General features: G+C 38.5%; 2 protein-coding genes across 8 annotated transcripts; both read right to left on the reverse strand.

The window, feature by feature from the left end:
* Positions 1-2730: 2730 nt before the first annotated feature.
* MND1 (meiotic nuclear divisions 1) lies at positions 2731-65505 on the reverse strand. The gene is made up of 8 exons (XM_081332325.1): positions 64903-65505; positions 53053-53118; positions 49091-49148; positions 46381-46529; positions 29790-29864; positions 26234-26348; positions 5770-5814; positions 2731-2989 (listed from the first exon to the last, which is right to left on the reverse strand). The coding sequence occupies exons 1-8, from the start codon at positions 64903-64905 to the stop codon at positions 2883-2885; spliced, it is 618 nt and encodes a 205-aa protein (XP_081188451.1). The 5' UTR covers positions 64906-65505; the 3' UTR covers positions 2731-2882.
* Positions 65506-71235: 5730 nt separating this feature from the next.
* On the reverse strand, positions 71236-136520 carry TRIM2 (tripartite motif containing 2). 7 transcript variants are annotated; one of them, XM_081332949.1, is made up of 12 exons: positions 136486-136520; positions 106440-106621; positions 103934-104171; positions 97692-97843; positions 94040-94220; positions 92042-92765; positions 90215-90318; positions 85198-85365; positions 84062-84230; positions 80708-80778; positions 75871-76011; positions 71236-75378 (listed from the first exon to the last, which is right to left on the reverse strand). In XM_081332949.1, exons 2-12 carry the CDS (start codon positions 106571-106573, stop codon positions 75226-75228), a joined length of 2235 nt encoding a protein of 744 aa, XP_081189075.1. In that variant the 5' UTR covers positions 106574-106621; positions 136486-136520; the 3' UTR covers positions 71236-75225. The 7 variants fall into 7 exon arrangements, with proteins under 7 accessions (XP_081189075.1, XP_081189072.1, XP_081189074.1 ...); XM_081332946.1 differs by having other exon boundaries at positions 136302-136490; XM_081332948.1 differs by lacking the exon at positions 136486-136520 and adding an exon at positions 136244-136441.
* Positions 136521-144179: the final 7659 nt, after the last annotated feature.

Here is a 144179-nt window from a genome sequence, read left to right on the forward strand (position 1 = left end):
CACGGCTTGAACTATCTTGCTTTGCATGTAATCAGTCTATCTCATATATTAGTTTCCCTTTTAAGTTGCATTACTGAAATAAATGAACTTTGGCACGATATTCTAATTTTTCAAGTTTCACCTGTATAATCTAATAAAATATTACAAACTAGAAAAAAATAAAAAAGTACCAGTTTTAATTTCTTTGGTGGGTGTTCCTTTGCTGAATCACTTTCCCTTTGCACTGACAAATGTATGATGAATTTTTCCATGTTTATTAATATGCACCACTACCAACTAGTTCAGGGGTCTTCAAACTTGGCACTTTTAAGACTTGTGGACTTCAGCTCCCAGAATTCCTCAGCCCTCATGGCTGGTTGAGGAATTCTGGGAGTTGAGGTCCAAAGGTCTTAAAGTTGCTAAGTTTGTAAACTCCTGAGCTAGCTCTCCCTTCTGAGCTCTTCCACAGTGTAGTAAGAATGCACCCCTCCAATCCCTTCCCTGTACCCTTAAAGACACAGGAAGCAAGTGCAAAGCAAAGCAAGAAACAAAGCAAGAAACACAAGCTGCCTCAGGCTCACGTGTCACAATGTTACAATCCTAAACTGAAAGGCTCTGGCAATTGCAAAAAGCTTTAGCTTTAAATTAAGTTTAAGTTTAAGTTTATTGAATTTATATACCGCCCTTTTCCCATAGGACTCAGGGCGGTTTACAAAGTATTTAAAAACATCAATACAATACAAGAGTTAAAAACAGTTAAAATAATTAAATTTGATCCCTGAGGGGAAAAAAACACCTCTCAGCCTAGGCCAGAAAGCTCAAAGAGCCAGGTCTTCAGGTCCCGGTGGAATGACCGAAGGTCGGGGGCAGTCCTAAGCTCCACGGGCAGCTGGTTCCACAGGGCAGGCGCGCCCACTGAGAAGGCCCTCCCCCTGGGTGTTATCCGCCGGCAGTCTTTTACAGGCGGCACCCTGAGAAGGCCCTCCAAGTGGGAGCGCACAGGACGAAGGGAACTTGATGCCGTTTACCTTTAAAGAAAACTTTCTAAAAGCCATAGACAGACTCAATTACAGGGCGTAAAACTAATTACATTTGTTTAAAGGGATTAAACCTTCCCTGTTGTCTTTTTTCCCCTTTCCTGCCCAAACCACCTCCTTTTATAGCCTGTCCTTTGCTTCCCCCCCTTTTTTTTCTTCAGTTCACCTCCAGCTGAGCTGAAGCACCAATCAGCTGCAGCCAATTAGCTGGAGCCCTGCAGGCTCCTGGGGTTTCTGCTAAGCTCAGACAGTCCTGCAGTTGCAGCTGCTTCTCCCTCAGGCTTGTCTTGCTTCGGCTCATTCCCCTCCCGCTACACTTGGCTAGCAGTCGTGTACCACCTGCCACGTGGCAATGTACCACAAGCGGTATGCATACCACTGATTGAAAAGCCCTAAGACCACTCCCACCCGCCCAGACAGGCAAGACACCAGAATATAAACAGACAGCAAACAGCACTCCTTACTAGCACTGAAGATGTTACCTAGTTAGGGTAATGAAACGTTCGCAAGAAAACAAGCAAGCTCAGAGAGCATCAAGGACCCCACAATTGATACAACTATCACATGCTTTATTTTGGATTGTCCTAAGGGACGATCTGGGCAACAAGAGTGATAATGGAATAAATACACCTCATTTAGCAATTTCATATGTAAAAACAGATTGGCTAAATGCACAGAGAAATATATATGGATATATTATACTAAGTATGTTTTTGATCAAAGTCTAGAAAGTCAGAGAAGTTGGAGAAGCAATACCAATTTTTATCAGTATTCATGTTTGTATACCATAGAAAAGCTTGTTTTTATGTATTTGCCTCCTTATACTGGTTATTTCTGAAACAAGCTTTCTGGGAGACATGGGGAAGAAAAATAGTATGAAAACTATTAATTAAAATATTTATATTTTGCCTTTTAACTTCAGCAGAGGTCTAAAGTGGCTTATTGAACTTGAATTGAAATAATATAAGCTGACTCAGGAATTCTGGGAGTTGAAGTCCGTGAGTCATAAAAGAGCCGAGGTTGCCTACCCTTGAGCTAGAACAAAACAAAGCACAAAACAAAACTAATGAAGTTGATAATGGGACCGAGTAGAGCTGCTGCAGTTGCTGTTGATGAAGAGGCTCTTAGAAAAAAAATAAGCTGCATTAAATTTAATCATATATTAAAAATTTCCAGTTTTTGAAGCAACATATTTCTTGCTTTGTCGTATATTTCTACTCTTGCATGAATGGGTTTATATTTGAATCCTTTCATTAATAAATGCTATGAGATCTAATGAATAAGAACTAAAACCTTCAAGCTCATCAAGCATCAGTAATAAGAAGCAAGCTCATTAATATTGTATTCTTTTTTCCACTAAATTATATGAATTGCCTTTTCCTTTAGATTTTACTTTTTAAAATAGTTCAGGGTTTTTCACCTCAATTTAAGAAAACTGATAAAACAACCAGTCTATTTAATTATGCAGCAGAAGTTAGCTTTTTTGAATTAAATATGTGGAAAAGATACTCAAGAATAATATATTCCACTCAACTTCCAGGAAAAAACCTGTCATATCATTAAAATCCTTTAATGCCTTTTAGTTTTTCAAATAATTCTAAGGATTAAAATAGTTTCCTGTCTCTTTCATTGTTTTGTAGCTTGTTAATTTTATCATGCAACTAAAATCACAGATTTTAAAGCATGGAATCTGTAAACAACTTTCTGTTTGAGACAATTATCAGGAAGATCAAAGTGTAAGAAAGGAAAATTACTTCAGTGTTTTCAGTTTTTATTAACAGTACAAGTAATGGTAGGAATGAAATGAAATTTAAAATAAAGGCATCTTGAACAATATTAAGTTATGTGATATCCATTTAAATATTTTTAATCAATATAGTCAAAATCTTCTGGTATACTAAATGTTTTGTCAATTTTGTTGTCTTCAAATCCAAACTTCCGTTTAGCCCAAGATTTCACAGCAAATATATTATCTGTAAATAAAATAGATGAAAAATAATGGATGTTAGGGCTTCAAGTGTTTATAATGATAATCATAGTAAAAGACCCTTAGTGTTTAAAGTTAATTAACATATCTACAAATTGTCATCCAGAGGCCCCTCCTCAGAGATAAATCACCTTTTTGGCTGCAACATCCAACAGTGATTATTTTGTAATTTCCAATTCTCATGTAGAGATGAGGATGCTGGTGATGACCTATAAAGCCCTAAATGGCTTGGGTCCGGGATATCTGAGGGAACACCTGCTGCCAGCATCAAGTTCCCTTCGTCCAGTGCGCTCGTAGAGGGAGGGTCTTCTCAGGGTGCCGGCGGTAAAAGATTGCCGGCGGATAACACCCAGGGAGAGGGCCTTTTCTGTGGGTGCGTCTGCCCTCTGGAACCAGCTGCCTGTGGAGCTTAGGACTGCCCCTGACCTACGCTCATTCCGCCGGGACCTGAAGACTTGGCTCTTTGAGCTCTCTGACCCAGGCTGAGAATTTTAACTGGGGTTTTATTTTCAGGGATAATTTAATCTTTTAATTCTCTTTTAACTTTGTATTTTATATTGATGTGATTTTAAAATGCCCTGTAAACCGCCCTGAGTCCTTTGGGAAAGGGCGGTATATAAATCTAATAAAATCTAAAAAATCTAAATAAAAACTACACTGAAATCCCTTTCCTGTATGAGACATTTCAGTAGTAATAGTTTTCCAAAAAGCAATTGATTGCACCATAGGCACAGGGCAAATAGTTCAGTTCTTAGAACTTGATATATACACTTAGTAACTGAGGAGTTATATGTGTTTGAAAAGTCACATGTCTCTGGAGGTTTCTATACTGGTAGGCACCAGTTTTTCCTCTGTTTCTTTAAATTCTATCTAGATTTTAACCAAAATTGTTTACTTCCCATTTGATTCAGGAATTTTAAAAAAGAAACCAATCCTTCCCGCCTCTCTACACTGAAGCAGAAGACTGAAATATTTCCCTACAACTCAATAGAATAAAATTACGATAGTTTCTAGACTTTATGATGCTAACCTTGATTTCATTTTCCTGTTGATTTAAGTGTCACAGTATTTCCTAAATAGCATCTTGCATCCAGTTTAGTATCAAACAGATACAAAAATTATAAAACTGATGGTATTGTAACTTTGAAAGAATTGTACCTAATGAAGCATGATTGTTCAAAAAACTTGTCAATAAAGTTAGAGGGAAAGATTTTTGAGAAAAACTAATACTATAAGGATAGGTGTTCATACTGTATATGACATATAACATATTTAGCACACAGTTTTCTCCAATTTAGTATGTTAATTTTATAACAGGAGCTGCCCACATGGCAATTGATACTAAACTGTTACAAAGAGATAAAAAATCACAAGGAAAGAAATCAAGTATTCAATTTGCTTGAAAACACTTAATATGCTATTCTTTTATCCTTCAGTTATTAGCAAACAACTGAAATAGCAAATTCAAAAGAATAAATTCACAAAACAGTGAAAATATTTTTAAAATTAAAAAAACCCATTAAAACAAAGTCTTGAAAAAATAAAAGCAACTTTCCAAATGCAATCCTAAATACAAGTAGTCCTCAACTTAAAATAGTTCATTTAGTGTCTGTTCCAAGTTACATAACAGTTGAAGCATCCCTATGATTACATGATCAAAATTCAGATGCTTAGCAACTGACTCATATTTATGATGGTTGCACAGTGTTCCCAGGGTCATATGATCATCTTTTGACAAGGAAGGTCAATGCGGAAGAAAGATTTACTTAACAACTGTTACTAACTGAACAGCTGCAATGATTCACTTAACAACTGTGGCAAGAAAGGTTGTAAAATGGGGCAAAACTCACTTAGCAACAGAAATTTGGGGATCAATTGTGATCGTAAGTCAAAGACTACTTGGTAGATGGCAGCTCTATAATCAAAGAAGGACTTTCTCAGCTGGCCCCTTCTAAACTTTTGAGGAAGAATCTCTAAAAACTATTTCAATGAACTAGCAATTACATATAAAAAACAATTTTTTATTTAATTATTTGCACTTTTATTGATTCATTTTAGGTAACATATGCAAATTACTTCTCAGTGATAAAATTGATGTTGAAACATGATTATGTACTAATTATTTTGAACATGTTTACACATGACTGTTCCTGGAAAATTGTCCCAATGTGGAATATGATGTAATGTGATGAAATTGTAATTACAACGTAAAATCATATACCATTCATATCATTATTCACAATAATCTGACAATGAGCAAATCAATTTATTGTCAGCTGCTCTGTAGGATTACCATGATTCATATACTACTGTGCACTCTAATTTAAAACCCCAAGTAATTTCAGATTAATTTAAACACACATTTTACTGCTTTTTATTCAGATACATGATTAGTTTACACCATTATTCATTATTTGCAGATTAGTTGAAGCTTGTCATTCAGTGTGCATGATTGTGTATCTTAGCATCCAAACAATAACAGAAGTGATACCTAGCAAAAACTGAGTCTATATCTAACAATGAACAAAAACATTGAAATGTTTGAATCAGAAATCACAAAAATTATATTTATGTTTGCATTTATGACCAATAGCAAACTTTACCAGTAATAGTTATTTTATGAGTTTTCAGCAATCTGTTGCCTGGCAAATAAGTCAGTTCTATGTAAAAAAAATAGTAATTAAAATCTTAAATTAAAAATTGTTTTTCCCATGTATTTATTTTTGTTCACAGAAGAATGTGTAAAATAATGTAATGCAGACATACCAGTCCATCTGTTGGCTGCTTCCTTAGCTATTTTATTTCCTTGACCTAAAAAGAAAAAGAAATAAAATTTTATAGAAGCAATTCTTTAGATCAATAACTGAACAGATTCAAAAGAATAAAACTATATTTTCCAACTTATTATACATTTTAAATAACTTGAAAATGTTTTACTGTTCTTTTGAAGTTAATATTCAACCAATTCTCAAAGATTAGTGAAGTTACATCAAAGTGAAATTATATGCTGAAGTAATGGCTTCTACTAGTTACAACGGAAATTTTTTGACATATCTTGCTGTACTATAGGAAAATAAGAATCCTTTAGTGCTTCACTGAATTAGAAGAAGCTATGCTCTAAGAAGAAACACTTAAACACAAAAATTTTAAAAGGGTATCTGAATTCTGTGATGCATAATAAATAATGCTTTTATTACTACTTTTCATCAAAACAAAACATTGACGAATTACAGAATCTTGTAAAATCCCTTGCTCATTTGTTATAAATTACTGGGGCAACTTCTTAATTTTTTTTTAAATTCCATTTATATCCCGCCCTTCTCCAAAGACTCAGGGTGGCTTACAAGCTTAGCAGTAGCCTTCATTCTATGTATATGCCTGCTTATTAGGGCTTTCACACACACACCCCAAGCGGCATTATTACAAAGTCAGCTTAATTGCCCCCAACAATCTGGCTCCTCATTTTACCTACCTCGGAAGGATGGAAGGCTGAGTCAACCTTGAGCCTGGTGGGATGCGAACCTGCACTAATTGCAGGCAGCTGGTGTTACTTAAGGAGGCATTAGCCCACTACTCCACCAAGGCTCTTAATGTTCCAGTTCATATATTCTCATTATTCAAATTCCTCTGCTATGGGAGAATTTATGAAATGGGAATTGGCAGCTAGTAAAGTTCATAAGTGTATGCTGAAAAAGCTTCTGTATACAAAGTTCTACACCAGACATGTCAAACACAAGGCCCAGGGGCCGGATCCGGCCCACGAAGCCATCCTGGAAACAGTGAGGGAACGGCCCCCACTGCCTTGGCCCTGGCCCAGAGACCCTCCTCCTGCCAGAGACCCTCAGATCTGTCCCACTCCTGCCCAGGCCCCCATAGGCACCCTTGATGCGAATGATGTAGAGCTGGCCATGCCCACCCAGTAGGCCATATGCACTCTAGCCATGCCCACCCAGTAGGCCACGCCCACCCAGGCCATACCCACCCGGCCCCCTGAGGGCAACTGCAATGCTGATGTGGCCCTCAATGAAATTGAGTTTGACACCCCTGTTCTACACCAATGTGTTTGATTGCTTATAGAAACAGACTACACTGCTAAACACCTAAAATATATACATCCATTTTATGAGACTATTTAATCACATACCAAAATAATACAGAAATATTTCTAGGCTAGCCTATGATCACTCAAAAGATTGTGGGAAAGGGGCTATTGGGACACATGGAAACTACTCTTATAGCAAATAAGATTTTAATGCCGCTTGGGGGGGGGGGGCGAAAGCCCTAATAAGCAGGCATATACATAGAATGAAGGCTACTGCTAAGCTTGTAAGCCGCCCTGAGTCTTCGGAGAAGGGCGGGATATAAATGGAATTAAAATAAATAAATAAAATAAATTTTCTGAATTGCATACTACAGCAGGCTTCCATAGTGAGATCCTGAAATTATTTATAGTTCTCACATCCACATATAGCCCTGGTTTGTCAGTACCTGTCCAGCACTTTAATGGTAATGGTCAATGTACAAGTTTGTCTCTAGGAATGAGAAAAATTAATGCAACATAAAATGTTTTCTTGTTATAAATTTACACTATTAGCAAGACTTAATTTGCAAAATGAACTGTTAAATATGTGGCAGGATAAGTGCCCAACTCTAAATCCTATAACATAAAGAACTATTTTATTTAAAACTTGCAGATGAGATCATACATCTGCTTTAAAAAAAAGTGCAAGTATTTAGAAAAGCTTCCATATTTTTGACTTTGACTATAAAACAAAAACATTTTTAAAATGAAACATAGTATGCTAAACAATTCAGTAAATAAACATATAACTTCAGATTAAAAAATATAATAATAAATTTAAAATAAACTAAAGGAAGGAAGGAAAAAGAAAAGAAAAAAGGATCCTGTAAATTACATTACAAAGACAGGTTCTCATCTAAAATATATGTATTCCCTGAAATGATAAAATGAATCATGAATAAAATTATGATTTCACTGGAGATACCATAGGACCAAAAATAAATATCTCACTTACTTTTAATAATCATATTTTAATCAAAATATCAAATAAATTAATGATAAAACTTTACAATTTTATAAATCTGTTTTATTGGAAATAAGCAAAAATACTTAAAATTGGAAACACTATTTGTAATAGGATCTACTTGCTTGCTTTTACATAATTTCTAAAATTTGGGTCCCATTTTGTACGTAACTATTCTTATTCACTGAAATCAAAGAAGAAAAAAAGAGAAGTAAAAAACCTGCTTCAAAATGCTGCAGCTTGCAAAAAAGCTGGCAGGCAATAAACTTTTTTCATTCTTTACTCCCATGCAGACAGAGTGTGATAACAACCACAGCCCATTTTCTCTTTCCTTTCTAGCCTAGTATTTGAGTGCCTTGGCATTCTTGCAACTTTTTCCTTCTTCATAGTCCTTTTCCCTTGCTCTCTATTGCAACTCTATCTGTAAAAAAATGGTCATACAGTCCAGGCGGATCTGCAACCCTCATGTTAAGAAATCCTCTTAGACAGTAAAAACAGAAATTCAAAAAGTTTTATTGTATTAAGATGTTCCTCCTTGTTCCTCTGAAAAATATTGATAGACAATAAATAAAATTGCTGCAAATCAGTTGTAGATTTTCCCTGCAAATATTTTATATTTTTAGCCAGACCCCAGACCTCTAAAATCTACAGTTCTAAGACAAACATAGGCATCTTGAATAAATAGTGATTTGTTGTTGTTAGTTGCGAAGTCGTGTCCGACCCATCGCGACCCTATGGACAATGTTCCTCCAGGCCTTCCTGTCCTCTACCATCTTCTGGAGTCCATTTAAGCTCATGCCTACTGCTTCAGTGACTCCATCCAGCCACCTCATTCTCTGTCGTCCCCTTCTTCTATTGCCCTCAATCTTTCCCAGCATTAAGCTCTTCTCCAGTGAGTCCTTCCTTCTCATTAGGTGGCCAAAGTATTTGAGTTTTAGCTTCAGGATCTGGCCTTCTAAAGAGCAGTCAGGGTTGATCTCCTCTAGGACTGACCGGTTTGATCGCCTTGCAGTCCAAGGGACTCGCAGGAGTCTTCTCCAGCACCATAATTCAAAGGCCTCAATTCTTTGGCGCTCAGCCTTTCGTATGGTCCAGCTTTCACTGCCATACATTGCAACTGGGAAGACCATAGCCTTGACTATACGCACTTTTGTTGACAGGGTGATGTCTCTGCTTTTTAGTGTGCTGTCTAGATTTGCCATGGCTTTCCTCCCCAGGAGCAAGCGTCTTTTAATTTCTTGGCTACAGTCCCCATCTGCAGTGATCTTGGAGCCGAGGAAAATAAAATCTGTCACTACCTCCATTTCTTCCCCATCTATTTGCCAGGAATTGAGAGGGCCGGATGCCATGATCTTGGTTTTCTTAATGTTTAGTTTCAACCCAAGTTTTGCACTCTCCTTCTTCACTCGCAACAAGAGGCTCTTTAGTTCCTCTTCACTTTCTGCCATTAGAGTGGTATCATCTGCATATCTTAGGTTGTTGATGTTTCTTCCGGCAATCTTAATTCCAACTTTTGATTCATCTAGCCCTGCCTTTCTCATGATGTGCTCTGCATATAAGTTAAATAGGCAAGGCGACAGTATACAGCCTTGCCGGACTCCTTTCCCAATTTTGAACCAATCAGTGGTTCCGTGTCCAGTTCTCACTGTTGCTTCTTGGCCCACATATAGGTTTCTCAAGAGACAAATAAGATGGTCTGGTATGCCCATCTCTTTAAGGACTTGCCACAGTTTGTTATGATCCACACAATCAAAGGCTTTAGCATAGTCAATGAAGCAGAAGTAGATGTTTTTCTGGAACTCTCTAGCTTTCTCCATGATCCAGCGTATGTTAGCAATTTGATCTCTAGTTCCTCTGCCTCTTCGAAATCCTGCCTGTACTTCTGGTAGTTCTCGATCCACATACTGCTGGAGTCTAGCTTGTAGAATTTTAAGCATAACTTTACTAGCATGAGAAATGAGTGCAATGGTGCGATAGTTTGAACATTCTTTGGCACTGCCTTTCTTTGGAATTGGAATGTAAACTGATCTTTTCCAGTCCTGTGGCCACTGTTGAGTTTTCCAAATTTGCTGGCAAATTGAGTGTAGCACTTTTACTGCATCGTCTTTTAAGATTTTGAATAGCTCAGCTGGAATACTGTCACCTCCACTAGCTTTGTTGTTGCTCAGCTTTTCTAAGGCCCACTTCACTTCACATTCTAGGATGTCTGGCTCGAGGTCAGTGACCACCTCATTGTGATTATCAAGGACGTTAAGCTCATTCTTGTATAGTTCTTCTGTGTAATTTTGCCACCTCTTCTTAATCTCTTCTGCCTCTGTTAGGTCCCTGCCATTTTGGTCCTTTATCATGCCCATTTTTGCATGAAACGTTCCCTTCATCTCTCCAATTTTCTTGAAAAGATCTCTGGTCCTCCCTATTCTATTGTTTTCTTCTATTTCTTTGCATTGTTCATTTAAGAAGGCATCCTTATCTCTTCTAGCTATTCTTTGGAATTCTGCATTTAATTGGGCATATCTTTCTTTTTCTCCCTTGCCTTTTGCTTCCCTCCTTTCCTCAGCTATTTGCAAAGCTTCCTCAGACAGCCATTTTGCTTTCTTGCATTTCTTTTTCTTTGGGATGGTTTTGGTTGCTACCTGTTGTACAATGTCGCGAACCTCTGTCCATAGTTCTTCAGGCACTCTGTCTATCAGATCTAATTCTTTAAATCTATTTGTCACCTCTACTGTATATTCAACAGGGATATGATTTAATTCATACCTGACTGGCCTAGCGCTTTTCCCTACTTTCTTTAATTTAAGCCTAAACTTTGCAACAAGAAGCTCATGGTCTGAGCCACAGTCAGCTCCTGTTCTTGTTTTTACTGACTGTATAGAGCTTCTCCATCTTTGGCTGCAGAGCATATAGTCAATCTGATTTCTGTGTTGACCGTCTGGTGATGTCCATAGTGATACATCCAAATTAATGTTAACTATTTTACCAGTGTTGGCCCAAAATAGGATTACAGACTAAAACCAAACTCTGAGTAAGTTCCAACTCCTGAGTTAATTTTAACCATCCTGTATAAAACCTATCTGAAGCTTCCAATGTACATGAAACAAAATTTTGTTTTAAAGCACCACTCCATTGGTTTACAAAGATAGAACACTCAATTTTTTATTGCAGAAGTCACATAAATAACTTGCAGCAATTTCATCAACTTTGTATGACAGTTATTTGCTTAAGTGTTATTAAGATACCCTTCTTGCTCTCAGGCCATGGAGATATATTAAAAAATTCTTCAGGACATGTCATCACATGGACTTTCTATCTCTGTTCCGATTCTGTTCCAATGAGGCACGTTAAAGCTAAATGAAGTTGATCTGACAGCAAATGGAGTTTTCTGCCAGAAAATGCAATACAATCCCGTTCTTATCCATACTCTGAGGGAAACCAGTAGGTTTCCAGATGCTCTTATGCAGGACCACTCATTCTCTAGCCATGAGGCTCTGAGGCTCTATTATCCCTTGTGCTTTTCTGCTAGAGAGAGCCCACCCAAGCAACTGGAAAAGCTCTGTGCTTGCTACAGAACAGAAAAAAATAGTGGGAGCAGAAAAACTAGAAGCCTCCGTAGAATAGAAAACCTCCTAAAGAGATAGGCACCCTTTATCCTCCCTCCTTCTGTTCCTTGCACTTGCTCTTATCTCTGAATTTACAAGCAGCAGTCACCTACAAGTGAGGGTAGCAGTTTTGGAAGCACATCAAGAAGTATATTGTGTGTGTGGGGGGGGGGAGCAGATTTAAAAGGAGCAGGCCTTCCCCTACCTCAGGGACACAGGTAGTCCTCAAGTTACAAAGGCAATTGGGACTGGACTTTCCAACAGGAAGTGTTGTGGTTGTAACGTGTGATGTCACGTGACTGCATTGCTTAGTGACAATAATCTCGGTAGTCCTTGTTGCCATAATTAAGCAGAGTTTGCAGGTCCTTAAGTCAGGACCTCATGTGACCATGACTTGTGACCTTGGAAGACTGCTCTCTTACAACAAGCAGTCAATGGGGAAGCCAGCATGAAGTCACAGGCCCTGGGCAGCTTGCAAGCAGGCCAGCAGATGGATGAGTGCTAATGAGTGCAGCCCCAAAGGAAAGGGCTGTTGTAGTGCTGTGCAAATATTGGGCAAACAGGCATGTTCTACAGATTGCAGGCAGGGAGTGTGCACATGCAACTAATCTTGTACTCTGTAGTGGGCTCCTTAGGAAAAAATATTACAGAAGCAAGTTATTGGAGCAACTTGCAACCTTCCCTTCCAGCTTCCCCATTGACTTGGATCAGGTGACCATACAATGCTGCAACCACGTAGGTGCCTGAATCACAATCACGTTATTGAAAGGATGATGTGACACTTGGAACTTTGAGCTTTGGTCATAAGAACCATTCATTCGGTGCCACTGAAAGAGTAATTGTTAATTGTAGGTGTTAATTCCACAAAAACATATAACCAAGGTAAACACAGCAAGAAAAGAGAAGTATGAAGGATCAACTGCAGATATAATACAAATATAGTTCCAGTTATAAATTTCTGGAAAGAAAATAAAATAACTTTACATTATTCATTCAAAATTCTTCCAGTAGTTTTTCCACTGCCAACATATTTCTTAGAAACAGCACTCAATAGAGAAAAATAGTTTGTGGGAAGGCAATTAACAAGAGAAAATTTATGCCATACTGGTGCTGTATTTGAGAACATACTCTATCTTTAGGTATTAATATTGGATTTATTATAATCAAAAGGGGAAAGGGGAAGAACAGAAAAAGAGATCTAAATGCATTAGACCATCAACCTTTTTTTAAATGAAGTTGTCATTTTAGAAAGTGTGGAGTATCATGAAATAACAAATTATTACTTTAATAAAAAATATAAGTATAATTTGAATTTTCATTGAGAATATACTGGCAATGTAGTGAAATAACGAAAAAGGAAAAAGAAAAAACTTTTGACCGGGAAAAACATCAAGCATAAATAGCTGAATTTACAAAACAAGAAGTAGCTTGGACCAGTATGAGTTGTCAGCTTGCAAATATCCACCAATAAGCAAATTTTGTAGTCTCTTTTTCAGCTAACAATAGCCAAAATACCCTGAAATACTTTCAACTTAGTTATCAAATAACACCATATGTGATAAATCCTCCCCCACCATTAAAGAAAACATTTCTGTAAGGCTACTCTATCTTTGGCTTGGATTCATTTATTCCAGTACCTTCTAAAATTATAATTGATGCCCTGCAGTTGCAGCCAGGTACTTTTCTGAAAGAATAATTCTTTGTATTTAACTAATGAGACAACTACTGTAAAAGCAATGACTGTTCTCTAGGTCATTAGAACAGTAACCTATTGTAGGCAAAACCTATTCAAATGCTGACAATAAAAAGTAGTGAATTCTAAAGTACAATAATTTTTATTTTTAAGATATACATTTGCTTCGATAACAGAAATTGGAAAATTGAACTTAAAAGGGTGAATCCAAAATTAGTGAAGTATTATAAAATAGAAATCCATTCATTTTAAAGACACACACATCCCATTTAAAATAAGGCTGATTTATACCAATTAATATGCTATTTATAAGTATACATTTTATAATTAGTGCAGTATGGGGCTTTCTGACCTATAATGCAGGAACCTACCAAGACGGTTTTAGCATAACTGCTGCATATATGCTTCTCTGTGTTCTGCAAGTATTATGTTTTGCTATAACACTATAGAGGTAATCCTCGACTTATGATCCCAATTAAGCCCAACATTTATGTTGCTAAGTGAAACATTTGTTAAGTGAGTTTTGCTCCATTTTACGACCTTTCTTGCCACACTTGTTAAGTGAATCATTACAGTTGTTAAGTTAGTCACATTGTTAATTGAATCTGGCTTCCCCATTGACTTTGCTAGTCAGAAGGTTGCAAAAGCTGATCACATGACCCTAGGACACTGCAACCGTCATAAATATGAACCAGTTGCCAAACATCCGAATTTTGTTGATGTGACTATGGGGATGCCACAATAGTAATAAGTGTGAAAAACAGTCATGTCACTTTTTTCAGTGTTGTAACTTTGAATAGTCACCAAATGAACTGTTGTAAGTCGAGGATTACCTGTATATAGCTTGTGAAACCTTAATAAAATGCAGAATTTGACTAGATAATAAAATTCAAAGCTGGACGCATACTAACAAAAAAGGCGCCTGTATTTGTAAAATGTAAATTAAATTAAGTCTACATCTATCTGGAATTTCAGAATTCAGAAATCAGAATTTCAAAGAAGTTAACTGGAGTCAAAACTAAATAACGAGCAAATTAGGACATGAAAGTGATACTATTTTATCAGTCAAGAGTAAAGAATTAATTCTTTATAAATGTAAAAGGAAAAAAATGGAAAATTTGATTTACTTAAATGCTGACTTGACAAAGGTAATATAAACCTGCACACTGGCTGAATTAATAGTTCGTGGTAAAGAAGTGGAAAGCAGTAATTTTGTTGGGTTTTTTTTATTTCAGAATATATTATGGAATTATGGAACCCCTAATCCCCAGGGTGATTTGGCAGCCTTCTCTTTTAGCCTTTCAGAAGACCATCAAGACCTGGCTTTTTACCCAGTTGCCAGGATAGAATCAGGATATAATTACTGGGTTTTATTGTTGTTATGAACTGTCAAGAGTAGTGTTCAAAATGTATACATGTATGCTAACTTTTAATATTTCTTGCTCTGAACCATAAAGGCGGATGTGACTTTGCTTATGCATTTTCTCAATTTAAGAGAAATCCATAATACATGTTGTGGCAAGAAAACCTAGACCAGGGGTGTCAAATTCGCAACGTCACATGACATGACTTTTTTCCCATTGCCGGCAATGGGGTGGGCATGGTTTTGGCGTGATGCATCTGGCCTGCGGGCCGGCACTTTGACACCCCTGACCTAGACAGTTGCAATATCCCTGTCCCAAACTCTCCAAAGGTCATCAGCAAATGAAACCAATCCCATCTTTGTGCTATACACTGGCCTGAACCTAGAATGAAAAGGGCTCAAATAATTTGCTTCATCCATGGCTCTCTGAAGCTGGGAATTACCCCTTAATCAATCTTTCCAAATGGTTGGAGGCTGAACAAAAGTTGTCTAGGAAGGCTGCGTCAAGGAAGGTCTCTTGAGAAGGAGAAGCAACATCTCCTCCCTCAAGGCAAGAAGAATACCCCCTCCTACAAAAAGGAATTAGCCACCATTTGGACCAAGTCACATGCCACCTCCAGGAAGCTTTAACAAAGAGGGGCATAGGTCTAGAATACAAGTAACCAAGCTCACAGCTGCAATGACCCTATTCACTTCTTCAGAATAAATTGGCTCAAACTCCTCCCAGATAACAGGGTTCAGATGTGTTGTATTCACTTCCCAAAAAACCTGCCTAGCCAAAGTCCAACTTCAAATGAACTTGAGAGACTTTATCTGATAGATGCTGAGAATTTTTCTTCACAGTTAAAACAGATGGAATAGTTGCAAATATAGAGATGGTAATTGTAGAGAAGGCAAAGAAACCTAGAAAAGATCATACAAAATAAGGACATTTCAATCACAGCAAAGATCAGAATAATTAAAGCATAGTCTTTTTAATAGTAATGGGATTGTTGTGAAAACGTGACTGGGAAAGACTGAAAAACATACACCTTGGATTTATGGATCTGGAGATCATTAGAAAGAGTACCAGGGCCTGCAAAAGAAACAGTCAATCAGTTCTGGATCAAATAAAGGCTAATTGCTCCCTTGAGACAAGAATCAGCAAGAAGAAACTTAAATACTTGATGTGAATGCATGATGGATTAAAAAGAATTACTGTGCTTGGCAAGAAAAGCAAAAAGGAAAGTCAATGGATACAGTGGTTAGTAGTGATCAAATGAATCCTTGGAAAGTCCCTGAAAGAGCAATATAATTGTCATAAGAAGCTTGTGAACTTTTGCTCATAAGGTCACCATTTATCCTAAACAGTATATATCAACTGGAAATCTTGGTAGGCCTTCTGTTCTTTATTTTCCACATTTTTGCATGGTGTTATTAAGCTACATATAAAAGTTAAATCTTGAATAATTATCAGTATTTTTACGAGATGAACTGATGGTATCAGTTTAAACTTGAAACAAATGGCTAGCTCACAAATGATGAAAAGGCAGAATTTGCTTTCCGTTCTTTTTTTCCACTTTTGTAGTATATGCACCCCCTTCATGGATTACTGCCTTGTCGTGGCGAAGGGGCTTGCGTAATTCAATGAAGCTATGAGCTATGCCGTGCAGGGCCACCCAAGACGGACAGGTCATAGCAGAGAGTTCTGACAAAACGTGATCCACTGGAGAAGGAAATGGCAACCCACTCCAGTATCTTTGCCATGAAAACCCTATGGACAGTACCAAAAGGCAAAACGATATGACGCTGGAAGATGAGCCCCTCAGGTCGGAAGGCGTCCAATATGCTACTGGGGAAGAGCAGAGGGCTAGTACTAGTAGCGCCAGAAAGAATGAAGCGACTGGGTCAAAGCCGAAAGGACGCTCAGCTGTGGATATGTCTGGTGGTGAAAGGAAAGTCCGATGCTGTAAAGATTTTTTCTCCATAGGAACCTGGAATGTAAGATCCATGAATCAAGGAAAGCTGGACGTGGTCAAACAAGAGATGACAAGACTGAACATCGACATCTTAGGTATCAGCGAACTAAAATGGACAGGAATGGGTGAATTTAATTCAGATGACCATCAGGTATACTACTGCGGGCAAGAATCCCTCAGAAGAAATGGAGTAGCCTTCATAGTCAATAAAAGAGTAGGAAAATCAATACTGGGATACAATCCTCAAAATGACAGAATGATCTCAGTTCGAATCCAAGGCAAACCATTCAATATCACAGTAGTCCAAGTCTATGCCCCAACCACCAGTGCTGAAGAGGATGAAATTGACCGGTTCTATGAAGCCCTACAGCACCTTATAGAAGTAACACCAAAAAATGATGTCCTTATCATCATGGGGGATTGGAATGCTAAAGTAGGAAGCCAAAAGATAACTGGAATAACAGGCAAGTTTGGCCTTGGAGTACAAAATGAAGCAGGGCACAGGCTGATAGAATTTTGTCAAGAGAATACGATGGTCATAGCAAACACTCTTTTCCAACAACCCAAGAGACGGCTCTACACATGGACATCACCAGACGGTCAACACAGAAATCAGATTGACTATGTGCTATGCAGCCAAAGATGATACCACTCTAATGGCAGAAAGTGAAGAAGAACTAAAGAGCCTCTTGTTGCGGGTGAAGAAGGAGAGTGCAAAACTTGGGTTGAAACTTAACATTAAGAAAACCAAGATCATGGCATCTGGCCCTCTCAATTCCTGGGGAGGAAAGCCATGGCAAATCTAGACAGCACACTAAAAAGCAGAGACATCACCCTGTCAACAAAAGTGCGTATAGTCAAGGCTATGGTCTTCCCAGTTGCAATGTATGGCAGTGAAAGTTGGACCATAAGAAAGGCTGAGCGCCAAAGAATTGAGGCCTTTGAACTATGGTGCTGGAGAAGACTCCTGCGAGTCCCTTGGACTGCAAGGCGATCAAACCGGTCAGTCCTAGAGGAGATCAATCCTGACTGCTCTTTAGAAGGCCAGATCCTGAAGCTAAAACTCAAATACTTTGGCCACCTAATGAGAAGGAAGGACTCACTGGAGAAGAGCCTAATGCTGGGAAAGATCGAGGGCAATAGAAGAAGGGGACGACAGAGAATGAGGTGCCTGGATGGAGTCACTGAAGCAGTAGGCGTGAGCTTAAATGGACTCCAGAAGATGGTAGAAGACAGGAAGGCCTGGAGGAATGTTGTCCATAGGGTCGCGATGGGTCGGACACGACTTCGCAGCTAACAACAACAACAACAACAGTATATGCACTAATACAAAATAATAAACACAAGCTAATTACTATCCAGATATCTAGGAGATGGAAACTGGGAACTGCTCTGTGTGGTTATGTAAAACTGAAAAATACAGCAATAGATTTTCTAGATCACTTTCCACTGCTGAACACAAAGTCAAGTGCTCAACAAACTAAGTAAAAGACAAGCTGTATCTTTTGTTACTTAATCCTTGACAAATGGTTTTTGAATAGCAATGTTATTGACATTATTAGATTTTACAATGCATGCTGATTAATACTCAAATACCATTTTTTTAACAATATAGTTCCATAGAGGTCTAGGTATACAGTTGAAAGAAAAAGTATGTGAACCCTTTGGGATTATGTGGAGTTTTGCATGAATTGGCCATAAAATGCGCTCTAAACGTTATGTAAGTCACAACAATAGAAAAACACAGTCTGCTTAAAATAATACTACACAAACATTAGCTGTTGTCATGTTTTAATTGGTCTCAAGAAGCACTGTCTGATGTGAACCATGCCTCTCAGAAAAGAGCTCTCAGAAGACCTACGATCAAGAATTGTTGACTTGCATGAAGCTGGAAAGGGTTACAAAATTATCTCCAAAAGCCTTGATGTTCATGTGTCCACGGTAAGACAGACTGTCTACAAATGGAGAAAGTTTAGCACTGTTGCTACTCTCCCTAGGCATGGTTGTCCTGTAAAAATGACTGCAAGAGCACAGCGCATAATGCTTAATGAGGTAAAGAAGAATCCTAGAGTGTCAGCTAAAGACCTACAGAAATCTCTGGCACATGCTAACATTTTTGTTGACACATCTACAATAAGGAAAACATTAAACAAGAATGGAGTACATGGGAGGACACCACAGAGGAAGCCATTGCTGTCCAAAAAAAATATTGCAGCACGTTTGAAGTTTGCAAAAGAGCACCTGGATGTTCCACACCACTACTGGCAAAATATACTGTGGACAGATGAAACCAAAATTGAGTTGTTTGGGAAAAACACACAACACTATGTGTGGAGAAAAAAAGGCACAGCACACCAACATCAAAACCTCATCCCCACTGTAAAACATGGCGGAGGGAGCATCATGGTTTGGGGCTGCTTTGCTGCCTCAGGGCCTGGACGGATTGTTGTCATTGATGGGGAAATGAATTCCAGAGTTTATCAGGACATTTTGCAGGAAAACATACAACCATCTGTCCGCCAACTGAAGCTCCGCAGAGGATGGGTGATGCAACAGGACAATGACCCAAAGCACACAAGTAATTCAACAAAACAATGGCTTCAACAGAACAGAATACGCCTTCTGGAGTGGCCCAGTCAGAGTCCTGACCTCAACCCGATTGAAATGCTGTGGCATGACCTTAAGAGAGCGATTCACACCAGACATCCCAAGAATATTGCTACACTGAAACAGAATTGTGCAGAGGAGTGGTCCAAAATTACTCCAGATCGTTGTGCAGGTCTGATCTGCAACTACAGGAAACGTTTGGTTGAGGTTATTGCTGCCAAAGGAGGGTCAACCAGTTATTAAGTCCAAAGGTTCACATACTTTTTCCACCCTGCACTGTGAATGTTTCCATCTTATGTTCAATTAAAACATGACAACAGCTAATGTTTGTGTAGTATTATTTTAAGCAGACTGTTTTTCTATTGTTGTGACTTACATGACGTTTAGAGCGCATTTTATGGCCAATTCATGCAAAACTCCACATAATCCCAAAGGGTTCACATACTTTTTCTTGCAACTGTATGCTAGCTTTTAATATTTCTTGCTATGAACTGTAAAGGCAGATGTGACTTTGCTTATGCATTTTCTCAAATTTAAGAGAAATCCATAATACATGTTGCGGCAAGAGATAATGCTTACCTTGTTGTTGTTAGTTGCAAAGTCGTGTCCAAAACATCGGGACCCCATGGACAACATTCCTCCAGGCCTTCCTGTCCTCTACCATCTTCTGGAGTCCATTTAAGTTCACACCTACTGCTTCAGTGACTCCATCCAGCCACCTCATTCTCTGTCGTCCCCTTTATCTATCCTAATCTTTCCCAGCATTAGGCTCTTCTCCAGTGAGTCCTTCCTTCTCATTAGGTGGCCAAAGTATCTGAGTTTCAACTCTAGAAACTGGCCTTCTAAAGAGCAGTCAGGGTTGATCTCCTCTAGGACTGACCGGTTTGATCACCTTGCAGACCAGGGGATTCGCAGTAGTCTTCTCCAGCACCATAGTTCAAAGGCCTCAATTCTTTGGTGCTCAGCCTTTCTTATGGTCCAACTTTCACTGCCATACATTGCAACTGGGAAGACGCGACGTAAAAACTTTCCTGTTCCAGCAGTCCGGCCTGGCATGATAGCTTTAATTGGGGTCACAGTTTTGTTTTTACTATTGTTTTTTATTGTTCAATCTGTATACCTTCCTTCCTCTGTACACCGCCCCGAGTCCCTCGGGAGAAGGGCGGTTTATAAAAACAAATAAATAAATAAATAAATAGTCTTGACTATACGCACTTTTGTTGGCAGGGTAATGTCTCTGCTTTTTAGTATGTTGTCAAGATTTGCCATGGCTTTCCTTCCCAGGAGCAAGTGTCTTTTAATTTCTTGGCTGCAGTCCCCATCTGCGGTGATCTTGGAGGCCAGGAAAATAAAATATGTCACTACCTCCATTTCTTCCCCATCTATTTGCCAGGAATTGAGAGGGCCGGATGCCATGATCTTGGTTTTCTTAATGTTAAGTTTCAACCCAAGTTTTGCACTCTCCTTCTTCACCCGCATCAAGAGGCTCTTTAGTTCCTCTTCACTTTCTGCCATTAGGGTGGTATCATCTGCATATCTTAGGTTGTTGATATTTCTCTCGGCAATCTTAATTCCAACTTTTGATTCATCTAGCCTGCCTTTCTCATGATGTGTTCTGCAAATAAGTTAAATAGGCAGGGTGACAGTATACAGCCTTGCCGGACTCCTTTCTCAATTTTGAACCAATCAGTGGTTCCGTGTCCAGTTCTCACTGTTGTTTCCTGGCCCACATACAGGTTTCTCAAGATACAAATAAGATGGTCTGGTACTCTCTGAACTTGCCACAATTTGTTGTGATCCACACAATCAAAGGCTTTAGCATAGTCAATGAAGCAGAAGTAGATGTTTTTCTGGAACTCTCTAGCTTTCTCCATGATCCAGCGTATGTTGGCAATTTGATCACTAGTTCCTCTTCCTCTTCGAAATCCTGCCTGTACTTCTGGTAGTTCTCGATCCACATACAGCTGGAGTCTAGCTTGTAGGATTTTAAGCATAACTTTACTAGCATGAGAAATGAGTGCAATGGTGCGATAGTTTGAACATTCTTTGGCACTGCTTTTCTTTGGAATTGGAATGTAAACTAACCTTTTCCAATCCTGTGGCCAGTTGAGTTTTCCAAATTTGCTGGCAAATTGAGTGTAGCACTTTTACTGCATCGTCTTCTAAGATTTTGAATAGTTGTCACCTCTATTAGCTTTGTTGTTGCTCAGATTTCCTAAGGCCCATTTCACTTCACATTCTAGGATGTCTGGCTCGAGGTCAGTGACCACCTCATTGTGGTTTTCTGGGATGTTAAGCTCATTCTTGTATAGTTCTTCTGTGTAGTTTTGACACCTCTTCTTAATCTCTTCTGCCTCTGTTAGGTCCCTGCCATTTTGGTCCTTTATCATGCCAATCTTTGCATGAAACATTCCCTTCATCTCTCCAATTTTCTTGAAGAGATCTCTGGTCCTCCCTATTCTATTGTTTTCTTCTATTTCTTTGTACTGTTCATTTAAGAAGGCATTCTTATCTCTTCTAGCTATTCTCTGGAATTCTGCATTCAATTGGGTGTGTTTTTCTCTTTCTCCCTTGCATTTCGCTTCCCTTCTTTCCTCAGCTATTTGCAAAGCTTCCTCAGACAGCCATTTTGTTTTCTTGCATTTAATTTTCTTCGGGATGGTTTTAGTTGCTACCTCTTGTACAATGTTGCGAACCTCCATCCATAATTCTTCAGGCACTCTATGAGATCTAATTCCTTAAATCTATTTGTCACCTCTACTGTGTATTCATCAGGCATATGATTTAGTTCATATCTGAGTGGCCTAGTGCTTTTCCCTTTTCCCTTTTCCCTCAATTTAAGCCTAAATTTTGCAACGAGAAGCTCATGATCTGAGCCACAGTCAGTTCCTGTTCTTGTTTTTACTGACTGTATAGAGCTTCTCCATCTTTGGCTGCAGAGCACATAGTCAATTTGATTTCTGTGTTGACTGTCTGGTGATGTCCATGTGTAGAGCCGTCTCTTGGGTTGTTGGAAAAGAGTGTTTGCTATGACCATCGTATTCTCTTGACAAAATTCTATCAGCCTGTGCCCTGCTTCATTTTGTACTCCAAGGCCAAACTTGCCTGTTATTCCGGTTATCTTTTGGCTTCCTACTTTAGCATTCCAATCCCCCATGATGATAAGGACATCATTTTTTGTTGTTAGCTCTATAAGGTGCTGTAGGGCTTCATAGAACCGGTCAATTTCATCCACTTCAGCACCGGTGGTTGGGGCATATACTTGGACTACTGTGATATTGAATGGTTTGCCTTGGATTTGAACTGAGATCATTCTGTCATTTTGTGGATTGTATCCCAGTATTGCTTTTCCTACTCTTTTATTGACTATGAAGGCTAGTATACCTGATGGTCATCTGAGTTAAATTCACCCATTCCTGTCCATTTTAGTTCGCTGATTCCTAAGATGTCGATGTTCAGTCTTGTCATCTCTTGTTTGACCACGTCCAGCTTTCCTTGTTTCACGGATCTTACATTCCAGGTTCCTATGGAGAAAAAATCTTTACAGCATTGGACTTTCCTTTCACCACCAGACACATCCACAGCTGAGCGTCCTTTCATCTTTGGCCCAGTTGCTTCATTCTTTCTGGCGCTACTAGTACTAGCTCTCTGCTCTTCCAAGCTTCTCCCCATCTCCGGAGAATGGCAGAACCCAAAAAGAATGAGAAATCCCATGCACACAGAACATAAGGTTCTGACACTCCCATTCTCAGAAAAGAGGACGGGTGCCTGAACTTGTGCAATATTATGGGCAGCCAGGAGCTTCCATCGAAGGCGGAAACCGTAGCAGAGAGGAGATGGATCTTTTCAAGGTAAGTGAGTTCAGTGTGGCATGAAGGGAAGGGGAAGCATGAGATATCTTAGTGGGTCAGGAAGGCCTTGGGGGCCTGTTCCATCACTAGGCCCCATGGCCTTCCCCACCCTGAGATACTTCATGTTCACTTAATGAGTTGTCAGTTGTTAATTAGCAGAGAGCGATCTCGTTCAAGGTACAAGATTCACTCCCACAAATTCTTGAGTTACGAATGGAATGGGCAGGCTCCATTACATTCGTAACTCGACGACTATCTGTAAATGGACTAAGTAGCCAAATGGATTTGAAATAACATTTTGAAATTAATTATAAGAATCCTTCTTGTGGGTTGCTTAAAATTCTGTTAAAAATATACAGTATAAGACTTTGAATTTAAGTGTAAAGTCTTTCAATGGAAAAATATTGTGTGTTAGAGAAAAACAAGGTAAGAGGAGAAGGCTGGACACTAGAGGCAACTAAAGAAGAAATCCACTAATATAGAAAGGAAAAATTATTTAACTGGAAGAATTCAAGGATATTTGGGGAAAATACACTAAGAAATTTCTATTAAGATGTCTGCTATCATAAAAATGGGCTTAAAAGAGGAACTGGAAGAAGATACTATTGAGAATAAGGCTACTTTGGATTTGGATTTTAAAAGATGAAGATTCTTAATATATTGTTCTTAAAAGCTGTTAATGGTTTTTTACTGAATGGGCCTGAATGATGAGGTTTTAAAGATTTGTTTATAGATAAGAGATACACGAAGAAGAGATTGTTTTATATTTTAAAGAGAAAGATAAGACTATTAAAAATAAAGGAATATGAAACTGATCTATATATTAACATGTGTGTTGTTATTTCTGGTAACTCTTAGGGACTTTTGCTGACTAGGACTGAATTACCAATGTTTGTTCAGATAGGAGATGAGATATAACATGGGAAGGAGAGTTCTTTTCTATACATGATACCAGTAGAGATGGTGATTAGTTACTTGTACTTGTCTTGATGAAGAAGCAAGTAATTTGGGCTGGCAGCTGAGACCAGCCCATCCAGTCAAAACACACCCCCACCCAATCAGAACACACCCACCATTCAAAACACACTCCCACCCAATCAGAACACACTTAATCCCCCACCCAATCAGAGCACACCTCCACCCACAGAACACACCCCCTCTGGCACTTTAAAAAAGAGGAACAAACAGCCACTACCACATGCTTCTCCCAGAAGAAGGAAGCTGAAGCCACCAGCCTGAGGATGACGGATGGGATTCCGTCGAAACGTTGCTCCTACACCTTCAACTCTACGCGGGGGAAAAACCCGAATGACCAAAGATCCATATATATATGTGTGTGTGTGTGTGTGTGTGTGTGTGTGTGTGTGTGTGTGTGTGTGTGTGTGTATATATATATATATATATATATATATATATATATATATATATATATATATATATATATATATATATATATATATATATATATATATATATATATATATATATATATATATATATATATATATATATATATATATATATATATATATATATATATATATATATATATATATATATATGGATCTTTGGTCATTCGGGTTTTTTCCCCACGTAGAGTTGAAGGTGTAGGAGCAACATTTATATATATATATATATAATCTTTTTTCTGCACTTTTGATATTTTTCTTAGTTTTTAAATCTTTGTATTTTTAAACTGTCATAAAAACTATTATAAAAACGTTCTCAGTCATGCACAAAAAAAAATATACAGGACTTGTTAATGGAGCTTTATAGAACTACAATTTAAAAGAAAAACTGGGGCAACACCCCCTCCCAAACTCCCAAAACAAAACAGCCACATATGAAGGGTTGGAGGATGAAAGAGAACAAGAATGGAAACAGAACACAGAAGGTAATGTCCAGATGAAGAGAAGTCTTCATTCCTGCTACTCTTAGTTGATCAGACTGTACTTAGAATAGTATGCCCAGTTCTGAGCACTATATATTATGAAACACATTGCTAAACTGAACTCTGTTCAGAGAACAACCAAGATGATAAGAGATCTGAAAGGGAAAACAAAAAATCAATTGGAGTTTTGGATGTTCCACTAAAAAGATCACAGGAAGACATCTGAAGGGCTGTGATATGGAAAATAACAGAAAATTGTTCCAGAATTGTTCGACTTCTACAGAAAAAACGTGTGCTCTTGTCAAACTATCTTGCCTACTATCATCGTCCTATTCTAATAGACCTATTATAAATAGCTGCAATGAGTGACTTCTGTAGTCATTCACCTATCATCTTTACTAAGTCCTATTGTCACTGCAGCCTTTGTGTTGAGAATGTCTCCTCTGAAAAAAAAGGATTCCACACCCAGTCTGAATGGTTTTAACCTATATCTATTTGTCAACATTTCTAAATGTGAACCCACAAGGGTCAGTAGATAGAAGCAACAACAGTTTTTCTTCTTTTTGGCAGGCATCTTTTAACATGACTATATCATTCATTTCAACAGGTAAGTCCTAAGACAACCTTACTGATTTCAAAGTGAACGCCTAATCTACAAATAGTGGCTACCCTGATCTTCATTAGCCATCCAAATGGTGATAAGCATAGTCATATCCTGATTCAAGTAAGGGCAGCAAAAATAGCAAAAGTAACCAGATCTCACTGACTATATTGCCAATATGATATTGTTTTATTCACTGTTCACATCTACACCAATCCAGCTGAACCAGTTTTCTAAGTCTTCCATCTTCTACCTTCTTCTCTATGCCACTTGACTGTCTCCTTATAGACACAAACCTTCAGTTATCTTTGACACAGATTTATGCTGTCCTTTTACGTGAATTCACAACCATAAGACAAACCAAGTTGACAGAAATAACATCTTCATCCAACCCACAATGTTTTTTCCAAAACATACCTTCTATTCTGCAGATTCATACTCTTAGCATATACACACTTACACACACACACACACATACTCACAAATACCAAAAAGTATATAGTGCTTGTGACCAGAAAGGAGGTATCAAGAGTTAAACATTCATCAGTGAAAATACCATTGTTTGAAAGCTATGAAAATGGTATTATAAAAAGCACTGGAAAAATAGTATAATACTAGAACTTACGGATTTCTTCAACAATATCTGGATCACATTCTTTGTATTTATCTACTTCTGTCTTTAGATGGTCTTTCTTCTTTTGTAAGGCAGTAAGTTCCTTTATTAGTGCTGCACGTTCTGCCTGAATACATTTAATTTGGGAGAATCCAAAATAAAATAACCATCATTATCATTAAGATTTATCATGTTTTATGGTCACTGCCTATACAGAGAATCCAATTTCTTTCAAATCTAGCAGATAAAACTGGTGCACTGTAACATTTTTTCTATTACATTTAAGCGCAATATAATTATGACAGTAATACAATGAGACAGGATTTCTATTTTATTTATTTAGCATATGCAATTTTTTTTAAATGTGTCTCTGTGTATGTGTATATATATGTGTACACACACACACACACACACACACACACACACACACACTATATATATATATATATATATATATATATATATATATATATATATATATATATATATATATATATATATATATATATATAAAATATTTGTCAAGTCTTGAATACACCTTGCTAATTAACTCTTTCTTTCCTGTTTGGCCTAACTCAAGGCTATCCACGTTTTACGGTGGTTCTCCTCCTATCTCCTGGGCCGCTCGCAGTCGGTGTTGACGGGAGGGCAGAGATCCACCCCAAGGCCTCTCGCTTGTGGAGTCCCTCAGGGGTCGGTTCTCTCGCCCCTCCTGTTCAACATCTATATGAAGCCGCTGGTCGAGGTCATTTGTGGTTTCGGGGTGGGGTATCATCAGTACACTGATGATACCCAACTTTTTTTCTCCACCCTGAACCAACCCAGCGATGCCCTCGCCGTGATGTCCCGTTGCCTGGAGGCGGCCCAGGTCTGGATGGGGAGAAACAGGCTTCGTCTCAATCCTGCCAAGACTGAGTGGCTTTGCGTACCGGCATCTCGGGCTAACCAAACTATTCCACCTTTAATGATGGGGGCTGAGGTGTTACCCCCCGTTGATAAGGCTCGCAACTTAAGCGTCCTCCTGGACTCACAGCTCAATTTTGAAGATCATATACGAACCGTGACCAGGGGAGCTTTTGCCCAGGTTCGCCTGGTCCGCCAGTTGCGACCCTACCTGGACCGAGATGCCCTATGCACAGTCACTCATGCGCTCGTGACCTCCCGTTTAGACTATTGCAATGCTCTCTACATGGGGCTGCCCTTGAGAACCATTCGGAGACTACAACTGGTGCAGAATGCGGCCGCGCGAGTTGTGATGGGGGTTTCCCGATACTCCCATGTAACACCTCTACTCCGTGAGCTGCATTGGCTTCCGGTTGCCCTCCGGGTGAGATTCAAAGTGCTGGTGATGACCTATAAAGCCCTAAATGGCTTGGGTCCGGGATATTTGAGGGAACACCTGCTGCCAGCATCAAGTTCCCTTCGTCCAGTGCGCTCGCAGAGGGTCTTGTCAGGGTGCCGCCGATAAAAGATTGCCGGCGGATAACACCCAGGGAAAGGGCCTTTTCTGTGGGTGCGCCTACCATCTGGAACCAGCTGCCCGTGGAGCTCAGGACTGCCCCTGACCTACGCTCATTCCGCCGGGACCTGAAGACTTGGCTCTTTCAGCTCTCTGACCCAGGCTGAGAATTTTAACTGGGGTTTTATTTTCAGGGATAATTTAATCTTTTAATTCTCTTTTAACTTTGTATTTTATATTGATATGATTTTAAAATGCCCTGTAAACCGCCCTGAGTCCTTCGGGAAAGGGCGGTATATAAATCTAATAAAATCTAAATCTAAATCTAAATATAATCACAACTTATGACAGCTCATTATTTGTGTAAATTATTCAAATTGCTAATAAAGAATTTTAGGGAGGCTGAAATGATCAAAAGGGTATGACTGACTGATGAGAACATAAGAAGTTCGAAATGATCATGTCAGCCTCCCTAAAATTCTTTATTAGGAATTTGAATAATTTACACACACACACATATACATACATATACATATATATATATATACACACACACATAGTCCTCAACTTACAACTACAATTGAGCCCAAAATTTGTTAAGTGAGACATTTGTTAAGCGAATTTGCCCCATTTTACAACTTTTCTTGCCACACTTGTTAAGTGAATCATTGCAGCTGATAAGTTAGTAACCCGGTTGTTAAGTGAATCTGACTTCCCCATTGACTTTGCTTATCAGAAGGTTGCAAAAAGTAAGCATATGACCTTGGGACACAGCAACAGTCATAAATATGAACCCGTTGCCAAGCATCTGAATTTTGATCACATGATCATGGGGATGCTGCAAAGATCATAACTCTGAAAAACGGTCATAAGTCACATTTTTCAGTGCTGCTGTAACTTTGATCACTAAATGAACTGTTGTAAGTCGAGGATTACCTGTATATATAAAATTAATATGTGGACAATACAGTATAGGAGATAATATATTAAGTAAAGATCAAACCAAAATATAATCACCATAATATGAAGCCATGGAATTTCAATGGGATAGATATAATAGTTTGATATCTAAGGAAGCTAATCATCTAACTGCTTCTGGTATGGATGCAGTGAAATCATCCCAGGTACCTTGAAATTTCCTGAGGGGACATTCTTGAACTATGAAGTATATGAAGGGGTATGAAATATAGACTACCTCCACAATGATACTCCAGGCAATGTACTGTCTTAACAGGGTAGCTAAAAGTTTATACACATGACAACAGAACTGGATACTGCATCTCTTATGGTCAAAAACTACAGTGGCAGCAATTAGAAAGGATTTATACTATCTGTTAAATATATATTTCAAGGTTAAGTAGAAAAGCATGTGCATTTTTTGCAATAATGGTTTACGTATGTGCAGATTATTAGAATGCATCTCTAGTTACAGTCCTTATAAATCCATGTTCATAATCTAGTATGGTATGAATACTTTAAAAGAAAGTGTAACAAATTAAAAAAAGGATTTAGAAATAAAATGATGTCTAAAATATATTTAGAATTTCAAAGAAACTCCCCTCATGTAACATATAATATTGGTACTATTACAGAGCTGTGTTTTATGTCAGAGGTCCCCAACCTTTAGGGCACCAGGGACTGCTTCCGTGGAGAGGTTTTTCTGCGTAATGGAGGGTGCATGGTTTTGTGTGCTGCCTGCATCTCGTGGATGGGGCTTTGCTTGTTTGTGCGGACCAGTTGCTGGCATGCTGCGGCCCAGTACTGGTCCACGGACTGGGGGTTGGGCACCCGTTTTAAGTAACAGAGACAACCCTGCATTCTACAGCTGCCACTTACCCAAAATCCATACTTTCATCCTGACCACTATATTTCAAATTGGAATTCCATCTGAACTTGGGGCATGGCAAAATAGGGATGTCATGGTATTCCCCCCCCACCAGATTTTTTTTAATTATTTCAGAAGGCACCATAAAAGAATACAAAAATGTCACAAGATTTAATGATATAGTCATGCAGTAATTTTTTAGGGTCTTTGAGCCACCATACAAAATTACACATGGTAAATGGGGCTTGATTCGTTGGTAATCAGTGTTCTGAAATAAAACGTACAGTATCTTCCCGCCCAATTTTTGATTGCTCAATGCTTTCTTCTAAATCTTTTTTCTTCTGACAATATTCTGAGAACTAAAGGGAAAGAAAAAGATCATATAATTAATATTTATATCCAATATTCACTTTTAAAATTTCATTTTCATTTTAAAAAATGACATTTAGTTTCAAACGGGTTTAGATTTCTATGATATGCCTGTCCATAAGATGGCTATTATGGTTAATTAATCATAACAAAATATCCATTTACTAGAAGATTATGGAAGGATAGCTTCTTTCTGCTGGATAACAGAATTACACATTGTAAAAATATGTGGAAAGAAAAATACTTAGGAATATTTTTTTTAAGAAACCATTTCTCTGAGATAGGAAGTAGGTGATGAAAATCCAAATACCAGTCTAACCAATAGGTGATACTTTACACTGAGACCCACACAGGTAGAATATTTATGCATGCAAAGATGAATTCTCCATCATACCAGCTTATTTTGCTTTTTTTCTGTGCAGATCAGTATTGTTAATAAAATATCAAGCTATAGCTAAACCATCATTTTTATTTCTCCAGGATTATTCAAAGGGGACTAGGTAAGTCTTAAAATCAGTATTATACATAGTATCATGCTAATAGCTGGTGCTTTGCAGCAAGTCAACATTCACTTATTATTTTTAATTAAAAATATATTTTTAAATTAAAATAGGTAAGGAGTTTATTGCAATCCGAAGAAACTGTTCATTAACAGATTTGAGCACATCAGCAACACACTGCTTATATCATATCATAATCATATCTATTACCAGACATCAGTGTCAAAACTTATGTATTTTATGTTAATGTTTATGGTTCAATCCTTTGCTGCTTTATGCAGAAATGAAAAAAAAATCTCTTACTAACCACAAACTATCACATTAAATGAGGAGGTGCAAGTGTGAAGTAAGATATTACAGTTGTTGTGAGAACCATTATTCACAAAGTAATAAGCAAAAGCCAATACACCAAACTAGTTATAAAAACAAAGAATAACTAAAAACCACTGCTCTCATTCAAAAGTCAATTTAAACTCTGATTTAGTGATAAATGAGGCTAGTTGAAATTCATGTGACATTGAAAGTCTTTCACAAACAATTGTTACAATTTTATATATTTATGAGATATAGATGACTACAGGTCTTTTATACAATAACCCTGGGTAGCTCACAAAAACAACAATAAAACAAAAAAAAGGAACAGCCTAAAAAATAAAAACAGTATAAACAATAAAAACCAACTCCCAAAGCCCAAGAACCAAACTCCTTTATGTTGACATTTATACCTACTGGGTTTCAGCCTCACCCTCGTCCAGGGGTAGGTATTCTGCTGGCTCAGGAATTCTGGGAGTTGAAGTCCATGAGTCATAAAAGAGCCACGGTTGCCTACCACTGCCCTAGTCCAAAACTTAGGAGAAGAGCCACTCCCTCAAGACCTTCTAGAAGGCTAGAAGGTGGGAGGCTTGCCAACTCTCAGGGCAGAGGCTGCCACTGAGCAGTTACACTTCCTGGATCTCACAAGATGACAACACTTAAGGGAGGGGACCCTGGCGTATATCTTTCCTATTCCACCTGGTTTCCTCAGGGAAACAAGGTCCTTCAAATAACATTCGGGGTTTTAAAGGTGCTATGTAGACTTTTAATTGCAACCAGAAAAACATGGAAGCCATTTCAGCTCACAGGGTAGGCATATAATACAGGCAAACTGCAAAATATCTAGAACAGTGCACATTACTGCATTCTGGAGCCTTCAAGATGCCTATGTACAGTACCTTGCAGTACAACAGCCAAAAAATGATTAAGCCATCAGTGACTGTGATAAATGTACTTATCAGTTTGTGTGTGTATATACAAACATATGTTACATACCAAAAACATGGCTATATAGGTGGCATAGTGTATACGTATTAAATTTATCAAATGGTTTTCTAGAGAGGTAATTGGTTTAATTTATGGCAACAGAACACACTCAGTGGCTTATCATTCCTTGGAGATAATTTGTTACATTTTAAAACAGTTCTTCTCAAACTTGGGTAAATTACCTAAAATCAGGTAAACGTGTTTGTTTTCTTCAGCTAATAATACACAAATCACAGGGACATTTAAATAAGGACATTCTGATAAGTAGTAAAAAGAACTTTTTGATAAATGGTTTTGGCAATGAAGGAAAAAGTTTGGGAAGTGCTACTTTAAGATGTCACAATAGTTCATTGCTTTTATCACTTAAATCTCTATTTTTGATGAATTAATCTTAACTTTGTAGATGGCAGCAGCTGCTGATAAACTTATAAAAAGGCATTCTTAAAAGTTTGAAAGGGTATAAATTCCGCATGAATATAATAAATACAGAAAAAGTGCTATAATCTCAATATTTTATATGTTCTGAACTTAAGAATCTGAATAATCAGCAGCATGTCTTTTTAATATCTGTAAGTACATAGACTACTGGATGAGTTACTGTATTTTAATGTCTCTGAAATGTTTGCTAATATAGCAATTTTCATGATCAGATTTCCAGCTAAAACTGAGAAAGGTCCACAGCATAACATACAAACTATATTACTAAGGTTCTGTTCTGTTGATTCACTGAAAAGTAAATTGTAGAATCTACTCTATCCACATTGCCTTTTATGGGAAAGCCTCTCAAAAGGTATTTTTCCACAGGATATTTTTATACAGCAACTCACTCGTTTTGGCAGCAAAGATGAAAAATCAACCTTGGATCTCAGCTTTTTACATCCCAGCATTTTAACATTTTAAACAAAAATATCTTTCAACTTATAGTATTGCTTAGTTTAGCAAATCTTTCTGAATTGCAGAAATGATACTACACAAATTGACTTATCTGGAACTGATGACTAAATATTTATAATCCCATTAATAGGATATAAGACATCCAGTAAAGATCAGCATTTTTACATAATTAGCTATCAGGGATTTCTAGGAAATAAAACTTGAGGGCCTTGGCATTTTCTTACTAATGTTCTCCCAACAACCAGTAGTATGCATAACATTCTGCTTTGGTACCTGGAAATACTACTTTCCTTTTAAAGCCACCTAAGTTGGTTCCCATCAAATTCACACAATTTTGCATTATGCAAAGTTCTTCCTTAATCTCTGTGCTCAAGATTTTAGGATTGTAATCATATCTAGCATGATAACCGTGTTCACTTGCTTTGATAATGCATAATTTTACATACAGGGCCATTTCCTGAACCTCCATATTTCTTTTAAGGTAAAAAGCTCCAAATGCTGCTGTATTTCATGAAAAGCAATTTGATTTAGTCATTTAGTAATGTTATTTAATCAGAAACAATAGTGAAAACATAGCTTTAACCATACCAAGTAATAAAACTGAACCTTAAACAATGTATTTTCTACACTCATAAACTTCTCAAAATAATTCCTGAAATTCATGTGATATTTCAGCTACGAAAAAAGGAAAAAAAATCAAATAATCCTGCAAAAACTAATAATCCTGCATAAACATGATGAAGTTTGAATACCTTATTTGGCCAAGTGTGATTAGATGCACTAGGAATTTGTCTCTGGTACAGAAGCACTCAGCGTACATGCAAAGCACAGAATGATGATGATAATGATAATATAATAATGATTATAGTTATTATAGACACAGATGTAATAGTATATTGGACTCAAGCAGAACTAAAAGCCCTGGATAGGAAGAGTAGAAAAATAATGAATCATGTCCTTCATCCTCGCAGTGACATAGACAGACTCTACCTACCAAGGAAAATAGGTGGCCGTGTAATGTTGCAAGTACATTGGATGCTTGAAAAAGAAACAAAAGTATTTGAAGAATATAAAGGACAGTGAAAAAGATGTATTGAAGCTAGTATACCAGGAAGGCTTACTGACTACTGGAGAGCCAAACTAGCTTATAAGAAAGATCAAATGAAGAATAGAATGGAGGCATGGGAAGACAAAGTGTTATACGGCCAATACATTTTTAAAAAATAGCAGGGAAAACAGATAATAACAAGACCTGGCAAAGGCTAAGGCAGGAAAATTGAAGAAAGAGATAGAGTAACTAATTTTGAGTGCACAAGACCAAGCCTTAAGAATAAATGCATACAAAACCAGAATTGAGAAGATAGCAACAGCCAATGCTTTCTTTGCAAAGAAGCTGAAAAAACAGTGAACCATCCCACAGACTGACAACAAGCAACAGCATGACAAAATAGCTACTGTATAATGCTGCAATGGAACACTGCTTGGGTTAATAGACATTAGACAGTACTGTGAGAATTAGGTGTTCAATAGAGAGGTGGCACAAAGGAAAAAAACGTCCGTGTCTAGTTGTTTGGCATATAATGTCCTATAACATTGTCCCAAGGGAAGGAGTTCAAACAGTTTATGTCCTGGATGTGAGGGATCTGCAGATATCTTCTCAGTCCTCCTTCTAACCAGCATAATATACAGGTCTTCTCTGGAAGGCAGGCTGGTTGCAATTATTATTTTTTTGCAATTCTTTCTGATGCTGTCTATGTATTGTCTCATATTCCAAGAAACAGGAAAAAAAACTTGTAAATATTTTTCTCTTCTCAGTCAGAATGGCAGAAAATGGGTGAAAAATCAAGAAGAGCCATTAATACCTTTTCCAAATAACACTTTTATTAATATGCATAAACTATGGTAAACTACATATGCCTTTTAATAAAGTTTGTTAGTTAGAAAAGATGCAACCAGACCCCTGATTTTTGCCACTATAAATTAACATGACATTTACAGAAGTTCTACAAGTATGCTTTTGTTTTTCTGTGTGCTCTCATGCTTGAAAAAATTTGGGGGTAATTTTTTAAAATTTATCTTGGTTTTATGTTAGAGGCCTCAGGATTGGCTTCTCTTAAAAAGGGGGACTTTTATAGCTTTAACTATTGTCCTGGCCAATACATCTCACATGTATTTCTTAACATATCTAATAAAGCAGGGGCCCCAACCTGTGGGCCGCTACCCACTTGTGCTAGTGCTGTGGCCATGGGGCACAAAAACAGGACGCTGTACCATGGGGTGCAAAAATGGGCCGCCACCATGCCTCAGGGTGTGAAAACAGGCTGCCGTTGCACCACTAAAACGAGGCGCTGCTGCACTACGGGGCACAAAAACGGGCCGCCGTGCTGCAAGGTGCAAAAATGGACGCTACCACACTGCAGGGCACAGAAGTGGGCCACCACCATGCTGTGGAGCACAAAAACGGAGTGCTACACGTCATGGGGCACAAAAAACCGGGCCACTGCCATGCTGCAAGGCACAAAAACTGCCGCCGCCACGCTTGGGGCACAGAAACAAGGCACTGAGCCATGCAAGAATGAGGCAGGGCTAGTGAGTATCACGTGGACGCTAGCCCCATCCCATTTGTGGCGCATGTGTGCCCACAGCCCCGTGCACTCGAGCGCACATGCACACAAGTAAAATGCCCTCCTCACTTTTCCTCCGGTCCACCAACCGACAAAGGTTGGTGACCTCTTTTATAAAGGAAACCTATGCCTGAAGAGTCCCAATACAGATGAAACCAATTGTATAGGCATCCTACTGGTCAGGAGCTAATATAACATGTAACATAGTTCTACAATTACTACAAAGAAAATGACAGGTTCAATTGCAACGATAAGCAATATTTCCATAAATATGTTTCATGACTCAGTTTTACCATTGCTATTTTCTTTTTACCCTGGCCATTTTACCTTATCTTGGTTATCTTATCTTTAAATTTACTGAATTTATATTAATCTCAAAAATTAATCAGTGCGATAGGACAGCTGAGAAAATGTACTTCCTGTTTCATAGCAACAGACATAAAGTAACTTGACCCAGTCCTTTAGATTGGCCAATAGTGGGACAATTTCACTGGGATTGTTTCCCCTGTCTTGCTAGACAGAGGATTTCGTTCCTACTATTAATAGTAACCTTGCACTGGACAACTGAAAGGCAGCAATTATTCAGGCAAGAATATTATGAAAGGAAAATAGGGAAAGCATAAGTTAGCTATCAATACCACTTATATTCATACCATCATGTATTTTTAAAGAAACAATTTTCTTTTGTTCCTTTTCTATGGCCTTTTCTTTATATTTCTTGTCTTTATAAACCTGAAGATACAGCTTGTCTTATGGTCTCCTATTTTTATTTTACTTATATGAACTTCTTCAAGAGACAATAATTATCTTCGAAATGTGATAACATTCAGAAATTAAAAAATAATAACATTTTATTATATCTTATAAGAAACTGTTGCTTAAATGTTAATATAGTGAAAATTATTAAAATGTATCAATTGTAGTGAGGATTATTTTAATGATAAATAGGAAACTAGAATTTGACTAGTTGACATAAATACTGATTTTTAAATACATATTTATTCTCTACTACCTGTGTTTCCCTGGAAATAAGATCCAACCTGAAAATAAGCCCTAGCCTGATATTTTTGGGGTGGGGCTAATATAAGCCCTACCCCAAAAATAAGCCTGGGGGACGGGCATGGCCAGCACAAGAGGCGGTGAGTGCGGAGGCACAAATGGTGTCTGCAGCAGCCACAGCCCACCAACCCTTTGGCGCAGCACAGATAAGTCCGAGTGCAGAGGCAGAGGCGGGGGGACGCAGGCGATCCAGATGTGCTGTGTGGCTGCCTGGCTCATGGGAGGCTTGCACAGCAGCACCGGCAGCAGGTGGAGGCAGAGGCACTGGGGGAGGCAGGTGATCCCAACACACCAATCCCAATCCTGCCCCAGCATGGTCGCGGACAATCTGAGAGATGGGACAGAATGGGCAATGCATTGGGATCACCTGCCTCCCCTGGTGCCTCTGCCTCCACCTGCTGTCGGTGCCACTGCACAAGCCTCCCACGAGCCAGATGGCCACATAGCACACCCAGATTGCCTGCCTTTCCCCCGTGCCTCTGCCTCCTCCTGGCTCCGTCGCACACTTCTCACCCGGGGGAGACTGGAAGCTTTCTCTGCTTGCAAATGGGGTGCTTTGAAACGGAGTGATTCGCTCCATTTCAAAGCAATTTGCTCTGTTTCAAAGCGCCCCATTTGCAAGTAGACAAAGCTTCCAGTCTCTGTCATTTCTTGATCTGGGCGAAAAGTGCATCTGCCCTAGGAAGCCATGTAACCTGTTGCAGCTGTGGGCAAACAGATGGTGGGAGGGAGTGGGTGGCCAGCCGCAAAATAAGACATCCCCTGAAAATAAGACCTAATGGATCTTTTGGCAAAAGATAAAAATATAAGACACAGTCTTATTTTCGGGGGAACATGGTATATATAAATGCTACAATCTCTCATTATATATACATTGTATGTACAATTATATATAAAGTTTATATTTCACATGTATTTTTCACTTATCCTTGGATAAACTTATTTAGGTGCCAAGTGTAAAACCTAACACCTTAAGTCAGGGGTCCCCAACCCCCAATCGGTGGACCAGTACCGGGCCACAGCATGCTAGCAACCGGGCCACACAAACAAGCAAAGCCCCATCTGCGGGATGCAGGCAGCATACAAAACCACACCCCCTCCGGTCCACAGAAAAATCTCTTTCCACATAACCGGTCCCTGGTACCCAAAAGGTTGGGGAACTCTGCCTTAAGTAATTTCAATATAGGGAAGTAGGATAGTCCAGAATAGCTTCTTAGCAAGTATGGGTTTCTTTTCTTCATAAAATGACATATTCTGGGTAACATTGCCTTAACAATCTTTATTCTTTTTATTATGACATTTTAAAAAAAATTTAAATTTTTTCTTCTTGTTAAGCATCTTAAAATTTTAATCAGAATTGCTGTGCAGGAAGTAAATGTCTGTACTGAATTGAACTTGACTATATTATTATGTAAATGTTGTGTTGACTTTAAATGGAAATGGACTGCCACTGTCTTATTTTAGGATCTTTTTCCAACTTATCAGTCTTGGTCAAAATCCTGGGAAAACCTGGTAGTTTCTCATTTAAGTACTAATCATGGTTATCCCTGCTTATTTATTTTCAGAGATCAGCGAAGCTTAGAAACTGCTGAACTGGCTTTAATTCCTTCTTCCACAGTGATTCTGATGAAAATTCATTTGCCCTCTTGTTAATAACAAGACAGGGCTGGCAAAAATTGAATCCCTCCCCAACTGCTCCCTAGCCTATTACTGATTTGCAGAATTGCAGAATGGCAGGACACTCAGCCAAAGAGTTTCAAGAGTTAACTAAGATCAATAAAGTCATTCCAAAGTCTTTTGGGTTCTGCCAGACCACAGCCCTCATGGAATCATTTGACAAAACTCCTGAAACCTGGTATGTTTGTTTCAGGTTTAACACAAGACACATTTTCCAATTCACAAAAGCCCTGCATGCATAGTTTACAATAGTGCCCTAATACACAGTTACAAGAATTCTCTAAAAGTTACAAACTGGGCCAATGTGGAAAAGGAAGTCATTCTTCCACTCAGTATCTGGCAAGCAGAATTCTGTCCAAACATATGACTTACGACATATTTCAACCTCAGAAGGAAAGTTAGACATATCTATCACTTTAAATCAGACAATTCTTCTGTAATAAAAGTAAGACATACCTAATAACGATTAAATTTGAAGTCTGAAATTGTGCTTATGTCTAATAGAAGTGAATAGGTAAAAATGCATAAAAGATAAATAGAAGAAATAAAGTGAAAGCTGAGCAAACCAAACACATGATTTTTGGTAAGCTTCTTACTATCACACTGTAACAGACAACTGTAGCATCTTTTTGCCTTCATCCTGCATGGTTGTAGTGTCTGCTTGTTTTTGCATTGCTATTACCTAGTTATTATAGCTATCTATGTGTGAAGCAACAAGAAGCTTTGTTTATCGGCTGGCCAGTTACACAATCTAACTCTGATTAGGTGGAAAGAAGTGGCCCAGAACCCCCAGCTGGCTTCCATCTCCACCCCCCACCCCCACCACGTTCAGCATATCAACTACTATACCATGCTGATTCTCTCTACACCAATATAGTACCATAGGTATAGTACAATTATTCTATAGACTGGAGAAAATGAATCAGTTACATTGCCTAGAATTTTGCTAAGGTAGGCTAGCCTTTACCGAGTTTTTAAACCCTAATAGCAAATACTTAATCAAGGGCCAGCTAATTCTTAGGTTCAGGGCACTAATCTTGAAAAAATAGAATGTTAAAAAAAAACACAAGATTTTTATTCATAGTATTTCATGTGATCTCACATATCAATAAAATTTTACATCATCTTAAGTAAAAATATCAATATTTTATTGCCTGGTATTATTTCTGTTTTAAAAAGCCATTTTATTATTGTCATATTTGATAATACTGGAGATTATTTTCATATCTGATAACATTAAAGATGGTATCTAAGCACTGATGCTTTGATGGCTACAGTGCCAGATGTAATTTAATAATATGTGCTTCCGGCTAGTGCAATGAATTAGCCAGGAGTACGTATTATCAGGACGCGGTGGCTCAGTGGGTTAGGACGCTGAGCTTGTCGATCAGAAGGTCGGCAGTTTGGCGGGTCGAATCCCGAGTGCCGCGTAACAGAGTGAGCGCCTGTTACTCGTCCCAGCTTCTGCCAACCTAGCAGTTCGAAAGCACGTAAAAATGCAAGTAGAAAAATAGGGACCACTACGGTGGGAAGGTAACAGCGTTCCGTGCGCCTTTGGCGTCTAGTCATGCTGGCCACATGACCACGGAGACGTCCTCGGACAAACGCTGGCTCTTCAGCTTTGAAACGGAGATGAGCACCGGCCCCTAGAGTCGGAAACGACTAGCACGCATGTGCGGGGGAACCTTTACCTTTACCTTTTTACGTATTATCAATGAAACTAGTAATATCAGATTCTATTTCTAATATTCCACTTTATGTTTGGCTCAAGTACCATTTTGGAGTTAAACAAAGCACTCTCCCCCTTATATCTTATAATCAACAAACACAAATGTAGCTGTTCTATTCACATCTGAGTCTTAGAGCACACCCCTGTTCATTTCTATATTATTTGCTGAAAATATTTCTGTCATCCTAGCATTCCTTCTTGTGATCTTATTTATGATTCCTTCTTTTTCTCTATACTGTACCAGTTTTCACTGAAATGGCAGCTGTACAGCCCCTGCAAATCAAACTGCATGTTCTGAGTAGCCTTGATGTAATCTATATTAACCTTTAAATGCTCTAAATTCTTCCTTCCCATCAAGGAACCAAGAGTTCCTAGTCTCTAAGAATTGGAATGCAGCCAGGGCTGTTATAGCACAGGTGAAGTTCTCCCAGAATAAGAGTAGCAATGAAATAAACATAATTATAAAAGTATTTGTCTCTTAGGAAGGTAATGTACACTAGCACTGTTCTGCCAATAAAAAATAGCTAATTCAGGGACCATGAGAAACATTTGATTAACTAGACGGCAGAAGAAATATGTGTTAAATGGTAATTGCATGTGGTAAAAAATAATCATAATATTGATGTTTTTATAAATGAAAAACTAAAAAAATGTTCCTTTTATTGTATTAAGAGGAGCAGGGCAGCAAAGGAGTAAACAGAAAAAGTATATTTGCAAACATTTTTTAAGTTATCCATGTAATCTCCAAATACAACTTTGCATCTAGTTGTCCAACTTTTATTTCTCTAAGATAAATAGCATTCATAAAAACTACCACATTCTCATGTCTGTTTCATGAAGTTATTAATGGTACTTAAAGCCCTTGCATAGTAAGTTCATTACTTGTGCAAAATGACAAAAGCTTCCTCTAGCTAAGAGCAGCTCAGCACAACAACATTTCATTTTATTTACATAAGCTTCACATTTGTTAAGACAACCTAATAAGTTGCTGGATATTAAGATTATGAAACGTAATACTCCAATTATAACACAGATCAAACCATCTAAAAATGTTAGTGTGGTGTAGTGTAGTGCAGGGGCTCCCAATCTGTGGTTTGTGGCCTACTACCGGACCATGGCCTATTCACAACTGGGCTGCGTGAGCCCACCGCTCACAGAAATGAAGCTGTGTGCAAGCGTGCACACACCTGCCCCTCACAAAAGCCATCCCCTCTTCCCACCCTTCCCCCAACACACTGGATGCCAAACCAGAAAGATTGGGGAACGTTGGTGTAGTGTCAGTGTGTTTGTGTGTATGCAGGAGCTTGTCCCCTTCATGGATTACTGCCTTGTCGTGGCGAAGGGGCTTGCGTAATTCAATGAAGCTATGAGCTATGCCGTGCAGGGCCACCCAAGACGGACAGGTCATAGCAGAGAGTTCTGACAAAACGTGATCCACTGGAGAAGGAAATGGCAACCCACTCCAGTATCTTTCCCATGAAAACCCTATGGACAGTACCAAAAGGCAAAACGATATGACACTGGAAGATGAGCCCCTCAGGTTGGAAGACGTCCAATATGCTACTGGGGAAGAGCAGAGGGCTAGTACTAGTAGCGCCAGAAAGAATGAAGCAACTGGGCCAAAGCCGAAAGGACGCTCAGCTGTGGATGTGTCTGGTGGTGAAAGGAAAGTCCGATGCTGTAAAGATTTTTTCTTCATAGGAACCTGGAATGTAAGATCCATGAATCAAGGTAAGCTGGACGTGGTCAAACAAGAGATGACAAGACTGAACATCGACATCTTAGGAATCAGCGAACTAAAATGGACAGGAATGGGTGAATTTAATTCAGATGACCATCAGGTATACTACTGCGGGCAAGAATCCCTCAGAAGAAATGGAGTAGCCTTCATTTTAATTAGGGTTTTTATTTTTTTATATTTATATTTTTTTATTTTTTCAGGGATTGATGTAATTTTTTTTATTGTTTTTAACTTTTGTATTCCTTGTTTTAAATACCCTGTAAACCGCCCTGAGTCCTTCGGGAAAGGGCGGTATATAAATCCAATAAAATAAATAAATAAATAGTCAATAAAAGAGTAGGAAAAGCAATACTGGGATACAATCCTCAAAATGACAGAATGATCTCAGTTCGAATCCAAGGCAAACCATTCAATATCACAGTAGTCCAAGTCTATGCCCCAACCACCAGTGCTGAAGAGGATGAAACTGACCGGTTCTATGAAGCCCTACACCACCTTATAGAACTAACACCAAAAAATGATGTCCTTATCATCATGGGAGATTGGAATGCTAAAGTAGGAAACCAAAAGATAACCGGAATAACAGGCATGTTTGGCCTTGGAGTACAAAATGAAGCAGGGCACAGGCTGATAGAATTTTGTCAAGAGAATACGATGGTCATAGCAAACACTCTTTTCCAACAACCCAAGAGACGGCTCTACACATGGACATCACCAGACGGTCAACACAGAAATCAGATTGACTATGTACTATGCAGCCAAAGATGGAGAAGCTCTATACAGTCAGTAAAAACAAGACCAGGAGCTGACTGTGGCTCAGACCATGAGCTTCTCGTTGCAAAGTTTAGGCTTAAACTGAAGAAAGTAGGGAAAAGCACTAGGCCACTCAGGTATGAATTAAATCATATCCCTGTTGAATATACAGTAGAGGTGACAAATAGATTTAAGGAATTAGATCTGACAGACAGAGTGCCTGAAGAACTATGGACAGAGGTTCGCAACATTGTACAACAGGTAGCAACCAAAACCATCCCAAAGAAAAAGAAATGCAAGAAAGCAAAATGGCTGTCTGAGGAAGCTTTGCAAATAGCTGAGGAAAGGAGGGAAGCGAAAGGCAAGGGAGAAAAAGAAAGATGCGCCCAATTGAATGCAGAATTCCAGAGAATAGCTAGAAGAGATAAGAATGCCTTCTTAAATGAACAGTGCAAAGAAATAGAAGAAAACAATAGAATAGGGAGGACCAGAGATCTTTTCAAGAAAATTGGAGAGATGAAGGGAACGTTTCATGCAAAAATGGGCATGATAAAGGACCAAAATGGCAGGGACCTAACAGAGGCAGAAGAGATTAAGAAGAGGTGGCAAAATTACACAGAAGAACAATATAAGAATGAGCTTAATGTCCCTGATAATCACAATGAGGTGGTCACTGACCTTGAGCCAAAGATCCTAGAATGTGAAGTGAAGTGAAGTGGGCCTTAGGAAAGCTGAGCAACAACAAAGCTAGTGGAGGTGACGGTATTCCAGCTGAGCTATTCAAAATCTTAAAAGACGATGCAGTAAAAGTGCTACACTCAATTTGCCAGCAAATTTGGAAAACTCAACAGTGGCCACAGGATTGGAAAAGATCAGTTTACATTCCAATTCCAAAGAAAGGCAGTGCCAAAGAATGTTCAAACTATCGCACCATTGCACTCATTTCTCATGCTAGTAAAGTTATGCTTAAAATCCTACAAGCTAGACTCCAGCAATATGTGGATCGAGAACTACCAGAAGTACAGGCAGGATTTCGAAGAGGCAGAGGAACCAGAGATCAAATTGCCAACATACGCTGGATCATGGAGAAAGCTAAAGAGTTCCAGAAAAACATCTACTTCTGCTTCATTGACTATGCTAAAGCCTTTGATTGTGTGGATCATAACAAATGGTGGCAAGTTGTTAAAGAGATGGGCGTACCAGACCATCTTATTTGTCTCTTGAGAAACCTATATGTGGCCCAGGAAGCAACAGTGAGAACTGGACACGGAACCACTGATTGATTCAAAATTGGGAAAGGAGTCCGGCAAGGCTGTATACTGTCGCCCTGCCTATTTAACTTATATGCAGAGCACATCATGAGAAAGGCAGGGCTAGATGAATCAAAAGTTGGAATTAAGATTGCCGAGAGAAATATCAACAACCTAAGATATACAGATGATACCACTCTAATGGCAGAAAGTGAAGAAGAACTAAAGAGCCTCTTGTTGCGGGTGAAGAAGGAAGTGCAAAACTTGGGTTGAAACTTAACATTAAGAAAACCAAGATCATGGCATCCGGCCCTCTCAATTCCTGGCAAATAGATGGGGAAGAAATGGAGGTAGTGACAGATTTTATTTTCCTAGGCTCCAAGATCACTGCAGATGGGGACTGTAGCCAAGAAATTAAAAGACGCTTGCTCCTCGGGAGGAAAGCCATGGCAAATCTAGACAGCACACTAAAAAGCAGAGACATCACCCTGTCAACAAAAGTGCATATAGTCAAGGCTATGGTCTTCCCAGTTGCAATGTATGGCAGTCAATGTTGGACCATAAGAAAGGCTGAGCGCCAAATAATTGAGGCCTTTGAACTATGGTGCTGGAGAAGACTCCTGCGAGTCCCTTGGACTGCAAGGCGATCAAACTGGTTAGTCCTAGAGATCAACCCTGACTGCTCTTTAGAAGGCCAGATCCTGAAGCTAAAACTCAAATACTTTGGCCACTTAATGAGAAGGAAGGACTCACTGGAGAAGAGCCTAATGCTGGGAAAGATTGAGGGCAAGAGAAGAAGGGGACGACAGAGAATGAGGTGGCTAGATGGAGTCACTGAAGCAGTAGGAGTGAGCTTAAATGGACTTGAAAAGATGGTAGAGGACAGGAAGGCCTGGAGGAACGTTGTCCATAGGGTTGTGATGGGTCGGACACGACTTCGCAGCTAACAACAACAACAACAACAAGGAGCCTGTATTTAAAAACAAGGCAGTCATCAAATGAGACTGCATAGTTATATATTTAAATTCCTTTTTTATGTTCTGCACTTATTTTTTCTACTTTTGGTTTGTATTAATTATCATTTTAAATGTTAACGTTCAGTAAAATTATTGTAAAAAAGTATGGAAGATGCCTAAGAAGATACTAGAGCCAAATCACTTTCAGCCTGGAAGAGACTAACACATTTCAGAATATGATAAGAAAAACAAAATAAAGCTATTAAAACCTGCTCAGTACATATGTCTTATTACATTATTTGATAAGGGGAAGGATCATACATTACTAAACCTCTGCAATCATTCCTGCATAAGAATTATTCTTATGATCAGTACTACAATCGTCAAAGGATTATATACCTCCAAGAACACAGTCCACTACACAGTTAGCATGCAAACTTTATTCAAAATAAGTTAAATTACACAAAGCCAAAGAGGCTTGTTTTCTTGACTGGGACAGTCAGATGCTGCTGCTAGTCCAAATTATTATGGGTGTGGCCCAGCATATTCTGACAGACCAATGGAAACATAATGAATTTCACAGCAGAACCAAGCCAAATTGTTCTGCTTGAATTATAATATTATTTGGTGAAACAAGCATGGGATTTCCATTTTCTGTGGATTAAAAAGATAGTAAAGTTGAAAATTTTGTATCCTCTAGCTGAGAATTCCTCAACCTTTCTGGCTTTATGGACCGGTGGGGAAGGGGGAGAGGAGATGGTTCAGTGTGAGAGGCTGGCAAGCCCGTGCACGTGCACAGCTCCATTTGCGTGAGCAACATGCACATGTGCCCACCACTCACGTAGTGTGGGTGGGCCCTGCAGCATCTCTGCAGTCATCCTGTTTGTCATAACTTCGGAAAGTTGCAAGTTGAGGACTACTTATATATATACATTTCTGGGTGTTTTCTATAGTATTACAAAGGACCACAAATGTAAATAAATAGCAAAGCTGTACCTCAGCCTTGTTAATGGCACTCTAACAGCTTGGGGGAAAATGTAAGTTTGAGATAATCCTTCTGTACCCTAACATCCTGAGCTCTGGAGATCTTTGAAAGATGTTTGGTGATGGGCTGGGGTGCAGGGTGCGGAGGAGGCCCGAGTGGCTGTGGGGACCCCAAAAGGTGGGAGACGGAGCATGGTGGGTGGGATGAGGCCTTGGGAGGATGGAGGCAGGTAGTCTGTGACTGTACTAGGGTTTCCCCCACTCAAGGCACCTCATATTCCACTTACAGACCTGCACATTCATTTAACAAATGCATTGGGGAGAGCAGGGATGGATTAAGGATGGACTCTTTAAATGAGGTGGTTCATTTAACGCCCTCCAGACTTTCAAATGTAATGGTCAAGATTTATTACAGTCATAACTCAAGGATGACCTGAACGTTGCTTTAAAAATCCTCTGAGTGATGATGGCCAATTTAAATGTAAACCATCTTGTTCATTCATCATAATGAAGAGATCAAAACAGTCTGTGAGACTGTGCACTCATCCTCACAAACATTTCCCTATAAGGCACAACTTTTGAAAGGGAACCATTGCATTTATTGCTTCCCCACAGTTAACTCCAATATATGCGCTAATGCTAACCATAGCAATGGATATAAAGATCCAAAATGTACAGTTGCTAAACTATAGTGAAGGCTATTGGAATCAAGTGATAGTGTGACAGTGAGATGGGCAGTATACAAATAAATTTAAAAATGAAATAATTTAATAAATAAAATACCTAGAATGCGTAAACCAAATTTAAATCCTTCCAAACATTACAGTTACAAAGTAACTGTGACTTTTGCCTGCTACTAAATGAACAGCTTTCACAAATGCCTAAAACCTAAGCACTAGCTTATATATTTAACTCAATACCACTGAAAAACTCAACACTAAATACTGTAAAATATTTGAAACAAAATGCTGGTAAGTTCAAACAATACAAATAGTAAAATATTTACATAAGAAAAATACTTTAAAAGTATACTGAATTACCTGATTCTGCAGTGCTTCCAGTTTACATTTTCTTGTGTGTAATGCTTTACTTGGGAAAGCCCAAAAATAATTTGATGTTCCAATCCTCTCAGTATCTACCATACCATCATCAACTAAGCTCTGTAAGATATCCTTCACTGACATAGACGCTGTCAAAGAAATAATCATAATTATTATTCTGAAAACTTATCTAGATTAGGGAAACAAATTATTCATTAAAACATCAATGAGCGTAATACAGATTCAGAATGTCCTTTGAGAAAATTTCAGCAATTTCTGAAAAGTTTGCAAATTACCACAAAATAGCAGATGACAAATTAGGCTTAATTATGCATATAGCAAACCAACACAGAGTTCCATTAAAATAACTACTATGAAAAAATGGCAAAAAAGTTGAATTTACATAGCTTTTTCTTGTAAGAAACTATATTTGTAACAGAACAATAGAGGCAATTCTAATTCTGTTAGTACCTGGAGTAAATATCAAGAGGATCCTTCAGCACAGATCCAGAGCAATTTCAAATTTTTCCCAGTCCATTATTATTTCTTTAAAGGAACCCTGAAAAAACATTGATTTCCTATTACTGTATACAACATAAAGTTCTCTTCTGAACTAGTTGATTTTCCCTGGGATTTATCCTTCCCATCTCATACTTTTAATATATGCAGTCAAATCAAGAAAAAATGAACATGCAGACTTAAAACCTACCGTATTTTGCGGCGTATAAGACGACTTTTTAACCCATGAAAATCATCTCAAAAGTTGGGGGGTTGTCTTATACGCCCAGTCATCTTATACGCCGGAAAATCAGCGAGCCCGGGAAGGCACGCCCTCCCCTCTCACTGTGGAGGAAGCAGGGCAGGCTGGTGTCTGGCGGGAGCCGGCAGGGCAGTCCTGTGCACGCGCGCGCTCCCCGGCTGTTAAGGAGCACTCCTTAGCAGCCGGGGAGTGTGCGCGTGTGCAGGACTGCCCTGCCGGCTCCCGCCCGACGCTCTTACCTCTTGAGGCAGCATCGCTCCCTGGCTCCTAAGAAATCCTCGGGGATGCTGCCTCAAGAGGTAAGAGCGTCGGGCGGGAGCCGGCAGGGCAGTCCTGCACACGCGCGCACTCCCCGGCTGCTAAGGAGTGCTCCTTAACAGCCGGGGAGCACACGCGTGCGCAGGATTGCCCTGCCGGCTCCCGCCAGACGCCAGCCTGCCCTGCTTCCTCCACAGTGAGAGGGGAGGGCGTGCCTTCCCGGGCTCGCTGATTTTCTGGCGTATAAGACAAAAAATCTTGAAAATCATCTCAAAAGTTGGGGGGTCGTCTTATACGCCGGAAAATACGGTAAGTCATGTTTATGAAATCAATCCAAAAAATGTAAATATTAGGTAACTTAGCTCAAATGTGATAGATAATCTGCAGAATAAGTAAACGGTAATGCTGTTGAAACTACCTTTATCTGCATCTCTGTTATCTATATTGAACACAGATTACATAACTGAATTCATGTGTCATATTAGCAAGGAAACATGGTTAGGGGTTATGTTTTGTTACACTCTAAACATTTACAAACATGCATACATACAATATATTATGAATTCTACAAACAATAGTAATTTTGTAAGCTATTATGTCTCATAGAAATATCAATTTTACCCTAAATCTATTTATCTGAATTAAGGTAAAGTCAAATCTATTAAATGTAAGAGACCAAAAAGAATTTCCATTTTCCTCTAGAAATAATAATATTTTTAAAGATCTAAAAATAAAAATATTTTAAAGAGATTATAGCATAAATCGATAGAATGGTTATTGGCAAATTGTGTAATACCAAAAAATCTTGGACAGCACTTAGAAAATCTGCACAATGACAAAATTTCTATGAATTACAGATCCACAGGTATATTATGCCAATGCATTATAACATCCTAGTTTCTTGGGACAAACTTGATATGAATGAAGGCTAGTATCAGTTAAAGAACTAGCAGCTGTAATTTATATTATTGTATATATAAAAATTAGTCTGGATAGTGGATGCGGTAGTACCTGGAGACAGAAGAACAGAAAAGGAAGAACTGGAGAAAATCACAAAGTACAAAAAGCTGCAAATAGAAGTACTGTAGAATGATCAAAATAGTCAAAAACAGTATGAATAGTAATAGGTTCCTTGGATGCAAGCCCAAAACACCTGGAGCGCCATTTGAACACCATCAACACTGACAAAATCATCATCAGTCAGTTGAAATCAGTTTACTTGGAACAGCTTACACCCTGAAGATGATATCTTTAACACCATCAAATAAAAACATCTGCCTATCCCAGGACCTTGGGGATGACGTGATAAGGTGCTTAAAAATGCCCAACTGAGTTTAAATATCTGGCTGACTGTACAACTAATTATAATAATTTCTTACATAGAGCCAATTTGGCCTTGTTGTTAAGGCAGCAGGCTAGAAACCAAGAAACTGTAAGTTCCAGTCCCACCTTAGACATGAAAGATGGCTGAATGACTTTGGGCCAGTCACTCTCTCTCAGCCTAACCCATCTCTCAGGGTTGTTCTTGTGGAGAAAATAGGAGGAATGAGTATTAAAATAAACAACCAAACCCAGTTAGATCCTATTCCCAGACTTCTATGAGAGTAAGAACATGATGTCTTTGGAAAAAACAAAAACCCTTCAAATGCAATTATGACTCAAGCTTAGAAACAATCAAGTCTAGGTACTCACTTATTCCTTTCTCTTTCGAAGCAATTTTCTCAATATCCTTTAACTGGAATACATCTTTCTGTTACCAAACAAATGAGAAGAAAACTGTTTTGTAATATATTCCTACTATAGCAAAGGGCAGAAACATTACTGAACTTTTTAATGGGAGATTTTTATTCTCTCACTAAATGCATTGCAGGAATAAAAGGAACAAAACTATATTAAAAATAATTTAACCAGACTATTAGAATACATTTTCTGATAAGAATTAAAAAGTCAACTATCTAATTACTTGCATTTCTTCAAAGTTGCTTCCCCCCCAAGACACATACTTTTCTCTGCTTCTAAAGTAATTGCATCCTGTTATTTACTGAATACTAGTTACTGTATTTCTTCTTCATAAACATTTTTAGACAGTGATATTAATAATTGCTAATGTGTGTTTTGCATCTGTCCTAGAATTATCCTTTTCAGGTATAAAATTAATGGAACTGCAAAGGAATACCTTTAAAAACCACTCAAAGTAGACAATAATAAGCAAATATTTGTGAAAGTAAGAACATTGAGTTTGGCTCATATTTAAATTTAGAAAGCACTAAATCAAATGAAATTCTTTGTTCAGCATTCCACAGCCAAAGTTTTATAGACTTCACAATCTTCACATGCAATTCAAAATAAAATACAAAGAAAACATCAAATATATTAAAGTACAAGATACGCTTGTTTATAGTACTGAAATATATGATTCAGAGCTGTACACATAAAAATATAAAAATATTCCAGATTAAAAAGATGTTTATTCATGCATACAGCTTCTTTGCTCCACCATTCATGATGCAAGTAGACTAACGTTAGGACGTCTTTAATAATCATAGGTTCCTGAGCCATCAAAGTCTTTTTACCTCTACTAAAATAGAGTTTTCCTCAAATTAAGATAAAATATATAAAACACTATACACTTCTTTAGAATATTTGGAATGTTTTTCATTAAAAGGTAATTTACAAAGGTCAGTTGTCAGATTGAGAGTGGAATTCAAGAAAAGTTAATTATACCACAGACAAGCTTGTAAGCCACCCTGAGTCTTCGGAGAAGGGCGGGATATAAATGGAATTAAAATAAAATAAAAATAAATAAACATGCCCTGCCCGATCTGCTCGACACCCTCAGGGTTGGCGGTGGAGTTCCCCAGGCTTATAGTTCTGGGGGACTTCAATTTGCCTTCACTGGGAGGGTCGTCTGAGTTAGCTCGGGAGTTCATGGCTTCCATGACGGCCATGGGCCTGATCCAAGTGATTCAGGGCCCGACTCATGTGGGGGGTCACACTCTCGACCTGGTGTTCCTGTCTGGACAGTGGTTGGATGATCTGGGAGGGGGTTCACCAACCATTGTTCCCCTGTCATGGTCCGATCACTATCTCCTGCGGCTGGTCTTCCGTTATGCCACCCCCTGCCGCTGGGCTGCGGAACCGACCAGGTGGTTCCGCCCCAGGCGCCTAATGGACCCTGAACGGTTCCAGATGGCGCTTGGGTCTATACCCATTGCCCTCACCCACAGCCCAGTCGATGCCTTGGTGGATGCCTGGGAAAGGGCGGCTGCCGGGGCACTTGACTGTGTTGTACCCTTGCGACCTCTGACCCGGCGCAGATCCCGTTGGGCTCCATGGTTCTCTGCGGAGCTCCGGGAGATGAAGCGTCGGAGACGGGGTCTAGAGAGCGGTTGGAGGTCCAGCCGATCCGAATCTGACCGATTGCAGTTAAGAACCTTTATAAGGTATCTTGCGTCGATGAGGACGGCGAAGTCTAATTACTTCGCTGCCCTCATCGCGTCCGCAGATAATCGCCCGGCCGCCCTGTTTAGGGTGACTCGCTCCCTCCTTAACCAGGAGGTGAGGGAGGATCCCTTGCAGGGACGAGCCGAGGAGTTTAGTCATCATCTGGTGGACAAAATCGCTCAGATCCGGGCCGGTCTGGACTCTGACTGGGCAGAGTCTGACGTGGAGGAATCGGACAGTCTTGCGCATGTTATCTGGACTGAGTTCGATCCTGTTTCCCCTGATGATGTGGACAGAATCATGGGGAGGCTGAGCACCACCACCTGTTTGTTGGATCCGTGTCCCTCCTGGCTGGTTTATGCGGCCCGGGAGGAGACACGAGGCTGGTTCCAGGCAGTAATAACTGCTTCTCTGAAGGAGGGTGTCTTTCCTGATGCCTTGAAGGAGGCGGTGGTGAGACCACTCCTCAAAAAGCCTGCCCTGGACCCGGCTGTTTTAAATAACTATCGTCCAGTCTCCAACCTTCGCTTTTTGGCGAAGGTTGTTGAGAGTGTGGTGGCGCATCAGCTTCCTCTGTTCCTGGAGGAAACTGATTATCTGGACCTGTACCAATCGGGTTTTAGGCCCGGATACAGCACGGAGACGGCATTGGTCGCGCTGGTGAATGATCTCTGGCGGGCTTGGGACAGGGGTTGCTCCTCTGTCCTGGTCCTATTAGATCTCTCAGCGGCTTTTGATACCATCGACCATGGTATCCTACTGCGGTGTCTCAGGGGGTTGGGAGTGGGAGGCACCATTTTACGGTGGTTCTCCTCCTATCTCCTGGGCCGTTCGCAGTCGGTGTTGACGGGAGGGCAGAGATCCGCCCCGAAGCCTCTCGTTTGTGGAGTTCCTCAGGGGTCGGTTCTCTCGCCCCTCCTGTTCAACATCTATATGAAGCCTCTGGGTGAGATCATTCGTGGTTTTGGGGTGGGGTATCATCAGTACACTGATGATACCCAACTTTTTCTTTCCACCCCGAACCAACCCAACGATGCCCTTGCCGTGATGTCCCGTTGCCTGGAGGCGGTCCAGGTCTGGATGGGGAGAAACAGGCTTCGTCTCAATCCTGCCAAGACTGAGTGGCTGTGCATATCGGCATCTCGGGCTAACCAGACTATTCCACCTCTAACGATGGGGGGGTGAGGTGTTACCCCCCGTTGATAGGGCTCGCAACTTGGGCGTCCTCCTGGATTCACGACTCAATTTTGAAGACCATATAGGAGCCGTGACCAGGGGGGCTTTTGCCCAGGTTCGCCTGGTGCGCCAGTTGCGACCCTATCTGGACCGAGATGCCCTACGCACAGTCACTCATGCGCTCGTGACCTCCCGTTTAGACTACTGCAACGCTCTCTATATGGGGCTGCCCTTGAGGACCACTCGGAGGCTTCAGCTGGTGCAGAATGCGGCCGCGTGAGTTGTGATGGGGTTTTCCCGATAGTCCCACGTAACACCTCTACTCCGCGAGCTGCATTGGCTCCTGGTTGCCCTCCGGGTGAGATTCAAGGTGCTGGTGATGACCTATAAAGCCCTAAATGGCTTGGGTCCGGGTTATCTGAGGGAACACCTGCTGCCGGCATCAAGCTCCCTTCGTCCAGTGCGCTCCCACAGGGAGGGTCTTCTCAGGGTACCGCCGGTAAGAGACTGCCGGCGGACAACACCCAGGGATAGGGCCTTCTCAGTGGGTGCGCCTGCCCTTTGGAACCAGCTGCCAGTGGAGCTTAGGACCGCCCCCGACCTCCGTTCGTTCCGCCGGGACCTGAAGACCTGGCTCTTCGAGCTCTCTGGCCCAGGCTGAGAATTTTAATTTTAATTTTAACTGGGGTTTTATTTGTTCAGGGACGGATATAATTTTTTTTAATCTGTTTTTAACTTTTGTATTTTTTGTTTTAACCACCCTGTAAACCGCCCTGAGTCCTTCGGGAAAGGGCGGTATATAAATATAATAAAATAAATAAATAAATAAAAATAAAATTTGTATGCTGTTTTTGACGATCATTTTCCCACATGAGTTTACATGATAAATTCCTTAGGCATATACTACTTATACTACAGCCATTAGTATATAGCAAGAACCTTTGACCAGTCCTCTTGGCAACTGAGTATTTTCAAATCAGACTCTGTTTCTTAAAAAAAAATCCAAAGTAATAGAAAGCAACAACATTACTTACTGTTTCAAAAAAGATTTCCATCATCCGTGTTCTCTTCTCTTCAATGCTTAGACCTCTTTTCTTTGACTAAATAGGAAAAGCCATGCTACATAAATAATTGCATTCAAAACCAAAAGCCCCCTGAGCAGGGGGTTGGACTAGATGACCTCCAAGGTCCCTTCCAACTTATTATTATTATTATTATTATTATTATTATTATTATTATTATTATTATTATTATTAATTATTAAGTCAAAATGACGGACTACATTGAGACTGAAAAGTCTCAACTTATCTGATGGGCATCATCTTTGATAGACTTTGTGAGAACTTCCCACACAATTCATTTGCAGAGTTTTACATATAAAAATTATATTAAAAGGATGATATAGCTGATTTCAGCCATAAAAATTAGTTTTATGTATGTTTATCTGTGTAGGTTTTATTACCTATAATTCAGTGTTGTATTTTTTCTTCAATAGAAAATATCAGTATATGCAACTACTTCAAAACTATTAAGACTCTCAAATATAAAACTTGATTCTGATGTGTTTGTTTCATTTATCATGTTGAAAATACAAGGAATAATATTGTGTTCACACTGTAGAATCATATATTTATGTTTCATTTATATTATCACATAATTGTATAACACATCTCACAATAAAAATATAAAATAATTTAACACAAAACAATGTATAATGAAATGTTTAGTTGATTCACAAAATATATTTATAAATTACAAAATAAATATATAAAATAAACTCGTAAGAACTCCAAAAATGAACAGATTTTTAAAACAAACTACAGGGCTATTTCAAAGCTGAATGGAAGATTTTCCTCTAATGCCCAAAATACATTTTCTATATAATATTTTAATACTGTAACTGTATACCTGCAGTTTGGGTGACATAAAAGGAAATACATAAACATGACTATTCAATAAGCAAGATGTTTTCTATAAGACTCCCATTTCCTTCATAAGATAATTTGGGAAGTCTGCCTGCAGCTGCAGAATTTTAGAATACTCTCTCTATTGAGATTAAAGGCCTGACTTTACAGGTGCCTAAAACACAACTCTATAACTAAGCATGTGGGCAATTTTTTAACCAAGATTTCCACTACTAATAGCATTTAGAGTGAAATTCAGTTGTGGGATTCAAATATGTGAACAACCGGTTCTCTGTGTGGATGCTGCTTCCAGAAGTCCATTCTGGGCCTGGGCAACAAAAAATTAGCTACTGGTTCTGCCAAAGTGGTGTGAACCGGCTGAATCCCGCCACTGGTGAAATTGTACCATTTGGTAGTTAATTATGATTCTCTTAGCACACATCTAACTACCAAATCAGACAGTTAAGTCATTTCTAAACACTCACATTTGAACATTATATATTTTCTTTTTATGACCATGTAATAGTGAAATGCTTTAATTCGGGGTGGAATCAAGGCAACTGAATGGAGCTGAGCATTTACTGGCCGGATGCCCTTCCTATGCTGAGTTCACAGCAGATATTTTCTCTTTGTGTCCTGATAGAGAAACATCTGTCACTGCTTGACCTCTCAACTGTGGGAAGTCAGCCCCCCAGAGAAGGAAATATTAAAAGGGCAGATAAATATATTTCCTCAAAGGATCTTAAAGAGGCAGAAAAGCATGCCCAGTTTTTCTTAATAGCCCCAGGTCTCCGTCCCCCAAGCAGAAATCAGCTCTGTAGGAATGCAGATGGAGGCCCCCAGCTAGAAGATTAAGAAAGACAAAGACACCTAAAATCTACATACCCCATCCAAACTCTAAGACAGGACATAATAGGATTAACCCACAGATGCCAAAGGGCACACACAGACTCCGGTCAGAATACATGAAATAGCCTCAAACAGGAACAGGAAACAACTCCAAACAAAAGGCTCAAGAGGGTATAAAAACCAACTCCCTACATGTGCTCAGTCCTTTTTCCTCTTTTTTCCAGAGCCATCTTCAATAAACTGCAACCTTCTTTCTAAAGCAGTCACCATGTTTATTTCAAGCTTGGACTGAACCACGATAAAGACTTTTCTTTCAACACAACCTTTCAAGTGGGAGGCGAGTCTTCGCCTATAGGTCACCATACCACTCTCATAATTGAACACTATATAGGACTAGAGATTAATTATTTTCTTCAATTATTAGATCTAACCATTTATCTCATGATAATTTTTCGTATTTGTATTTTTTCTTTGAAAAATGTTAGTTTGGGCATGGGTAACCATGATATAGCTTCTGCACTGAATATGAATGTGAACAAATTAGGTTCTGTTGTGATTCAGGGTCAGCCTGTGGGTTCGGCAGTTGGGTCGGACGATTCAGAGGAGGAGGAGGAGGGTGTTGGAGAGGTTGCTGAGGGTGTTGGAGAGCTTGCTGATGAGAGCCCTCAGCCAGGCCCCTCCCACCTGGTTACGACGCAGACCCAGCTGTGTGAGCCTGACAGCGTGGATGAAGATGACCCACAGCTGGCCCTGTTCAAGGACGCCCGACGCAGGAGGCAGTCAATCAGGAGTAAACAGAGGAAGGCAATGGGGCACCTCGGAAGGAGGCAGAGAGAAGCCACGCCCTGAACTGTTTAAAAGGGGAATGCGTGGGAGGGCTGGTTTGCTGAAGGCAACCGTTTGAATAGCTCCTGTTTCATGGTTCGTGTCTTGTTTTTGCTCTGTTTGCTTTTGTGTCCATAAATTTGGCAGGCTTAGTTCCAGTCTCTTGCCTTCTTGTAAAGGGGTTGTCCCTGCCTTATCTGCAGGGCCGGTAGTAGGCTGGTACAGAAGAGGTTCCCTGCAATTCCCTTGTCTTTACAAAAATCTTAACTTTTCCACTATTTAGAGCAGCCTCCTTTTTGCTTCTGTGTATTTATGAATATTTTACCATGTAATGTTTTTGGACTTAAAACCCCCATGATACCTGTTCCAGTCCATGTGAAAATAGAAATTTAGCAAATATAGTATGGCAATACCTTTTTAGGACCAACCAAGAGTGTCAAGTTGCCAAGTTCTAGCAAACTATTGCACAAATCCATATACTGGCTATGTATTATAGTACTAGTCTATTTTTATACCTGTTTGTTTATACAGCTTATCTGTCTGAGAATTTAGTGCAGAGAAACTGTACTAAAAACAGTCCAAAGCCACTATGAAAGAAATAGTGCCCAATATGCATATTATAGTACTGTCATGCAATGACAGCTAAGAGCCGTTTTGGCACAGTAGTTAGAAAGCAATATTGAAGGCTGCCAGCAGTTCAATTCTCACTGGCTCAAGGTTGACTCAGGCTTCCATCCTTCTGGGGTAGGTAAAATGAGGACCCAGATTCTTGGGGGCAATATGCTGACTTAGGGAGGGCTGTAAAGCCCTGTGAAGCAGTATATAAGTCTAAGCGCTATTGTTATGATAAAACAACCCATTTTTTTCTAGTTATCAGCCTTTTTAGCAATAAAGTTACACATACCAAAGTTGTGAGTAGATACAATATTAATTACTGAAGTTACTATTATCCTTCCTTGGCAATGCTTTTATTTACATACTCTTTAACCTATTATAATCAATTAAACAGTGTGGACAGCACACTGGTGTTAAGTTTCAAAAACCGAATAGCAAAACATTGGTTAAACTTTCAACAACAGGTTTTAAGATAAGTAGTTGTAAATGACTTGCTTAAAATAATGTGTTTCACCACCTTCATTTAACTGGCTGTGGTCCAAGTTATTTCCTCCAGTTATATGCACTATGAGGTATAAGTTGAGTTTTTATGGTGGGGTGTATAAAAATATCTTTTCTCTATGCATTTCTCTTCCTTGGTTACATGCATTACTGTGCAGTAAACAGAATTGTAAAAGGAATAATATATAAACACAATTAAAATGTACTCTGCACAAGATTAGTATAACTTGAGCTCTCTGGCCCAGGCTGAGAATTTTAACTGGGGTTTTATTTTCAGGGATAATTTAATCTTTTTAATTGTCTTTTAACTTTTGTATTTTGTATTGGTGTGATTTTAAAATGCCCTGCAAACCGCCCTGAGTTCTTCGGGAAAGGGCGGTATATAAATCTAATAAAATTATGACTTCCGGATGGCAAGGCGACGCCGGAGGCAGCCATTTCTTGGCTGTCAGCCTCGCAGCTCCGTAGAGCTGCCGAAAACAGCGTCGATGAGCTGTTCGGCGGCTCGGAAGCCCCCACCTCGGGAGAAGAGGAGGGGGTGAGTGTCCAGGTAGGGGTAGAGCTCTCCGGGGCCACCAGAACTTAGAGTTTTGGTGGCGGAAGGATTGAGCCCCCCCGAAGCCTGGGCATGCTCCGGACTGCGAGGCGTCTCTGCTCCGGGTTTTTTGGAGCAGAACAGATGGAGCTTGCTTTGAGAATCAGAGGCCTAAAAGAAAATCCTAAGGAAAATTTGACGAAAATGGTTTCTGAGGTTTTGGAAGGGGTGTTGGAGCGACCAGCAGATGAAATAATGGAAGATATAGATAAAACCTTCCGTGTTAATTCGTGGATTGCAAGACAAAGGAAATTACCCAGAGATGTGGTGGTTTATTTCACAAAGAGAAAGATTAGAAATGAAGTTATCCAGGCCTCCTATAATATTGATTTTGTAATGGATGAGCAAAAAGTTTTGATTTTAAAAGAGATTCCTGCAAGAATTTTAAGAAAAAGGAAGGAATTTGCTTTTTTGACACAAGAATTGAGACGACGTGATATTAAGTTTAGATGGCAAATACCAGAGGGTATGGTGGTGACTTATGAAGGTACAAGGCATTGTCTTACCACGGTGGTTCAGGCACGTGACTTTTACAGTAATGTTTTAAAAGCAGTCCCCATATCGTCTTTGGAGTCTACAAAGAAAAAAGGTGACAGAGAGCCTCAACGTTCCAGAGAGAATCCACAAGATGTTGAAGGGCTAACGCAGACGGATGTGAAAGTTACAGGAGTGGGTCAAATTTCATCACCACGGGAGAAGGCCAGAAATTGGAAGAGGTGTGCTGCTTCTGGAAGAATGAAGCAAACCTGAGGATTTAGTTGCATAATTGCAAGAGATAATAATGTAATAAGGATGCTAGAAGGATTAAGTATGTGGGGATTCATTTTTCACCCTTATAAAATAATTATATAATATTTTGTGTTGCTTTAGTTTGAAGATGATTATGAAAATTTAATTGGGAAGATTTGTAGTAGTGTTTATTGATATTCTGTAGGTTATGCTTTGTTATTTGGATGGAAAGTTTTAAGCCTGGAAGGTAGTGTATGGTATTTTAAGTTGTATGATATATTAGGAGAAGGAAAGGTTGTATTAATTTGGTTTTAGTATGTTAAAGTCTAGTTGGATAGAAGAATAGTTTTATAAAACTGATATAAATTGTTTTATGTGTGATTGAAATTAATTTGTAATACTTTTATGGGCAATATTGGAGTAGGTAATAGAATATAAGAATATAAGAATGATGTGATTATAAAAAAAAATTTAAGTTTGGAAGTAATCTATGGTATTTTAATTTGTATAATATATTAGGATAATATGAATTTAAGGTATTATTTTGTATTTGAATAATCATTGATATGATATATATATGTATGTTTGGAATTTACCTATATGAGTTAAAGTTTGATAGTTTGAATAGCTTAGGATTGTTTGCGTAAGTTAGATTATGATTGTTTGTTTGTATTTTTACACCCTGTGTTTTGGTATTAGATTGGAAAGTATTATTTTGTATTTGTATAATTATTGATATGATATATATATATGTCTGAAGTTTTCTTATATGAGTTAAAGTTTGGTAGTTTAAATAGTTTAGGATTGTTTGCGTAAGTTAGATTATGATTGTATTTTTATACCCTGTATTTTGCTCTGGGAAGCCGGGGGGGGGAGGGGAAAGGGAGGGAGGGGTTGGGGAGGGTTGGGGAGGGGGAAGAGGGTGGGGGGGAGGGGGTTGGGAGGTTTTTTTTTTCTTTTTTTGGTTTGCTAAAGATAAAATGTATTATAAAACTTTTTAATAAAAAAAAATCTAATAAAATTAAATTAAATTAAAACTTAGGAATTTTTTAAAAAGGGATTTTTTTTCAATTTCCAGGATTAATATCCCACTCACTTTCACAAAAGAGAGATCTTTAAACAGCTGTTATTCATTATACTGTAAAGACAATTCCTGGACAAATAATGAAGGAAAGGAATGACCACTACCATTATGGATTTCTCAAATATTTATTTATTTATTTTAATTCCATTTATATCCCGCCCTTCTCCGAAGACTCAGGGCGGCTTACAAGCTTAGCAGTAGCCTTCATTCTATGTATATGCCTGCTTGTTAGGGCTTTCACACACACCCCAAGCAGCATTATTACAAAGTCAGCTTAATTGCCCCCAACAATCTGGGTCCTCATTTTACCTACCTCGGAAGAATGCAAGGCTGAGTCAACCTTGAGCCTGGTGGGATATTGATGGCTAACCCTGCAAAACCCAGAAGCAGAGGCACAAATCCAGCAAAAATGAGTTTAAAAAGCAGAGATTTATTCAAAGCTATAAAATAACTTTAACTAATTCAGCAAAGAAATTAAGTAATTTTATCCGTATTTACCGTATTTTCTGGTGTATAAGACGACTTTTTAACCCATGAAAATCTTCTCAAAAGTTGGGGGGTCGTCTTATACGCCGGGTCGTCTTATACGCCGGAAAAAAACCATAAATCAGTCGAGCGTCCCCGTTCTTGCAAAGCCGGGCCGCCCCGCGCAACCGAGCTATCTCCGGCGCGGCTCCGGGACATGGCTGAGCGGGAGCGTCGGGCGGCTCTCCCCATGAGAAGGCGGCGCTGCCCATCGGCTCTTGGCCCGAGGGGAGGGCCTCGCGCCTGCCGGACTCACCTGTCACCAGCACTGCTCTCCCCCCCACGGGGATGCGCTTCCGCCAGGCAGTGCTGGCCGAGACGAGCCAGCAGGCAGCCGCCGTGAGCCCGGCGCTGAGGGGCAGTGGCAGGACGGCCTGGCCCAGCGCCTGCAGGATGGCCAGCAGCCCCACGCGCAGCAGCAGCCGCCGGCTCAGCAACAGGTCCGAGCGCAGGAGCCGCACCGCCAGGCTGCACAGGAAAAGCAGCCACACCGAGAGGCTGCACGCCCAGTCCAGCTCCATGAGGGGCAGGGCAGGAAGCCGGCCGGAAAGAGGGACCGGGAGCCCGGGCCAAGCACGCCTTGGCCGACAGTGAGAGGGAAGCGGCACATGAGTTGTAAAAAAGAGGCGGCGGGCGGAGCTGCCCCGCCCTGTGCCCAATGGGAGAAGTTCAAGGCCTGGGGGGGAAGCAGGAGGGGCGCCGTCCGGGGCGGGGTGGCGGCTGCCCTCCGGTGCTGCCTGCCGCCCGGGAAACGCTGCGCCTCAGGGGCCGGCAGAAGCGCAGGAGCAGCGAGACGGCCGGCAGGGCCAGTCGGGCCTTCGCCTCCTCTGCGATGGACAGGGAGGGCAGGGCGGCTCTCCGCTCTCGCCTTTGCGGGTCTTGTATGCGCAGGTGCAATTGGCAAAAGTTGCCCCCTCGCCGCCCCCCACAAGGCCTAGGAGCCCTCAGGTGAAACGGCCCCTTTTGCGCGTCCCCCACGCCCTCCCCTGAGAAGAGCCTCCTGGGCTGAGAGGCGTCCTCCCGGCCAGAGCTCAAAGGCAAGAGCCCCCCCAGCAGCCCCTCTTCCCCGCAGGGAACCCAGAGCTGCCTTCCGTGGGGTGGAGCTGGACCCCAGGCGCTGGTGGGGTGGTTGCACCGCCCCCCGCAGGACACCTCCCCTGCATCCCCCCTGGGGAGGGAGCGCCCGCCCGCCGCCAGGCCGTTCTAAGTTCCAGGAACTTCCGGGGACTTCTGGTACCCCTCTCGCCCGCAGACCACGCAGCGGCCCTCGCCAGCCGGCCTCGGCATGGCCGCCCCAAGCCCGCCTCTCCAGCGCATCTTCCAAGCCCACCTGGCTGACCGCCTCCTGGGCGGGGCTTGGCTCCAGACGCGTGGCTGCTCCGTCTACAAATGTGCTCTCAAATGGGTGGGTGGAAGGAAAAGCCCCTTTGGGCTTCAAAAGGGGAGGCTTTGCACCATCTGCATCAGACGGGGCTGAATCGGGCTTGTGTCGGACACTTGGCAACTGGCATGTAAGTATTTTCCGGCGTATAAGACAAAAAACCTTGAAAATCTTCTTAAAAGTCGGGGGTCGTCTTATACGCCGGGTCGTCTTATATGCCAGAAAATATGGTACTAAAAAGCTTCTATTTGTTGCTGAAAATCCACTACCCTATCTTTTCTCTAAGCTGTGAATTAAGGGAAAAAATTGGACTAATCCTACAAAAGTTCTATATTAATTTGGAAAAAGAAAAGAAAATTCCTATATTGCATGTTATATGTTACTGATGACATCTTGTGGCGAAACCTGGTACAGCAAGTAAATTTCCTTTTGTTGTTGTGAGAGCTCACTGAATAATACAGCTGTCCTTAACACTAAGATAAGGGTGGGAACACCTGGCACTGAATACAACTCTTCAGGAGGTGGAAAATCTTTGACTATTATTAAAACAGCCTCCATGGAAGATTTAACTGCAAACAACAACGAAATGGATGAATACATCCCACCACTTGATTATAAACTGATACTGGACAAGAGTTTGGCAATGACAGAGCAAATTAAAGCCAAACTGCAAGAAAAATCTGACAACCTAAAGCCACCAAATCAAATTTTGACTTTAAATGAGGAAAAAATAACCCAAAATCAAATAGAAGTGTAAACTAACACTAAAATAGGAATTTCAAAGAACAACAAAAGCAACCTACAGAAGACCTTAAAGTCCAAACTTTAATGGCAACTACAAAACCTACAACCCAAAAAGCAGCAGCACCTGAAGAAAACAATACCAAGAGTGAAGACACCAAAGGCCTTCAAATACAATATATTGAGAATTCAATTAATCAAAGGACAATCATAATACCAGCTACTAAAGGTAAAGGTAAAGGTTCCCCCGCACATGCGTGCTAGTCGTTTCCGACTCTAGGGGCCGGTGCTCATCTCCATTTCAAAGCCAAAGAGCCAGCGTTTGTCCGAGGACGTCTCCGTGGTCATGTGGTCAGCATAACTAGACGCCAAAGGCGCACGGAACGCTGTTACCTTCCCACCTTAGTGGTCCCTATTTTTCTACTTGCATTTTTATGTGCTTTCGAACTGCTAGGTTGGCAGAAGCTGGGACGAGTAACAGGCGCTCACTCTGTTACGCGGCACTCGGGATTCGACCCGCCAAACTGCCGATCTTCTGATTGACAAGCTCAGCGCCCTAACCCACTGAGCCACCGCATCCCTTTAATACCAGCTACTACTTTCTACCTAACCCAGACAGAATTGGAAGAACAAAAAGATTTGACTGATTTAATGACAACGATATTATTTCAACCATCAAAAACTGAATTATCAAAGCAAAAATACCATGGTTAAAGGGAACATCTTCCTTGCAAAACTGACATTTGGATACGCTCCCTGGATTCAAATAAAGGGTATAGGAAGAAAGGAAGATACATTTGAGATTTTAATGATGCCAAGAGGGAGGCATGATTGGCACAAAAGGAAGGCAAGAGTTAGATTTAAAAAAAACCTGAACTTGTTTCTCTTTTGGGATTCCTAAAGATATACTATAAAAGGGTAATCCCTAAAAAATATAACTGATTTTACATTTAGCTTTTAGATTGGTAAAGGAAAACAAATGTAAGCTTTTAGAATATAACTCTAAACTATATTTTAGAACTTGGAATGACATATCAAAAGATAGTACTTTAATAATTGATGATTGATAATTGATAATTACTTTTGAACCATAGTATAGAACCTAAATTTTATATATAAAAGATAGTATTTTAATAATTGTTGAATGGTTAAGGCAAAAAACATATTTCTAATAACTGATTTCTTAAGATGAAAATTAGACTTTAATGGTAAAAAACTTAAGAATGCTTTGTAATGAACAATATGTTTTGTAGACAAAAGAATTATTCTTTAATGAAATCCAAAAATTAAGCTTTTTCTTATATACTATAGGCCACTCTAGAATATCCTATTGCAATTAGATAAAATTTAAAAACAGGATATTGATATGTATTACTGAAAATATATTTTACGTTTTGTTGATTGACTAGGTTACAATTAAAAATGTACTAACTTGTTTATTTTGACTGTAATAACTAAGGGAAGTAGAGAGGGCATCTCTGTTGATGTAACCTGAACTATTTACAACTGGTGATTTCTTATTTTAACTACCCAACCACCATATTGTTTCACAAATACTTGTATATGTAAATATTAAAAAAATCAATAAAACGTCTAAAAAAAGTCTATGGGGAAGCCAGATTCACTTAACAACCCTGTTACTAACTTAACTAAGATTCACTTAAAAACTGTGACAAGAAAGGTTGTAAAATGAGACAAAGCTCACTTAACAAATGTCTCACTTCACAACATATATATATATTTTTAATCCCATTTATATTCCGCCCTTCTCCGAAGACTCAGGGCGGCTTACAATCTAAGCACAAATCAATGTGCTTAGCAATAGCCTTCATTCTATGTATATGCCTGCTTATTAGGGCTTTCGCCCCCCCCCAAGCGGCATTATTACAAAGTCAGCTTATTGCCCCCAACAATCTGGGTCCTCATTTTACCTACCTCGGAAGGATGGAAGGCTGAGTCGACCTTGAGCCTGGTGGGATGCGAACCTGCACTAATTGCAGGCAGCTGGTGTTACTTAAGGAGGCATTAGCCCACTGCTCCACCAAGGCTCAATTGTGGTCATAAGTTGAGGACTATCTGTATTTAATAGTATAATTAACCAGTGGAACAACCTGCTTCCAGAAGCTGTGAATGCTCCAACACTGGAAGTTTTTAAGAGACTGGGCAGCCATTTGTCTGAAATGGTATAGGGTTTCCTGCCTGAGCAGGGGGTTGGACTAGATGACCTCCAAGGTTCCTTCAAACTTTACTATTATGATTAAATTACTAAACATATACCGGTCTGAAGGTGGAGAAATATGGTACCTCATTCACCATCCTCTCCCTAAAATATGCTTGGCTTCTGGTTCTGTATGAGCAAGGGAGGGCTGGAAACACACATTAACTGAAAGGGGAGACTGGTCAATCTCACTCAGTGATTCTGTATCGATTCTGTCTCAAACTCACCTCACAGGGTTGTTACAAAGATCAAATGCAAGACGGAAGGTGTAAGTAAAATGTAGAGCTTTGTTTTGATCTGGTCGATTTAGTTATACGGGTTGACGGTAATTACTTAAGACAGAGGTAAGAAACGATGGTCCCTTTATGACTTATGGACTTCAACTCCCAGAATTCCTGAGCCAACACGTTGAAGTCCACAACTCATAAAAGGGCCATCGTTCTCGCCCCACATTTTTTAAGAGATGAAGCTTTCTGTCAGTGCCCAATTCCTTGAGGGAAAGCCTTATGGAGTTCAAAGACATATACTTCTAGGCGAGGGGGTGGTCTGTGACACCCCCAAGTAGGCTGGCCACAGCTAACCCTCCGTCAGCGACTTGCTGGCTGAAGATAACGGGGTTACGCTGATAATTGAAACCTAATTTCTTACAAGCCCGACTAACCTCGAGGAAAAGAGGTTAATTACATCAGCTTCTTCCATCCGTGCGTTGGACTCCACTTCCCCCTTTCCCCAGGCACCTCAACGGGTGTTGGGCATGATGGGAGCTGTAGTTCAACGTATCTGCAGGAGGCCAGGAGTTCAGGGGGAAATACATATTCCACTCGATCGTAGCCTTATAGCCCGCTTTCGGATCGGGAAGTGCCCGGGAAAAGAATGACTTAGAAACTCGCAAGCCCGGCGGACGCGGGCCAGCTTACCATCTCCTATCCAGGTCCTCCTCCAAACGGCGGGAACGGGATTTGCGCGGGAAAAGCAGCGGGAAGCCGTCCCGCCCCTTTGACGAGAAAGTGCCACCTGATGGCGCTCAGCTGCATTTGCGACTCCGCAGCGGATATAGGCGGCCCCGCTCTTTCTCTCACTTTTTTTTTTGCGGTGTTCCATGGAGCTAGAAAAAAGAAAACAGGGCAGAAAATGTGCACGCGTACACGGGTGCTCTCTCTCATGCTCCGTAAGAATGCGGCTGTTTTCTCCTTTTCCCCATTAAGGCATATCATTGTAATACTTCTCAATGCTCTGCCCAAGTGTTCTAATACGTAACCGTGCGTTATTTCTTTATGTATTTAATTTCTTACCTGGAGTAGCGTACGGAGGATACTGTTTTTGGAATATTAGTGCATGGTTTACGTATTTACGTAATTTCTGTTCCTACAAATCAAAATATTTTTCCCCGAAATACGGACAGGAATGTTAAAACTAAAATCAGAAATAATGTTTCTCTTTCGTACTACTTTTACTTTCAGGTGTTCCTAATCAGTTTATTAAAAACATAGAACTGAAAAAAGTCCGAATATTAAACAAGATAAAAAGATATCTAAACTATGGAAGGGAAAATTTCAGAATGATAGTTACACTTATTAAGAGTGATCACTCTAACCATGTGGATTTCCCTATCTCTGGTGTTGGCAATTAGATAGCATGCTTTGTTACCCATTTCTAACAATTATTTGAAATAACACCTGCTTTGAAAAATGCTAATTCTTCACTTAGCACCATCGCTGTTTTGCTTTGTAAAAAACACTATAATTTAGAGATTCTTCTGAGGCGTTTCACAATCTTGGTTTCACCACCGTGAATACTTGGTGTCATCCTTAAAATTGGCCAGTTCATTCTTATCCTCAGTTCAGGTTCATTTATGAACAAGCTTAAAAGCTGAGTCCAAACTAATCCTTGATGGTCTCTACTTCTTATAATTGTTCATTTACTTCTATTCTTTGGGGTGAGGTAGGGAATTAAGCAGTTCCATGAACTCTACATTTTTTGAAGAAACGTTAATGAACAATTTTAGTAAAAGCTCCAAGAGAAGAAAACTTTGTAAAAAGTGTTTTGAAAACCCAAGTATACAATATAATATTGACAGGTTCACCTCCATCCACTCACTTATTGACACAATTTTTATATTCTTCTATTACTGTGGTGGGTTAAATAACCCTACATGTGCTTATTGTTGCATTACAATCTAGAAATATTATTAGAAAATTGCAGTGCTTTTTTTGTAAAAAAAAAGTGCTGGAACTCACTCACATCATACAACCCACCTTGCCTACTCTACAAAAAAGGTGCCAGAACTCCATTCTGGGCGTTCTATGACAAAAAAAGCCCTGGAAAATTGTTTAAGATGAAGGATGTAACTTCTTCCTATTTGATAGACTGGCAAATCAGGACAGCAGCGTACATTACAGATCACTTAACTGATTCTTGCTCAGTTTTTTATATAGAGGTAACTTAAACCTACAGTGTATTGTAGAAACTCCTTTTTGTGACCTTGTAGTCCTTATTTGGGGTAGAGTTGGGGCGACAAGATGGAGCTGAGCATTTACTGGCCAGATGCCCATTCTGATGCCTATGGAGTTTGCAGCAGATTTTTCTTTCTTTGCGCCCTAGGAGAGAAACATCTGCTGTTACCTAGGATTGAATTCTCAACCTTCTGAATGGGAGGCAAGCATCTTCACCAATAGGCCACCATGCTGTTTTACAGAGAAGATCAGGGGACTGGAGGCTAAAACATATAAGGAACGGTTGCTGGAATTGGGTATGTCTAGTCTGAAGGACGAGGGGTTGCACAATAGCAGCATTCCAATATTTCAGAGGCTGCCACAAAGAAGAGGGAGTCAAGCTATTCTCCAAAGCACCTGAAGGCAGGACAAGAAGCAACGGATGGAAACTAGTCAAGGAGAGAAGCAACCTAGAACTAAGGAGAAATTTCCTGACAGTTAGAACAATTAACCGGTGGAATAACCTGCCTCCAGAAGCTGTGAATGCTCCAACATTGGAAGTTTTTAAGAAGAGACTGGATAGACATTTGTCTGAAATGGTATAGGGCCTGAGCAGGGGGCTGGACTAGATCAGGGCTTTTCAACCAGTGGTACGGGTAGCACCTGTGGTACATTGGCACCTGGCAGGTGGTACGCGACCATCCTAGAAAAGTGGTGGGGGAGGGGAATGAGCTGAACCAGTGGCAGCACCGCAGAAGCCTGAGTGAGAGATGGCTGGAGATACAGGCTGTCAGGGCTCAGCAAAAGTGCCAGGATCAGTGCTTCTTCGGGGCTATCAGGGCTCAGTGGAAGCGCCAGGATAAGTGCCAGGCTCCAGTTGGACCTCGGCACTGATCCTGGCACTTCTGAGCCCAGAAGAAGCACCGATCAGCTGGAATGTTGCAGCATCTCCAGGATCTTGTGATTTACATTCAAATGTTTGACAGCTGATTCATATTTACGATGGTCACAGTGTCCCAGGCTCATGTGAAGTGACCAAAACCTGCTGCAACACCCAGAAGACGGGGAATAAAAACTAAACACCCCCCGCCCTGTCACATGCCCCACCCCCACTACCAATCCTCAACAGAAATGCTCACAACAATGAAAACCTCGGACAGGAGGAACAGCGCCGCCAGGCGGGCAGGCAGGTGTCTTGCTCGGCTGTGGCTTGGGGGGCACTTTTTTTCAGTACCGTTGTAACTTTGAACAATCATTAAGCGAACTGTTGTAAGTCGAGGACTACCTCTACTTCATCACTTTTTTCCTTTTTTTGGTCCTCAAGTTTTTGACACCTTGCTAGGCGACTGGTGGTACCTGGATGTTGCCTTATCCTAAAAGTAGTACAGTAGGTGAAAAGGTTGAAAAGCCCTGGACTAGATGACCTCCAAGGTCCCTTCCAACTTATTATCATTATCATTAGTGTATTATAGAGCTCTAATAAAATACACACAGACACACACAATAATAGTAATAATAAACAGGATTTACTAGGGGTAGGCAACCTCGGCTCTTTTATGACTCATGGACTTCAACTCCCAGAATTCCTGAGCCAGCATGGCTGGCTCAGGAATTCTGGGAATTGAAGTCCATGAGTCATAAAAGAGCCGAGGTTGCCTACCCCTGTACTAGACTATTTGAATACATTCAATTAAAGGAAGCATACATTATTGAACAGTTTGTTTAACCATCAGCAAATTCCTCCAAGTGGCTAACCTAAGTCTACTTATCTGTAAACTCATTGGTTCTGTCTTTCAGAGTAAGAGAGAACAGGTCCAGTCTCTATTTTATACTTGAAAACCATTAACACATCTTTTTTCCTTCCTAGGCTAAACTTACTCAGTGCTAGACCTCTGCTGAGCTTGGTTTACTCCCTGACAAGCCAACCATGCCCCTTAGATACTGGAATCTCTGAGCAAAACACTAAGGCGAAAATCTGCTGAAAACAGCAGTGGTGTCTCTTGTTAATTCAGTGGCCATCCATCGATCCCAGCATCTTGTTTGAGAGCCAGAACTCTAGGTGAAACTTCCTTCATTTTGTTTATATATGTATAAACTTCCTTCATACATGTATTATATAATTCTTCTGTAGCTACAGGATGTTCTTAGAGAAGACAAAAGTTTATAAAGCAACTAGTTTATACAGGTTGCATCATCTTTTTCTGCATACCTTATTAGGAACAAACAGTGTTTGATTTAGGAAAAGGCCTTGCTGTTGATTGTACATAGTTATACTGGTTTTCTCTTAGGACAAACAGAACTTGTTTCTTATTATTGTATGTTGCTTAATTCTTATTCCCTTCCTTGCCAGTACTTTGTTTTGTGCAACTTTGCTGTTATAATGGCTTCTACCTAATTCTATTGTGCATTCAAAATATTGCTTTGGTTAAGTCTGCTAATATTTACTGATTTCAGGGTCCAGCACCTTTTCTTGTTTGACGATGTTCTTTTTTAGATTGAAATTCCCAGAACTGATCAGGGCAAAGTGGGACAATTATTTCCCGTGGCCTGCACTTTATTCTCCTTTATATATCCCAAAGTTGCATTTGATTTTTTTTTTCAGTAGCCACCACACGATTGGCTCCTCTTCAGCTTATGATGCATTAAAGCACACACATCTTTTTCACATATGCAGCCATCAAGTCAGATCTGTTATCTTGTGCTTTTCATTTTTTTAATTCCAATAGTTTACATTTCATCCAATACATTTCCGCTCACATTCAAGTCTGTATAAATCTATTTAAATATTCTTTTCCTTATAAAGTATTAACCGTTCCTCATTTTTCTGCCTCCTTCAGTTTAATAATTATCTCTTTAACATCATTAACAAAATATTGAATAACATACAAAATGTTGAATAACTCACAAAATGTTCAATAACACAGAAGTCAGAACAGTCCTTTGGCACTCCAATACAGATAGTCCTTGGGTTATGACCACAATTGAGCCCAACATTTATGTTGCTAAGTGAAACATTTGTTAAGTGTTTCCCCATTTTATGACCTTGTAACAAGTGAATCATTGAGTTAGTAATACAGTTGTTAAGTGAATCTGGCTTCCCCATTGATTTTGCTTGTCAGAAGGTTGAAAAACTGTTCACATGACCCCAGGACACTGCAATTGTCATAAATCTGTACCAATTGATAAGCCTCTGAATTTTGATCATGTAACCATGGGAATGCTGCAATGGTTCTAAGTGTGAAAAATGATCATACATCAAATTTTTTAGTGCCGTTGTAACTTTGAATGGCCACTAAATGAACTGTTGTAAGTCAAGGTCTACCTGTATATAGTACTTTCCAACCTTAATGGAATCATTGGCAATATTTTCTAGTAGTCATTTAGCTAATTATGAATCAAGGTAAACGTTGTGGGCGCGGCTTTGGTATGATGAAACCAGCCTGTGGGCCGGCAGTTTGACACCCCTGAGCTAAATGCTTCTTTCTTGCCTGTCTTAAACTGCAGCTCTCCTTTTCCCAGAGGCATAATGATGGCTAGCCAGGGTTTCATTTTACTTTATTAGTGTTTAGAGGCATTACTTGCATGTTTTGACCTATATTTGTTTTTCTAACACCATACTAAATTTTTGTTTGGTTACATACTCCTACTTTCATTTCCTACATACAGCCCATTTTCTTTTTACGATTTTATATAAATTATGTATATATCTTATATCTTTAAATATCAGATATTGTCGATGGGATTTTTATAATCTGATTCCTTGATTTATATATTTTTTTAGTTACCGCTCCCCTTCCTTTTCTATTAAGTCTTTTCCTTGAAGAATTTGTACTTAATCCTATGTGATTTCAAATTCTCCCCATTTTCCATACCTGCATTTTTACATTCTAATATATTGAGAACTGAAGTGCTATCCCTAATAGTTATTTTTGCAGTTTCCTGCCAATCTCTAAATTCCCTATCTATTTTCATACTACATTTTCCTATTTATTGGTTTCACTTCTTGACAGTTTGTTTTCCTATTTTCTCTAATTAAATGCCTTTCTGGTGAGGCACATGTGGACTATTTTCCAGTCTTTGTGAAATGTAGCCTGTATCTTGCCAGGAATCCTTCATTAAATCATACTGTCCCTGGTCAAGGAAGCCAAATCCTTCAGTAATTAGCCACTGATTTAAAGGATTCTTTCCTGTTCTTGTGTGTGGCTCTTCACTGGAAGAGTTAACAAATTATGTCTCATGTCCTTCACCTTCCAGCCCAAGGTCTCATAGTTTTGAGAGGTCTCAAGTTTCTATTTCTTAGTCAGGTCTACCTTGTAGGGCTGATGTCAGCAATAGTTTGAATATTTTCTCTCCAATCCAACCTGCTTCAATATCTGTAGGGGGATGTTTACATTGCAGAGATCAGATGTTGCACACTTAATTATTTTCAAAATTCTAAAAAAAAGATTCCTTGAATAACAAATAAGGACTGATTTTGGTTCTACTCATTCTATTTACTACATTAAAAAGAAAATTATAAGATAGCATGTTTTATCCATAATACTTTGCATTAGAGAGTACTCTGTATTAATTACAGAGGGCCAAACAGCCTGGCATAGGGCCAGGCTATCTGCAGGACCACTTTTCTCCTATTGTTTTTGCTCAATCTAAATGGTTCTAAACCTAGTGGTCTTTCATAAAATTCTGGCCCAAATGTCTAAGGAAACAGCCAAGACTTCTTGACATCTTCCCTGTTAAAAATGAAAATGAGCAATAAAGATACACAAGGACAATGTAGCAACCCAACCATTCTCAGTTCTGAAAAATAACACAAAACAATTTTCATTCAGTTTTATTTGAGGGAGGGTTGTGCATGATAAAGGATACACATTTGATTTTGTTTTTCTTAGTGTTCCAAAGTAAGGTAAAAGGGTTTCTTAAGCTCTCTTTGTAGGATAAACCATAAAAAATACCATGGCACACATGAAGCTAAATCTACATACAGACATTCTTCAATGAACAGCTTTCATCCTCAGCCTTAACTAGACAGAGATTATACATCTATAAGGGAGCATAACAAATAAAAGAAGTTCTACAATTTCAGTATTATTTCCAGAGAACATGAGGCTTAATAACTTTATGTACCTAAAAATGAAATAGGGATGAAACTGATATACAAAGCTGGAATGTACAAAGCAACAAATTATAATTTATTCTAAGAACCTGAAGAACACAATGTGTGAAACAGTTCAACTGCAAGCACTGGGATATAAGAGTATATGGTACTTATCATGTATCATTCCCATGTCACAAAGGGAAAGAAAGCAAACTTTTAAGGTTAAGGCTGTGCACACATCCATTGCAATGCTGTACATTCATTAGAAGCTATCCACAATTAGGAATCATTCTACACTATCGGAAAAAGAGTACCTTTCATACATTCTTCAGAACACATTTTTAATCACTGCTCACAATTTAACAGCATTTTCAATGGATAGCATAGTTTTGTTCTTTGCTATCATTTCTTCACACAACAGGCAAAACTTAATGGGCACTTTTTTTCATATGGCAATGCTAAATCTTCAGTTATATCAAAGAAAAAGTAGCTGTAAAGTTGAAAGCCCTGTAATGTTTACAAAGGTCAACAATAATGGAGAACATTTTCTCACTACATTGCTGAAACTTTAAATCAGTGTAAAAACTTAACTAATTTTAACAGCTTTTTACAGTTAAAAACCTTTCAATATACACTTTGCAAGTTTATCCAAAAATGAATTAACATTTTTTAAAAAAAACTTATATCAAGCGTTTACATGGAATAAACCCATATGCATTGCTCATTACTGCAGCTATAAGCACCGCTTGATACAAGAGGGATGTCTGGTCTGCAAATATAAACTAAAACAATTCACCCTCCCAGAGTCTGTTAACTCAGTTCACATTTGCAGCGCAGATATACCTTAAAAAGTAACTAGGTTTGGCAGAGTCACAGATTTGGGCTGAATCTACACATACTACTCTTGAATATTAATTTAGAAGAATAAATGCCTATATTCTGAAAAATGTTTATCTGGATCCAAATTAGTTTCTTGTACATGCAATTCTGCAATATTGCAAGTTTTACAGTAATCTCTAATCAGTTACTGCCTACAGGACATAAATGCTTTACTAGTGAGCTTTGGAAAATTGATGAACAAGAAACAATCCAATTTTGACTAGGCATTTTTCAAATACTTGGTGTTAGAGTAGACTCGTCTAACCTTATTTCAGCGGTCTAATGATTCCATACTTTCAACTTCTAGTAAGGATCTAGAATTCAACAGGCCTCTTCACTTCTTGGCCTTTTAGCTAAGATCAAGAGAAGTATTCAACAGATCTCTAGCAGCATCAGTCAATTTACAGTAACATGCATAATAAAAAATATCAAAGGAAAGGCCACATTGCCTTAAAAATGATAGCTTAGTTGCAAAGGAAAGAAGCAATTCACATTTGAATAAAAGCATTACTAAGTTAAGTTTTATTAGAACTGAGGAACTATTTCAGGAAAGTGTTTTAAGGAATGCATGGACATACCTGCATGCATCAAATACTATATGTGTATCAGTTTAGGACAATTTAGCCTCTATTCTATCCTGGGAACTACAGTAAGTTTCATTAAAATGAATATAAATATCCCAGATTTTTTACTAGAAATATCTCCAGTTAGGTTACTATAGGATTTGGCTTGGTATCCGTTTTAAAAACTCAAGCAAATATTTGTACTGATCACATGACTTTACAAATCTTTACAAAAGTATTAGCATCTCAAATTTTAAGCCAGATTGGTATGACAATGTGCCTTGAATCAAGTTTGTAACAATAACATTTGGAAAAAATTGTAAATGTCTTTTTATACCAGAAACTCAGTAACAATTACAATGTTTATTGTTCATAGGTTTAATAAATATTGAAAAAATCATAAATAGGAAATCCAGTTCCCCCTTACAATTCAAACAGCTTTCAAATTGATTCAGTGTTTAAGACAAATAATGTCTAATGTGTATTGCCTTTGCAGACATTTTTTTTGGTCTATCCAAGAACTCTTAAATTAGATTCTTGGCATATTCTTTTTAAGGCAATTGTTTTATAACATCATTTGAAATTATTAGCTAAGTATTAAAACTATTTATCATTAGTTTAGATAAGAGTGACTAAATCATTTTCTTTCTTTTAAATTTAATAGTAGTATATTCCAAAAGATAGGCAATTAACTAGCAGCAGTACTAACTACATAACTGATTTTATTTTCTTCCAATTAGGTCTGTTATTTCAGTATTTTAGGTAAGATTCCAATAGTGTAGCTGAAAAATATTTAGAGAACACCACGTTTGAAATAGAAAATACAATATTATTTCAGATGTTGACAACACTCGAAGTGGTGCATGGTTGCATAAAGCTAGTGCCAAACATCATTTGCTGTTGACTGCAGTTTTATTCTTACTTGGTCTAAACTTTGTACAATATTATTCAAAATTATGTCACGGTTGGAAATAAAAATGAGACATAGTTTGTACTCTGATGTTGAACCCAATTAATGGAAATCACAAGACCTGTACCAAGAAGCAGGCATAAGAGAATAAACTTTCACTAAAACTTCAGACTTCAGGAAAGGGCACCAGGAAAACGTGTACATCAAAATTGCCTAGTTAAAATTGGGTTTTTTTAAATGTTCACAGTATCCACATTTGTAATGAAGAAAATTATGAGCTTTTTTTTAGAAACTCAATGTCACACTATTTAAGTATCTTCAATATCCTCTATTTATATATAGTTACAAGAGACAATAAAATTTTTGAAATTAAAAAAAAAACATACCCTGCTTTGGTAACCCTCAACTTCCACCTCAAAATCTGTCACCTACCCAAACTTCCTTTGGTTATACAAGACTTCTAATAGGATCAACATAAGACTTGTTTTCCTGTGCAAAAACAAGCAACTGAATAAAATTGACTTTTTTCACAACCGCTGTAGAGACATATAGGAAGTATAAATATCAGTTGTCAAATTAGCTAAACTGATAACATTTTTTTAATGAATTAGCCTGATGTTAATTGGAACTTGATTCTATGAAATATCAGCAGTTACATTATCCTACATTTCCAAAGTAAAATTTCAGGTTTCAAGAAAATCTCAACAACATATTGAATAGTAGAAAAGTTGCTAGATATGTACATCAATCCACGCACCACAGGAAATGTGTGTTCTTATAATGCTAAAAATTAAGTTGTTAGGTCTGCCAATTAACACAGAAAGGATTACTCACATCTTTTTTTTAACTAAAATAAACTACTTAAAGTTACTAAGTAAATCTGAATAATGTTATATAAGTAAAATGCCTACAATAACAATGTGATCTAGAAGATTCCCAGACATCCTGCTAGAACGAATATTATTACTAGTAAGAATTTTCAAGTGTGAAAATTTAAACAACTTCTCCCATTCACCCTGAAATAAATTCTTTTGAATCAAGTACCTTCTTGAGTCCATTCCCTCTTTCATGTGTACATGCAATTACTTTGTGAAGTTTTTATTTAGAGGGGTGTAGGGAGAAGTAGGGTCTCATTTGTTAATCCTTCTGATAAGTTCAGTGCAGAGCATATAAATTCTATGCAAGCTCTATGTAAACAAGGTAGGTCTGGAATAAAATAAAAGAATGAACATATTGGAGATCCAGTAGTTTTAAGTTTTAAATATTTAAGAAACAGAAGAAATATTAGGGAGCAGAATATTATCTACACTGGCCTCTAGCAGCAGCTAGTAACTTTTTTAAACAAGATCCAATTCCAACCATTACTGTAAATATCTGTAGACTTTGAAGCAATGATTCCCAGAGTCTGCAACTACAACATGACCATCCGAAGTAAGAGCCAAACCTTGAGGGCCATAAAGTGGATCAGCAGATGTATTTATATAAGATAAAAAGGATCCACTTCCATCAAAAACCTGTGAATTAAATTAAAAGAATGTAGTCAGTCGAAGAACAATATCTATTATTTTATATGCTGTAGCTAACGTGCATATATTATCTCCTTAGAAATCATATAGGCCTCAATTCTGCTGGCTTTTCACAGGGCCTTGAAAATGTGGTTTTGCCAATAGGTGTGGGGGCCTGGGAGCGTAGTAGAGCCTGTGCAGTGGCTGTATCAATTGTTACTGATGGATGTGACTACCTGAATTTTATTATATTTTTCTTTTGTTGTATGGTTTTGGTGTTTACAAATTGTTTTTAATTCTTCATAAACCACACAGAGCCACATATCTGAGATTGGGGGGGGATATTTCAGCAGAAATACCACAATTATTTTATAGACTTCAGTGGCTTTCTTGATAACAAAGATGATACACCTTACAGTTTCACCCTAGACACTTGAAAAGAATTTTCACTCATCACAAGCCTATCGTATTAAACTTACTTGAGAGGAAAATATTGTTTACCTGTATCCGACTATTTCCCCAATCTGCTACAATAATATTCCCATTAGAATCTACAGCAACTCCTGTTGGAGCATTGAACTGTCCATTTCCTTCTCCATTAGATCCAAACTTCAGCAAGAATTCACCTTCCTGGTTAAATACCTGCATGACATTTAAACAAGACTTAAAAAACTTTATCCAAATTATCTATAGAGGGAAAAATTATAGTAACTTTGTATGAATGAGTTTTCAAAAATATGATGGTAATAATTACATTAATAATAATAAAAACATTGGCCATTGTATTGATAAAATTATCATCAGTCAATTGCAAAGGCAGCTTTACTTGGAGCTTTACATTTTAACCTATGATGATACTTTCAGTATCATCAAGCAACATTTGTTTATCCCACCTCCTTGGGAAAGATTTGATAAGTTGTTTTTAAACAATGGAACAATAATTAATTATTAACTGGACACAAACAGTTTGCCCTTAAAAAACCAGAATACTGATGAATATTCACTATACTTTACATCTCTGTAGTGATATTGTGTCAGAGAGAGATGGCTGAGCCAGGGGGAAGGAGTCAAGTGGGGAATTAGCCTGGAATCATTATGTAGGCACAAGAGGGAAAAGTCCAACCTCCTACTCCCTTAAATGCCATTGAACCTTATCTAATCTGGCCCAGGTACAAACTGCAAGTCTGGGAAGATTCCTGTGAATTAGGCATGAGAAATAAAGTAGTTAATTGAACTTTTCACATATGATTTATACCTGCCCCACAGGAATGGAGACAGAGGTTTACTGCAACTCAATTTCAAACTTATGAAATCAATGCCAGAATTAAAGATTATAAAATGATTCAAACTGCAGATTGTGCAAAGAAGCAGAAAGGGAAAAAAGTATTTGATCTGCTGATTTTGTACATTTGCCCACTGACAAAGAAATGATCAGTCTATAATTTTAATGGTAGGTTTATTTTAACAGAATAACAACAACAATGCATTTTTTTAAAAAAAACTGATTTGCATTTTAATGAGTGAAATAAGTATTGGACCCCTTTTGACTTATACTTGGTGGCAAAACCCTTGTTGGCAATCACAGAGGTCAGACGCTTCTTGTAGTTGGCCACTAGGTTTGCACACATCTCAGGAGAGATTTTGTCCCACTCCTCTTTGCAGATCCTCTTCAAATCATTAAGGTTTTGAGGCTGACGTTTGGCAGCTCAAACCTTCAGCTCCCTCCACAGATTTTCTATGGGATTAAGGTCTGGAGACTGGCTAGGACACTCCAGGACCTTAATGTGCTTCTTCTTGAGCCACTCCTGTGTTGCCTTGACTGTGCTGGAATACCCATCCACGACCCATTTTCAATGCCCCGGCTGAGGGAAGGAGATTCTCACCCAGGATTTGAGGGTACATGGCCCCATCCATCATCCCTTTGATGCAGTGAACTTGTCCTATCCCCTTAGCCCCAAAATGCCCCCAAAGCATAATGTTTCTGCTCCCATGTTTGATGGTGGGGATGTTGTTCTTGGGGTCACAGTCTCCTCCTCCTAACACGGCGAATTAAATTGATGACCAAGAGCTTGATTTTGGTCTCATCTGACCACAACACATACACCCAATTCTCCTCTGAATCATTCAGATGTTCATTGGAAAACTTCAGATGGGCCTATACATGCATTTTCCTGAGCAGGGGGACCTTGGGGGCACTGCAGGACTTCTGCCCTTCATGACATAATGTATTACCAATTGTTTTCTTGGTGACTATGGTCTCAGCTGCCTTGAGATCATTGACAAGATCCTCCAGTGTAGTTCTGGGCTGATTCCTCACCGTTCTCATGATCACTGAAACTCCACGAGGTGAGATCTTGCATGGAGCCCCAGACCAAGGGAAATTGACAGTTATTTTGTGTTTCTTCCATTTGTGAATAATCACACCAACTGTTGTCACCTTCTCACCAAGCTGCTTGATGATAGCCTTGTAGCCCATTCCAGCCTTGTGTAGGTCTACAATCTTTTCCCTGACATCCTTGGACAGCTCTTTGGTCTTGGCCATGGTGAAGAGTTTGGAAACTGATTGAATGATTGCTTCTGTGGACAAGTGTCTTTTATACAGGTAACAAGCTGAGATTAGGAGCACTCCCTTTAAGAGAGCGGTCCTAATCTCAGCTCATTGCCTGTATAAAAGACACTTGGGAGCCAGAAATCTTGCTGATTGATAGGGGATCAAATACGTATCTCTGTCAGAATCCATTTATATCATATTCATAAATGGAATGTTTCAAACATTATTCCATGGATTCTGCCATCTCCCGAAGAGAAGAGAATAGATGTGTATTGAACCGGTATTAGGCATTTCAAAGGAAAGGAGAAGCCTTTTGAACTGGGGAAACAAAAGGGGGGGCTAGCATCTGGCTTTTGTCACGGAAGAGAGCAATAAACATGAAGGGGCCTAAGTTCCTTTTTCCCACGAGAGGGATGATACGAGATAAAGGATGGGGGACTGACCAAATGGGATTAAGGGGGGGTTAAACCGGGAACTCTTTATAAGGGTTTACTTTGTGGAATAATATTAAGTCCTGTCTCGTTTCCTACAACCAAGCATGTCATAGTAAAGATTCTTTTTGGAATAGATTTGACTCCAAGAATTTTGTCTTCCTAAGACGTGGTTTGGGGTGGGTCCTGACATTAGACAGGACTTGCACTGAAAGTCAACCTGGGAAGAGGAACCTTACCGGGGGACTTTGCAAATAAATATGATGTCTGACGATGAAGCAAGAAGGGAGGGAAGCCCCACGGAGAAGGAGCCTTCCTCCCAGCCGAATTCCCAGAAACATTGGGAAGCTGAAGCGTCATATTCCTCCTGGGAGGAAACGGCGGAGCAGCACGAACAAAAACCCCGGTGGTCGATGGGCGTTGGAAGGAAAAGTGAGTGGGAAAAGGCTTCGGGAGAAGTGACCCTGAGACGGAGCGACCACCAACCGGAATGGAAACAAGAGATGGAGAACTCCCTGCACGCCAGTGAGGAAGAGCGGATTCTGGAAAAAGCTATTGACTTGATGAAAACAACCCTGAGCTCACTAAGGGAGGAGAGAGCTGGAAACCGCAACCGACACAACACCTGGGGTCGCAACTGGAGGGGTAACGGAAGGGATCCAACACCTGAAACCCCAGGGCCGTCCAATGGAACAGGAGCCGATGACTCAGCAGTACCCCCCCCAGACCAAGACGGGGATCGAGATGAGGAGCGATACACTCTGCGGCGCAGACAACGCTCCAGCCAAAGATTCCCACCCCTGGAAGCAAAGTTCAAGGGGGAGCCATCACGACTGGGATTTTTCCTAACCCAAGTCCTCAGCTACATGGAAGAGTACGGACGGGACATCCCCAGTGACAAAACACGCATCCGAATTGTGCAATCTGCCCTGGACGGGACGGCTGCAGACTGGGTGGTGAACCTGCATGACTCCAATGCCCCAGAACTCAACGACTTCAACCGATTCATGTCATCCTTGAGGTGACGATTCGAGGACCCTTTGGCTGACTCATTAAAATGCAAATCAATTTATAATTTTTTTGAAATGCGTTTTTCTGGATTTTTTGTTGTTATTCTGTCTCTCACTGTTAAAAAAACCTACCATTAAAATTATAGACTTATCATTTCTTTGTCAGTGGACAAACATGCAAAATCAGCAGGGGATTAAATACTTTTTCCCCTCACTGTATTCAGCTTGTACAAAGATCACACAAGCTGATTAAAAACAATGCAGTAACACAGTAGCCCAAATTATTTACTGGAACATCTGTGAAAATTATCATGTGCCAGTGATGAAAAATTACTGGGAACATATAACTGAAAAATTAATTGAAACTGAATAAGTTAAAATATTGTGGGATTTCTTGAACGTAACACACTAGATTTAATTGCGATTAAAAAGGAAATATGGATAATTGATGTGGCAAAACCAGGGAATCATAGAAGACAAAGATTTGGAGAAGATTACAAACTGTCAAGATCTGAAAAGCTAAATTAAAAGATTATGGCATAAACTGGTAGATGGTTATTGGCACACTTGGTAAAACACCAAAAAGCATTGGTATTAGGCCACAGAGAAGTTGAAATGTGATAAGAGCTACGAACTTAATTAGAAGCATTCTTCTAACTGTTAATTGACAGTACATTCTGATTTTTCAAACAATTATCTACATTTCTTTATTTTGTCTTGTGTTGGAATCTGGCCATATACCCAACCATTCCTTTCAAATTAGGAAATCCTGCACAACTAAACAACTGCTGATTCTAACATTATTCAGTTGTCAAAAACATTGTTCTCCAGCTGAGCCAGTATGCTAGCAACCTGTTCAATGTCTATTCTTGTAATTCAATGTCTTCCTTTTAATCCAAACAAACAAAAAAACCACAATTATTTCCTACCTAATTTTTGAAGACAATGAAGAATCGCCTAGATAATACATTAAAACTATATAAATATAATTCAAATGTAAGTTTAAGCAAGAATAAATATTTTTTGTATTTATTAATAATTTACAATAATTGTGCAAAATGAATCTAAGGAACATTCATTTTATTTCTTGGAGCTAAAACAAACAATATATTATCATTGCTAAACATAAAAACGATGTCAATCACATCATCCCTTAAAGTTAAAAAAATTGGTTACTTAATATGTACTAATTACTCTAGTAATTTAATATAATCTGCAAATTTAATTAAAACGAGTATCCATTTTTGCTTTTTTTAACAGTTTTTTTTAATTACAAGTTCTTTATCAGTTTGAGACTATAAAAAAAGAATGAATACAAAAAGTTTAAAGAACCAGTAGTATCATACCTTGACAGAATGATTGTGGAAATCAGTAATAATAATTTCATTATTGTGGTTGACAGCTGCAAAATGAGGGCCTGTAATAAATACGGGAAAGTAAATAAAGAGCAGTATAATAGAGAAAGATGAGGTGATGATAAGAATGATCTTCTTAGAACCAGAAAAAAATCTAAACCCCAAAAACACATCATTCTCATCTGACAGATTAATTTTAGACTAAAATATTTATCTATTTTGACAAAATAGTGGTAGTAGTAGTAGAACCAGTTTGGTGTGGTGTTAAGGCAGGGGTAGGCAACCTTGGCTCTTTTATGACTCGTGGACTTCAACTCCCAGAATTCTGCTGGCTCAGGAATTCTGGGAGTTGAAGTCCACGAATCATAAAAGAGCCAAGGCTGCCTACCTCTGTGTTAAGGCATCAGGATAGAAACCAGGAGACTGTGAGTTCTAGTCCCAACTTAGTCATGAAAGCCAGCTAGATAAAACTTCAGCTAGTCCCTCTCAGTCTTAGGAAGTTGGCAATGAGACAGCACTGCTGAAATTTTGGCAAGAAAAATGCACGGACTTGTCCAGGGGTCCCCAGGGGTCAATACTGTCAAAGTAGTAATAATAGTATTACATCAATTACCGCTAATACTATTATATTGTTGAGCCAACTTGCTTTAAAATCAAAGACATAACTTAACTGAATTCCCTATTTCAAAAGCTAGTAAGAACATGAGACTACCATTGTCTCCTTCAGTCTTTGGAATTTCCATGAATCTGAGGAAAATTCAGATATATGAAGCAGGTAACTTTTGCTACATAAATTTATATTCTGGTATAAACAAACAGTTTGGTCGAGAATTTGAAAAGTTGCTTACAAAATTTGACTTCTGTGTGATGGGATACGCTATAACTCTATTTCTCTGTACAAATTATGAAATTGGTTGTTCAGCTGTACTTCAGACTGGGTTCCAGGAAATATTTTTTTCAGCTGTAAGATCTTCTTGTAGTTAGTAATATTAATTCATAAGTTTATATCTGATGCTGTTAATAGATCAGAAGAGGAACATTGGAATTTCTTTCTTTCTTTTTTTTGTAATACTGATCTATCTCCCAAGGATGCTCTACATCAGAGGTCTCCAACTTTTTGGGCACCAGGGACCAGTTCCTTGGAGAGAGGTTTTCCGTGGACTGGAAGGGGCGTGGTTTTGTGTGCTGCCTGCATCCCGTGGATGGGGCTTTGCGTGTTTGTGTGGACCGGTTGCTAGCATGTAAACCCCTGCTCTACATACCATGCCTCCACCTATATAACCACAGACTCTAATTACTTCCCTTTTTTTTTTTGAAATTTGAAATCATAAGAAAGGCAGCATAGATAATAATAGTCATGAATAGTACTGCATGAATATTAGGTTACTTAATGTATAGCTTAATTCTTTTTCAAATAACTTGATGAAAATTAATTTTTCAAGGAAGGTGCAAAACCAAGCCAATATATTTAGAATTAGGCAGCTATAAACTCACTAAAAATAAGAACATGGGAAACTACAAGATACATTTACAGACTATATGACTACTAGCTTGAATTGCTTCTTCCAAAGCCAGATCTTTACATTAATATGTATGCTAAAGATTATCACCTCTAAAGCGCTTCATGATCTAGGGCAGGGGTGTCAAACTCAATTTCATTGAGGGCCGCATCAGCATTGCGGTTGCCTTCAAGGGGCCGGGTGGGTATGGCCAGGGTGGGCGTGGCCTACTGGGTGGGCGTGGCTAGAGTGTGTATGGCCTACTGGGTTGCCGTGGCCAGCTCTACATCGTTCGGATCAAGGGTGCCTATGGGGACCTGGGCAGGAGTGGGACAGATCTGAGGGTCTCTGGCAGAAGGAGGGTCTCTGGGCCAGGGCCAAGGTAGTGGGGGCCGTTCCCTCACCGTTTCCAGGATGGCTTCGCGGGCCGCATGAAACCACTTCGTGGGCCGGATCTGGCCCCCGGGCCTTGTGTTTGACATGTCTGATCTAGGGCCTGACTATCTTGAGGGCCCATTTATTGCAGTTGTCTCTGCCCATCCAATGCGGTCCAGCAGAATGGTTTGCAGAACTCATAAAGTAACCTTTCTCTATGGCAATACCTGTCCTCTAAAATGAGCTTCATGTGATTCTCATCTTTAAGTTTTTTAGGAAATTATTAAAAACACTTTTATTAGAGGGCAGGGTGATTGTCAAGCTACATTCTGTTTTGGCTTTGTTCTGGTCTATTTATGGTTGATGTTTATTTTGGACAGTTGTGTTCTTTTTGTATGTTTGGGTTTTTAACGATAAATCACGCAGAGTTGTACAGGAATTGAATGGCCTCAAGATTTGATAAATAAATAAATATTAAACATGGTCATGTAAAATTCAGTTAATTTCAGTACTCTTTTATTTCCCCAGATGATTAAACATTATCTATAGCATGAGCAACAAGAATGTATTAAGCAGAAAATGCAAGCATTAAACTGTACTATGTAACCCATCTCATATTAACTTGTACACCAAATAATTAAAGATTTTAAAACATATTCAATATATGTCTAACAAAATGGAAGACATTTATTTCTTGGATACTTACTAAACATCTGCAGTATTCAATTACAAATCACCAGATTGGGAAAGCTACTATTATACCTTTTAAATTCATGTCATCCATTCTGGGAGTAGACTATAGCCTAGAAACAGGTTTTAATAATTCAAGAGGAATATCATGTCTCCCTTTGGAGAACTTATCAATAAAACAAACTTCCTTGCAAATCTGAAGGATCCAGTCATTTGTTTAAGTCCCAATTGCAAGGTACATTGATGATTATTAGCAGTGACATAGTAAAAAGCATTGAGAAAAGCCTTGACCATGGGATAGTGGGTCCGGCTAGTCTCCAAACTGATCCTTTATACTCAAGACCAGAGAAATTCATTCATTCAATACTGCTGTAATCTGAATGAATTAATATGGTTGGTGGGAAGGTAGTTAAATGGTGTTACTTAAAGAAATGTAGATCTTCAATAAGCAGGGCCAAAGGTGCTACACTCTCCATTCCAACCTGCTTGTTTTGGGAAGATTTTTACAGGGATGAAAACTTTATCTTAGCCTGGTAAGCAAAGCAGCCCCAAAACATAGGCTGCTACAAATAATTTAAGATTAATTTAAAGCACATATATTACATCACAAAATATATTATTTTATCTATTATTGTTATTGTTTATATTTATTTTCTTGCTTTATTGTTTCACATTTTAAAGAATTTAATGAATCTTTCCATTTTGTTCTATGTAAGTTTCAATACCATTGAACCATATGAAGAACGTAAAAGAGTATTATGTATCAACCAACAATTGCTACCTGCAAACTGTTTGTCTCCATTGCCTCGGCTTCCAAATCGGGTTACTATTTTCCCATTTGGCTGGAAGATAAATACACAGCATGCTTTGTTATCCACTACAATAATATGTCCATTGCGATCCACAGAAACACCTTTTGGCCCCATAAGTTTTCCTGATCCAATTTTTGCCTAGGAAAGCAAAGAAAGAGATTAAATTTATTTTATTTTCTTGCTACATTTTCTTTGTAATGTACTATTTTTATTTTAATTCTCAAAATTATATATCATAACATAAGTCAATAAAGAATTTGTAAGCATCAGTAAATCTAGACAAAGTCTCATGTCTAAGTAATTTGGCCATCTCAACAAATTCCATCAACATCATTCCTCTATTGTCACTAAAATCAGACATTTCCAACTTTGTTCATATAATAGTGTTGCTGTAGTTATTTCAATAATGTATCTACTCATAGGAACACATCCCTGAGAAACTTCTTATTTTGTATGCAATTCCAAATGAAAAAGCTTTGCATACTTTTTTTAATCTTTGAAAAAAAAGTCTAGAAACTTCAGCAGGTCCAGAATGTGACAGGGAATTATTCTCTAGAGCTACCTATAAAGAGTGTAAAATTCTGCAAGACAGTAACATCTTCTTTAGATTTTGATTGATTTCTAAACCAGTGTTGATTTTTAAAGCTCTTTATTATTGACATCAGAATTGAAGGACAGTTTCTCCTTAATTAGTATCAGTGATAATTTTGCCCACAACAACCCCTATGAGGTAGGTGAGCTACTGTAAGAGATAGTGACTATTATAGAATGTATAAAAAAATGTAGACAATATCATAATATAGGAAAGACAAACTAAATATTCATAGCAGCATATGTATGTGGAAAGATTCTGAACTTAATGAAAGAGACAATAAAAGAAAAGCAACCATCAGACCCTGACAATTACTGGATTCATTTTGCTGCCCCTTAGTCCCACAATAAACAGTTGTAATTTCACTCTTAGTTGCCATCTTGTCAGTCAATACAGGAGGAATACTCATTTTGCTAATTATATCCCTTTATCAGCTTTAACCAGCCATTAATTATTAATTTTAAAAAAGGAAAATAAATTTCCTTGTATTTTACATTTTGACTTTAAACCTACCTTAAATTTTCCATCAGAGGAGAATATGCTAACCCATTTGTTATCATAATCTGCAATAATGATATCACCACAAGGGTGCACAGCTACTCCAGTAGGCCGCTGTAACTGACCAGGAGATCTTCCCCGTACACCAAAACGATTCTTGAACTGGCCATCGGTGGAAAATATCTATGATTTGTTTGAAAAAAGCAATAGCAACTTTCATGTAAAATGCAACTATTTTCATTATTCAACTGAAACACATAGGAAACATGGACATGCTTTTAACATGCATATGGAATTCTGCTTCCTGTTACCATTTGGGATTACGAAAATACTCCAAACATACATGTATTTGCCATAAGAAACAAGAAGAAGAAGCTCATGCAAAGTGTATGAATATGTTCCATGGTTTTAATGCTTAGACTATAAGTCAGGTATGTCAAACTGCTGGCCCGTGAGCCAGATGTGTCACGCCGAAACCACACCCACCCCATTGCCGGCAATGGGGAAAAAGTTCTGATATGTTGTGCGATGTCACATGATGTTGCGAGTTTGACATGCCTGCTATAAATATTGTTGCTTAGATTGTCAACCTATTGCTGGGCTTGGAGATAACCTACAATTTGTAGAACTACAACTTTTTAAAGTACAAATGGGACCACAAATCCCTAAAACAATCTAACCAAGATGGAGCATACTTAGTGATCACTACATCCAGAATAATGTTTGTGTGGGAGGGAGGGAGAATTAGGGAACAAGATGCCACGCAACTATATTTTGTTGAAAGTTATATTTATTATATTATATCCACCTTTCCTGTACAATGCTAATCCATGAAGTAGATTAAATGGAAACACAATGAATGATCCAAGAGTGGATTGAATTAAAAGTTAATTCTGTGCAGTAATTTGTGTTAATCTAGCAAGGAGCCACTGCAAGTTTGATACCAATGGCACTGGGCTATTTATATCCATCCCGAAAAGAAATCCTAGGCCAGTGGTGGAGAACATATGGCACATGTGCCAGAGGCAGCACTCAGAGCCCTCTCTGTGGACACATGCACTGTCACCCCAGCCCCACCTCCCCCTCCTCACCAACAGCCCCCCCGAGGACAGTTGCCCCTGGGCATGGTCCACACGGAGCAGCGCAACCAAGGACATGGCAGCAGCCACTTCCTGTTCCTGTTTACAGCGAAGCAGTCGGAAGATTCAGAATGTCAAACCCTTCAGCTGAAATTTCTTTCTGTTGGGGACCCTAAAGGGGCCAGAACCCACCCTGAAAAGGTGGAATGAAGGAAGAAAATCCCAGGGACTTAGGAGAGATGGCAGTCTCCCCGAACGGTCCAGGAGAAGCCTTCCAGAAACCAACAGAAGAAAAGGCTAGCTATTTCCATTGTCTAGCCATAGCTGAAAACAACGGAAGTCACAAGCTCTATATTAAGCTGATTTTAAACAGTACGTTTGAAGCTGGGTAAGAATATTGATTTTCCCTATCCTACCTATTTTCCTGAAGAAGAAAGTCCCAAAAATAAGAGATCTCCGGGGGGGGGGAAGAGGAGGGGGTTTCTAATCCCTCCTTTTGGGTATTGGAAGTGGTGAAACTTACCCTTTAGAAAGGAAAAAAAAGACTAGAAAGATCTGAAAAATGAGCAAATGCTGACACCTACTGGTGGGTGAGGATTTTTGTCTCTGACCTTCAAAGTTCTTAAGTACAGCTGTGTAAAGTGAGACTAACAAAACCGGAAGCAATGAATACTTCACAAGAGGAAATATATGACAAGCAGCAACCATTTCAAAGGACAATGATTTTAAACTACAAAGAAATACAGAACAACTTTGAGAGTATGAATCAACTTATCTCCAATTTAATTTCACTCCAAGAAATTTCTCAGGAAAATACAGCAGAGATGACTGAACATAATTCTGAGGATAGAGATAGAACCGTATAAAATAAAAAAATCATGATTTAATTCAAGTGGGAGATATTTTAATGCGTCCAAGCAATTTTGAAGATAAGAAAAAGAATGAGAAAAAATACTTTACAGAGAAACGAATGATGCAGCAAAATACACTGATTAAGAAAGGCAATGGCCAGAGAAAAAAGATTAAAATGGAAACCAAGAAAATAGATGATGGGACCTATCAGAGAGAATACTTAAAAAAGAAACATTTGTTTGAATATGGCTAAAGAAATGGAAAAACTTTGAAATATACTACTTCCGTCGCGATCTAAAGACATTCTTATTTGAACAAGCCGGCCTGGCCTGATGGGGGATGGGTGGGGTCTTTTACTGTTATTTTAATATTTGTATTTACTGTTTTTAGTTGGGCATATATTTAATCCTTTTTAACTTTTGTATTTCTGTATTTCTTATGCTTGCCCTGTTCACCGCCCCGAGTCCTTTGGGAGAAGGGCGGTATATAAATAAAATTATTATTATTATTATTATTATTATTATTATTATTATTATTATTATTATTATTATTATTATTATTATTATTATTATTATTATTATTATTATTTTAGAGGGATGAATTTTTTAACTAATACAATATGTTTTTTCTTTTTTGTAAAAAAAAAGCTGAAATGATTTAAAGTAAACGTTTTAGTTATTTAAATGTGACGATAAGCATTAAAAATGTGTTTTGAATTAGAGTTAAAGGATTAGATTATTAGATCTATTGAATGGAATGCTTAAAGTTTAAATAGATTAAATATATTCTCAGCTATGGTTAAAAAGAATAAGAAATTGAGGGAATAAATATATATTAAGTTAGAAGGGATCCATATTTTAAGTAGTATGTTATTTTTTGTATTTCATTGCTTTTGTCTTTTTTTCCCTCTTTCTTCTTTTTCTTCTCTTTTTTTCCTCTTTCTTTTCTCTTTCTACTTTTTTAATCTATTGCTTAAGAAATATAAAACTATGAGAGGGCTTATATGGAAAAAATAGAATTAAATCCACCAATGTAAATGTAATTAATTGTTGAGAAAACTGTCACTAGTAAGAATATTTAGAATTTGGGGGGAGAAATAAACTGAAATAAGCACGGTAACAGGATGATAAGGCAACTAAAATGATTAATAGGAATATTGGAAAAACTATGTATATACTTAATTGTTGTTTATCAAAATAATGAGAATTGTTTTAATCTAATGTTTGCAAAGGATACTTTGGGGAAAGGGGAAATCAACTGAAATTAACATATGGAATATAGATTATAGAAATCAATTGTTAAAGATTGTTTTATAAATGTTACCCAGACAACACATTGTTTACTAATTACTGAATGATTTATGTTCTGTTAAAAAAAACAATAAAATATATACAAGGACATGGCAGCTGGGCAGCAGGGACAAGACTCCACCCTCGCGCCCCATCGCGCGCAGATGATGCTGCAGGGCGCAGGCAGAGGACGTGGCTGCCATGGTGTTGCAGGGCCACCTGGGCAATCTGCGGCGGGCCATGGAGGCAGTGGGTGGCCCTGCGGGCGGACAGGGAGGAGCGGGGGTAGAATCGGGGGAGGCAGGAGGGTGGGGCAGTTTTTAGGCACTTGATCTCTAAAAGGTTCGTCATCACTGTCCTAGGCCATTACATACATATTGTTTATTGTTATAAGGACATGTGCTGGAAGATACTAGTACTGTGTAAATTGGTTATCTATTAGATAAGATGCTAGATTCAAGCCTTTGATTTTTCAGTAAGTGATACAGAGCTATTGAAATGTTTAGATAAACAATTTAAAGACAAAGACTCTAGGCAAACCCAATAAGGAGGGATGCTGAAAACTATAAGTGATGAGAAAATTGTGAAGTTAGTTGGTGAACCAAGGTATCTTCTAAAGATCACTGCTATAGTAGAAGAGACAACTATAAACAACTACAAGCAAATAGCACTAACTACAAGTGGCCTTCAAAAGTGTCCCATGGATTCATGACATGCAATGATTAAGTGTGATGGATTAAAGTCCCAATATACAACCAGCTTATGGACAGGTAAGGCAGCCATCAAAACTAAAGTACCGGTAATATGTTTAGATATAAAATGTTCATTATGTACCAAAAAGAAAAACAGCCTAAAAAGTTTTAGATCAGTGAGAACTGTGGCATGGCCAAATTTCAGGAAATTCTCATGGTCTCCATCTTATATTCTTTTGCTATGGGATTAGTATCCCAAAGTATAGTGACCTGAGTAAGTGAATAAATAACCAAGAAAAATAGCATTTCAAATTAAGCCTGGAAGAACATTGCCCATAGGGTCGCGATGGGTCGGACACGACTTCGCAACTAACAACAACAACAAATAGCTTTGTTCATGTTTTTCCCCTATCAATAACTTATCCTTATCATGAACAGCTTTATTCATGTTTTCCCCCTATCAGTAACATTTGCTTAAAAGGTAAACATTAGCAGTGCACATTTTCAGGCAGGGGGAAACAATATATATTCTGAATAAGATCATACAACAAAGGATAGATGTCAATTTTCCTTGAGCCAACAGCCCCCAGTTTGCCAGAGATTCTTAGACATTTGTGCTGTTTCTCTTCCAAAATATTCTGAACTTGGCAATTCTTTTTTTTAAGGCATTTTTCCCCAGAAACCAGAACTAAATGCTAGTTTCTGGCAAAAATGTAATTTCAGTTATGTGGCTGTAATGTTGGCTGGCTGCTGAGCATCCAAATAAAGTCATATGATGCAAGGGGGGGATCAGAATTTCGAATCCAGGTCATAAATAACTTTTGATGGGTCTATCAAAACTTTGAACAATTGCTAAGTAACCAGTCAGACATTGAAGGCTACCTGTATAAAAGAGCAGACATATATTGTAATTCTACATATTGGCCAGGACTAGTCTAGTTACAATTGGGATTCAGCAGAATTTAATGTATAACTCCAACTTGAGCTATATTTCAAATTTAATGTAATTATTAATTCCACAGGATTTTGGTACTTTAGATATACATTTCTTTTAATACATGTTGTGAGTCCTGTGCATTTAATAAAAAGTTTTAATGGAGAAACAAAGCAAAAATTGTACCTGTACACATTGGTTATTGCTATCTGCAATTAATATTTTTCCATTTGAGGATGCAGCTACTCCCTGAAGGTTTGTAAATTCCCCTTTGTTTCTCCCTTTGGTACCTAAAACAAAACAAAACAGAAAAGATAGCCCAAAATTTCTGTTGCCAAGTGAGACAGTTGTTAAGTGAACTTTACTCTATTTTATGATCTTTCTTGAATCACTGCAGTTGTTAAGTTAATAACATGGTTAAGTGAATCTGACTTTGTCAGAAGATTGCAAAAGGTGATCCCAGGACACTGCAACCGTCATAAATATGAGTCAGTTGCCAAGCATCTGAATTTTGATCACATGACCACAGGGATTCTGCAATGGTCATAAGTGTGAAAAATTGTTGTAAGTCATGTAAATCACTTATGTGTAATAATGTAGTAAGTGATGTATATTCAAAGCCTTTTTCAGTGCCAATGTAACTTTGAATGGTCACTAAATGAACTGTTGTAAGTTGAGGACTACCTGTACCACATCAGAGCCTCTAATGTCATCCCATCTCTAATATTTTCTCTACTCCAACAACTAAGTTCCTATGTATTTGTGTGCATTTGTAAGATCTGGAAAAAGCATTCTAGGAGGCTACTACAATGGGAAGTTATATGACGGAAAAGTCATTATAAAAAATGTAAAAAAAATGCAGGTGGTCCTAGCTTAACAACTCCTTGTCCAGCAAACATTCAAACTTACAAAGGTGCTTAAAGAATGGTACTTATAGCCATACAGTGATGTGCAGTCATGTGATTATAGTCTGGGCGCATTGCAGGGTCCTGTGATCACATGATTATCATTTGCAATCTTCTTTGTTGGCCTGCTGCACGCAAAGTCAATGGGGGAGCCGGCAGGAAATTGCAAATATTGATCACATCATGTCCGCCTTTAATGACCAGTGGTGATTCACTTAACAGAAACCAGAATTGTCAGAATTTCTGTCACTAAGTGGCACAGTCATGTGACATTGTGCTTTACAACTATATAACTTAGTGATGGAAATTCTGGTCCCAGCTGCCATTGTTAAGTGAGGACAATCTATACCAGGGGTAGGGAACCTTGGCTCTTTTATGATGTGCATGGCTGGTTCAGGAATTCTGAGTAGTGAAGTGCACAAGTCATAAAAGAGCCAAGGTTCCCTACCCTGATCTATACTGAAATCTCTCCAAGGCTTCCCAAATGCCATACTATTATTCCTTTCTTTCATTAAAAATGCATCTTTCTGAAGTTGTAATGATAGCTTGTTGGCAATTCTGCAACTAACTGCTCTTTTCATGGTTGCTACGTAGGCTGGTTGTAAAGGGCAAAGCACACATATTAAGTAATGTATATTTAAAGAGATACGTAAATTTCAGGAATAGGATGCTAAAATTATTTTATATATAAAAGTTATATGCAAAATTATATAACGGTTTACTTGAGCTCAGAACAAAAAGTGGTAAGGCAAGAATTCTTGCCAAAGAATTTGTGGACCACCTAAAAGGCCTGGAAAACTGCAGTAAAGGAAATATAAACATTGTTATAATTTCACTAAATTTGAGCAGCAACATACACTGATCTAGCTTCAGGAACAAATTATATCACGAGAGGAATCATACTCAGAATTAATCATTACCTGATGCAAAACACTTATGTGGAACTTCCCAAGAGAAATGAAAGGAGAAAGACTGTTTACAATGGAGAACTAGCAAGGAAATCCTTCTAACAAGACAAAGTCCTTACAAGTCTAAAATAATAATATGAACACTGTTTGCAGCTATAAGCAGCAGCAGTCCATGAAAATTTAAAATAGGCACTCCTTACCTACTCGGAAGATTAGATCATCTTCAATGGGGTTCTCTTTCCTTTTGCCAGTGCTGTACATACTAGCTGGTCTCTTTACAGCTTTCTGTTTCACATGGCCGCTGCCAGGAGACTTAACACGTCTCTTAACTCCTTCAGTAGTAGGAGATACATCTGCTGACCTAATTACTTTGAGTTTGAATGGGCTGCCTTTAATATGTTGATCGTACAGTCTCAAAGACAGAATAAAGTCCCCTTCTTTCTGGACAGTGTATAGAAATTCGTAAGTGCCATTCTTATTGTCCAGTATCTCTCCATCTGCCACACTGCCATCAGGTGTGCTCAGCTCAGCTGTGAGATAAGCATTTCCAGTTTTACAGAGCTCACCATCTTTGTCCTTGGTTGTGATGGTGACTGACATTGGCTGCCCTATCACAGTCTGCTTAAGTCCTTCACCTGTGGCCACTGTTTCAGAAGCCACTGCATTTGTGGTTAAAATAGTGCCAAGATTATGAATGCATTTCTTCAATCCTTCTGTTTCTACTATGAAATCCAGTTGATCGTTTTCACGGGGCTGAAGAGGGAATTCCTGGTCCGCCAGTTCATTTAGCTTGTCACTCATCTGCTTTTTGACAAGTAACACTTCTGTTTCAGTTCCATGACTGAGTGCTTGGGCGGTAAAATTGCTACAGCTCTTAATATTTTCTTGTCCCTCCAATAAAGTATCAAGCTGATTCTGCAAGACCTTGATAAAAGCAAATGCTATGGTAATGTCATTGAAGTTCCAAGTAATAAAACAAAAAGCACTTCTATCGGCAAGTTTTAGTATCTCAGGGAAATATCTAATAGTGCAAAACTGAATAAAATCACATCATATTTGTTGGAGTCAACATAAAAGCACACAGAATAACATTGCCCCAAAATGTCTCTATTGCAGCAAGGTTAAAATAAAGAGTTCCCAAAAAATAGCAACCAACCAATTTGGAAACGACTTGTTCAGCATTCATATGCTTTTTAGCCACTTAGGGGGAAAAATGAGATTTTTGAGCAATTTTGCCTTATAGACATAATTACTTTTATGTCTGAACCCAGGAAAAGTCAGTTCCAGCCCATAATATACAAGACACAAAAGCCAACAAGTCAAACATACATTCAAACAACTTTTAAGAGTTACATCTTCTTTGGTGCAATGTGTTTTATAGCATTTCTGCATATTTATAACGAAAGTCTGTTGAGCAATGCAAATGTTTCTTTATATTCCATGAATTGAAAATATGTTAAATTAAATTTATGCAGTTAGTCAGAACTCTACATCTAACTAAAAGTTCCATATGCAAGCAAGAGTTAAAATTTAAGTGGCAGCAGGAATGCACATCAAAGAAAGTATTTTTAAATAAACGTTAGCATTCTTTCTTTCAACATGTACTAACCCCCTTTTTAAGTAGATGGGAAAGATTTGACTCTACAATACAATACAATTTTACAATAACTGTAAAATGTCTAGTTACACGTTGTTATATTTTAATGCATATTAAGGACTGAAAGTACAGGCAAAATATTGTTCTAATGGTCAAGACCTGTTGCTTATTTATTATCATTTTTGTCTTCCAAATAATTATAAAACACATTCAGGTTTTATTTTTTGTGATATAATGCACTGTATCTAATGAAATCAGATAAACTACTGGGTGTAAAAGTTTTAATTTTTTGTTTTCAAAATTATCAGCAACATACACCCTGAAAATTCAACAAAAATATTCATTTAAGACCATCTCCAATTACAGCTTCTTTCAACGTATATTAGAACAATGTTTCTGAAGCTGTTTATTTGTACGAGACACTAGATTTTACGTAATGACGAACTGAAAAATTTCACTAGTATTGCTATTTTATGACACATTTATATTTTCTATGGTTTCCTTCATTAAAGGAAATATGAATTTCAGTCATTTTTCCTAACGATATAATACAGTCATTAAAAACTGAGAAATATTTTAATGATGAAAACAGAGCTCTTACTTTATGTTTAAGGCCATAATTCACTTCCAGTTCCATAAGCAACACGCTCTTGCGAACATTTAACGTCTTCTGGAGTTCATCAAAAGTGGAATGAATTTCATCTACAATGCTGGTCTTTTGGTTGGTCAGTTGATGGATAATTTCAGATATGAAGTGCAATGCAGTATCTATCTCTGGAAGCCTATTAAAAACAAGCAGTTAACATTTCAAATATCAATGCTACAACATCCCTTCAACATTCATAAGACATATCATTACACAATTATTAAACTTTGAATAATACTCATAATGAGCCTACACACATAGTGCCAAGTCATAGTTCAATGTTATGTTTGAATGCAATGTATAGGCAGTCCTTGACTTACAACAGTTCATTTAGTGGGCTTCCAGTTTGCCGAGGCAGCCGCCATGGACGTTTGGAAGGCAAGCTCCTTCTTCCGCGTTCAGTTTCGCTTCACTGGGGGACCTTGGAAAGGGTCGAAAGTCACCCTCTAGGGGCAACCAGCAAGGAGGATACCCCCATTGGATCGCGGTAGCTCTTCCACTTGTTCCAGGGCAGCCCTCCAAACCGGCGGACGAAAGACCAGCCACAGCAATATGGCTCGTCACTAGGCTGCAGACAGCCAAAGTCACACCACCAGGCAATTTTAAAGCAGCGTGGATGAGATCTACTTCTCTTAAATCCTAACTATTTTCTGTACCTGCATAAGCTGCCTTAAGTCCTTTCCCCACTGTGGAGAGGGGAGATTTTACCCCTCCCTCTAGAAATGGCGGCAACTGACTATCCAGGGGAGTTTAAAACGTTGAAAGAATAACTTGATCCTAATTGGAATTGTATTTTTTAAAGTTTGTGGACTAAAAAATTTTCTATGCTTATTGAAGATTGCGGTTTTTACTTATAGGAAAGAAGCAAAACTGAAAAGCTTATATAAAAACTTCGGATTTAAAAGAAAACTTTTAAGGGTAGGGGTGACATATTTTGGCTAAACCTGATACTACAATTTGTTATTGTTGAAAAGAGACTTGCCCAGTAGCCCAGACAATAAGACTTATGCAACCTTGAACATCAGCTGAGAGAAGCCTAGCTGTATTCCGTATTCAGTGACAAAAACTTTTCCCCCCCGATTGTCTGATTGTAAAGCTTTTAACCTAATACAGGGCTTTTCAACCTTTTCATCCATTGTACCACTTTTAGGATATGGCAACATCCGAGTACCACCAGTCGCCTAGAAAGGTGTCAAAAACTTGACCAAAAAAAAGGAAAAAAGTGATGAAGTACAGGTAGTCCTCGACTTACAACAGTTGGCTTAGTGACTGTTTGAAGTTACTATGACACTGAAAAAAATGCCCCCCAAGCCACAGCCGAGCAAGACACCTGCCTGCCCACCCGGTGGTGCTCTTCCTCCTGTCTGAGGTTTTCATTGTTGTGAGCATTTCTGTTGAGGATTGGCAGTGGGGGTGGGGAGGTGTTTGGTTTTTATTCCCCCCGTCTGCTGGGTGGTTGCAGCAGGTTTTGGTCACTTCACAAGACCCTGGGACACTGTGACCATCATAAATATGAATCAGATGCCAAGCATCTGAATGTAAATCACAAGACCCTGGAGATGCTGCAACATTCCAGCTGATGGGCAGTTCTGGGCTCAGAAGTGCCAGGATCAGTGCCAAGCTCCAGCTGGAGCCTGGCACTGATCCTGGCGCTTCCGCTGAGCCCTGACATCCCTGCAGCTCCAGCCATCTCTCGCTCAGGCTTGTGCGGTGCTGCCATTCCCCTCCCCCACTACTTTTCTAGGATGGTCGTGTAACACCTGCCAGGTGCCAATGTACTATAGGTGGTACCCATACCACTGGTTGAAAAGCCCTGACCTAATACATCACTAAGAAAATATGGATGCTTGTCAACTGGTTCATACTTATGACCATTGCTTTGTCCCAAGGTTATGTGATCATCTTTTGCTACCTTTTGACAAGCAAAATCAATGGGGAAGCCAGATCCACTTAACAGTTGTGTTACTAATTTATCTGTAGTGATTCATTTAACAATTGTGGCAAGAAAGGTTGTAAAATGGAGCAAAATTCACTTAACAAATATCTCACTTAACAGAAATTTTGGGCTCAATTATGGTCATAAGTCGAGGACTACCTATATTACAGATTTGACCTTAGATGTTTGCTTCTCCATTCTTTCTAATAAGAACATTTAATCTTTTCCCATGAATAATATATAATAGTTATCAATAAATAGATATAAATGTAGATTGGATGCTGACTTTTCCAATGTCAAAAGCTGTAAACAAATATTCACTGGATTTACAGATCATTCTAAAGCAGAATGTGTTTGATTATACCTTAGTACTTTGTATGAACCCAGTAAAACTATAAACATTGAGTAAACTGTAGCTGAGAGCAAAATGTGAAACATATACAAACTTGGTGATCTTCAGGGCTATGCTAATTTATATACACATGTGGTTTTTAAAATTTTGTTAGCATTATAGTTTTCAGACAATACAAATATTGTCAATTGTAAAGGAATCTTGAACTATTTCACTTGCAATTGTAAGCTAGAATTCATTAAAATTCCCATTTAACTTAGAACAAGCAGCATCCTTGTGCTCAATGCATAATTGATTCCACTTGCCCCTTCCTTTCAGCATGGGCATTAAACAAAAACAGACAGTTCTGCCTGTGACATATCATTTACAAGGAACTAAGAAATCTGGTTTGTCCTCCCATATCAAACCATCTGGGTTTGTTTAACTATTCGTACTAACAGGAACCCAATGGAATAACTATGAAGCAAACAACAGCATGCTGCTCATTCCCAATGAGCCAAAATCCTGAAAACGTCTGGTCTATAATTACATCTAGAGGTGGCCAATAAATTTTACAATATGTTGGCTTGTTTATTCTTCTGCATTTTTTGCCACTAACTTTTAAATTAGGGGCCCAAAAATCCACCTATCAGTTTTTCTTACATGGGCCCTGATAGATAGGATCAAAGGTTTGGTTCTTTTTTTGCATTTTTCTACCTGTAAATTACTATTTCTGGACCAAGTCTTGCCTTCTTCCACCTAGTTTTAGAATACGCACCTCGAAGTTTGATAGAACCCTTCAGTCAACTAAATTTATTCAATCCTATTTTAAACTGCAATTAGAAAATTTGGGTAGATGGGATAACCCTAAGAATTTTTAAAAAAAAAAAACTTTTTAAAAAACTTAGCTTGTCATTATATGAATACTACCAATGTCTTCTAAGCATTTACTTGACTATTCTCTAAACAAGGAAAAGAAGAATAAGTATAATAAATCCAGGCTGGTATTTTAAATTTTCAACAAAGAAAAAGATTACTATTGCACTTTATAAACATTCTAAATCTTCATGGAAGTGAAAAGACCACGAAGTAAAAGGACTTGTACATTCTCTCAAGAAAGCACAAGCAACATTTTCAAACGGTCATAAATAATGTTCTGTTTTTATGTTTCAGAAAAGACATGTCCAACATGATGCTCCTTAGATATGTGAGTCAAACTTTTAGAATTCCCAGACACACAGGCTCTGGAAAGTATAACCCTTACTCATCTGGAAGGTTCCAAGCTGAATAAATTACCCTAACATGCAATTCTATAACCAGGAAATGTTTCATAGTTTCACCTTTTGTTCACAGCATCTAACTGTGTTTGAAGAGAAGCCTTGTGTTGTTCTACTACATCCTTAAGAGGGACTGTTGGATGTTCTGCATGTTCTCCTACTGTACATTCCTGGCACATGGCTGTCTCACAGGATTGACAGTAAAACTCCATCAGCTGATTAAAAATAAATAAACGTATTCTTATTAGAATGCCAGTGTTTAGGTTTCTAATTCTTTAAATGATACATTTCAATGAAAATTTATTTTAAATCGAAGACATGTAATATTTTTCTAGCAAAGGGCTGCACTTGAATTCTGAGGAAAGGATCAGCCAGGAACACTCAAAAAAGCGGAGCCTGAAAAAAAGTAAACCGAATTAGTTTTAATATTACATTTACAATTTAATTATGTAAATAAAATTCCCAATGTGTGTAATCTTTTCTCCCTTCTGTTACACTGGGCAATATTTGGAACAGCTTTGATGTCAACAGCCAAAAGTGGATGGAGGAAACTACATGAGGTATACCCAGGCTGTATACTTTTGCTTTAACTTGATCATTAATCTTTACTGACTATTTAGTTAAATCCAAAGTGATTTCCTTTTTTCCTTCTGAAGCAAGTAAAGCATCTTCTGGAGAAGATTAATCATGTAATAGATTCTAGTCTATAGACCTTAACCCTAGTTCTAGATATACTACATATTCAAAGCTTTTGAAAATGAAATTTCATTTTTCAATCATTTTCCACACTATAACCCATAAATACCCTATTACTGGGGTCCCCAATATATGGGCCGCAGCCCACTATCAGGCCATGGCCTCTTGGGCAGTGGTCCGCATAAATGGCTGACCACTTATGCTAGCACCCGTGACCCCGTTTGCGAATACACGGGATCGCTAGCGCCAGGTGCATGTGTGCGGCCCGTTTGCGCATGTGCGAACAGGGCCGCTAGCGCCGGGCGGATGTGTGCTGCCTGTTTGCGCCTGCGCAAATGGGGCCACTAGTGTAGCCCCATTTGCATACGCGTGTGTGCAGCAATTTGGAAGCTGCTCTCCTTCCCTTGGGGCCGTGAGCCTGGAAAGGTTGGAGACCGCTGCTTTATTAAGAGGAGTTTTTCCTCTGCCTTCAAGTTTGTCATGACTCTAATGACTGCCTGTAAAAATCTAGGCAATTTTCTTGGCAACATTTTACAGAAGTGGTTTGCCTTGGCCTCGTTCCTAGGCTAAAAGTTATCCAGCTATCTCAGACATGTCAAACTACCGGCCCGTCGGCCGGATGCATTACGCCAAAGCCACCCCCACCCCATTGCCAGCAATGGGGGAAAAGTCCTGATACGTCACGTGACGTCACAAGTTTGACATGCCTGAGCTAGCTTTTTTCAAATCAGGATTAAAATCCATGGTTTCCCAATTTTAGCTCAGGACCTTTAACATTACACCAAATTAGTTTTCACCACAGTGACTAAGGTCACTAAAACAATCACCTGCTATAAACATTCAATTTTATTACTACTGACAGTGCTCTCCTCTTGCACCTCTACTCCAATGTAAAGCTCAACGTGTTCATAGGCTTGTGCTTAGGTAAATATGAAGAAGGTTAGAATTTTAGCTCACAGCTGTATACTTACTTACCTAAATTGTAAATTCCACTAAATACAATGGGGCATCATTGGGAGCCATCCAGAGTCCAGCATAAGATAGGCAGTTATTTAAATATTTTTTAAATATTATTATTTAAATATCATTTAAATATCATTTCAATGAATAATTCTTAGCTGGTATGCATAATAATGTTTACATCTTATACTGGTAACATTTCTTTTACAAATTATATACACAAAATAAAAACAAAAGCTAAAGTCAAAAATTGTTTTACGTAAAACTAGACAACCCATAACCCATGGGGTCATTGTTTCAGATATATTTCCTTACCTAAATAAAGAAACACAATAACCATGGGGAGGGGGGGAAGCAGTGGGAGCAGGAATGAATTTCCTGCTGGCTTTCCCATTGATTTTCCTTGTAGGGAGCTGGTAGGAAGCATTGGAAAGTGAATTGAATTGAATACTTTATTTGGCCAAGTGTGATTGGACATACAAGGAATTTGTCTTCAATGCAGCAGCTTTCAGTATACATGTAAAGCAACAGAATAATGACAATCATAATATCAATTAAGAGTGGGGAACTAAAGAAGATAAAGGATAAATAATAACACTACATTCATACTACATGGCTCAATACACAGAGACATTAGAGACAACCCTGGATGACCGAAGCAGCCATAGCTTTGTCAAATTTCAATCTCATGGATACATGGATCCCAGATTTTGGATACATTATTTAAGTTAGGCCAGTTGAGGTACATTAATTAAAAAAAAGTTGCTCTATGGATGCATTGTTTCACCCAATTGAATATTACAAACAGACACTGGAATTTTGTTGTTGTTGTTGTTGTTAGCTGCGAAGTCGTGTCCGACCCATCGCGACCCTATGGACAACATTCCTCCAGGCCTTCCTGTCCTCTACCATCTTCTGGAGTCCATTTAAGCTCACGCCTACTGCTTCAGTGACTCCATCCAGCCACCTCATTCTCTGTCGTCCCCTTCTTCTATTGCCCTCGATCTTTCCCAGCATTAGGCTCTTCTCCAGTGAGTCCTTCCTTCTCATTAGGTGGCCAAAGTACTTGAGTTTTAGCTTCAGGATCTGGCCTTCTAAAGAGCAGTCAGGATTGATCTCCTCTAGGACTGACCGGTTTGATCGCCTTGCGGTCCAAGGGACTCGCAGGAGTCTTCTCCAGCACCACAGTTCAAAGGCCTCAATTCTTTGGCGCTCAGCCTTTCTTATGGTCCAACTTTCACTGCCATACATTGCAACTGGGAAGACCATAGCCTTGACTATACGCACTTTTGTTGACAGGGTGATGTCTCTGCTTTTTAGTGTGCTGTCTAGATTTGCCATGGCTTTCCTCCCCAGGAGCAAGCGTCTTTTAATTTCTTGGCTACAGTCCCCATCTGCAGTGATCTTGGAGCCCAGGAAAATAAAATCTGTCACTACCTCCATTTCTTCCCCATCTATTTGCCAGGAATTGAGAGGGCCAGATGCCATGATCTTGGTTTTCTTAATGTTAAGTTTCAACCCAAGTTTTGCACTCTCCTTCTTCACCTGCAACAAGAGGCTCTTTAGTTCTTCTTCACTTTCTGCCATTAGAGTGGTATCATCTGCGTATCTTAGGTTGTTGATATTTCTTCCGGCAATCTTAATTCCAACTTTTGATTCATCTAGCCCTGCCTTTCTCATGATGTGCTCTGCATATAAGTTAAATAGGCAGGGCGACAGTATACAGCCTTGCCGGACTCCTTTCCCAATTTTGAACCAATCAGTGGTTCCGTGTCCAGTTCTCACTGTTGCTTCTTGACCCGCATATAGGTTTCTCAAGAGACAAATAAGATGGTCTGGTACTCCCATCTCTTTAAGAACTTGCCACAGTTTGTTATGATCCACACAATCAAAGGCTTTAGCATAGTCAATGAAGCAGAAGTACCGGTAGATGTTTTTCTGGAACTCCCTAGCTTTCTCCATGATCCAGCGTATGTTGGCAATTTGATCTCTAGTTCCTCTGCCTCTTCGAAATCCTGCCTGCACTTCTGGTAGTTCTCGATCCACATACTGCTGAAGTCTAGCTTGTAGGATTTTAAGCATGACTTTACTAGCATGAGAAATGAGTGCAATGGTGCGATAGTTTGAACATTCTTTGGCACTGCCTTTCTTTGGAATTGGAATGTAAACTGATCTTTTCCAATCCTGTGGCCATTGTTGAGTTTTCCAAATTTGCTGGCAAATTGAGTGTAGCACTTTTACTGCATTGTCTTTTAAGATTTTGAATAGCTCAGCTGGAATACTGTCACTTCCACTAGCTTTGTTGTTGCTCAGCTTTTCTAAGGCCCACTTCACTTCACATTCTAGGATGTCTGGCTCGAGGTCAGTGACCACCTCATTGTGATTATCAGGAATGTTAAGCTCATTCTTGTATAGTTCTTCTGTGTAATTTTGCCACCTCTTCTTAATCTCTTCTGCCTCTGTTAGGTCCCTGCCATTTTGGTCCTTTATCATGCCCATTTTTGCATTAAACGTTCCCTTCATTTCTCCAATTTTCTTGAAAAGATCTCTGGTCCTCCCTATTCTATTGTTTTCTGGAATTTTAGTAGTATATAAAAATGTTGTTTTAACCATTCAGTTGTGTCCAACTTTCTCTCCATTCTACCCTTCCAAGCTCAGGTTCTTTCAATTGTTGGATGTTCAACTTTGTGTCAGATTTGATGTTATCACGCCAGCATGTTCTTTGCTTGCCCCTTCTTCTTGTTCCACTAACCATTCCCAGCAGAGTTAACATAACTATATAGAAATAGCTATGCATAATAACATCCAATAATATTAAAACTTATCCCATACTTATGTATATAGAAATACAATCTTAAGAGTTTCTTACTTAAAGTATAACAAATTACTCTTCAGTGAGTTATTTTCTCCATTCTTCAGTTTTAAATAAAACAGTTGCATCTTCTGCTTTAGGAGTATTAAGTTACTTCATAAATTCCTGAAGCATTACTGATACCTTTTGCAATATAAATCAGAATGGTATCAGCTTTGCATTAATGAGGCCCATATTTCTGGCACAAACACATTTAACACAAAGTAATATAAACTGCTTAGGTTGATGTTTTGAAGTTTATCAGATTCAGAATGCATGCATTAATTCTCACAATTCTCAGGCAAGAGCAGATTAAAATAAACTACACCAGTGGGAACGCCAGTACAACCAAGATTTTCTCACAGTTCAATAGAAAAAGAAACAAGTATTTCCTCTATCAAAATGATGTTTATTTCATTAATGTATTTCTGTTTAACTTCCTTAAAAAGAAAGAACTTCAATGAGTAGCATCTTGGAGCTTGCTAGTCCCTATGGTTGAATCAGCCCTCTCACAAAGGGCTGCACCTAGTAAAATTATATAGGAAATCCAACTGTTCAAAGAAGATGCTGGAAACCAGTGCTTTGCAACATACTAGCTCCCAAATTTATTTTTAAAATATTAATAATCATATACATAATCAAATGAACAAAATTGCCAAGTTTAAAGAATATACAAGTAGTCCTCAACTTACAAGTTCGTTTAGTGACCGTTCAAAATTACAACGGCACCGAAAAATGTGACTTATGAACATTTTTCAGTTACAACCTTTGCAGCATCCCCGTGTGATCAAAATTCAGATGTTAGGCAACTGGTTCATATTTATGACCTTTGCTATGTCCCAGGATCATCTTTTGCAAGCTTCTGACAAGCAAAGCTAATGGGGAAATCAACTAGGTTACTAGTTAGTAACAACTAGGTTACTATCTTATCGACTGCAGCGATTCACTTAACAACTGTGGCAAGAAAAGTTGTAAAATGGGGCAGAACTCACTTAACAATTTTTTTATTATTATTTTTTATTTTTTTTTATTCCATTTATATCCCGCCCTTCTCCGAAGACTCAGGACGGCTTACAAGCTTAGCTTAAATGTCTTATTTAACAACAGAAATGTTTGGTTCAATTGTGGTCGTAAGTCAAAGACTATTTGTAGTAGATACCAAGGTGGTTTGAAGCCCTTAATGTAACATAAATATTAAATGAGATAGACTTTAGTCAATTGAGGGTGACTCCAGTTTGTCCCACAATTTAGCTTGGGGTATGGAATCAAATGCGTTGAAGATAATGAAAGTAGCACAAAGGGAGGTAATGTCACGGGAGGAGTATTTTTCAATGAAATGATGGGAGTACTGGACACTGATCAGTGGTAGACTGCCCTTCCCTAAAGCCAGTTTGCTCCTCTGCAAGTATGTTTTATTCTTACAGCCAGACCTGGAGTTTACAGTAAGGAAGTGTACATATTTTATACAGATTTGTAAATACATTATGAACAAGGATTATGCAGACCAAAACTAGGAAAGTATTCCTAGATATGACGGATTTTTGTCTTTCAATAAATACAGTAAAATAATTAATATAACACTCTCTCATGTGTATGCACACAATTCCTCCAACTCAGTTCATTTAGTATCTTTAACTATGAACTATATGGTCATAGTGGGGGGGGGAAATGTTACCAAAATCAATTTTATATATAAAGCAGTAATTTTTCACTTTTAATCTCAGAGTTCAATTAATGCGATAGTAACCCTTGCCATTTCTTTTCAACAATAAACCTCAGAGGAATCAAATCCACTTACATTTCCCTCATGATTGGGGCAGGAAAGTGGTTTCCCTGAAGCTACAGCTGTGACAGTCTCCAAGATGGCAGCCTCCTCAATACTGCTGTCTGGAGTTCGCTGTAGGACATCCATCAGGTTGGTGATGAAGAAATTGTTTTGCAGTGCAGAAACCCCTTTCTCTGGAAGAATGGATGTCTGGCGGCACACTGGGCAAGAAAGGGTTAAGCTATGAGCTGGAATGTAATTCTGTAAACACCTAATGAGAATAACAAAAAAGTTGAACAATCATTACTACTGCTTCATATTCCCAATTTTCTAATTCATCTCAAAAAAAGGGTAAAAACTCTTCACCATTTAAAATTTGTAGTCCCCTGACAATGTACACAGATAGTCTTCAACTTGCAACTATTTAACAACAGTTCAAAGTTATGAAAGGTTTGGGTAAAAGCTACAAACTGTACACATCTGACCATCACATTACCCTCACTGTCACAGGCTCACAATTTGGGTTTTTGGCAACTGGTTTATGACCTGTTGCAGCATCCTGCAGTCATTTGATCCAATTTATGGCCCAAAATGCCCACTGGTCAAGCTGGATTCGCTTAATGACTGTGTGACTCACTTAACAGCCATGGTGATTCACTCAACGATCATGGTAAAAATTTCTGTAAAACTGGTTCTGACTTGATTTACAACTGCAATGATGGAAATTCTGGTCTGTCATAAGCTGAGGACTACCTTTAATGAAATACTGCAGACTTTAAAAAGGTGAAACAGAAAGAAGGTGTCTTTGAAGGAATAAAAGAAAATTAATATTTCATACACTCAGATTTACTACACCCCAAAGAAAGTCAAAAACACAGAGGTCCATATAGGCACTTACTACATAGCATCCTAAAAATCTAGCAACCCTGTAAAGTCTAAGAACTCATATATCTTGCAATATACAAGAAGTCATATTAAAATTTTATGATCTTCTGGTGATTTTGTGTGTGATAAATATTTGCTAATAATCATATCCACACATGCATAATGTTTAAAAGATGAACATACTCCTTACTCCAAAGTGCCTTTGAGATGTCTCGTAGTTTCCAGCCAGCATGCCAACCACCTGCATAGCATCAGATTGAGAGAAGCTGCCTTAGAGCCTAAAGCACATTCATCTTTTTGCATTGCTTCCCACTCTACAATGGGTCACAAAGAGGCTTAAATCCTCTCCCCACAGGTAAAAATCAACCTAGGTAGAGCTTTCAGCTAAAGGTAAAGCTAAACTAAATCTGCTTGTGATAGCCTAAGGCAGGGGTGTCAAACTCGCAACGTCACGTGACGTGTTGCGATGTATCGTGACTTTTTTGCCATTGCCAGCAATGGGGTGGGCGTGATTTCACTATGATGCATCCAGCCCACGGGCCAGCAGTTTGACACCCCTGGCCTAAGGCATTCAGCTAAAGCTGAATGGATTTCATATAATACAACACAATCTTAAGGGATTGTTTTAAATATTATAGGAAGAAAAATTATATTGTGGACATATGACAGGTATTCATTTTTTAAAAACTGCAAATGCAATCAAACCTTGTAAATGATGAAACACATAATGATTAGGAAATATTATTTCCACTTTCAGGTAGAATTACAATATTCTCACAACATTCTCAGTATATGATATGATTTAAATGTAGCTTTTATTTGTATGGAAATCAATGTAAAAAAATACCATCCATTACTTTTTCATTTAACATGGAAACAACAGCAGTACTGCCAGGGACATAAAGCAACACTGACAGTAAACTAAGTTTTTAAGTGCAGAACAGTTGCCAAGGCTTCATTTCTGAGTATCTGGAACAAACTTTACTATCAAGATGGAACAGAACAGTCATTTTCTACTATCTCATTTAACTAATTATGATTTATTTCATGTCAATAAACTGATTATGGTCAAGGCATCATGAAAATGCATCAAAAAAAGGGAATGATAAAGTTAAAAAGAGCCAAGGAGTATTTATTCTTTTATTATTATTATTTGTAATTTTAAGAAAACCTTTCTACCTCATTGACAATTTACTACATTAAAAGTAAGCCTAACCCCCTGGGAGAAGTCATTGACATGACAATCCAGGCAGATTCAATGGCTGGATTGATTTAGACCAGACATGTCAAACACAAGGCCCGGGGGTCAGATCCGGCCCGCAAAGTGGTTTCATGTGGCCCGCGAAGCCATCCTGGAAACAGTGAGGGAACGGCCCCCACTGCCTTGGCCCTGGCCCAGAGACCCTCCTTCTGCCAGAGACCCTCAGATCTGTCCCACTCCTGCCCAGGCCCCCATAGGCACCCTTGATGCGAACGATGTAGAGCTGGCCACGCCCACCCAGTAGGCCATACGCACTCTAGCCACGCCCACCCAGTAGGCGATGCCCACCCTGGCCATACCGACCCGGCCCCTTGAGGGCAACCGCAATGCTGATGCGGCCCTCAATAAAATTGAGTTTGACACCCCTGATTTAGACTACTAAAAAACACTTACCTCTCACAAAAAGTATGCAGGCATGGGAGCACTTTGGGATTCTTGTAACGGTCCAAGCATATGCTGCAGATCAGAAACTGTTTGTCAATCTGACGCACGACAGGGCTTGGGATATTGGAGCCTTCACTGGCCATCCTAGATTACTGACATATGGATCTTGCTCTTTTTCACCCTGCACACTGCTGAAAGTTTTTTAAAAATGACAAGGTGTTTAAAATTTTTTAAAAAATGTAATTCCTACTAACAGTGAACCATGATGCTATTTATCCTGACTGAATAATTATTTACTGCAAAAATGAAGCACATTTGTTCTTTTTGCCCTTGGAAATAAGGCAGCACATTATTGTACTATTTTTTTAAATAAAAAATCTGGTCAGCTGTTAATAACTGCATTACATTAAAGACAATCTCAAAGTAGTCTGTATAGAGAAGCAATCTGAAACAATTTTCTCTCGAAACTAATGATATAAAAGCTTTGTTTAAAAAATCAAAATGTAGACTACCTCAGCACCAGAAAAACTGCATGAAATAACATTATCAAAATAAAAACGTGACCCTTTCACTAAAATACAAAGCTCAGCATCTACGTATAATGGGAACTATCAGCAACAACCGTATAAAGGAGTTATGGCAAGATTTGAAGGAGTACAGAGGAGAACCAAGTGATTCTTTGAGAATAGCTGCTTTAAGAAGTTACTGGCAGATGTTATATAAATCCTCCTGCTAGTTTTAGTTTGCAAAATGCTGCACAGACTTACCTTCCTGGCTCTACCTAGCATGTTCGGTATGAAGCAGATCTGTCCCAGCTAGCCCCAATCGGACTTCCTCCAAGCATATTAATTTCAGCTGTCAGAATTCCATGTCAGCCTGCCCAGCACTGAGAAATCTGGGACTTGATCCGCACATCCGAAGGTGCACAGGCTGGGGAAGCTAATCTATCCCTATCAGCGCTCTATTGAAGCATATGAGTGTTCACGGCTTGTTCCTCATCCCTTTTACTGACAGCTGGGTTCAGTAAGGATTAACTTTCCCATCCCCTCAAATCAAGCAATGAAATGTAAAAAGGCACAATCATATCAGACACCTATTATGCTATCCCTTGATGGGAAACTATTTGAGCCAAATATTAAAACAAACTGAAAAGACTCTTAAAATATAATTATGCCTACCTAATGGTCATGTTGACTGGCAACACCCAAAGGGTGAGAAATAACAAACATCTCCTATATACTATATCTCCCCTACTCCTCTACTTAGGACCACAACTGAGCCCAAAATTTATGTTGCTAAGTGAGACATTTGTTAAGTGAATTTTACCCCATTTAACCTTTTTTTGCCATAGTTGTTAAGTGAATCAATAGAGTTGGTAACTTAGTAACATGGTTGTTAAGAGAATCTGGTTTCTCCATTAACTTTGCTTGTCAGCAGGTCGTGAAAGGTGATCGCATGATCCTGAGACACTGCAACCGTCAAAAATATGAACCAGTTCCCAAGCATTTGGATTTTGATTATATGACTATGGGGATGCTCTAATGTGAACTGTGAAAACTGAAAAATGGTCGTAAGTTATTTTTTTTCAAACAGTCACAAATGAACTCTTGTAAGTCGTGGACTATCTGTACAATATTTGACTTTGCTAACTAGATTTCAGGCTTCAGGTGTTACACTAAACCAAATCACTGGTCCAGCTACCTCAAGTCTTGCCATCTTCAGGGTTTCACTTAGCTTTAGCTCCAGCCTTGTCTAGAAAAGCTAGAATTAAACATGTGACATATTATATACATGATGTGTTCTCTATTACAAGGCACTATTCTTCCTGGTTGACTGAGGGACCAACTCTGCTATTTCAAATGTATCTGGCTATTTTGACAGCAGGACAGGTTCTTTGGTTCAGACATCTGTCTGACACATGAAAGGAGGCCTCCAATGTGGCTTCCAAAGCTATTGAAGGCTCTTGCTAGATGTATGTGCTCACTGTCATCTGAGGAATTTAGGAAAAAATCAGATGTGTTTAGCCTAGTTTTTTCAATGCTGTTAAATCTTACTAATCTCAATTCTGATTTTAATTTTATTGATTTTATTGTAATACCTAGCATCTTTTAAATAATTGTAAATAAGTAGTAATCATACATGCAGAAATATAAACTTAGTAACAAAAATATATACATTTGTTGTCCTAAGTTACTACGTTTAATGGAAGAGGAACTGTTAATGTTCTAAATGTTCTTTCATTTAAAATTGGTCCTATTCTAGTATAGGCTCAAACAATATACAATGCCCTATATTGTTTTAACTTAGCCATAATCACCAATTTGGGAGTGAATCTATCATTTCTCAATTGTCCGCTTTGTTTTTAATTTGCTGTTGTTTACTTTGCCATATACTCTTTGACTGAATTGTCAGTCAAAGTACAATTTTAATATCAGAACTGTTGAAAAAGAACAGGTTGCTAGAACAGGGTGTTTTGCACCTGGTAAATATACCTTTGTATTCTTTATCTTAGATAAATACAAGAATCCAGCATTTTTCCAGTACTCGGCATCCATCAACAATGGTGATGGAAATTGGAACATTGAGCAACACTAAGAACGGGCGACACAGAATTTTCTAAAAGTAGGCCCCACCTGTGTTTTTCAATTATGCTGGTTAGTTTAAAATAAAAGCCAACATATTTGTCTAAGACAGAACTCAAAAAGAGCAAATCCTAGCACAGAAATAACTACTGGTAGAAAACTTTATAACAGAATAAAATAGTATAACAAAGCCCTTTTTAGTATGAAAAAGATAGAAAATGCAAGAATGATAGCAATTTTTGTTTTTGTAGTTTTTGTTTTAGGATTGCATGAAATAATTATGAAAAAACTCCCTTTGAGAAAAAAATCTTACTCATTCCTTTTATGTTCAACGATACAGAATACAAAGAAACCACACTAAAAATATACCAAGACTAGGTTTGACTGAATAATTCAATTATGGGGTAATATCATCTTTTTCTTCCTTCTGAATGAGTTTTTAACTAAGTATTGTTCCAAATAGAAGTTTACAGATAGTCCTCATTTATTGGTAATTGGGACCAGAGTTTTTGTCAATAAATGATGTGCATGGCTGTAAAGTGCAATGCCATGTGAGAGCATCACTTAGCAAACAATAGTCCTGGCAGTGCCCAATGATATTCTTAAGCAAGGTTCACTGGTCATTAAGTGAGGACCCACTCACAATGTCTGGCTGGCTTCCAACAACCATGTCAGTGAGGAAGCTGGCAGGAAATTCAATTCCCAGACTGTTCACAAACAGGCTAGAAGGCAAGTAAGTGGGTCCTGCCAGGTGAGAGACAAATGCAGTGGCATGCACAAACAATTCTGGGGCTCACGTTGGATGCTGCCAGATGAGGGGAGACTTACTAGAGTGATTTTTTTACCTTACCTTACCTCATTCAGTGATGTCACAACTTATGATTACTGAATGAGTAGACACTAGGTCGGGACTACCTGAATGCATGCCTTGCTGGCTTCCCCACTGACTTTGCTTATGGGAAGCAGGAGGGTAAAGTTGTGAATGGTGATCACATTAAATGTAATCATGATCATATGATCAGGGTGAAGTGATGGCTGAAACTTTGAGAACTAGTCCTAAGTACCACTCATTCAGTGATGTCACAACTTATGGTTACTGAATGAGTAGTCACTAAGTGGGGATACCTGAATGCATGCCTGCTAGCAATAAGTAACTTTTACCCATGGCACTAAGCTAAAGTTATGTCTAAATGTGACCAATAACTGCATTCTTTTAGTCCTTTAAATCTGATTGTAAGAATAAACCACAGTCCTCAAGCAATTATTTCTTGCTTACTATGTACACTTTAATATATTCTTTCATGTTAGAATCAAATCATACTTTATTTTGAATGGTTTAGCTATAGTTTAAGATGATTGGAAGACTTGAATATAATTGATGTGTTTGAAAAAATAATTTGTATCTCCACGATCGAAACTCTTATGCCACAATGATTTCTTACTGAACTTATATTTTGTAAAAGTATACCTTTTAAGTTCATAATTATCTTTTATGTTTAAGGTACTATATTTTTCATTTTTGAATATCCAAAAATTGCATGATCACATTGTAAATAATTCTGAAAACAATCTGTTTCTTACAAACAGGAGCAAATAAGCTCCTTTAAAAAAATTTTAAAACAGAAAAAAATGAAACTTCACAATGTTGTACACATACTAGCTGCCCTTAAAAAGTTGTTAAACATATTGTTAACCTAATTCTGGAGTACATCCTTCAAAATAATGTATTCCTTGATAAGGAACTAGTGTTAGCATTAAAATCACTTCAGAAAATGACATCATGCTCTTGCTTTAAATGAATACTTTCTTATCAAAATAGCTTTTAATACATAGAAAGAATACATGTATAAAATGCTGGTGACTATGATGTAAGATCCATTAAAGATATTGTTTTGTTAATAATCACAAAGAAAGAGTGTGTGGCCACACCCATCTGAAACAGAAGACACAATGAAGACCCAAGTAATTATTATTTATACATTTCAACAAAATGTATTATATATGTTAGAATTATGATTCTATCAAGTGAAACAAAAACTATAAAGATAATAGCTAAGCTTGCTCAAACTGCACAGCATTTTCAAATAAAAGCAGGGCTCCGCCCAACTAGTGCTACCCTTAGGCTTTCAAAGAGAAAACTAAATCACGCATACAGATCAATGATTCACAAATCTCAGGTTCTAAATCACATATTATGCATGAATAGGATTCCAGAAGCAACATTTAGAACATAATTGTCAAATCTCTAGGCAAATACGAGATTTTTACAAAATGAACACTACTTCAAAAATCAGGCTATGATCTAGGTGGAATTCCACAAATTGAACACAACTACTTGAGAAAAAAACTATCAAATCAATAGATTTCCTTTCCAGAACTATTATGAACCACGAGTAAAATATAAATAATTTCTCAGAAAACAGTTCTAAGCATCTTCAGACACAGGTGTTTCTTCCTTACAGATTTATTTTTCCTCATTGCTTTTAATCACTATAGCCCATTTTTGTTTAAAGAATACATAATTATAAATCATGCAGTATCATTTTTAAGGAGAGTAGGAATATATGAGGGACAAAAAGCATGCTAGCTGAATAACCATAAATGCTGAAGACATACCCATCTTCATGAAAAACTGAGCTTAATCAATGCAATACCAAGCAAGATATCTTTTCCAGGATGCAGTAGTCTCTTGCAGTCGTCCAAAAGAGCCAATCATAATTGTAGTAATATATTAGAGTTTAAAATTCTCACGTTTGAAGCTGTTAGAATTTTGCTATGTTTGTGGTCATTACTGGAGATGCAGCATATTTCCTGCTTCAAATAACAATGCTGCTCCATTCCAGGAAGAAAATGAATGAAAAAAAGGAGGCCCAGTCAAGCTCTCTCTTTCTCTCTCTCTCTCTCTCTTTCCTCCTGCTCAGGTCACAGACAAGTGGGAGACCCCTAAAGGATTCCAGCCAATCAATCTTTATTTAGTGCATCTTTCTCACTCAATCTGTGCTGAAAGACTGCAGCAAATGGTGCAAGGGATTGTGGGATACAGCTGCAGCATAGAACTGCAATGAGATTTGCTGGGTGGATTTCTTTCTTTCTTTTTTGCTTTTCCTTCCTTAGTCAGCGATCATCTGTTTCAATCCCAGTGCTGGCCTGCAGAATTTGAGTATAAATTAGCAAGCAGGGGCAGCAACTGGAGTGTCTTAGAAGCAATAAATAAAAGTATCACTCTAATGCTAAAGATCTCTGGAATAACCATTCTTGATCTAAGAAAACAGTAATTAGTAATGTTGAAGTAGTGAGAAAGTATCTATTCTCTTCCCTATTTTTGTTTTGATAAACCTCTTTGATAAATCTCTTCTTTGATGTGGTAACCATCAGTCAATCAAAATGCATACAGTGAATGAGATCAATTCTCCCACCTCAGCCAATCTAGACAGACCCACAATTTGCCTATTTTTCCTTTAAAACAAACTTTTTAGAAGCAAGTGAGTTCATTCTCTGAACAAGTTACAGGGACGTTACTGCCTCTCAGAAGCTAAATTAAGTTAATTTCAATTTTAAAGTATCTGCTAATTATATAAATGAAATATATTAATGTATTATGTATATTTCTCTTAATATGCAACTGAAAAGAAAAATCACCAAAACTGTAGAAATCCCAGTAATTTTGAGAGGAAGCTAAAATTTCAGCCAATGTAAAAAAAGTAGTCTCCTGTCTTTTCTGAGATGAATTTGACTTCTGATTATTTCATGGACTATCCATTAAATTTTTTGGCAGCAGGATGGAAATGGTTTGTTGTAGGCTTCTGATACAGGGGTCCTCAAACTTTAGGTCATCAAACTTTTAAGACTTGTGGACTTTGACTCCCAGAATTCCCCAGCCACAAGTCTTAAAGTGGCCAAGTTTGAGGACCCCTGTTCTGATAATATGTCCTGATTTTTTATCTAGGATCCAGCTCAGAGTTTTCAGGTCTGGCCCTGCTTAGCATCCAAGTACAGACACTACCAGTTACAGCAGCGCCTGCCATTTGTTGAGACTTTCAGATGATACTGTCAAATTATTTTTGACAGTGAACAGCTAAGCACATTGTATAGACCACTAATAAATCTGAAACAGCTTTAAAAGAGATATTGTTCATAATAAATAAAAAACTAACTTCTAATATTTGCCGAATGAATTAACTGATTCAGAAAGAACTATCAGAGTGGTGACGGATTTATTAAAAAAAAGTACTTGAGCCACATTTGACTCCTAGCTGATGACTGGGTCTATTTTGAAATGATTTGCTACTACTTTCTTCTGGATTGTTTTAAAATTTCTGAAAAAAGTCAACTAGCAGTTTGCATATTGCACTAAATCATGACTGTGGCTTAAAATAATGTATGAAACCACCATTTCATAATATATGAACCTTAACAGCATGCAGTATCAGTATATAATAAAAGGTGTATGTGAAAAACTAGTGAAACAAAATATCCAATTTGATGTTTTAACATAAAACATGTAATATTTCTTTAATATTGCTTTCATCTAGGCCAGACATGTCAAACACAAGGCCCGGGGGCCGGATCCGGCCCGCAAAGTGGTTTCATGCGGCCCACGAAGCCATCCTGGAAACAGTGAGGGAATGGCCCCCACTGCCTTGGCCCTGGCCAAGAGACCCTCAGATCTGTCCCACTCCTGCCCAGGCCCCCATAGGCACCCTTGATGCGAACGATGTAGAGCTGGCCACGCCCACCCAGGCCATATGCACTCTAGCCACGCCCACCCAGTTGGCCACGCCTACCCTGGCCATACCCACCCACCCCCCTGAGGGCAACCGCAATGCTGATGCGGCCCTCAATGAAATTTAGTTTGACACCCCTGATCTAGGCACTACTTCCAACAGTCACCCTTATTCTTGCCCTTTATCCATGAATGCTATATTCACATAGTGTAACCTGACCCTAACTTGTACCCCAATTGTAAGTGCTCTTGCTCTCTCTCTGTCTCACACACACACACACAATGATCTGGAAAAGTTTTTTTTTAAAAAAACATTTCTCATTCCTGAAATAATATCATATACTAAGATATTAAATAATGAAACAGCATGTGAAAGGAAATGTAGTAAACCTCTGTGAAAAATAGCCAGGACCACAATGTAGACTAGAACATGCTGATTTTCTAATCCTATTTCAGGCAGAATCACAAAATAAATGTTAAATGAATACACTGGAACAAATTAGTCGTCTCTAGGGCAAGATGGGTGGCAAAGAAGTTTAATGAACAAAATAAAAGGAATGTAGTCACATGACATCTTGCTTTGTGATGTAAAAAGTATGGTCAAGGGCTTCGTATAAAAGCATGGAAGAAAGTGATAGGTTGTACATGCAGGTGACATACATTTCCACTTAGGCTCACTGGAAAATGTGGTGGAAGTCATATGATTTCTGGAAGCAGCAGAGGCCAAGATGGTAGAAAACAGGCCGACACACTCATCTCAAAACAAGTAGAACTTGTTGATCCAGAGGGACAACTATATTTTTGGCTCCTAATGGGTTCTGTGTTCTCCTAGAACAGGGGTGTCAAACTTGCAACGTCACATGATGTGTCATGACATATTGTGACTTTTTTCCCATTGCTGGCAACGGGGTGGGCGCGTTTTCGGCATGATGCATCCAGCCTGTGGGCCAGCAGTTTGACACCCTTGTCGTAGAAGGTCTGGATGTTCTCCTGGACTCAAGGCTCCTACTCAAAAAGAAGTGGAAACTGTAGCCAGAAGGAATATTATCTAGCTTTGACTAGTGCCCCAACTACAGCCTGGAACAGAATGAACTGGATATAGTTATTCATTTCTCTGCCTTGATTAGACTATTATAATTTGCTATATGTGGGGCTGTATCAGAACGTCACCCACAAACTTCAACTAATCCAGAATGCAGCAAGATGGATGTTTAATGTTCAAATCACAGTACTGCCATGAAAGCTGCGCCACTTACCACTAGGTTTCCAAGTGCAATTCAAGTTGCTGCTTGCTACGTATAATATCCTCTATGGCTTGAAGGTCTGGATATTTTAGGGACTTGCTTTTCTCTAATAGTTTCTTCCTACGCTGCCCAGACATTTACGTAACACCTATTTAGGGTACCCATGCATCAGGATTTGTGTATGAAATGACCTAAGGTGAGCATTTTCTGTAGCAGCTCCCCTCTGGAATAGTTTACTCTCTGAAGCATGGATAGCTATGACTCTCATGAACTTCTCAAAGCAAATAAAAATATCACTTGTATGGCTTTTGAGGATTAACTGTAGCCAGCAGCTCCATATTCCATAACTGTAACTTTTTATGTTAACTATCAAGAAATAAATATGGGGTTAAATCTAATAAAATAAATATAAACTGAATTAGATTATTTTAATTATTTGGATTTTTATTGTCTATTATTTTTTCATATTCTATAATGCAAGAAGAAACTTGAGTACAGTACTAGATAATAGCCAGAAGAATATATCTCACTATTCAACTATAGGTTATACATAATACTCTATTTATCAGAATTATTACTAACATCCTTGTATAATCTTTCCAGATCTGATAAAAAATATACGTAATTCCTCTCAGACGTTAGTATTGGAATTTCATTAATAATTTTTTCCATCTGTACTACCATTTGATCATACTTTAGCATACCAATTATTCAATGATAGGTTATCTACACATTTTAATTTTTAGTAATTTTGAATTTTGCAGCCAGGGATAAGAATGCTATAATTCCCCAAAAAAAGTTAATAATTATCTTCCTCAAAACTATATAAAAATCCAATTCTTCTACTTTTTCTGTAGTTATTATTCTAACTTCTTTGAATATTGTCTTCCAATAAGGAATTACTTTTCACAAGTCAACCATAATGGAGAAAAGACCCCCATATTTTGATGAATAACTATGAACTACTTGTATTAGTCTATTCACAGGGGTGTCAAACTCAATTTCATTGAGGGCCGCATCAGCATTGCGGTTGGCCTCAAGGGTATGGCCAGGGTGGGCGTGGCCTATTGGGTGGGCGTGGCTAGAGTGCATATGGCCTACTGTGTGGGCATGGCCAGCTCTACATCGTTCGCATCAAGAGTGCTTAATTACTGCATCTAGCATACTTTATACTATGGTGCATGACATTAGTGTTTCTAGAAGCTTTGATCCATAACAGATCATTGTTTATTTCAAAAGCTAAAATGCCTAATTTTATGAATAAAATTATTAAAAGTATAAAAAATGAATTGCTATTAATTTTGTCTCATAAACATCCCCTCTTTGTAGCTATTATACATAATCCAACACTAAATCTATGTTACTTAAGAAATCTTTACAGTATATGAATGGAAGTAAACCAAATTAGAAGCTGAATTTGGGAGCTCTTGTCTCTTAGCATCTTCATGTCCTTTATATTTCTCAATAATGTAAATTTGTGGCTATATAAATATGCCTCTAATCAACAAGTATACAACAAAATGGGCGTCCTCCTGGATGCACGACTCAATTTTGAAGACCATATAGGAGCCGTGACCAGGGGGGCTTTTGCCCAGGTTCGCCTGGTGCGCCAGTTGCGACCCTATCTGGACCGAGATGCCCTACGCACAGTCACTCATGCGCTCGTGACCTCCCGTTTAGACTACTGCAACGCTCTCTACATGGGGCTGCCCTTGAGGACCACTCGGAGGCTTCAGCTGGTGCAGAATGCGGCCGCACGAGTTGTGATGGGGGTCTCCCGATACTCCCATGTAACACCTCTACTCCGCGAGCTGCATTGGCTCCCGGTTGCCCTCCGGGTGAGATTCAAGGTGCTGGTGATGACCTATAAAGCCCTAAATGGCTTGGGTCCGGGTTATCTGAGGGAACACCTGCTGCCGGCATCAAGCGCCCTTCGTCCAGTGCGCTCCCACAGGGAGGGTCTTCTCAGGGTACCGCCGGTAAGAGACTGCCGGCGGACAACACCCAGGGATAGGGCCTTCTCAGTGGGTGCGCCTGCCCTTTGGAACCAGCTGCCAGTGGAGCTTAGGACCGCCCCCGACCTCCGTTCGCTCCGCCGGGACCTGAAGACCTGGCTCTTCAAGCTCTCTGGCCCAGGCTGAGAATTTTAATTTTAATTTTAATTTTAACTGGGGTTTTATTTGTTCAGGGACGGATATAATTTTTTTAAATCTGTTTTTAACTTTTGTATTTTTTGTTTTAACCACCCTGTAAACCGCCCTGAGTCCCTCGGGAAAGGGCGGTATATAAATATAATAAAAATAATAAATAAATAAAATAAAATAAACACAGTGTGTTTTATTGGGACTTCCGGTGAGATGCCGATGAGGGAGCCTGTGCATATGTGAGCTCCATCATTTATTTTATAAATATTGGATAGGAGCTTTTTAATTTTAACTGAAGCAAATAGCATTGGTATCAGCTGTGGTTTGACTCCAACAAGCTACATTTACTGCAGTAAGTGCTGTATGCTGATAACTAAGAATGTAAACTAAAGATAGGATTCCAAGTGTTTTATCTCTACTGTTTTTAATCTAGTACAAAAACACATGGGAATAAATTATGATAAATGCTACGGAATAAACTACATGTACTGAGTAACACTTATTATTGTACAGTTAGGCTCAGTTGCTATAATGCTATTATAACTCAAGCCATTGTTTGGGACCCATTTATTTAATTATATCCCATCTTTATTATTTTTACAATCCTCCTATTTTCCCCACAACAGCTCTAAGTGATGCACCTATTAAGTGAGCCACACTCAATTTTATGACCTTTTTGGTCATGGTTGTTAAAGTGAATCACTGCAGTCATTAAGCGAAACATGCAGTGATTAAATTTTTTATTTTTATTTTAATCCCATTTATATCCCGCCCTTCTCCAAAGACTCAGGGCGGCTTACAATCTAAGAAGCACAAATCAATGTGCTTAGCAATAGCCTTCATTCTATGTCTATGCCTGCTTATTAGGGCTTTCGCCCCCCCAAAGCGGCATTTTTACAAAGTCAGCTTATTGCCCCCCAACAATCTGGGTCCTCATTTTACCTACCTCGGAAGGATGGAAGGCTGAGTCAACCTTGAGCCTGGTGGGACTCGAACCTGCACTAATTGCAGGCAGCTGGTGTTACTTAAGGAGGCATTAGCCCACTGCTCCACCAAGGCATGTTTAATGGCTCCCCCATTGACTTTTCTTGTCGGAAGCCTCCTGGGGAAGGTCCCAAATGGTGATCATGTGACCCTGAACGCTGTAACCGTTGTACATACATGCTGACTGCAAGCACCCAAGTCCTGATCACAGGACAGTGAGGAATGCTGCAATGGCTAAAAGTATGAGGATGTAACTTTTTGCAGTGCCACTGTAGCTCCAGACAGTCGCTAAATGAATGGCCATAAGTCTAGGACTACCTTCAGTGGCAATAAGATGCCTCCAATTTTTTACTTCAGTTCCCATCAGCCTGTGTTGGCATGGACATGGGTTGGAAGGTACTAAGATATTTATGTCACCCTTTCTCTGAAAAGAATCCAAGATACACCGAGAATTTGTATTTCAGGGGGAAAAATGTGCAACCTGTTTATAAACTACAGTAATGTGCAAAAATGAATTAATGAAAGTTTCTTTTAAAAAATAAATTCTGATCTATTCTAGCCATACAAAATGTTTTTATCCTTCATTTGTTTATTTACGCATCCATTTTTATTAGGCCTAGTATGCCCTAATAGTTTTATAGGCCTAGAATGCTATTTAAAATCATAACCCCAAGCACTGAACCTGAAAAACAAATCACTCCCAACTTCCTAGCAGCCTTTTCCAACATGAAGCTCTCCAAATGTGCTTGAATTACAGCTGCCCAGAAGTTTCAGACAAAAGCTGCTAGTTGGACATTTTGGAAGTTGCACATTCATAATTATTTGGAAGACAAGATAATTTTTATTGTCATGTGGGCACAGCACACATTAAAAATGAATTTAGTTGCCCGCTCTCAAAGTGGAGCACATACATGACACACACCTAAAACATACTATATACAGCATATGTATGGACCCACACCCCTACATATACATAACAATAAAATATTAAATACTGCCCATCTTGAATACTGCCCACTTTAACAACCATGACCAAAAAGGTCATAAAATTGAGTGTGGCTCACTTAATAGGTGCATCACTTAGAGCTGTTGTGGGGAAAATAGGAGGATTGTAAAAATAATAAAGATGGGATATAATTAAATAAATGGGTCCCAAACAATGGCTTGAGTTATAATAGCATAACGGAATGAGGAAGCCTGAAAGTTCACAAGGTTAACAGGTGTGCTGTGAAACACCTATAATAAAAGTACATTATTTAAGACAGTTCTGGGAGTTGAAGTCCACACATCTTCAAGTTGCCAAGGTTAATTTTCTGTGCTTTAATCTGCAGTGTTCAAAATTCCCAAACAGAGGTTTTACTCAGCAAAAAACTTTTAATGTGCCAACTTCTGACCTCACATAGGACAACACTCCACCTCCCCCACTTCCCAAAAAAGCCAGGCTCAAAGGAATGACATTTTCCTCTCCTTGTCTGCATTTCGAATTTCACACTCACAATTACTGTCAGAAATCTCAATAGAAGTGTTTTTTAACACTTTCATACATGGCATCTTGGTGAAAATTAATGCAAAGAACTTTTACAGTGTTTAGAAAAGCAGTGGCAAAAGAACAGTAACTACATCACTTACAAAATGCAATCAGAAAAATATCAAAAACGTTCTTTATTTTATCGTAAGCAATGAGGTGGCTCTTTCTATGCTACTTTGTAAATCCAAGGAATAGCTGCCACTTGAACAAAGAACAATGTCCCCATGTTGTAGCTTAAAAATTAAGGAAAAGGGAAGGAAACTTTGCTGAACTTTAGACAGGATGTAGAAAAGCAAGGGGAATATGCTTTATTCAGCCTAGAGAGAAACTAAACAATGCCCACAGAGACATGAAAGGGTTGAATGGAGCACAAGCTTCTAGGTTGGGCACATTTCATTACCATAACAGCTATCCCTGGATTAATTGCCAACCAGCAAAGAACACATAGCCAGGACAGGCTGTTCAAGGTTAGGCTAACCCAGGGGATAGGCAACCTTGGCTCTTTTATGACTCGTGGACTTCAAATCCCAGAATTCCTGAGCCAACTGGCTCGCTCAGGAATTCTGGGAGTTGAAGTCCACGAGACATAAAAGAGCCAAGGTTGCCTACTCCTGGGCTAGGTCCTAGCTAGCCTAACCTTGAACAACCTGAAGAGGGCATGCCAGGCACTACAGCCGATTGGAGCAGGAGGTGTTATTAAATAGAAAAGTATTAGAAACCATCTGGTATGAAAGATAGCTCAAGTCAGAGAACACAAAGTTTGAAGCAGAGCTGGAAAACAGGGATGCACCTGAAATGGGCTGGGAGTAGAAGTAGTATAATATTACCCATCAGTGAAGATCCGTCTGCTGTATTATGTAATCATGAAAAGAATAAAGCATTCAAATATTGTATCAGATCCTTAGTATATCACACAATTCACTGGAATGACAATAATTGACTGATATGGCATGAAGACTGTCAGAGGCAGAACTCTGTTCAAATATTCAAGCATGCATGAAATATAAACACCCCACGTCCCAATTCTGTAGAATTTAGCTACAAAAGGAACCAGTCCCCAATTAGGTTTACATGCAGATGTATGAAAGCAATCAAGTAAGTTACATAGGATCATTAGGGGCTGCTGATTCCCAAATGGTTGCCTTAATGTAAAAGGTAGATCTGGAAAAATTATCACAGACGGTACAAGGCAAAAAATAAGCTGAATTAAATGAGCTGGCATTTGTACTACCCTGATTTAGCCTTATAGCATACATACATAACTATGTATCATTACAGGACAGCCTGTTCAGATGAAGGATTATAACAAAACTTGATTTTGCTGTATTAACATCAGCAATTATTAGTCAAATAAAGAGTTTTATTTTAAAAATATTCTTAATGTCACACTTTAAGCCACAAATAAGAATATTTAGCTTTGTATTTTTTGTATACTATATATCAGGTCTATTGACTTTCAGACTTTTCCAAACTTATCACCTACTAGATATATGAAATTACAATTCCCAGAATTTCTAGTCTGCATCACCGGAGCTGTTCAGCCGGTGAATAGCTATCCAAAGAAATGAAGAGCATTAAATTAAGCAACCCGAGAACAAGTCTGCATGTTTCTTCATTTCTATCTTAAGTTATTTTATTAATGCTTTTAAGAACACATTATTAAGTTTAGAATGCTATTTTGCACATGACTATTCAACTATTTTGCATTATTTGAAACACAGACAGCTAAAAATTCTGAGAATTATTGAAGAGCAAAGAAGAACTCAAGTTAGAAAACGGATGTCAGAGAATATTTGGAATATTTCCTTCTTGGATTGCTTGTTTATCTTTGACAGCCCTTGGGGGAGAGTACCAAACTGAGAACTTAAGTTTGTATTGAATGGTAATGGCTCTCAAAAATTTTACACAACAGTTTTCTCAATAGAATTTCTCAGTAGAAATTCCAGGAACTGAATCCGAAACTTTGTACACCAAATTTCTGTTCTATCCCACTAGAACCGGAGTGTCAAACTCTATATCATTGAGGGCCACATCAGCATTGCGGTTGCCCTCAGGGGGCCGGGTGGGTGTGGCCTGGGTGGGCGTGGCTAAAGTGCGTATGGCCTACTGGGTGGGCAGGGCCAGCTCTACATCGTTCGCATCAAGGGTGCCTGTGGGGGCCTGGGCAGGAGTGGGACAGATCTGAAGATCTCTGGCAGAAGGAGGGTCTCTGGGCCAGGGCCAAGGCAGTGGAGGCCATTCCCTCACTGTTTCCAGGATGGCTTTGCGGGCCGCATGAAACCACTTCACGGGCTGGATCCGGCCCCCGGGCCTTGTGTTTGACATGTCTGCACTAGAACTATACCCTGGTGAACTTATATCCTGCTTTTCACAATAAACAGCTGAACGTTATTGGAATCCTGTAATCAAAAGCTTTCAGGTCCTAGTTATTGGTTTTACACAGTTATAGCCAATACCATTATCAATATTCTTAGATAGATACTTGCATTTTAAGTACCAGAGCATGAATCCTATGGTACATGTCTTTGCATCTTAAAAAGTGATAAAAGAACATGTTCCAAGCAGCACATCCTAATTAAATCTAGTTCCATTTAAATTCCCCAGTGTCCTGCAGTGGCCTTAAATGAGAGGTACTCTGGGAAACTAAATGGCACAGTAGGGCACTGCTATTGTAACTGCTTTCTACTTTAGTGTGCCAATGCTATGTTGCTTCAGATTGCCCATGAAAAAATTATTGTGCAGCCCAATATGCTTCAGATCCCACGTCCCTTATTAAGGGCAATTAAAACTGCTTTATTTCTTGTGGCTGTACACAGTTCTATCATTGTGGTTAGAAATAAAAGGCAAGTAAATTGTGAACAGTCAGTAAAATGGAAGACGTGTTCAGTGGTCTTGATTAAAAACCTGGGGTCTAGAACTTCTCTGGGAGTTTGAAAATTTTCTCTCCGTCTAATTTTGATTATCTATATGTCATCATCTCACCCTGATTTATTAAGTGATAGTGTCACATGGACTGTGGAAATTATTTATCAAGATAGTAAATTGTTGCCAAATATATTCTTAATGAATTTGTCATTTTTAAAGTAATATTCTATTTCAAATGTACATAATATACATGTTCTTTCACAAAAACAAAAAGCATATGGCTTTAATTCCATTTGCAAAATGCATAGCTTTGTATATTATATTGAATAAAGACTCCAGAACTTGGATGTAACCATCCCTGATAAAATATAATAGTCAGATCAGAGAGCTGAAGTCATTATTAGAGGAAAATTAATATGGTTATTGCTTTACAGACAGAAGCAACAGAGAAAGCTTTTTTTAAAGCACAAGTTATTTTCTTTGGAAACACAAATCCCTTTTCCAATAAATCTTTCCCCATACAGGCAACCCATGTTTTGGTGCTCCTACAAACATGTTGTACAGAACGTCAGGGAATACAAAAATTTCCTTATTGCCCTTTCTACAGGCCTTTGGGCTTTGAATTACCTTGCATATGTTGGTGGAGATAGGGATGGGTTTTAGGCATGTTTTTGAGGTGATGCCGAGGCCAGTTTTTGCATTTCAATCAATGTGTTTAGAATATAAGATTCATAGAGATTTGAATATGCTTTCAGCTCAATATTACACAGCACAATTCTAAAGTTATTTATCAGTGGTATATATTTCATATCTGGGTAGTAAATTATCATTATATATTGAGTCAACTTGGGAATTCGGTTTTCATAAACTGTAAAAAAAAACCACCTAATCTAAATTTGAGGGATTACTCATTTTCTAATTTCCAGTACTATGATAATATATTATTTCATCAATGTATTTGGGTAGGACATTTTTTAAAACAAAGATTTTAAGTTTATAAAATAGTTTTAATGTTTTCAGTTATCTTTATACCTCTATAAAGAATCCACATTTTGTTTTGTAAAATTATAGAAATGTCTTAACTCCAAATGTTTAGGATAACCTTATTCATATTAGTCTAAGAATCCAGAAAATGTTTTGTACACTTTGTGAGGATGAATTATTTTGATATGGGATATTAGAAATACATCATGTAATGCCACAGTTCAGTACTTTTTAAAGGATTTTGTTACTTTCTGATCATAAACTATGCCCCCACTCCAGTGCAGGCACAAAACAATTCTTTGATGTCCTTCTGTACATCAGTATATTTTCTTTCAAAGGCTTTAGAGAACTTGCTTGTGATCATTTTCATATTTCTTTTAAAATGCTATCTTTAATCACTGTGTCCTATTAATCTTATTTCACTGTTTTTCCTACAGCTTCCCTGCAGGATAATCTCATAGTTGTTTGATGGAAATTTTAGCAAACATGTCATCAAACACAAAGTAATATTCTTCTTCCAATTTAAGAGAGCCTTCCAGAACACACCAAGAAAAATATGACAAATTGCCCAAATCCAGCTTCTGAAATATTTTTAGGATTTTTCCAATCTCAGAAGTACATAAGAAAGAGAAAAGAAAGAACTAGTGCTGGCGGTGGAGAGAGAGAGAGAGAGAGAGAGAGAGAGAGAGAGAGAGAGAGAGAGAGAGAGAGAGAGAGAGAGAGAGAGAGAAAGAGAGATAATTCAAAGCTTACTTACAGGCACTCCATTATAAGTCTTTCCAGGGATTGAAATATAGTCTCTTTGGGGAAAAGTTTGCTCCCAGCAGCATTCAGACAATTGGTCCCATTATAGCGATCATGAGGCTGAATTAAAGAGTAGCCTTGCAAAAACATAAACAGCTTGTCAGCACAACCAAAGAGGTGGGACGTATTCTCATGGGACAGTTCCAGCCAATCATCAGCCTCTTTGGCAACTGTTTGGTTAAGATATAGTGTTTCATTCTTAAAAGGAGAGTGGGGGAATGAGAAAAGCCCACAAGAATAACTGTGCTCATAAATGAATAGGAGCTAAAAATGCTTTGCACAGGGAAAAAGTAAATCATTCTATGGAAGGCGTCAGCTCTAATTCCTACATGTTAAGCCATCACGTAATGTTTTCTATGAGTCCAATAGACTTTTAAAAGTATAGACAGACCATGGGACATTTTATTTTGCACTGAAAATTTTATTTATTTATTTTATTTATTTAATTTTATTTAATTCCATTTATATCCCGCCCTTCTCCGAAGACTCAGGGCGGCTTACAAGCTTAGCAGTAGCCTTCATTCTATGTATATGCCTGCTTATTAGGGCTTTCACACACACCCCAAGCGGCATTATTACAAAGTCAGCTTATTGCTCCCGACAATCTGGGTCCTCATTTTACCTACCTCGGAAGGATGGAAGGCTGAGTCAACCTTGAGCCTGGTGGGATGCGAACCTGCACTAATTGCAGGCAGCTGGTGTTACTTAAGGAGGCATTAGCCCACTGCTCTACAATGCCAAGTAGATAACAGCTTTAAATTGCCAAATCTGGTAACAAATGCCATGCCATGACTTTGGGACACTATTTCTCAGATTAGCCTTCCACTAGAGCAGAGGTGGGTCACTATGACCCCTTTACGACCATGCTGGCTCAGGAATTCTCAGAAGGTCGGCAGTTTGGCGGGTCGAATCCCGAGTGCCGCGTAACAGAGTGAGCGCCTGTTACTCGTCCCAGCTTCTGCCCACCTAGCAGTTCGAAAGCACGTAAAAATGCAAGTAGAAAAATAGGGACCACTATGGTGGGAAGGTAACAGCGTTCCGTGCGCCTTTGGCGTCTAGTCATGCCAGCCACATGACCACGGAGACGTCCTCGGACAAACGCTGGCTCTTCGGCTATGAAACGGAGATGAGCACCGGCCCCTAGAGTCGGAAACGACTAGCACGCATGTGCGGGGGAACCTTTACCTTTACCTTTTAGCCCACCCCTGAAGTAGAGGAATCCTCCAAGAAAAAGAGGAAAAATTATCAGGGAAGCCTACAGGGAATTCTATAAAACATTTCAACATTGAAACGGCTTGTTTTCACATTTGGCACTGGCTGTTTCTATAATTCTGAAAGTGTTTCAAACTCAAATCAGTGCTTCAAGTTCAAACACTTCTACAATGATTACAACAGTCTTTGTAACTTATTAACAGTTCCAGCCAATGATCAGCCTCTTTGGTTAATGTCTGATTAAAATACAGTGTATTATTCTTAAAAAGAGAATGGGAGACTGAGAAAAGCCCACTTCTTCCCCCAATTGTATGCAAACCAAATTGAATTCTCAATATTTTGCACACGGCTACCCCTTAAATAAGGTGGCTAAGATTTATGGTCCAAAATATATAAACTATAGGTTGATTATCAACTCCTAATACAGGTAGACCACGTACATATATATATGCACAGATTACACACAATATTGTTACATTCTGGAAAAAAAGAGTGAAATAAAATTATTCTGAAGAGCTTTTCTCTCAGAAGAGGATAGTGTTTATCTTGCTACTTTAAGGATTAGTGCTTCACTGTTTCATAACATATTCCTCAAAACAATCACAGTTTCTTGGTGGAATCATTAGATGACATTCACATAGTTCATCTGGGCTCTGGGTGCCAGATTAGATATGGTAAACAAGTAGATACAGTTCTAACAATTTTAGTTTCCTGACTCTTTGGGGAAGCTGACATTACGCCACTAGCAATTAAACTGTAATTATATATCAGCAGCATATACAAGGACCTCATACTTTTTTCTGAACTGCCTGAATATGGTCTGGTGTATCTTTTCCATTGCCCTAACTTCTGTCAGAATGTATTACTTGCTTTCTGAAAGGCTATTTTGCAAACACAATGCCAAAGCTGTAGTTTTGGTTTCCATTCTCTTATGTGGGTGAAGTACTCCATTTGATGGCAGCTTGTTGTGTTCGTGAAAAGTACCATTGCTCAGCTTGCCTAAGGACCAGCAATTGTTAGCTTTAACAATACAATCTTTCAGCAAAAATTTTTTGTAAAATGTCATGGGAAGATTCTGGTGCCATCCACGTGACATTTGGTTTTGTTTTTTTAATCAACTCTTGCTCAGTTGAACCTCTATTATTGCAGCATTAATTTAAATATCTGCTTTTTGCACAACGCAACAGAGCTGTAACTAATTGCAAAATTCACTGAAAAACAAAATGAAAAAACATACATGAGACTTTCTAACAAATTTGCCATTTTTTTCAATCTTAGTAAATACAACAAAATGTGAATATAAATTATCTCAACTGCAGCTACACAGAAGAGACAAGGTTAACCTTTTTTCCTTGTTACTACACAATTTTTTTTTATCTCTTCCAGATATTGTTACCTGCAGAAAGAAGAATGGTTACTATTTACTGGAATCTGTTTGAATAAGCCCTAAATGCAGTTAGAATGATTCTGAATTACCATGAACCCAATCATTTCAGATTCTAAAGTAGTTTATGATATAGCATGCATAATTCCAGCCATTTATGTAAGTTTGATCATACATTCTCAAAACAGATTTTTAAAAATATCAAAAAAGTTTTTCTACTTGGCAAAGCTGAAAAAAATAATGCATCCTTGTCAAATCTTATGCCATCCAAATGTGTTAGGATGATAATGGCCAGAACTCTAAGCCAGCATAGCCAATGCTGGATTGGCAAAGGATGACTTGTATTTGCATTTTTATTCCAAATAAAATCTTGTCTAAATCTTTGGATTTAGGAAACTACAATTATATGGGATGATTTAGATATAAATTTCCCACACTGAGGAAAATTGAGTTTAGATCAATGATTTTTCAAATTCAATTACAGAAACTTCCTATATGTACAGGTAGAACTCAACTTATGACCACAATGGGAACCATAATTTATGTTGCTATGCAGTACTGTTATGTGAACAATCTTTACAATCCTTTTAGCCATGGTCATTAAGCGAAACACATTGTCATTAAATGAATCTGGCTCCCCCCCGACTTTACTTGTCAGAAGCCCTTAGGAAAGTCACAAAAGGCAATCACATGACCCAAAATGCTGCAAACATCACAAATACATACAGGTTGGCAAACATTTAGCATAGAATGGAATGGAATGGAATGGAATGGAATGGAATGGAATGGAATGGAATAGAATAGAATAGAATAGAATAGAATAGAATAGAATAGAATAGAATAGAATAGAATAGAATAGAATAGAATAGAATAGAATAGAATAACAGGGTTGGAAGGGACCTTGGAGGTCATCTAGTCCAAGCCCCTGCTCAGGCAAGAAACCCTATACCATTTCAGACAAATGGCTGTCCAGTCTCTTCTTAAAAACTTCCAGTGTTGGAGCATTCACAGCTTCTGGAGGCAGGTTGTTCCACTGATTAATTGTTCTAACTGTCAGGAAATTTCTCCATCTGTTGCTTCTTGTCCTGCCTTCAGGTGCTTTGGAGAATAGCATGACTCCCTCTTCTTTGTGGCAGCCCCTGAGATATCAGAACACTGCTATCACTTCCGGTTTTGCGTTGCAGTGAGATGGACACAGGAAGGCAGGGCTCTGCCTTCCGCGCCCAGTTTCGCCCTGCTGGGGGCCCTAAAAAGGGCCTAAAGTCAACCCAAAGAGGCGATGAAGAGGACAGGTATCTCGTCAATCATGGAGACATGGCAGTCTTCCCATTTAATCTGAGAAAAGCCCTCCAAACCAGCAGGAGAAAGACTGGATACATTCCTATAACCAGCCATTAGCTGCTGACAACCAAAGAAGAAAAGCACCAATAAATACATCGTAACCAGCATGTTTGGAACTGAGTGAGAATATTGATCCTTTCTTTACTATTTTATAACTGAATTTCCTGGAAAAGCCTCCCAAGAAGCTAAACCTTTGAATGTGAATGGAAGCGGCATTTTAATTTCTATGTGGGACAGAAATATACGATATTGAAGTAGAAGTAACATAAAGCTACAGTTTTGAAATTTGAGAACTGAGATAATTGTTAAGATTTTCTCTTTGAAAAAAACATTGAGGTGAAACATAAGAAATCAATCCTTTAAGAATGGAAAATGGATTTTGAATAATAATAACAGAGTGAGCACCTGTTACTCGTCCCAGCTTCTGCCAACCTAGCAGTTCGAAAGCACATAAAAATGCAAGTAGAAAAATAGGGACCACTACGGTGGGAAGGTAACAGCGTTCCGTGCACCTTTGGCGTCTAGTCATGCCGGCCACATGACCATGGAGATGTCCTCAGACAAGCGCTGGCCCTTCAGCTTTGAAATGGAGATGAGCACCGGCCCCTAAAGTCAGAAACGACTAGCACGCATGTGCAGGGGAACCTTTACCTTTACCTTTTATACATAACAATATATGATGTTTTCCATGGTGAGCTTAACATCAATAACAACATTTATTAAAAAGGCTAAAATAATTTCTGGTGGTATTATCTGTACATTTAAATTTTGTTTAGTCACAATCTTTCACTTTTCACATTCTGGACAAGCAGTAGTCATGTATCCTAGCAAAAGATGTTACATATGTACATTAGCGTAGTCAGTAGCATATGCCTTTTTAAAAATATCAAACATGGAAAGAAACAAAAATAAGTCCAAAATATCTGTATTACATCCAGAAATGCCAACTTTGCAACCAATATTTCTCATCCATAACTATGGCACCCTAAGGATACCTGCATACATGCAAACGCTTCTCTGGGATCAGTAACGCAGCAGGGATTGCTTTTTCCTTCCAGTAACAGATTGCTGGGAAATACCAAACATGGACTTAAGAATTCCAATGTTTGTTATAAATTTTTCTGGATGTGGTTGGAAAGAGGCCTAGAAATGCCAGCACAAATACATCACACTTGCTGAACGTGCACAGGCAACTAATTACAATCTTCAATTATATGTGATATATCTAAAATGAGATGTCTCAACTGCAACTTGCAAACCATTCCATTTTGCAGCAAAACAATGCAGGACAAGCTGATCAGCAGAGCTTAGAGAGGACTCATTAACACAATTTTTGGGAAGGAAAGAAACAGAAGGACAGTTTAACATCTTCCAGTTGATGTTATGTTATGTAACATCTTCTGGGAGTTGAAGTCCACAAGTCATAAAAGAGCCAAGGTTGCCTACACCTGGCCAATTGGCTTTCAAAAGCCAATAGTAATTGCTGCTGAGCGTGCCAAAAGACCCGGCTGGCAAACATTGCACAGGCAAGTTGTCTGCAGCGAAGGCAGGAACTTTGCACCTCTCCCTGCTGCCCAACCATCTCAACTAGGTAAGTAAGATATTATTTGCAAATAGGATGGCAATAAACAATTTAGGCTGCATTTACATCAGGGCTTTTCAACCTTTTCAGAAATTGTACCACTTTTAGGACATGACAATATTCAAGCACCACCAGTGCTTAACAAGTTGTCAAAAACTTGATGACTAAAAAAAAGGGGGGGGTATTTTGGGTTTCATTGGTTAGATTCATTTATTGTTATAGAAATGGCTAGTTTATAATATTATAAAAAAGCAAAACTTTGAGGTTCAATGTTAATGCTTCCTTCTACTCCTGTAACAGAGGAAGTCAGAAGTCAGTGTCTTTTCTTTTTCCTTTCTCCCCCTCACTTTTCCCTTATTCTCTCACCCTTCGCTCACAAAAGCCCCCCCCCACTCACTCACACTTTGCTCACAAAAGCCTCCAGTCGCTCTCACTCACTCCTCCGTCTCTTTCAAAGGCACCTCGTTCAGTCTCTCCCCCACTCACTCCGTCTCTTTCAAAGGCCTCTTGCTCACTCATTCACTTACTGCCCCGTTGCTTCCAAACACCATTTGCTCATTCACTCACTCACTGCCCCGATGCTTCCAAACACCATTTGCTCATTCACTCACTCACTTACTGCCCCATCACTTCCAAATGCTTCCAAACACCACTTGCTCACTCACTCACTGCATTTGGAAGTGACGGGGCAGTAAGTGAATGAGTGCCGGTGCCGGAGGCCATCAGCTGTTTGGCGCCAGAGACCACTGCCACAAGGAACACAGCTCCAGGTGGGGGCTCAGCACAGGCCGCAGCGTGGCAACTGCGGGGAGGGGAATCCCCGTGGCATGTGGCCCCGAGCCGCAGGGGCGGGGGTGCAAAGGATGGGCAGCGACGCCATAGCAAGACACCGGCATCACTCCCAGTGACAGCACCTCTGAGTTCCGGCACCTTTTTTTTTTTTAGAAAAAAAGCACTGATAATGCTTATTCTATTTCTATCTCAGCAAACCATATTCCCCATATCCATATTTTCTTTCCTATTTTGCCTTTTGTTTTTTAAATTTCTCAATGCTTTTATTGCAGGAATTCCTCAATTTTATACTTCCATGTAACAAACAGCATAAGAATGCTCATGCATCACCCTGCCATCTCTTTTAACATACAGTCCTCACAATAAGCTATACTGTATACTATTCACCACTTTTATGCCATTTAAAATGTTTTTCATCTTTACTCAGCAAACTACCAAGATGCACAAATCTTGGTAATCCTCACTTACAGACCACACTAGGAACCGTCAACTCCATTGCTAAGTGGCATATCCATTAAGTGCAATGTCATGAGACTGCAACTTGTGATTTCTACCAGCCTCTCCACTGACTTTGCTTGCTAGAAGCTGGCTGTGAAGACTGCAAATGACAATCACATGACTATGGAATGCTGTGGCCAACATAAATATGTTCTAGTTTCAAACTACCTGAATTGAAATTATGTGACCGTGGGGATGCTTCAACAGCTACAACTTTTGAGGACCAGTTGTTGTTTTTCAATACAATTGTAACTTCAAATGGTCACTGAACGAACATTTAAGTGGTAAGTGAGGACCATCTGTATTTTGTCTACTTGTTAGTATTTATATATGACTTGCAAGTACTATTTTTTCTAGTCAAACAAAACTAGCCATTAATACATTAACTTTCATATCCATAGTCCTTACTGTATCATAGAATTTCATATTCATTGTAAATTATTTGGGTTCTTAGCTAGCAATACAGCATCTGCATTAAAAAATAGACATATATTTGTATCTCAAATCAACACACCTCTACCATCTTAACAAGCTTTTGTTATACATGTTGTCCTTGACTTACAACCATTCATTTAGTGATCATTTGAAGTTATAACAGCACTGAAAAAAGTGAATTATAGACGTTTTTCACATTTACAACTGTTGTTGCAGCATCCCCATGGTCATGTGATCAAAATTCAGACTCTTGGCAACTGGCTCATATTTATGATGGTTGCAATGTCCTGGGGTCGTGTAACAGCTTTTTGCAACCTTCTGACAAGCAAAGTCAATAAGGAAGCCAGGTTCAGTTAACAACCATGTTACTAACTTAACAACTTAAAAATAACTATATGTAAAATAAGTGAAATGGAAACGGTCTGGTGACATAGCAAGAAGAACTAATGGCAGGTGGACCAAGGCAGTAATAGAATGGATCCCACTTGATAAAAAGCATCCATGAAAGAGACGTAAAACATAGATTGATGACATCAACAAGCATTGTTGGCCCAATTGGCAAAAGAAAGCTCAGGACTGTATAGGTTAGAAACATGTGGAAGAGGCTTTCATCCTGCAGTTGATAGACAATGGCTAAAATGATATGTAAAATAATAAACTATATGTAAAATAAAGGAGTCATGGTGGTACTGTGGTTATAATTCAATATTGCAGGCTAAATCTGCTCACTACTAGGAGTTAAGGTTGACTCAGCCTTCCATCCTTCTGAGGTCAGTAAAATGAGGACCCAGATAGTTGGGGGCAATATGCTGACTGTAAACCACTTAGAGGGCTGTAAAGCAGTGTAATGCACTATGGAGTGGTATATAAGTCTAAGCGCTATTGCTATCCTCTTCGTGTAGTTTTCAAAGCCTCAAATTCAAACAATTTTCATTCATATCTAGTAGCAAGGGAATCCATATCTATGTATGTCAAAAAAAAGTGAAGATGGCAGCCATGATCAAAATCCTATGATCAAAATCCTGCTCCTTTTATACAATATATATTCATCTTTAAGAAGGGAAGGTTTCAATGGTACAATTGTGATACCGTCTTAACATATTTTTTTTATTATTCCATTTATATCCCGCCCTTCTCCCAAGACTCAGGGCGGCTTACAAGCTTAGCAGTAGCCTTCATTCTATGTATATGCCTGCTTATTAGGGCTTTCACACACACACCCAAGCGGCATTATTACAAAGTCAGCTTATTGCTCCCGACTATCTGGGTCCTCATTTTACCTACCTCGGAAGGATGGAAGGCTGAGTCAACCTTGAGCCTGGTGGGACGCGAACCTGCACTAATTGCAGGCAGCTGGTGTTACTTAAGGAGGCATTAGCTCACTGCTCCACCAAGGCCTTTAGTCCCTACATATACCCATCTAGTTCATTTTTTTCTTAGTTTCAGACACATAGTGTATCTATTTTTCTTTCTTTTACTACTTTCTTTTACCTTTTATTTTACATTCCAAACTGTAATAATATTCCATGTGGTATGAGTCTGGAAGTAGTAATCTCTCTCCTTTTTTTTTCTTTGAGCTTTCAAGTCCCTACAGCTTACTTAGCAAGGGTTTTTGGCCATTTTTTTTGCCATTCTTTCTTTCCTAGGGCTGACAGAAAATGACTGGCCCAAGCTCAAACAGCTTTCTTTTTAAGGCAGAATTAGAACTCTTGATCTCCCAGTTTCTGGCCTAATGCCTCAACCATTACACCAAACCTGCTCTCCTTTGTCTGCAGGTGCCCTTTTACTTTCACCGCCCAACATTCTACTTGATATCATTATATGCAAATTACATTTGCATCAAGTAATGTCATTTGTGTAATTATGTCTTCACTCCAATGACATGATGTTATTTCCATAATTAGCATTGTAATAAAAGATACTTTTCAATTTACTGGACTCTGGGAATATTTATTTATTCAGTTTCTGTATCTGCCCATCTCTGCCAATGACTCTGGGCGCCTTACAATTCAATAATAATAATAACTCTTTCTTCCCTTAATTTTGTTAAATCAAACTAGATTTTTTTATGAGCAGTTGTGTTCCATTTTATTCTGCTAGTTCCCAATTCCATTTTCTAGGGCGGGGGGGGGGGGAAACTTCTGCTTGTTTATTCTACTCATTTTTCCTGAAGCTTTTGCAGGCTCAATTTTTCAGACTCCTCCTATATAGATTCTAGTTAAGCGCAATAATGCCCAGCAGTCTTTATTACTATAGCAAAGGATATATGCTTTGATAAATGAATCTATCTTTATCATCACCTAATATGTCATCCTTCCTACATTTACCTTGAGTCAATATGTAAGGTCTAAAATCCGTATAGAGCTGGCAATAAAGTCCTGAATTGGATCCATATTTAGCCATATTTGAAACATAATCTACTATGTAACTTGGTTGATTTTGAATCTTACAGAAATCCATTTTGTTTCAAAAGAATTGGTTTAGTGTAAATTGTAAAGCCAACTAATTGCATGGACAACCCTTGGGCTACAAAGGCAACTGGGACCAGATTAGTCATCACTAAGTGCATAGACATAAAGCACAATGTCACATGATTGCATCATTTAGTGAAAGTAATCCCAGTTATTCTAGTTCCTATTATAACCCTAGGACATATGGGTGGGAACAGGCAAGAGTCTCAACAGGTATATAGTGCTACAGGCAAGCAGGTATTGTGGAAGGAGAATAGGCAGGAATACTACAGAGTGCACGATCTGTGTGCTCCTTGAGAGAAAAAGCAATCTAAGACACACACCCCCACAGCTTCCCATTGACCTTGCTTATGGGAGCCTGGCAGGGAAGTTTTGGAATGATTACATGACGCAACTTGCTGTGATGTTATAATCCAAAGTGACTGCAGAGATTCTGACCATAGGGGATGCTGCAGTGGCCATAACATTGGGACTGGCATAAATCCCTTTTTTTCAGTGCTACCATAACTTTGAATTCTTGTCTATAGCATACTCTCAAATTTACATAGCACATTTCACTTCATCATTTAGACTGAGACTTTATTGCTTTCTTGTCATCTCATGCATCACTCTTTAACAGCCATGTAAAAATTGTCTCATAAACAATTATAAAACTAGAGCAAACTGTTCACTATTCTTCTGGCATTGTTTTTTTTTTCATTTTTCATACAGGAAATTATAAGCATTCTGGGTGTAATTTTCAAATGCAAAGCTATTTAGTATAAGAGCCATCACTTCAAAGTGCAGGCATTGTTTCTAATATAATGAGATACTGAAAGCTGTTTATTCTAAAATCACAGATTGGTATAGCTATATATTGCAAAAGCCAGCAAACAAGCAAAAAGAGTAATATTAAATATGCCAGTGATCAATCTTTGATATCAATGTAAAATAAATTTATCCCTAGGAAAAAGGTAACATTCTTACCATTAAACTACATGTCTAAATCACTGAGAAAAAAACAACTCTTCTGTTTCCCAAGCACTATTATTATTATTCAGCTTGGGAGGCACTGAAAGATCCTCCTCCCTTTATATAATTACAAAAGGCTTCATTATAAAAACAAAACAAAAGCACTGCTCACAATCCTTCTGGCATTGTTCTTTTCATTTCTCATACAGGCTTAACAATCCCTTATAAATGCCCATTTACTGCAGCTTTTCCGCAAAATCTTGCAGAATTTCTCAACAACACTTCTGAATTATTTTCATTTTTTTAAAACCAGGCAATAGATTAACAAATTCCTGCTCTATGGAATAAGCAACTGTTTACAAGGTTCTCAATCTAATACTACACATAAAATTTCATTTAAAAAGTAATGGCTCCAGGTCATAATTTCAGCTCTCTCAACAAATCTGCTGTCTCATTACTGTCACACATCACTACTTCTTCTGCAGAGTTCCCAAAATTTTCCGCATCACCAAATCATTCCATTGAAAGACGGGTCAGCACTTCCTTTTAAGAAAATTGCTTTCATTTTCGGCTTTCATGTCACTGCTCTTTCAAAAACAACACTGAAGTTACATTATTATAGGGTAGGGAAAGAATCCAAAACAAAATACTACCCATTAACTAACAGTCTAAAAATCAGCAATGAAACCACAAACACTTACTTACATTTGCAATTGTTTGTGTGATCTGTCCACTGATCCGACGACTAATAATGACAAAAGGGAGAAAAGGTCTTTTGAAGCCACTTTTTATAAGCCCAAGGCCAGGGGGAAAAGGAGGTCGCCAACTGAAAGCCACTCAACGATACATGCTTCCATCCTCCTCCCACCCCCACCCCTTCTCTACCTGCAGCTTTTCCCATTGCATGCACCAAACAGCTGCCAGAGTTAATAACCACGTTAGGAGCTTTTCTCCATAAAAAGGGATGGGGAAAAGGAGACACAAAAAAATAAAATAGCCAGTGCATTAATGTGTCAGCATTAAACCTTTAGTGTAATGCTACATTTTGCCTCTCTGAGCACTGAAATCAATTATTTAAGTGAAAGAGTCATGCTATGGCATCTTACAAACACACTCGAGACCGGATGGAAATGTTAAAAAAACAAAGTAAGCACTATATTAATCGAGAATAAAACCATTCGCAAATCTGCCCTGATTACATAAAGGTGATTCCCAAACATGCATTTTAATTCGTGAATGCAAGAGCCACCAACAGAGAAGAATCTCCTGTCCCGAATCCCCTTTCTTACTTGTTGGCTCTTTAAGGGGAAAAAAAAGAAGAGCGTAAAACAAGGCGCTTTTATTTACCGATAGAATGCCTCCATGTAAAAATTATTCTTAAACTGCTGCAAATTTACAGCTGATGTGCTCGATATCCGATTTCTCCCGGAATGTGGCTTTTCTCAACCACAGCGCCTCCACGTAAACCCAGGCAAAGAACCAAACCCCGCTCCCTGCACGGAAAACAACACGCATACACAAAAACGCTCACCCGCCGGCTCGGAGCTGCAGCGATCACGTGATCCCTTTCATTTCCCTTCCCATCAAGGCACCTGTCTCCGCAGGGAGCAGTTTCTGTGGAAACTGCAGAGCGCTAAATTTTCCCCCAACTGTTGCCATGGAAACATTGCATAATCTATATGTCCCAGATTAAGGCGTCTCCTCTGAAGCAGATGTGACATTTGCATTCTAAGCTTTGAAAGGAAATGGCAAATAATGAAAACTGGCCATGTTTTTTTCTACTACCGACAAAATGAGATGAAATTGTTAACAAAAGCCACATAAGGAACTACATCAATAAGATTTTCAGTCTAATAGCCCTTCTTAGAGAATTTAGATTCTTTTCTGAAGATATGTGACACTGCCGAATACTTGACTCAGAGAGCTTTTAAAACAAATATATAAATAGAAAGATTTTATATTACATTCTTACTTCAGTGTTTTCATAAAAAGGAAATTTACCAATTCAACTGTGCAGTTCAAAAACAGCCTGAGATTTATATATAAATCTTTTTTCCATTGAACTTGACTCATGATTACAGTGACCATATGTCCTTTATTTCAGAAAGCTGTCCTTTCCACTTATTTAATTATTTATTTTCTTGGTTTTGCTCTTGAATTTTCTTTTGTAAAGCAATTATGATCATAAAAATTATTTTTTTATCCTTATGAATTTCCAAATTTACCCCTTTTTAAGGTTTGTCATTTACTTTTTCCAATAAAATATGATCACTGTACACAAGATGAGTACATGTTACAATCCTGGAGATGGTGGTGGTGTATACATTGCCTTCTATTATGCTTTTTTTCAACTTCCCAGTTCAGGAAATTTAGTCTTTGGTCTGGGCATTTGTTGTTAGGTTCAGTCACATAAAACCTAAAATTTCCCTTTATAACTTTTCCCCAGGTCACTAATGTCAAGGAGAGGCTACAGTTTTTCTTTTTCCCATGGTAGATTTGCAACACTTTTAAAATTTGTATATAAAAATTTAAACTAAAATCACAGAGGAACATACATAATACATGTTGACAGAATCAGTGAAGCAAGCAAGTTAAAAAGGGAGCTGTTTTTCCACAAGATGCTGACTATAAACTAACCAATCAGAATTTAGATTGCATGGTAAGAAGACATGGCCTGGGCAAGAAGGCAGGATATAAATTAAACAGACAATGGGGCAGCTGGCAGCAGAGATAATTGCTCTTTTTTTAAAAAAAAGTTAAGATTCTCTAGAAGTAAATTGTTGTCAAGCTAGTTTCTCTGAGAAGGTTATGCAGAAGTAAAAATATCACTTCTGTTTTAACTCCTTTCAAATAATCATTGTGTTGAGAAGGTTATGCAGAAGTAAAAATATCACTTCTGTTTTAACTCCTTTCAAATAATCATTGTGTTCTAGATGATCCTTATAAATAATAGCTTTGCTATAAAACAAGGTCCATTTTGTGTAATATTCATACAAAGAAGGATCCATATACTGGCTGAAGAACCCCATGTTAAATTATTTCTATAGTCCTATAACTGACACCTTCCAACTAGATTTTTCTTTTTGCAAATATTGATGCTCAGTATGACCATAGGGATTTCAAAGTTTTGTGGTCACATGACCACAATTTATGACCTTATCCTCTGACTTCCTACAAGCAATGGAAATTGGCAGAAAAGGTGGCAAGTTTCTCTGGTAAGTCATTTCTGCCACTTTTTCTCCTAATTTTCCAGAATATCCTTAGCATCCCCTCACCTGAACACACTCTTCAGTGTTACAGTGTTAGTGTAATTTAAATAAAAATAAAATATGTAAAGCTTAGGTTTAATATCCTAAAAAGGGAGAAAGGATAACTCTTGAGGCTGAAGTTCAATACATAGCTAATGGAATTTTTTGAGTTTCATAACAGGAAATAACTGTACAAATAATAACAATATAGCAGTAAGCAGCAATAACAATATAGCAGTAAGTAGCACTTATCTTTGTATGTGTGAGAATGAGAGAACTATGTAGAAACATCCCTAAAACATCATTGGGATTTGAAACAAAAACCTTGATATGAAGAGTTAACTGTTTCTTCTCATCCTTGGTTTCAGCATCTTCTTGCCAGCAACAATGACTTAAATAGAATCGTGCTCTCTGACAGTTCTTCCAACAGTAGATACCTGGTCATTATATCCGTAAGTCATAAATGGGAACTTATTATCTCAGATTATATGCAACCCCAATATCTTTCTCTAGCTCTAAAATGACAGCAGAATGGCAATTCTCTTGGTGAGAATATCTTTGCTGTTGTAAGAGATCTATTTCCCCTTTATATCTTTCTTCTACAGTAGTAAAAGGTTGTGAAGAATTGCCAAGACTTGGACTCAACTGAACTTGGACTCAACTGAATGGATGATATCATTATCATCATCATCATCACCATCATCATCTAAAATAAGGCTGAAAAACATGACTTTACCCTCTTTTAGCAATGTTAACCTGCACACACTGCTGCTTTCAGAAGCAAACTAAAGTGCACCCAGAGTTAAAAGGAAGCTTCTCATCCCTCCACTAAAGTATATTGGAATGTGTGTGGGAAGTCAACCCCCCCCCCCCCACAGAGAAGGAAATATTAAAAAGGCAGAATATTATATTTCCTCAAAGGATCTTTAAAAGGCAGAAAAGCATGCACAGTTTTTCTTAATAGCCCCAAGTCTCCCTCCCCCAAGCAGAAACCAGTTCTGTAGAAATGCAGATATTATAATCCATTCAGGAAGGCTGGAGCCAGGAAGCTGGAGCTGATGGGATTAAAAAGACAAAGATCCCTAGAATCAACAACCTCTCACCCAAAAAAATCCAACACAGGACATAGCCATCAGCCCCAGCCCCAGGTGAGCAGGATATGACTTTTAGGACATAATACGATTAACCCACCACCATCAGAATACCAGAAAGGCACACTCAGACTCAGGTCAAAGTACAGTGGTGGGGTTCACATATGTGAACAACCAGTTCTCTGTGTGGATGCCACTTCCAGAAGTCCATTCTGGGCCTGGACAACAAAAAAATTAACTACTGGTTCTGCCGAAGTGGTGTGAACTGGCTGAATCCCACCACTGATGACACAGGAAATACAAAGCCTCAAACAGGAACAACTCGAAACACAAAAGCCCAGGAAGGTATAAAAACCCACCACTCCCAGCAACATATGATCAGCTTTCCCAGAGCCATGCTTTTGTTTTGCTCTGCCCTTCAAAAAACTACAACTTTCTTTCTAAAACAGTCTCCATTTTATTTATTCCCAGCTTCGACTGGACCCTGATGAGGATTTTTCATTCAACTGCTATGTAAATAAATATATGTATATGAAGGCATTGAAGATAAATTTATCCACTTTTTAAAATTGAATTATTTAAGGAATTTAACATAAATTAATCATGTTTAGGAATAAACTATATTAGGAAATACTGAGGATGTGATCTAAGAACATTTTGTTCCATTAATGTCATTTTTTTCTTTTTTCCCCAGATACAAGCAATCTGCATTGAATTAATTTATAGAGTTTTCACTTTGTTCTAGACTTTAAAATATAGCTGTTTACAAGAGTAAAAGATTAATGAAAAACATAATCCCTTGAAATACTTTGAAAGAGTTGAACTCCTCAGCAGAGGTTTTTTTTAGTGGAACCAACATAAATTCACAGTATTATTAAAAAGACAAGAATATTATTAGTTAAGAGCATTCAGAGCATTCCAATTTTTAGCAAAAGCTTGAATAAGAACTACTGCATCCACTGTGGAATCGTGATTCTGCTTTTTCCTATTAAGGACAAATTTCATATCAAATTTCAGCTGTGAAGTTGTAAGAAACCCCTACTTTGCTGTTTTTGCAATAAACACCACATGCTGCCACATGAACAAAATAAATGCAGAAACAGCTGTGTTACATAAATAGTTTTGTAGGCCCTGGTATGTTTGATGCTGATTATGTCAGTTACGGAGTAATTCCTCAGCAACTGTTCATGAAAACTATCCATGCCTAACTATTGGGACAAAGAGGAAAAGCAGAGATTAGTGAAACAAAAAAAGAAATAGAACTTGTTAATCAACTATCTATGTAAGTATCATTTCAAAACCAGGATCTCCAGCTCAAATCTGTTTACATATTATTTGAAGCCAGTTTCAAATGTGAATATGACCGAGATGCTGTGAAAGTTACTTTAAGCATATGCACTATGTCTCAGCGAAAAAAAATACATAAAGCATGTATTAAGCATGTCCGTACTCCTCTTTGAGGGTCAAATAACTATTTTTTTTACATTTAATGAAAAGCAGCCTTGAAGTTGTTGAAGGAAAAGTCTTCATCAGGGTCCAGTATTGGGATCATAATGGAAGAGAAATGGAGGAACTTTTTAACTATATTTTTGTAAGTCACACCATCTCTGTTAGCATTTTTTCCATCTATAGTGGAAAACATACATTAAATAAGAAGCAATTGGTGGAGGGACTTGATGCATAAAATCAAGGAGACTTTCTCATCTCCTTCTGATCTAATGTTAATCTCTTGGGGCTGCCTTTGGCAAGATTTTTTTTGTCAGAAGAACATTGTATAATATCTCCATATAACATATAGTTCAGATTTATCAATTATAAAAAAGAATAGTTTTCAGTCTTCTCATAGTATCTCATAGCTTCCACCTCAAACATATCCTTATTTTGTCATCACTTTATGATATCATTACTGTCACAAAGGGATTGTGCATCCTTACTTAAGGACAGATTCCTTGATTTCAATTTTGTAATCCAAAAACAGATAACTACAGAAGAGACACCATGAATTTTTAGAAATATACCCTAGATTAATTTCTGAAGCTTTTTTAAACAAACACATGGCTATTGTTTAAATGCAAAGTAATCAAATGCACTTCTTAATGATATGATCCTATGTGTCATAGGCTCTGACTACTATAGAAATAAATTTTTCTCATGTAACTTCTGTAGCAGAAGGAGTTAAAAAAAGAATGCATGTAAATCACATTCTAAAGTGACTAATTCATTAACACATTGATTTGACTGTGATTTGATATTAATCTTCTCTTTGAATAAATATTATTTTCAAAAGGCCAAAAAAATGGAAAATACAAAACATATTTAAAATGCTTATTCTTACCATTATTTTCTAGTTCAATCTTTTTAGGTAGTGTAATCATAGACCAGTCTTCAAACTTTTATGACTTGTGGACTTCAACTCCCAGAATTGTTCAGCCAGACATGCTGGCTGAAGAATTCTGGGAGTTGAAGTCCACAAGTCATAAAAGGGCCAAGTTTGAAGACTCCTGTCATAGACTGTTCCAAAGAATATTATGCTGGTCCAAATGATTTTTCCTTGTCTTGTTGATTCCCTTTGTCTAGATAAAGAGGAAGAAAAAAAGTCACAATTAACTAAAAAAGGACAGAAAATAACTACTTTTAGCTATAAACTGACTTAACATGCTATTTTGTGCATCCCCCAGTTAACTTTGGATTTGGAATTAGGAACCAACTTCTCTCACTCTCTTTTTTTGACACATCTTGTAAAAGCAGCCCTGAAACAGTTTGCAATATCTAATTTCTTCTGCAATGCTTTTTTAGTACACATAAGCATTCAAAAACAGGGCTGCAAACTCCAGATAATCATTAGAAGGTACATATCTATTTGATGTAATCTTGTAAATTCTGTGAGGTTGTGTGAAATTGGGTGTTTGAGTCAAGCTGGGAGTTCCTACCCTGTTGTTGTTCAACCAGCTTCCTACCTGAGTTCTTTGACCTTGCCTGAGGGTATATTCCCCAAATCTCTTTGTATTGGGATATTTTAATATTGTGCCTTGAAGAGAGGAAATAAGGAGAAGCTTTCAAATTTATTCCTACCATAATAGATAAGGGCTTGTCCCAAGTCATAGTGATGTCAACTCATGTGAAAGACTATATGCTAGGTCTGGTTTTCACCTTAGAACAACTATTTGTGAACTGTATGTAGACAACATTAACATCAATCCATTGTCATGGACAAAATAACTATCTGGTCAATTTTAGATTTATGCTCATAAGTGATTTTTGTAGGGAGGATAAAAAAATCACTTGGCTCTAAGCAGGTGGTTGGGAAGAATTTGCCTGGGCCTACGAGACATTACTGTAGTGCACCTGGTTGATCTCTGGAATACAAAGCAATTAGTATAATAAGTAATTAGTCCATATAGTATATGTAGATAATACTTGATAGTTTTGATATGAAGAAAATTTAATATGGGTACTAATAACTGAAAAGATTATTGTTCCAGTAATAAAACCTAGATATTATCCAGGGACTGCATCACAAGCAGGACGCAGATTATGAGGGCTGAAAAACAGCTTAAGCACCTGATGCCATTATGTGCAGCACAAGTGAGAAGAATCATCTGTATTGGCTTGAGGTAGCTGTTGAATTCTATGTTCAGAAAACTATGCATGCCTTTTAATGCTCTTATCTCTTGATAAGTTAGACAAAACCTTTCTTACAAGTTAAATTAGAACAATTTTGGGCTTCGAAATTTATGCTGCAGTTTTAAGTAAATCTTTTTGAACATATTTGGTACCTGGGAAAATGTACATAGGATTGCTCTGTTTAGTATTTTTATGGAGTGACTATTATATTTTTAATTTCATTTATACATAGTCCTTGTTAAGCAACCACAACTGGAACCAGCAACCTAGTCATTAAGCAAAGTGAATGCTAAAATGAAACTACAACTGTGCTTATAATCTTACTTCAGCTTTCCTTTCCTTTCCTTTCCTTTCCCAAACTATGAAGGTTGCAAATGCAAGAATTGATCACCAAGTTAATTTTCCATCGTCATTATAACTGCAAACAATTGCTCAATGAGGCAGTTAATATGGATACTAATACCTGAAAATATTTTTGTTCCAGTAATAAAGCCTAGATATTATCCAGGGACTGCATCACAACCATTGTTGTATTATTTATATTATGTCATTATTATTTATAGCAATTACAATAGCAATAAGACTTAGACTTATAGACTGCCCCACAGTGCTTTACAGCATTCTGTGGGTGATTTACCATACTGTGGCAATATGCTGTAATTACCATATTACAGCATATTGACCCTGACAATCTGGCTCCTCATTTTACTGACCTGGGAAGGATGGAAGGCTGAGTCAACCTTGAGCCCCATCAGTATGTATTATACATTTATGATTATTTCACAACAATGTGAAGTCACAACTGACAGTTGTTTAGCCAATGTTGGCTACATATGCATCAAATTCTTCCTAAGAATCTAGGAGGTTTTATTATTTTCATGACCAATCTATTTTTCTTTCATATGTTTGTTTTGGGATTTGTTCTTTCTATATTTGATGAAAATGTCTCAAAACACATCTTTCATCCTGGTTTCTTTTGTATTCAAACTGTGTTCATTCAGCATCTAGCATATTTATTTTTGACCAAAATTCTTGTTTTAAACCACACCTCCCTCCATTCCTTAAATGACCCATTCAAAATGCATTCTACTTGTTTTTATGCTTCACTTTCAGTTGGGAAAATGAAATTCAACTTTCATTTTCATATAGCTACTTTTGGTTTTTTAAACAAAAAATCATTCCTTGGAACAGGCCATAACCTACCCAATTATCTTTCTATAAGTACCTAACACTTCTCTATCAATTTCCTCATATTTAATAAA

This window comes from Vipera berus (assembly GCF_964194415.1).
Source record: "Vipera berus genome assembly, chromosome: 7".
NCBI classification, from domain to species: domain Eukaryota; kingdom Metazoa; phylum Chordata; class Lepidosauria; order Squamata; family Viperidae; genus Vipera; species Vipera berus.

Bases quoted from the DNA above. Each gene is read 5' to 3' on its own strand.
- MND1 (XM_081332325.1), bottom strand. The intron at 49,149-53,052 runs GTAAGTAATGTT...GTTTGGTAACAG, and splicing joins TGGAAATCTTTTTTGAAACA to AAAGATGTATTCCAGTTAAA. The intron at 46,530-49,090 runs GTGAGTACCTAG...TTTCTTTGACAG, and splicing joins TTCGAAAGAGAAAGGAATAA to CGTCTATGTCAGTGAAGGAT.
- TRIM2 (XM_081332949.1), bottom strand. From the start codon at position 106,573: ATGGCCAGTGAAGGCTCCAATATCCCAAGCCCTGTCGTGCGTCAGATT. The intron at 104,172-106,439 runs GTAAGTGTTTTT...TATTCTCATTAG, and splicing joins CTGCATACTTTTTGTGAGAG to GTGTTTACAGAATTACATTC. The intron at 85,366-90,214 runs GTACAATTTTTG...AACAAATCATAG, and splicing joins GCAATAACCAATGTGTACAG to ATATTTTCCACCGATGGCCA.